This window comes from Pleuronectes platessa, chromosome 4 (genome assembly GCF_947347685.1).
Source record: "Pleuronectes platessa chromosome 4, fPlePla1.1, whole genome shotgun sequence".
NCBI lineage: Eukaryota > Metazoa > Chordata > Actinopteri > Pleuronectiformes > Pleuronectidae > Pleuronectes > Pleuronectes platessa.
This window is the reverse complement of record NC_070629.1, coordinates 11,516,693-11,660,871: the sequence shown is the minus strand read 5'-3', so window position 1 is coordinate 11,660,871 and position 144,179 is coordinate 11,516,693. Positions and strand designations below refer to the sequence as shown.

Here is a 144,179-nt window from a genome sequence, read left to right as displayed (position 1 = left end):
CAAAGTCACAAGGACGCATTTAGAGAAGAAGGAAAAAAATGACTTTACAGTATTATATGCCTCTGACTCACTGATATCTATGCAATTTAGCTAGCACATGAAATTGCCTCGAGTTTTCCAACCTCAGCTGTAATCCGCTCAAGGAGGATTTGCCGACTTTTCCTCCGAACCATTTTAAATCAGACGGAACAGCGAGGGTGAAAAATAACACTTTAAACGGAAATCTTGACAGGATGGCGCAAAGTTAATGTTACACCACAGCTGCTTTTGTTTAAATCCAGCACATTCACACCTCTTGAAAATATTGCGTCACTGCCAGTTTATAATCTCCCTGCGTTTTCACTCTTTGATGGTCTTAAAGAATAAATAAAAAAGTGGTTTCCTGACTTATATTCATAAGTACTACAGCATACCTAATGTGTGCATTTATCAGGCCGCACAGTGGGAATTTAGACTGCTGTATATCCACACCTTCTGAGACTTCCTTTATTCAATTTACACACAAAAAATATTAAAGCCAAAACTTTTAAGTACAAGCGGCAGTATTGCTGTTTCATAGAGCAATCTCCCACAAGCACATTGTTCAACAACAGAACCAGCAGCCATTTAAAGACCAATACCAGAGACCATAACGCCTTTATAGTTGGTGTTGTCAACTCAATTTTCAAATTCCACCCCACACTCTGGCTCTCCTATTGAAGTGTCATCTGATCTGCTGAATTACTGACAAGGCCACAGTCATCACCGTATCGCTCTGCCTTTCTCTCCAACAACATCCATCAGCGGCTGCGTTATGTTCACCTTAAACCAGGGAAATAACAGCTCTGTGGAGAGAGAGAAATCCTCCTTGGAGCCAGTGTGCGAACCCCCAGTGTCTTAGTGTGCGAACCCCCAGTGTCTTTTATCTACAGTAGTCTATTTCTCCCCATTGCTTTACCAATCTACTGCCGTCTTCTTAATCATAGAAATGTGATTTCTTTTATTCATATGTCAAAGTCAGAATAGAGACAGTTGAAGTTCTCATTGATCATGCTGTAGATGACCCGTGGCAGCCGACCAACACAGGGTGCACAATCCTGCAAGCTTCTTCCAGCCAGCAGGTAGCTCTTACAAGCAACTATAATTAATGTTTTTATAATAATGGCTCTAATGACCGTGTAATAATTAATTAAAAAGTATAATAATTAACCCGCAGTGAATTATTACCTCTCATCGCACAATGTACGTAAACCTGGCCTGCACCAAGCAGAAGCAAAGACAAAGTTAGCGACGAGCAGGTGAGCATAGAACATATTGGAGCATTTAGCTTCCAAAAGCCACCTATTTCCCCCAGGAGGTGGTGGATAACCAAAACAAAGCTAAAAGAAGAGTATCACATGGACAGAAATGTAGCTCCACATGAATGCCAATATTGCTTGTATCTGTTGATTGTGTAAATATGCAAATAATAAAGTGATGAGTGAGGTATTTCGATGGCCCAAGAGGCCAAGAAGAGCCTTGACTCAGGTTTGATGTACTTGTTTGATGAATATTTTACATAAGCCAATTATTCATGATTTTGATAATTTTTAAGTAACTTCGACTAATGTTGCTAATGTATAACAAAATAAATAAATGTATTTTCAAATTGTTCTTCTATGTATCTAACACACCCACCTTATTGGTTCTCTGCAGCAATAGTTTTGTTGGTGTTTTGTATTCCCATTTGTGCAATAAATGGGTAAAGCATGACAAAGTGTTCCTAGCGGTGATGCTAGCGGCAGCAGTAGGAGCAGGTAGCAGAATAAACTGTCTGAAACTCAAGATCCTGAGATCTGATGGATGAGATCAGTCGTTTTGCTACAGAGATCCTGTTAATAAGCCAGGATATAACCTGGTCCAGTACAGGAAGGAAGTGTACGTTTGGTAAATGTCGAGTCAAGACGGAGCTTTTACAAATGGTACACACAACGGCAACGTTAATTTGGTGAGTGAGTGTAGTATTTTCAATCTTGCTGCATATCAAACAGAGGGGACATCATTGCATGTTGATACTGTATATAACAGCAAATTATCACTAGCAAATGGTGAATGAGAATTTTTTAAGGTAACAGGAATGAGCTCAGTTTTTGCAGAAGAACAAAGATGTTCCTGGTCTTCTCATTTCTCTCTGGAAGATTCAGCAGCCTCACAGGGTCTCAGGTGCAGCACAATGGCTGAGGCAGGTCCTCTGGGAGGACATCAGGCTCACTACAAAACCAAAGGGAAGGACAGCAAGTTAAACATGGAGAGGTTGTCGATATGACCACTGGGGAATAGGGAGGACAGACAGTCAGACACTTGGCGGAGACGCCGTTTCAAACAGAATCTGGAAAAGGACACTGGGGTACTTGCTCTATGCTTTTCTCCTGCAGCGGTTTACTGTAATTTAGCCTCTAATCATGCAAGAGATTGTAACAGTACTTAAAGCTGCTCTAATGGGTAGGTACCTCTGCTGCTCCTAAAGACAGACCGAACATTTGCAATTGTAAACTGCATCAATCAAACTCATATTTGCCTACTTGTTAGGCTTAGTTGTTGTGTGAGTGCTTTGAATTGTGTCATGCTTCCGCTGGATATACGCTTGTGCTTTCTTGTTACAGTCTAGTTGACAATTTGCATTTTATTCTGAAGATTTCCATTTTCCTACCAAACCCCAAGTTCTTCAGACCAACATCTTAAGTCACCAAGACAACAGTCAATTGGAATTATGTTGAATTCAACTAATTCTGTATCTTTGATCATCTTATAGACATATGTACATAAATTCCTCCTGCAGATTAGGAAGATGCTCTGCACTTGTTTTTTCACCGCATACTTTGCACTTTCTGCCTCAGGTACCATCACATTACAAGTCATGAGAGACCTATGGAGCTGCTCTATATACATACGCTCGTAGAAAGCAGTTAGCACCTATGTTATTCATTACCTCCATTAAGGAGGTTGTGTTTTCACCCATCTGTTTGTTTGAAAGGATTAGACTAAAACAACTGACCTGATTTCCATGAAACTTGGTGGAAGGATGTGGTACCACAGATGAGACACACGTTTAGGGAAATGATATCTATGAGTGTGTGAAATTCGGTGCAGCTTGATTGAACAGGGGACTGCTGGAGGTATGCTCTCGGCTGAGTGACATTCTAGTTATCAAATGGTGAAGCTAAGTTGGACTGCACCGATGCTGAAAGGGGTAAAAAGATATATACACCAGCACTTTTTTATAAAATACATTTGATATCAAAAATACTGAGTAGGTCTATGAGTATCTGAAAGGCTCATAATAATGGGTTATTTAAGTTAAGTATACCAAATTTTTGTTACAATAACAGTTAAAACAATCCGAATTTTTCAATAAATTTAAATGAAATTTACATTTACAAAAACAATTACAAAAAAGACATAATATCAATGCATTTTTAAATATGTGGATTTATAACCACTAATGGTCATTTAGCGCAATGTTGTTACAAGCAGGATCTCATTTTTGTTTATATTACAAATCACAGCACCTACGCATCTTGTCAAGTTGTTCCAACTTAGCAATATGCACAAAGTAAACAACAACGAGCTCGTAAACATAACTGTAAATAAAGCTAAATTACATGTTTATTAAATATCTGCATATATTTTCATTCAGTATGTTATGCATCAAGGATACTTACAATACATTTTAGTGATAATCACTCACGTTTCCACTCATCTTGCCACACAGACTTATCTTTCTTGCTGAAATTGTTCTTGTTTAATTCTGATATTTAGAATGTATAAGAACTTTATACTTGGCATGATGAAAATCGATTTTACTTTTGTATGTGATCAACAGGGACATTTTGGAAGAAGACATTGTTTTGTCAAATGTTTTTTTTTTTGTTTGATTCACCATCACTGCATTAATGTGGTCTCAGTTCGCCTCACTAGCTTCTTTGTTTGCTAAGTCAGAAGCTTAAATGCACCTGCAAATATCTGCATGACCTGACACCAGTAGGGGTGTGTGAAAAAAAAAGGAAAGAAATGATATTTTTATGCTTTGGGTGAACTGACCCTTTAAGTCGTGTGTGTACAGAGCTGGTTTTACAAGCTGGTCCCCCTCCACACATCTGTTCCTGCTAATGCAGTCTCCTACCAGCGTTCCTGATGCTCAGGTGAGTGTTCTCCTGGTGTGAATTGCAGACCTTGTGCTGAACATTGATGCACTGCCTCCATTACCGCCCTGCCTCCTTCCGAGGAGTCGACGCTATTGTTTATGACACTGACACATGCAGTAATGGGTATTTCACTTCTGCACCTATACTGAGTGCGTGTTGGAACTGGAAACACAGATAAATATGGTGCGTATCCACAACATCAGTAAATTTCTATTTCATCAACTGAAGCATTAGACTGATCACCTGAGAGCCGCGGAGTAGTGGCAACATTGCTCACTGGACGATCTACCATTAGAACCTGAAATTACAGCGTTGTTTTAAAGAGAGCAGGAATGAGCCCATGGGTAAGACGATAGCACAAATTCACCATTCAACATCAGTGTGTTTGGTCTCTCTGTTATTTCTGGGACTTAAATGTTCAGGGAATTCAAGGCTCAAAACTTCTGAAAAGATTTAACTGGAACCTCTCCTCAGGAAAATCATCAAACATGTAAAAGATGCGTCTCGGGGGATTTGAGGAACTTCAGAGATACTGTACAAGTCAGATGAGTCCTCCGGTACAGTATGTCCCTGCAGACCGGGGGGAACATGGCAGCTGTCACTAACAAGGAAAGTCACATGCCACTCTCCTCCTTTATGTTCAAATACAAACACCGACTTTGGTGTATTAGTGCCAGATATTTTCAATTATCCTGTGTCAACCTTTATCTCCTCACATTTACTGCCGTGCAGCTGGATTGATGCCGTCCTCTTTTCATATTTCAAGCTCTGGTGTACTTCAGAGGAGAGGGAGGAGGAGAAGATCACAACAGTTTGAGTTAACTTTTATGTAGGTGTTTTAGATTCTGCTAGCCTGGGGGTATGTGGTGCACACTGTTAAATTCTTTAACAATGCTTTTAGCGGCAAAATGATTGTAAATAAGAATGAAGGCTCCCCGGAAATATTTGTCTTGAAGAAATCTTGTTCGCTGAGATGCTCGTTCTTTTCAAACACGGGGATTATCAATTTGGATAAAAGACTGATCAAGTTTTCTCAGGCAGAAATTAAATCCAGTGTAGTCACAGAGTCAGGGGTTCACTGTATATTTGTATTGCAGTGTAGCTGTGGAGCACAGCGTGGTTTCACATCTCCTCAGTACTTTTCTATTACAGCACAACAAAAAGCTGTTTTCTGTTTACATTGCAAGCTTGCATCAAGTGGAGGACTGTGCACATAACATTACCATAATAGGCGGCTACCGAGTCTGCTAATGTGCTTCCTTTCAATGATGGGGCACGCTGAGGCTTGCTGAGGAACAGTCAATGTGGCAATAAGCAGAACAATCCTCAGTATATCCTCATTTTTCCAGGCCCTGTTTAGTACATGCGTGTGCAGCCACCCCGGGAGCAGAGAGGTTACCCCACATCTGGAGAAATGAGTTTGACCCTCTCAAAGGGCACAGGAAGTTGCCCCTGAAAGCTGCAAACAAAAGCAGCAGTGGCGAGCAGGAGCCCAGAGCGCCATTCATCGCGGCTAATGACTTGTTCATTAAGAGTGATGATGGATAAAGACTTCTCACGCTGAGATGAAATCAAGATTTATATGCGTTGTTTCCTCACCCAACTTGTGGGAAGATCATCATCATTTAATTCTATCTCTGCGGCCGGTGATGGGCATCCAGAGAGCGGGCTATCAAACGGTGCAGTCAGCTGGCAAAATCCAAAACGTGCCGTTGGCACATCTGGAGCTTGCCGTCGCAGCTGAGGGTGAGCAATGGCTGCTGGCGGGTGGCCAAATTACAGGCAGAGACGCTTCAGGACTCCACAGTCTCCACCCTGGCTTCTCCTCGTTTAGATCATCATCATTATTTATTTGCTTATTTATTATTTTTTCCATTATGTGTGCTGTGTTGCATTTCAACAGCACTTTTTTTTGCCTTTGCATCAGCGTATTATCACACTGTGCTAGACCCTCGACCCACCTCTCTGTAGGTTCTTATCTCTAGCTGGAAATAGGCCCCAAGACACTTCATCAGTGTCCTTCACCCTGCTATCTGCTGCTCCCAACTTTTATTAAAACTTCAGCCTTTATCAGCTCCTGGGTAATTCAGGCATGACAAATTGGGCACCAGATGCCACCTCCATTTGAGGCCGCTGTACATCTCTTGCTCCCCTATCAAGACAATAGGAGGTGGCGGGCTGCAGCATTGTGGGATATCCACCTTTAGCCCTGCACATCAGGTTACTTCAGCAAACTTCCTATATCCATCTATATGCTGAAGACTGTGTTTGCCATTGTTAAAGTGGCAGAGTCTACTTCAATGTTTCATTTCAATCCAAATAGAAAAACTCGATGTGTCTTTTTGCCGTTATCTAAATGTTGATTTTTCTCCCACAAGAATGAAACAACAAACATGAAGAATCCCTGAAACACATTTTATTCCTTTAAAGATACGAGCTAAGGAAATACTGCAAATAGAAAGTACACAGTAGTATTAAGTTAGTGAGGAAAAGGCGCTGAAGAATCAATAAAAAACAATAAATAAATATTAATATTAAGAGAGGGTTGTGTTTCTGGGCACAATTAGCTTTTCCACTGGTGCTTTTCAATGTACTAAGACAAGAAGAGCCATGAGCAGCTCATACTATCTCCTCCTCCTGCCCATTCTATTCACTGACATGTATAAAGATAGGACATTATTTATGATTAATTTGAAAAAAGGAATGTGGAGCAGAGTCGTACGCTCTGTTAAGTAGAACCACAGCAGCTCCAGGATATAGAAAAAGAATCAGTCATTGCCATTAGTTCATTGAAACCACACAGATTAATAAGCTACAGGGTTTTCAGAACAAAGCACACAATACTCATCCATTCACATGTGAGATAACCTCATCCTGAAGTGCGAAAGGTTTTTAGAGTTGACAGCCCTGCACATGAAGACACTCGCTGGATCAGTTACTGGAACTCTTGAATAGTTGTCATAGTGATAGGGACGGTATTCATGGGATATGGTCCCTGCCTAGACCTGCACATCATCTGCTCCTGGGGGAATTCAGCGAGGGTCCTGCCTGTAAATAAGAATCCATGATAGAGGGGCAGCGGGCGTGAAGCATGAGATTGGAAACCAAAGGCATCACACTGGGCTGTTGGATCTTAGTGGTGTTTAGTAACACATAACTCTGCACATAGACCCTGTATTTGGCACGAGCAAGAACACACTCACGCACAAAGCTGCAGCCCATACATGTGAACTCTCTCTTACACTGCATTATAGTGTGAGCCTCCTCTTTATTATGTATATATACACACACACAATAGCATGTCTTTAAAATGAGCTCAGGATAATCGAAGCCTGCGCTTGTAACAGGGGATATGTTGGGATTAAGTGCACACACACACACACGGGCACTGATCTACCCTCATTATTGTAACGGGCTACATTTTAATTTCCCTCATAACATCCACGTTGGGTGATCCCCTGTCCAACGCTGCACTGCTAGCCAAGATGCCAGCTGCGTTTCAGGGCTAAAATGTGTTTTAAAAGCTACTGCAGGATGGTAATGTGCAACCTGCCAGCCCATGAGCATCCTGAGGCAAATGGGAGAAGCAGTGGTTAAAAAGCAGGCTTTTTTGGGCCACAGCCAGGGAGTAATCTACCACATAAAGGCACGGCACATAACCAGCGGCTATCATGTGGGATATGCTTCCCAAAAGACGCCATTTTTTTTTAAGAGCCCTCCCATTATTTGGTGCCAATGGAATTTGGCAGCGGAAGCCTCTTTAAGTCAATTAACATTTGAAATTAAAAAGCACTTTACACAGCCATGTTAAGTAAATTAACAAACAATAGATTCATTTGTCAGTGATGGTGAAAGGATCCTACAACCGCAGCGGAGCAAAAACTCCCGGAGAACACGGCGAACGGGGGCTGACCTGGAAGACGGGACTGGGATGTTTTTTTCATACATTTACCTACTGGTTTGAAAAATATACCAATTCCCTTTGTGAGGAGTCTTTCATTTTGGCAATTTGTTATGTCAAACTAGTTCGCCGGGTAAACTGGACTTGGGTACAGAAGGCCGTGATGAATAGTATCCATTAAGCTGGAATCTTACAATCCTTAAAGTGAAAACATACCTAAAACAAGAGCATCATTAGGAAAATGAGGAAAGACCTGAACCTGGAGTGTTTCTGAGCAGAGATGAATGATGGCATCACACCTCAGTCCATTATAGACTCTATTTATACACAGGGACACAGAGGAGCAACACTAGTTAGAGGCTTCTCTCCAATTAGGTTATTACTGGTCTGGGAGCCTTTCTACTCAAGGAAATTTCAGGATCGAAATTGTGTCTTTAATCAAGCATGAGGAAATCTGTCATGTAGTTCTCTTCCCCCGCTGGTTTATTTCATTTGGCTTCCAATTATGTTTTCCCCTATAGTTTTTTTCAATGTAAGTTACCTACTGTATAGGTAGAAATATCAATAGTATGTTTCTACTGTCGGACTAACATTCATGTGCATTGAAATGAGTCCTGCAAGCCTTTGTTGGAAGGAATTTGTAACAATGAAAAGGTATTAGAGGGATTCACCAGTGTTCTTTGCAGGAAGTGATGCCCCCCCATCCTGTTCGGGGAGAGTCTCAAGAGGCTGCTGTGACCCACAAGACAGGTCAGTTCAGGTGACAGCCGAAGGCGTCACTAATCTAGTTTTCTCCCTACTTGCACTATAGTGTAAGAAGTTGAACGCATTTCTTCATTAAAATGACTAAAAAGGACTTGACCTGTTATATATTTTGTTGACTTGTGTACTTACAATACACAAAATATTTCCAACAATGTCAAAGCCCTGAGATGTCCCCAAATTTATTCAAGGTAATGGGACGCTTCATTTTGTTTGCCTTTTAGTTGCATCATATCCACTTTACCTTTGTTTATCGATGTCTGCCTCTGCTATAACCTCTGTATGAAAAAGGGAAAACACTCTGCTACCCAGTTAGCCAGACGCCTGAGGCCCACTGTTTGTATCAGCCACTCGTTATTGATCATAATCATTCATTGCCATTTGCTGAAAAATAAATACACTTGCAAACCAAGCTACTCAGGAAGAGAATGGGACAAGGATGTTAGAGTTTTTATTCAGCGACCCCGTAGAGATCAAAGTTACCTATTGTACGTTTAAGATATTCTTAATAGAAGAAGAAAGAAAATTACAAAAACTCTTCAGCAAAGAAAAGATGACAAGAGTTAGTTACTGGTACGACAGTGATAAAAAAGGATCCGAGAGCAACACAACAAATATATAAACTACACCATTCATAAATAATTCATTGGGAAATGGCGCAAAGCTTGTGTAGAAAGACAAAATCCTTAATGCTGAATAACAATTCCTTTTGAAACATCCGTATTAAATGTCAAATGAGAAAAACAATGTAAAACCTGCAGTCGCTGTGCTCTATATAATATAACATTTTAATAAAAGCTTGCAGTCCCCTGTAAACATGCTAACATCTTAGCTTATCAGTGCAAGTTCAGCTACACCACCTACTGCTTGTAAAGATGGACGGCATGACAGCTCCCTTAAAGACATAGCATCATAATCGCCACCTGGTGACTAGCTGCAGTATTGGTCGGAAATCATGTCTCCTCCATGTTAGTGGATGGGACATGGACCAAACTAAAAGGTCAAAGTACACGTTTTCTGATATATTTGGATTTAATTAGTTTAGTGTATAAAAAAATGTGAAATGTCTTGATTGACAGCTCAGACTGACCCATGATGGTTGAGTTCATGTTTTGACGTGAACCTTCTAGGGTGGCTCCATCCCACTCTCACTACTACACAGACTTAATATGCACAAGATGGCAACATTCGTATTAGGGATATTTTTGCTTCATTGCTGGATAGTGGGAATAGGTGGAGAAGTGTTATGCTTTTTTATTAACAGTCTTAACCTTTCACACAAAGCCACAATTTGAAAGAATATTTCCTTAGCCTTATAGCCATACTGTTGCTATGTGGATTGTGGAAAGATTTTTTTTTCAAAAAGATGATTAGTAAATTGGACATCAGTTTGTATGAAAATATCCCCTTAGTCTCTCTTCTGAAGGGTGAGGGTAAGGGTTAAGAGCGCCAATGGGTTGCCCATAAAACCTGGGTTTAATGTGAGGGATAGCGTGGCCCCTTTCACATCCAACGCTGAGTGACAGGTCAGCGTAGCCCTGGAATTCCCCTCGGCTCCTCCTCATCCCGGGACATGGTCGCCTCACTTGAAGCGGAGCGAGGAATAAAGGATCACCTTCTGTATTTTTTCATTAGACTTTTCTTTTGTTACTGAATACATAAATCCATTGTGGCAAGATGCAATATGTATCATGGCGCTCCACCTGCGGACGTCTCATAATGGCTGCCATGTCCCTCCAGTCAGGGATGATAAGTGAACCCCCTGTGAATGTTAATGATAGTGATCATTCTGAACCAGCCCGCCTCTCCGTCTTCGCTCACAGCCCGGGTGTCACACACAGGGTGGCAAGGTTCAAGGGACTAAAATGAAAACAAACACTCAGGGAGATATATAAATAAGTAAAGACGGAAATGAATGAATGAGGGACTGAATGAATGCACACAACAGCGGCACCGGAGAAAAACATACGGTAGCGTGGACAGATTTACTTTTTTTCTTTTCTTTTTTTTTTTTCACATTACCTTAACTTACAAATTTGCAATTCCTGGCAGTATATTTGTTCCACAGTGCTGATTAATTATTGTGTCAGTTAATGCAAAAAGTCCATGCGGCTGCATTATTTTTAATTCACTGAGACTTATTTCATTATTTACAGGGCCGGTAAACACTGGGGAGCAGGTGGGTTCAAACAGATGTGGCTGTTTACATGACCGCAATAGTCTGGGCTTCATATCTGGTCATTGCTCGTAAACAGCTTTGACAACATGCACACTTGCAGGGCCAGACAAAGGCTTGACTCGGCTAATCAAAACTGACAATACTGAAATCACAATGAGCCCTTTTTCTATCAAGTGTTATAAGGCTAATGGGAGATGAGCTTAAGTATCCCAATAATCTTGAACAGCGCCCGTGCAGCGCAGATAACCTGCAAGAACCGGGAAGATTCTGCTGCCGGTTAGCGACACAGACAAAAAACAAAAACAATTTGCGGCTCGCAACCAATTTAATCACATTTCCCTCCGCAGGCGACGCCATGAAACTTTTCTCCGTCGTGCGTCTTTCCACCCTCGGCGTTCAGCGGATTGTTTTGACCAACACAGCAGCCTCTCCAAGCAACACACCCAGCTCAAGTAACAGGCAGGGGGAGGAAAGCAAACACGGGGTCCCTGCCAGCTCATCCCCCTCTCTGCATCTCACCGCTTCCTCCTTGTCTAACTTTGCCAAAGTCCTTGGAACTTGCCAAATCCGGTCATGCCTGCTTAGCTTGCTGGACTGATTGTGCCAGAAAAGAAAATAAGACACAGATGTATACAAACTCTAGGTGGTGCCAGTGGAGAGACAGCTAATGGCTTCATCGCGACCCTCCCATTGTAGCCGGGCACAGGTGGGGATAATTAGAGATCTCTCGCTCTCTGTTCAAAGACGATTTTTTTTTCTTCTTCCAGTTGTTACAACAGTAAGGAGGCTATAGGACGCTGGGCTGCCCCCCCGCCCTATCATCAACCCCCTCGCCCATCCAAGCCTTGGCTACTACTTCAAAAACATCACCAATACAGCTCCTCCTTTATAGTCAGTGACAACACATGGCCCATGCCCACTAATGGTTTGTGTTGGCAACTGCGGAGGAAACTAGGTTTTTCGAAGTAGACACCAAAAAAACGTGCCGCTCAAAGTTTAAAAATCTCCATTGAGGACTTTCTGGTGTCATAGCTGAAGAGGAAACCACAGGCAGAGGGACTCAGGGACTGTTTCATGGCCAAGACCCATCTACTGCTCAAAACATCTTAAGATTAGTAGAGATGTAAAGCAAAAGAAATGTAAAGAAACCAAAAAAAAACTACTTCATGCTTTTTTTCAGCTTTTGGAAATCCAATACCCCTGAGTGCACCGTGAGAAACACTTAGGTGTCTAACTCCAGATTGCTGCCTCATTTAATAATTTAGGTTCCTGAATTCCAGATGTTTGAACAAGCGCCAGAGTGTGACCTCCGTGCTCTCGGCGGGAGACTCGCAATGAAATAATCCCGCGTGAGAAATTCCTGACGCCCAGGAGAAGTACTGTGATGTAGCCTGTGTGCTTCAAAAAGGCTGGAAAAGAAGCCCCCCCCCCCCCCCCCATACCTCTCCTCTGTTAGCCTGAGTGACAGCAGAGAGACATGTGTCTTCAGATGAGAGGAGGCGAGTCTCATTACGCCGTATTTGGTTGACACTGAGTGATTCAAGTGTTCCCGGACAATTCAGACACACTGATATAAAACACATTAAATGTCTTTCACAGCACTTTACCTGACACTGTTCATCTACGCTCATCTGTTATCCCTGACGAGCCGGCTTTAGTCGCTGCTTCAGGTCTGGGATCAGGACGCCGTCGAGGGGGGAGGATGAGGGAGCTGCACGGAAATACACAAAGATGATAAAAGATAAATAGAAAATATCAGAAGATCCGATCTTTGGATGTGAAATATCAACTTTCGGTATCCAGGATTTTTTTTAACAACTTTTATGATTTTCAGACTGATAATGCTTTTTGGCTCATAAATTTAATCAATTGTTGTTGTGTTATAGAAATACACAAAAAAATAAAAATCCGGAAGATCAGAACTGGGATCTTAAGATGTGAAATAGCATTTTCGAGATTTTTCTTTAACTTTTATGTGTTTAAAATTAAAAATATAATTTGGCTCATGTACATAAGGTCAGTGTTGTAATGGCAATTTTAGAATACATAGCTTTTATCTGTATGATTTGGTGAACACTTGACAGACCACATGCAGATAAAATCAAACATCTTGTAAACGAAGCGAACACATCTGAGTGTCTGACATGATAAACCCTCCCAAAAACCATATTTGACTAATCATACATGACACGCCGTAATATTATTTTGACATCCTGCATCGAAGAAAAGGAGAAAAAAAACTGGCACATCATCCCAGACGGGCGTGTGTACCACGTACAGTTCCTGCAGGAGTGACAGGCATAGAGACGAGATGACACAGTGAACTGAGCAACCTGAACGACAATCACTGTGACACGGAGCATCTGTAGCCCAGTCCGGGTGAAGTGGAGGCTCCACCTTCTCTATACATATTCAGCACAATGAACACGTCCCTTAAGCAAACCGAAGAACAAGGGTTGCATTGTTCGTTTGCAATTTGTTATAATATGTGACAGTGCAATATAAATGCAAACAAAATAATCTTAAATATGCGAAAACTAAACTTCCCCCGAAAAAACAACATCTCTGTGAGTGAGAGCAAGTTCAACCATATTCATCACTTACACTTCAACGGAACGTTCTGTCCCTTTTGTCAGACGAGGAAGATTCTCGAAAGCCCGACCAACCGAAGGCAGCACCCGGAACCGACCCTCGTAAGTCCGCAGTCAGGATTTGTTAGCCCGCATCCCCTCTCTTTGACACCGAGGCGTGGATCCTCATTCTCGCTGCAGAGACTTTGAGGTGGGAGCGAGACAGGGATAGAGATACGGTGGAGGCGGTGATAGGGCAGGTGAGCGGAGAGGATGCCAAGCCCAGTGGTCAGCGGGTAACAGAGAGAGGGCGGCTGTCACATCCTGCTGACTTAGCCAAGACAGATGAGACAATCAGCAGCCCAAGGCCCGGACAGCTCTTCAACCCTGCCCCGCATCCAGGGTTTGAGGGCAGCTTTCCCACAACAACTCAAAGCTGAGCTCCCCTCTCTCCCTCCGCTGCCGGGCGGAGGTGAGGCCACAGCTCGGAGACGTTCTCCACATTCTTGACATGTTAAAAGATGTTATGCACTCTGGTGCTAATACTAATTCTCAAACCTGTGTCAAGGTTTTTTGAGAACTAACAACGACTTTGTGTAACTGGAGCCGCCCTCGGACCTGTAGATGTCTGAGTCGGTTGCTGCAGACGCTCCGCAGATTTTATCCTGCCGACCCCTTTGTGAAATTTCTAGATAGAGTCAAAGTGAGACCACATGAGAAAACAGCATATTATCAGGAGAATTCACAACGAGCGAGTGGTTGATGAAGTTTCTAATAATACAAATGTCTCAGGATGAAAAAGAAGAGTCATACATTTGGAAGACGCCAACGAAGATTTCACACCTTTGTGAATTTGCTCTGAACAAAAACCGGTGTTATCTGCAGTGGAATGACTGGAAAATCTCCTGCTGCGCTCTTCATGTGTGAAAGCTCAGAACGCGAACGTGTGGACATCCTCCGGATCTCATGTCTGAAAACGCCTTTAGTGACAAACCCACAGAAAATGATCACCAGCCTCCAGTGTTTCTTTTTCACCCAATAGATAGATTTCTTTCAGCTCATCGTTTTTGGCTCATCGGCCCACGACTTAACCGTTTGATTAACGCTTGTCATTGACTTGATTTTCAGCCACAGCGTGAAGCTTTGTCATTAAACCTCTGGTAACCCCAGTGATTGCTTCCTGTTTATCACCACAGTTGGAGAATTAAGTGCTTTATTGTTTCAGGATTTGGTTGAAATCAAAAGCAACAAAACTGGACGTAACCGAGAAGAATTTGATTCGCAGCCACCAAGTGACCGAATCATCAACTAATGTGACTCTGATGTAGTTTACATTAATCACTAATGTTAGTTTATTTTTGTTTTCGTTTGTTCTCCCCATATTTGTAACCCCTACATCACTTGTGTCTGTGATCTAATTCCAACCATGTGTCCTGCATGACAAATGTTCAATGTCTTGCACAGAAAATGTTGACTTCCTTTCTCATGGCAACAAGTACAACACATGTGCCAGAGTTGAAAATCATATGCAAATGAGGTTTACTGGAAGTGTAGTCTTACGTTTGATAAACACAAAACATCCATAAAGGTGTTTGGACACAGCAGCGATGAGCGATTCTCTAAAACTCTATCACATTCGATTCCAAAGTGCCATATTGACATTAAAAAAAATGCAATAAATCGCACCTTTAAACAACTTCAGTGGTATTACTAAGTACTTAATGGACAATTGGCACCACTGCAGCAAATGATGAGTATGTCCAAAATGGAAAAAAGAGTAAATAAAGTTTTGGTGTGTGTGTGTGTGTGTCAAGCATTTCCTAAAGACCATGCCGGACCCCAGGCCAGTTTCCAGCCTCTCTCCTAATTGCATTGATTTTTAGCACAGTAAATCTCGTTGTGTCACAATCGGCACTCCCCAGGCATGATGAACGGCTCCGACGCCAGCCTGCACGTCTGCTCCCAAATTTGCTGGCGTAAAGTTTGAACTGTAATGCCGTGATTAATGATTAAATTAATTAATTGCTTAATGTATGCTAATTGTTTAATTGGTTGCCTGATCTATATAAGATCATTTATAAATGAAATGAGTAGATTTACAAAGTTTATTGATTAAATGTGACAATGAGTTATACGGCTGACTACCTGATTTGCAATTTTCCCAATTAAATTCACAAAGCTCTATAAAGTGTGGTTTCGCAAAGTGAGCCCTGCTCAAGTGATCTACACCGGAGCTGACACTGCTGTACTTATTTATGAAATCAGACAGCTGATAATGATGCATTAATATTAATGCCAACTGTAAATTTTCATATTGCTCTGCAGAGACCAATCCAGGAACATTTGTCACTGTAAATCTATCTGTTTTTCACATTTTTAATGCAAATGAAAGTGGAAGTCCTCTGTAAGGTCAGGTATCTGCAGAGGAATCTTTTTTTTGGTTCCGTGTGCCACAGGTGAATTATCTCGAAGAGTCGCCTGAAGGACAATTTTCAGGAAAACACTCATGAACAAGCAGAACTGCTCGCTCTAAAACAACATAAAACTGAGCAAATATATGTACATCGATATTCCTGTTAAGTATTTAAGATTTGTAAGGAATGGTTTTGCATTTTTTAGCCCATGAAGAGCATCGTGAAGAGCTTGTTTTCTATTAAACACAAGCCGATAAAACACACGTCAGAGCTTTTTAAGCAAACTCACCATCTATATTCTCATCTTTATCATACAGGCAATGATGTACATTAGGTTATCTCAGCACTGATTCATAAGAGTGGTTTTATGACACCGCACTGATACACTCAAAGTGCTTAGTTCCTCTCAATAAAATAAAGGGATCCACAGAAACAATCACCTGTAGTCCACTATGACGACAATGCGCTACACTCCACTTCCTGTCCGTGAATTACCATTTCTGTTGTCTCTCCCCTGGGGATGTGGTGAAATATGGCGCTATGGCAACCAATACAACTGCCCCTTTGGGTGTGATAGCGGGGGGGTCGTGTACGTGTTGCAACTTTATGTTCCAAGACTGTTAATGAACCACTGACCTCTGGCTCCAAGTGTTGCACATCCCATATTCTTATTGCAATAAAAACAGCTGCTGTTCACTGCAGTGGTTGGTGAATATACAACACAGTATATAAAACAATATAGATGCAAGGATATTTAAAATATTTATTCAGGTAATAATGAGCTGTAATATATCAGTTGTAATCATCACAATTTTAAAATATGAAACATTTATTGATTCTGTTGAATGATAATATATGTTTTTATAATTTGTCATTATTTGAATCATTGATGAATAAACAAATATAATTCAGTTTGTCTTCTTCACAACTTCAGCACATTTATAAACAGTATACAGGTTTTTTAAACTAGCTGTTTATAAATACATTAATAAACATTAATCGTCACAAAGGAAGTGTTGATGTACTGTTTATAAAGTGTCATCTGTGGAAAAAGTGCTGCAGCAGTGGATGTGATCGATAAACAGATCTTTTGGGGTGACATTCAGTGGCATGTACTCTTATATTCAAAGGAACAAAGGATGAAAAAAAAAAAAATAAGCAAAAGCACTCACTGATAGTCATTGCATTCTGTACCATAGGGTCAGACCCATTCATGTACCTGTATCTGCAATGTTCTACCTATGTATATGTGCTTTATGTTTGTATGTCGGTTAAGTGTATAAGCTACTGGATGACCTACATTTCCCACAGGATTAATAAAGTATCAATCTATCTATCTATCTATCTATCTATCTATCTATCTATCTATCTATCTATCTGAACACAGAGGTAACAGTGTGGATCATCTTTCTAAATCCTGCTCTTATACAGCAGCAAATCTACAGCATCAGTAAATGACTCATCTTACTTTTTTACTAATGTGCACACATCTAAGCTTTTGAAATAAATAATGCAGGGGATAAATACAATTGTGGACCAATCGAATTCTTGTTAGCTCAGCGCCAAGTTGATGGTGAGGGTAACTTACAGAGCTGCGCTACAGTAGAACTGTTGACTCTGTGTGTGAGTACAGGGAAACTAGTGTCTGCTGCTGTGGATGTGGATGGACGACAGAGGCCAAGTTTGCCAATCAGATGCAGGGACGGAGACTTAAACTGAAATTAGTGAGATTTATCAAATTTGTAATAATCCACTGCTCAGGCTCTACAGGCACAGTTATGTCATTCAAAGTAGTTATTCAACTTTGAACACTCAGTTATATACAACTATTTATTAACATCCTTGAAAAAATGTCTTTGACCTTCATCATACTCAAAGTGCTCAAAGCTGTGGCACTTCGGTACTGAAGCTGGCAGGAAAGGCAAGTATGATAAAGAAAAACACATGCTCAAAGGGAGAGAGAGTGACAGAGAGACCCAGACAGGATGAAATCACCACTTTGGCCAATTTGCGGAGATCTGAGGCCAAATCGTTTGTGCACCAGGCAAACAAAGAATCCGTTTGTCTGGACCAACACTGTGCAAGAGTTTTTTCGAGCGAGCGGATGAATTCCCAAAAATGAAATCCAGGTTTTTCTCCGAATTCAGAACTGCCAAGAATCCTACCTTTCAGACACATTCATCTTCCTCTTTGTCTTGTCTCTCACCGTCTGTTTGTTCTGGCATTCGTCAGCGCCATTTCTGCCATGCCCGTCACATCTCTTTGAGGGCAATGAAAAGCAGCAGTCGTTGTAAGGTGGAGGCTAAAGGTTGGTTCATGGAGCGGGAGTCTGGCACGTCACTGCCTGTGTGGGTCTCTCCTTTAAACTGGTGTATTCTGTGTTGCATTGTGCGTACCAACACTAACGTGCAGCCGAGAAGTTCAGAGAACGACTCTGAAGTTGGTTTCTGGATTTGGAAAAAGCTGACCACTAGAACAAAAAAAGAAAAGAAAGAAAATGTGCTGAAAACTGCAGCAACAGATCTGACACTAACAGACCAACTGGGATTTGTTTTTATGGGATATAGAAAGCTTAAAGGCTTCAAGCTCATGAAGCCAAACTAACTGAAGAAAAAATAACCAAAAAAATACAAAAAGGAATGACAGACGTCCCTTTTGTACTTTTGCACTTTGAAATAGATTTACCTTTGCAAAGATCTGTCCACGTGAGAAATGTATTTTTTCTGTCTCAAATGCCTCATTAGATTATAGCCATCCCGGCGAGTAAATGAAGAGCAATTAGCTCCGTTAAATTCTCCAAAAGGTCACGATGGCAATAAAAAGGAATGATTGTGCAGGTAGCAAATGCTGCCTTGTCTTCATGAGAGGAATGTACATTTGCTAATGGCACCGTTGGTTCCAGGGGTTACATGGGTAGCGTGTGGTGAATTTTTTATTCTTTTTTATTTTTTTGTAGCTTTTTGTAGTTCCTCGGAGGTGATGAATGGCAATGGGTATAGTGCCAGTAGCGATGTCTCTAGAAGTAGCTTATTCTGTGCTGCCAAGCATGATTTATGACAAGAAAGGGGAGTGGGGAATCTCTGACTTCACCATTTGCCCTGCTGCACTTTTCCATATCGTCCAAGAAGAGTTTGGGGGTATTAGATTGACACAGCAACTGCACACATCTGGTTTGGAGATATAGCCAGACCCCCTTTCAGGCCAACAACCGTTTTAAGGAAATAAGTGGAAATAGGAAAATGGAAATATGATGTGGCAAAAGAGGGAATAGTTTCCATGACAAATATTATTATTCCTCCTTCTCAAAGGTCTCACTTTGTTGGCTTTTGAGAGTTTTGTCAACTTTTCTCCACCTCAGGATAAGAATAATGTGCCTGTGGGCTTTTCCAACGAAATGAAGATTAAGGGGACGATAGATCTTCTCAGCATATGATCTCACTCAAAGAAATACTGGTTGCTGACTGGTGGATATTATCGGCGACTAGGCCTGATTGAAATAACACAGCACTGCTGAGTGCAGGTTTTCTGTTGGGTGTGTCGCCTGAAATATAACTGCGAGCTGACTGACGGAGAGATTTAAGTCACCTTTTCATTTATACAGCTTTTCAGATGGAAATCGTGTCAGAACGTGATGCATTTATGGCGACGGGAGCTAATCTAAATCATTATCGTTTTTTACAGGAAAGCATACATAAAGTGCAATTTCAAGATGAATATATTTACTGTTTCCATGCGGTAACGTCATTTCCACCATATACACACTGAGACAGATAGCAAAGGGCATTTCCCATGGCACTATTATTTTATTTTTTTAAAAGAAATTAATTAATTGAATGTTGGAATCAGATTTAGTTTGTCTTCAGTGCATAATCAGCAGAAACTAAGAAGTGCTGTGTGGTTCTTACCTTTAGAATGAGTCCTTTACGCAAAATCTACCGTCAAATAAGCCCAGTTATGCAGAAGCTTGAGTCAACTAAGACCTACAGAATTACAGTGAAGAAATAAACAGGTAATTGTTTTAATTTATGTAAACTTTGTGTTATTACTGCTACTCATATAAAACTTATAATAGAATATGTTATGCTGTGGTATCGCCTTTTTTGAAATTGCACTCACTCACTCTAAAGAGAAAAAAAAAATACCCCAGGTGAAAAGCTTGATTCAAACTCATAAACATATGGTAAATAGAGGAACCTGCCAAAGAGCTCCGCGTCTGCTCCATAAACTTTGCACTTTAACAGATTTGTAGCATCACAGGGGAAAACGTAACCTCAGGCCATTAGTCCGTTCAAACAAGAGTTCAAGTTTGACTCTGGTTTGTTTTTCCCTCAACCAAGAAGCTCACATCAACTGAAAAAGCTACAAACAGTAATAAGGAGCGGTTATGATGAATTTAATGCTAATGATGCAACTTCAGTCCCAAGAAATTTCCTGTGGAGCAATTTATTGTTGCGACCTGCTTTTAAGGACCTCTGTCTTCCTAAATAATATTCATTTAAAATCAATGTGGCTAAAATGTTCAAGGAGGATTTTACCATCAGAGGAATAAATTAGGCATTCGGAAACTCTATTAATTTCAGTAGTATGCGGCGTCATATTTAGATTTAATAGAAAGTTTTTAATGAAGCAGATTGGAAAAGGGATCCTTGCCTCCATTACCACATGATGGATAACTGAGAAAGGTTAGCAGCCACTAATTAACACTCTCTTAAATTACGAAAGTACTTGCCACTTTTTTTCCCTCCACCTTTCATTTTTTCCCCCTTAAATGAGATAAAATAATATTGAGGGGATGAGCGCTGAATCAATCCCGGCCATAATTAAATATACTGACGGGGTGAAAGTGTTCTCCAGCTCGGGTGCTGTTTGAAAATGTTGCTCCGAGTTAAGCTCATGCGAGGCACTTCTTCTCTCAATCCACAGGGACGTCTGTGTGATGGATACGAGCAGAGGACAGATAAATGTATGAGCAAAGAAATATTTTTTTCTTCCCCCCAGCAGAATTTGCTTGAACTCATTTAATGATTTTTGACAAAACAAAAAAAAGGCCCTTTTCCTCTTCAACTGACCAAACAATTGTCATGATCCTTTATCAAACACAAAATCAATTTTCAGTAAAAGTTCTTATTAGTTCAGGATCTATATCATTAACTTGAAATATGCTTGATTTTTATACTGAGTTCTATTTAATGGAACTAGTCAAATTCATGATTTATGATTGATTATGCACCAGAGGTAGATCTTAGCTTTATAGTTAAACGTATTTCAGCAGAATGTCAAATATAATAACTTAGTATCAGATCTAATCATTGACATATCAGGGGTTTTTTCTTTCTGTAAATGATCAATTTCATCACAAATGAGTCATTATCAATAATTAAGTTGCTAACAGGGTAGAACGTCTCCAGGTCAATTGACTGTTTCTCCACAGAGGTCAAGGGTCAGCTCCTATGATACATAAAAAAACATCACAGCAACTAACTGGAACAAACCACCTATGGGCGGAATGGGACACAACCAAACCCTGATGCTCGGGTTTGGATTTCCATAATTTAACTTAAGATGGTCATGAGTAAGCATGGTAACTCATTTCACCATGTGTTGACTGAAAGTGAGGATTTTATACACATTTCATTTTAACAGTGGGCCAACACTGGTTTAGAGTAAAATTAAAGACAATGGAATGGTAAGAATTAACTTTCAAATTCAGAAATCTACAAACAATATGCCAAACAAAAACATATTACATTTATTGAAGATGAAATTATAAAACATTGTTTCCAATGTACCAGTTACCACCTAATTATCTGATGTGGCTGTGTCTTCATTGACATCACAAAATAAAATAATAAAAATCAGAGGCAATAACTTATAAACATAATAAAATCTCATTAGGTTTATTACAATGCCAACAGACTATAATCAGAAGTCTTTGTATTCCATGGCAACGCTCCCTTTTATACCAAATGGGTAGAAGACCATTAAAGAGATTAACAGCGTGGCATTTTGAGTCAGCAAAGTCATCTGCTCCAAATTAATGTAATATGCAGAAAAAGAGAATGAGGCTTTAATGATTTCTATTTGTAAACTTTCTGAATATGCACTTTGCATAAATTTAAACCCCCGTCATATTGATTCTCCTGCAAAGTTAAGGACCACGACGGAAATGGCAACGGGGGTAACAGAGCATCTGATAAAAATAGAGGTCATCAGGTATTCTTCATTTCGCTGAGTGCCACAGACTTGGAACCACTTGGGATGTTGGTATATAGGACACCCGCTGCTAAAACACCGCCATGCAGCCCCATGATTACGACTTGATCCGTCCTCCGCTGAAAGCTCACGCTGGTGGAAATCAAGTACCCTGAGGCTTACAGCTCGCAGCCCAAGGCCTAAAAGGTGATAGCATGAAATATAGATACGGAGGTGACAGATGTTTACAGTGCGTCGCGAGATGGCATTGAGACACAACACAGTGGCTCCCTCCATCGGAGAGGAACCTGATGAGTGGTATAGAGAAGAGATGGAGTGATATAGGAGGTGCTCTGGCAGTGTTTGCAGGCAGATCATTAGGACCCCTCTTTAACTCAACCCCCAGTGACAATCTATTGCTCTCCTCCCCTGTCAGCGAATCATTTTGGTCTGATCATTAGTGACATCGCCACATGCCCATCACTCAGGCTGGTGCCATATTGGCAGATGAACAGCCTCTGCCCCGGGCCCACTAATCTGGAGTCTTCAGACAGCGAGGATGAAGGAATGTTCACCGAGCGTCAAAAGCACTGGACTCACTCTTTTCCCTCACATCCAGGCTCAGTGTCGGCATCATAACGGGAGCAATAATTAGTGTAATGAATGAAATGCCCAAATATTGTTTTGCATTGCTAAAACACATAAAGTCTCTCGTGTTTCACTCAGTGTGATCATTATGTGATACTGTCAGACCGAATGGGAGCATTTGACCATCTGTAAAGCTACTTGAAGGAGGAGTTATTTGGTCTTTTATTTTAGTATTTACAATAACTGTTTGTCTATTTATCAGTAGTTTCAGAGTTCATCATTTAGCATTTGCACAGGGCAAAAATAATGTGGCATGCTGCATGATTTTAAACTGCACGGTTCTACTGGAGGACTGGGTTTTCAAGAGCTTGGAAAACTGGCATCTTCGCTTTACTTAACTCAAGTTTCATTGTTACATTGATGGTCTTCATTCATTTGACTGGTGAAATACAAACAGACCCAGAAGAGAGAGATCAAGTAAGAGAGATAACTTGAGGACTGGTTTTAAGCCAGGTCATAAACTTACGGTTTATGACACATTACACTCACTGGAATATTAAACCCTCAAACCACTGTAAATGCTTCCTTCTATGGTAACCATGAATTATTATGTCATCGTGTTGTTTTAACTTATTTTGCAGTTAACGTACAAAGAAATTGAAATCTGTGGTTACAGCTACTTCATACCTTTAACAAAAACTTAATTTTACTATCCTGTTCAAAAATAATATTGCAACTACTTCAATGGGACTGTCCGACAGAAATAAAGAAACATGTAAATTATCTCTGACAACTAACAAGTATTATGGTTTTCTATACGCAAAAAGGAAGTAGCACAGATTTCATTGTCCATGCTTTGTTTGGCTGCTTTTCTCTCTTATTGTTTCACATGCAACATTTTAAATAATTAAACAGTTACATGAAGAAACAGCCAAACCGTGCAATCGCTGTTCATCCTGTGTTCTAATGCCAGAACAGAAAAAGTCATTAGTTTTCGACATAATATGCACGTCATGATTGATGTCATGTGGAGAAGCTGCAGAGATGCTCCCAGCTCGGTACTGTATGTTTGAAGATGATGATGCAATGAAAACAGAAATGCACGACCTCTGCTCCGTGACCTGTAAATAATTGATAAATCAATTTTCTTGACTGGAACACCAAATAATGAAGCAATGCAATTCTTATCAATTACGCTTTTGTCTTAATTGTTGACTTCACTTAGCACAAAGCAGCACAGCGAAACACCACACCATTTTTCAATTAAAAGGTCCAGATGTTTTCGGAGGCTCCAGCAGACACAGGCAGTTGTGAGAAATGCTTTATCTGCATTGTAATAATCACTAGAACATCAGCTCCAGGCTGCATTTACATACTCATGTTTTATTCCAGCCCTCTTTCTAATGCACCGCTTAATTATACTGAGCGCAGACAGTGTCAGACCCCCATAGTCCCAAATTTATTATTGTTCTATGTGAAGCAGCAACCATCAAACCAAGCGCCCCTCACCACAGAACACCGCACTCGTCACCGCTCTCGCACGATGAAATACACATCGGGCTCTCAGCGCCGAGCAGATATCAACATCTCTGATTTTATGATCACTGGTCTGTAGTTTCTCATTTTCCTTCTTTTAGATGGAAATGGAATGTCTGTGATATTTATCTCTCGATAGTAGAACAAAAAATATGCACGTGTGGGTGTGTGAGTGTGTGGGGTAACTAATTATTCTTATATTATTTCAAGACCCACAAAATCACATGTTTTATTCACATTTCTTCACTTACATATATTTGGAAAATACTTCCAACATCAGGAAAATGCGTTTAGCAGCACTAACGAGAGATGTTAGTCAGTATTGAGTATCAGTGTCTACTAGTTGTAAAAATGCTGGAAAATGACTTGTTCTAATGTGGTTTGTTTTTCCTTTTTCACTTAATTTTATTGGATTATTATTCCTGGTGCATTACTGTGTATAGTTGCAATAGTTGGTTCAAGAAGCAGCAAAGTTCACTCTTGGGATGTTCAATCTATTCTATAAACTAACTTCACTATAATAAACTTAATCTGCAAAGTAACTAAATCTATTAAATGCGTAGTGGGGTAAAAGTACGACATCTTTATCCGGATAGTGTAGCAGTGTAAAGTAGCATGCAATTAAAACACTCAAATTCCCCATTGGAATGACACACAAATCAAATAGACTGAGCATTTAAATTAATTAAAAGAAAAACTCCTCATCCATTTACAGAATATCCGTACAAGTCTAATTCAGGTACAAGATGGATTCTCCCTTTGGTTTAACATGCGAGATGATTACTCATATTTTCGGATAAAATAGACATATTGTGCACAGTACATAAAAAAACAAACAAACAACAAATAAATCCCGGAAGCAACACAAGCCGACATCTCCAGTCTGCTAAGGTCACATGTTCCGTTACAGCGAGCAGACCCCCCCCACCCCGCACACCAATCCTACTGAGAACAGCCGAGCATGGAAGAAATATTCTTATTTAGATGAGGGCTCTGCGAGGGGCAGCGTATGGCATAACAGAAGAAGAATGCAATGTAGTATGGCATGCACCCAGAGTGACTCCAGTACAGCCCCCTGTACACAAGGCAATCAAATCTGGCAGTCATGTGTAAAGATACTTATCTTCCTGGAGAGGATTTCAAGACCATATTTCGGGGAGAAATGGAAATCGATGCTGACAGCAGCTTGTCAGTCTTATATACTCCCAACATCTGATCTCAATAGAGAAACTTCCTCGAGAGAAGAGGGAGTAATGGAGAGATATTTGGCGGCGAAAGGTCAATCCCGCATTGTGAGTAAAGTTAAAACATAGCTCAGGAAAGATTTGCAGACGCTGTGAGGATTCAGTATCCTGATGAGGATGGAGGATTTAAGAAAACACACACATCTCACAGGCATGTTTTCACAGACTTCACATTCTATATCGCCTCGGGCACGCTATTGCTTTTGTTTGAAATTTGGCACATTACATCGCTGCACAAATGAGACCCAACGCCGGTGAATTCATAAACAAATACTTCTCTTCTGATAGGGATCCTGAGATATGCTGTTGCGCAGTATTCCCTTGACGTTTCTATAAATTTAGTGTCAAATCTAAGCACATTGTTGCCTCCTGGAGACTGATGAAATATGACAATCCTCCAGTAATGAGAGACTTTGGCACGGACAAAGGCACTTCATCAACTGGTATTTCTGCAAATGTGGAATTATCACCCGACCAGCGAAACAACTTCACAATTCCGGCAAGCGGCGTTAATCAGATTTCCCCTCAGCAGAGCTGTAGTTCATTGTCATTGCTAATGGAGCCTCCTCTGCAGGTTGTTGCTCTTCACTAAATTAGCGTGAAGTCTTATCCCAAAAACATTGACTAATACTGCACTTAATCTTAGAAACTCTCAACTCCTGTGAGAAATCTCATCCGGACTGACACTGATGCATCGGAGCGTCGCCCCGCATTGCATTCATCATGTTCCTGACAAAATTAATCTTGATAGACTGAAACCAAATTACACCTGAGCGCGCACCCATTGCTCATCACAAACACTGAATAAATATTTATCGATGGACTGTGGGGTTTCTTCTTCTGCACGTGGTGGAGTTATGTTTGTAAATATAGATGGAATTAAAAAAAACTTTCAGAGCAAAATGCAGATTTTTTTTTGCATCTTGGACTCAATTTTTTAATTAAGCTGGTTCAGTGTAAACATGAGGGAAAGGTCTTAGGGTAGTTGTCCAAGGTGGAAAACTTAAAAGTCTTTACTGAAGTGAAACAATTAAAAACTCAAACATCTTTAAGCAAGTGTTTTGACCTTCCTGGATGTCGAGTTATGATTTTATTTGTTTTTTCTTATTATTGTTTTCTGTGGTTGCAAAAAAAAGTGCTGCTTTTAAAAATGTACCTGTACTGACATATTGTAGATTTACTCACTGTAACAGCAGAGGGAAAGGATAATTGTTTACTATTTATGGCTGTAAGGATCCATTAATTAATATCTAATTAATATCTGACATTTAATTTGAGTTAAAGGACACTGAATGGTGGGAATGGACATGATTGAAGTCTACAGGACAATATATCTTTTAAGCTCTTTAACAACAAACATTACAAATGTGTTATTTCTACTCTTTAAGTTAATCTCATTCTAAATAATGATTAACCTCAGCCTTTCTGTTTATATAGCATGCTATGTAAATGGAGTCTCTCTCCTCCCTGTGCGAGTGGGGTGGAAAACACTCATCTTTAGCCCTGCCAACCAAAAACCGCCCGAGTTATTTGTCTTCCAAATGAACTCATTTTTCAAGACTAATTAAAACATGTTGAGATGAGGAGGAACATGGAAGAAGGGATGCATTTGTTTGAGAACTGCACAGTCATTCATCCCGACACGTATGTTTGGCTGCTGTTTAAAGCAAAGTGATGTACGAACACAGAGCAAGTTGTTGTCACTAATAGCGAGAGGGAGTCGTTTGTATTGTTGCGGTGATGCTGACGCGCCACGCCGATTGGCAGGTCTTAAAAAATATTGGGCGGATGCCAACCTGCCCTGGCGCCACGTTTTAAAATAGATCATCCCGTCGCTTCTTTAATGTACCTTAATCTATTAGGTACACAGCAAACCAACAGGAATATTTTTAGATGATGGGTTTTATGGCTTTGTGTTTGTGATTAATTAAATAAAATGATGGCGTTCCACAAATCATCCCTTTAATTAGTCTGCGAGCGTCAGAGTGACGATGCTGCCTCTGTCTGAAGGCACAGAGACAGGGGGGGGGGGGGGGGGGGGGTACCAGCCAGAGCTCCAGCAGGGGCCGGGGGCCGTCGGAGGGCTATACAGAGGAGGGGGTGCGAGATGAGGGGGGGGAGCCAGTGCAGCCCCAGGCAGCCCGAGCTGCACACCCAGGTGCTGCTGTCAGCTGGAGTCCTGCCCCAGCTGCTCGCCAAAGATTGATTTAATTATTTCCATTCCCTCCGTCCCTGCATTTCTTTAATTCTTTGTCTTACCCACTTTGTCCCCTTGTGGCTCCTGGCTCAGTCTCACCTCCGCGATGATACGAGAAGGTAAAAAGCCATTGTTGTCCAGACAATACATGGTCTATATATATATTCAGCTCCGTGCACGTGGTTCCATGCACACACAAAAGCTCCCAGCAGGAAAAATTGAAAAACCAACTCAATGACTCACGTGTCCTCAGTCGGATTTTTGACACTCGCATAACTTAATCTACTTCTTTTCATCTGCCTCATTTTCATACATAATGACACAGATTCATTTTATAATTACAGATGTACTGTATTGTTACAGCCCGTAAGTGCTGAAGGAGAATTCGGCTCCGCTCGCCGAGTTTGAGGTCGTAGCGGCTTGTGTTATCAATTCTCAATGATTTAAATGAGTAAAGTTCTTTTTCTCTTATCTGATCTTTTAAAGGGCAATGAAAAGTCCCATCTTTTCACTGAACCCCCGTCCTCAATCACTGTTAATGTTAACTCCATGTACACATAAGAGGGCTGATAAAGAATCATTAGTCTCGTTAATGGAATCACAGGTCCAATCCCTCCATCCCTTCCTATTGAAAAGCGCTCTTCATTTCAAAGTTGTTCTGCTTTATTAAAGCTCATTACCATTTCTCTTTTAATAAGCACTCTTTAAAGTCATTACCTGCAGTGGAGTTAAAGGCTCAGCTATTAAAAGGTTACTTTAATGTGAATAATGGCCTCCTGATATACTCAAGTTAATTACTATTGGACACTGGTTCTGGTTTAATCTAATGCTTAAACCTTAATGAAAGATATGTCGCCATTCAATGAAATGGCAAAAAATTGTTCCTGATCAACAGAACTATTTGTGCTATCTCTCCTCACACAGGCAACGTTCCTCCATCTTCAGCATCCAATACATTGGATTGCAACTTGCACCATTTTCTCCGAATATCAATAGACACACAGTTAGCATGGTTAATTGCAATTGAAGTCCATCTTATTAACGCCGTGTTCATCAATCTCTTTTTCTAACATTAGGTTTGAGGCAGTTCTCTACTTGTATTTCTCAGGCAATAATGTTAATAAGTTAAAGGTCCTATATTTTACACTTTACTGTTTTATGGGAAGTTTTGATATCCTCAAGTCAATAAGTTCTACACCCAAAAAAATCGTACCTTTACCCTTCAACCATGGTGTTAGTAAAAATAAATCTGCACATAATAGAAATGTGTGCAGTCTACCTGGTAGCCTTATCACCTTTAATTAGGAATAGGAATACATTTAACTATTTGAACCTAATTATTTGAACAAAGCCTCAAGCGTTCAGGTTTCAGATGATATTCTTTGTTGAGCTGTGATATGCAGTTTTTGAATATAACATTCAATACACTGGTCATCCAAAATCAAACCACACCAACGACTTCTTTGATAATGGCTCCAAAAACCCACCCTATTCCACATGCCCAGCACAAAACCCCACACACCACAATTTCAATGACTATATAAAGGAAATTAAGTGACATTCATATCCATAAAAACTTGGTATAGAGTTAATCAGATGTAAAAGAAGAAGGAATGTTTGACTTGTATTCACGTAACTCTAAATTAATTCAATTTTTGCTCTGTGTTAGCCATTTTGAATGGAAAAGTCCTCTGCTGAACATAATCCGTGCAGTTTTATATTAAATGTTATAGGGAACACATATTAGTGGTATAAGGTATTTGTAATTTCTAGGGGAAAAAATTTATGAAGAAATAAAGATTTGCTCAGCACCCATTTGCAATAAAAAGTCAAAACCCTGAATGTGCCCCTTAAATTATTCACCACTCACAATTCACTCTAATCCTCACCCTGTAATATGACACCTTTGAACCCAGTGATATCTCCCTCTTCGTGGCAGCGGGGTCAGATGATGAAAGCTGACCTCTTTGTTTCAGAGAGTTTTTATTCACATGTGAAAAGCCTAATTGCGGTGATCCGCACAGAAGACCAGAGGTAAAGGCTCCTGAGAGGCATTAACCTTGAGATCTCGCGGTGCAGAACACTTTCCAGAGAAATCAGGGCTGCAACTTGGGGGAAAAAATCAAGCTCTAATGTGTTTTTCTTCTTTTTTTTTACCAAACATATATCAGGTGCTGTTTAATACAAGTAACCCACATACCTCATGATACCATCAAAACAAAACCTGAGCACCTAGCGTCTCTCCCGCTCACCAACCTCCCGCCGCCCCTCTGAGGGGCTGACATATATAGACAGTAATTACTGAGTTTGGCGATGACACACTGGAAACCCCTCAAATCAGCATCTTTCTCTAATTCGCATATCATCACAAGAAAAACAACAATAGCCCGCGATGATATCACCCGTTAACAAATTACAGCTCGTCCTAATTGCAATAGAGCAGATTCCTTTAATGTTTTAGATAGAGAGAAAAGAGCACATTATTCTCGAGCTCCATTTTATTTTTTCCTGCAGTGAAATATGTCTCTTATTCATGCACAGAATTAATGTGCACCAAATGCACCACATTAGCATTTTCCTGTGATACGTTTCCCTCTTTCTTAAGGTCATGTGGCTTTAACGGGAGGCTTAAGTAAGACTCATGCGCATGGGTATGACCCATTTCATAAATCCCATTGCCTCCTCCGTGAGATAGTGGATACTAAATGTCACAAACCAGTGGGTCATCTAATCCCTTTCCCTCAACAAACCACATTAAAACAATTGTAAGGAATGAGCGGCGGTCGTGTTTGGAGGGCTTCACCGTGCTAAGATACTCCGGTGACAACAAACGTTTTCCATCATGTCAACGAGAAACATCCGTGAATAGGTCTGTGGAGCTGCGGCGGACAGATGTTGTTGTAGTCGTTGGCCTACGTGTTTGACAGATTATTTGCAGAACTTCAATGTACCTTTGAAGCCCAGGGGTCGCCCACTGCCAGCCGAGCAGAAATGGCCCTGTCAGACAGCGGATGGACAGGAGACGCGACCGGCAAAGAACGGCATGATGAAAAGACGCAGCATTGTTTCCTGATCAAGAGCACGAGGCTTCTGTTGAGCATCAGCTTTTAAGATCAAATATCTCTCTGGGAAAAACTGGCTGTAGCTCTGCCTGTGTGGTGGTGGACTTCATAAATATTGTACCGTGTGTTTCACATGAATGCCTCGCTAACAAGACGAACGGGACACAGAGAGACATGTTCACCTGGAGACGTTTGAAGAAAGCTGACAAATCTTGGGACTTCAGAGACACTAAAAATAAAGAACTTAGCTTTTAGCATTTATTATAATGCTCCTGATTACAGGGCCCGGGTTGACTGCTGAGATGAGCTCTCTCTTGCTTGCTTTTTGTTTTCATTTGCCTTTTTCTTTGAGCTCACCATACACTTAAGAGAAAGACAGTTACCGGTGAATACAGTCGCCTTCGCACCGCTGCTTGTCACCACTCCAACATTACCCGCCGTTGAGTCGTTAGGTACAATGGTATCATTTTCAATCTGGCATGTTTTTGTGGGAAACAAAGGATGACACGTGTTTGGAGAAGGGAAAAACAACTGTCTTGACTAGTGACATGTGTGTCAGCATGTCACAAAGAGAACATTAAAAAGTAAATCCACTTAGTTCAGCGAAGGGACATCTCAGCTCATTTATTAAAGAAGTTTCTCCTTAAGAGTCTGAAAAGCAGTCTATGCTTTGTTGATTTTTATGCAGCAGAGAAATTTGAATCTAAATACGTTTGGATTCCACTTATTCGCATTCTTTTCCGAAGACTTTGCAATCATTAGTGCTCAATGTTAGTTTGACTCTGCGTTCATTACGTCTGTATTTCTGACATCTGGAAGCTCACACATGTGGAGCAGTACCACTGAAAATCGTCGGGGGCACTGTAGCAAAAAGGTCAAGCAAGACTAACAAGAATTAGCATGTCCACATGTTGCGATGTATTTAATGGCGCCACAGATTCATGTTTGTTGTTCTTGTAAACTCTCAAGTGAATGTATTGATTATATTTTGATTGTGTGTGTATGTGTGTGTGTGTGTGTGCTCTTGTTCAGATATCTTTGTGAGGACCCCTTTGAGCCTGCAACCTATGGAGTGAGGACATTTTGGGAAGTGAGGACAGTCCTCACTTTCTGACCCACCTTGAATAGACTGTTTGGGAGTTAGGACTTGGTTTAAGGGTTACAGTTAGAATTAGGTTTAGGGGTTAGAGTGTGTGTGTGTGTTTGTGTGTTTGTGTGTTTTTGTGTGTGTGTGTGTGTGTGTGTGTGTGTGTGTGTGTGTTTGTGCCTGTTGCTGTACCTATTCACAAAAATGATCACATTTATTTAGTAATCATTGATGATGTTGGATCATGCATCCGGATCATTCTGGCTCTGTCTCCTCTCGTTTTGTGTTCAACTGTGTGTACACAAAATGTTTTACCCTGTTTTCAATGTCTTTGAATATGTGTCTCATAAACTCTAGAGCGAATCAGACAAACACAAAGTAAACTTGATTACTGCTCAGGCCCTAATAACTTATGAATAGCGCTGTTTTTTATTGTTAATGTGAAACGTGAGCGCAGGTCAGCGGGGGCCTAAGGAGGGAGGACATGCGGCACAGTACAAGGATACAGATGTGTGTCCACCCCAATCCTGAAGCAGTGTAATAAACGTAGCATTAACTCTGCCTACACTCATACTGGATGAGCCTTAAAATGGAAAGAATAATACCAGTGTGTTATTGGTACAGTCCAAATGATGCCTGTTAGCTTAGCACAAAGACTCTAAACAGGCAGAAATAGCTATGTGCAAAGGTGCAGTATATAAGCTCAATAATCAACTTGTTATATTTGTTAAACCCTCACACAAAACCAATGTTTAAAAATGGAACATTAAACCTTTCTGTCAGACTTAATACTAATATATTGTAAGCTAGCGTCATGCTTACCTTCATGTGAGTTGTATGAACCTTTACATTTAACTCTCTTTAACAAAGTGAATAATTTACCAAAGTATAAAACTTTAGTTTTGAACTTTGTTACTGGTTTGCCAGGCGTTAAGGTGAAATATGCATTGTGCCTCTTTTTACTGCTGCTTCATTCATTTTTATCCAGATGTGGTGTTTGTTCACATGACACTATTTACTCATGCACCAAAAACCATTTTAGATAAGACGAGCTATTTCTGAACATTATACTGATACTGCTTATACACTCCACTGAGAAAAAAAAAAGACAGTAGCAGCGTGCGTCCGTAAGAGCCTCATAAAAATAATGAAACCGACTCCAGCGGCTCTCCCTGCTTTCCAGCAACACTACATTTGAACTGTGTGTCGACGAGGCAACAAAGTCATCACTATCTACAGCGAGAGCTTGCATTATGCTGATGAATGGAGAGCCCTGCCAGATTACTTGATTTGATAAGCAGTACAACCCATCGGTAACATAATACATCACAAATTGTTTTGTCAACAATTTATGATACCATTTATCAAATGACCATCGCAGTGGGCTGAGTTATGGTGTCATAGCTGGCATAACGTCAATACTCAAGCTGAGTTGAGGGCAGTCTGGCCACATTGATTTAGACAAGCTACACTCTGACCTCTTCGGAGATTTTCTCTTCATTACCGGACAAATTGATGTTGAAACGAGAAAAAAGTTGTAAAATTTAATGTTTAAATCTTTACAATTAAATATATGAAGGAGATAAAGCAAATGAGATAAAGCCCAGAGTCCGTGTTGGGTACGGCTGCTGCAGTTCAATGAAGACACTAGATTCACATAACGGGGCCAAGGATTTAGCTTTGGTTTAAATCTGGATTTTTATTATAAAGCATCTGATGCTCAAAATAAATTAACAATTGAATATTTATTTAAATACTAGTTGATAATTATGGTTGTAATGAAAATCGTGAATTTTGCCCTTCAGCTTCCCAGCTGTTTATCCACATCGGTGTCACACCGGTGACAGAGAGAGACCGCCGCCCTCGACTATTTTCTCGCATGTAAACTTTTACAAATCTGTCAACGGCAGTGAATCCTGCAGTGAAAGCATCGCAATTACAATCTGATTTCATTCAGCTCCCGAGAATCAATTTGGACGCCGGCCCTGGATGACAATTAAAACGTAAGACCTTAAAAATGCCTCCCCCAAGTCAATCCGCGTCTCTGGTATTGACCAGAATATATGGCCCGTGTCCAAGCCGCCACCACTCGCTGGCCAATCTTAAAGGTTACTGCAACCACTACATGTACCCACATTAACAGGACACTCACCTCTCTGGGTTTATGGCCTGTGTAATAATTTTAAGCAAAGAGAGAAGTGCAGTCAGTGGAGACAGTAACAGCGGGAGAGTCGAGGGAGGACAAGTATAGTATGATTGATCGCGGTGAGCAGTATAGCTGTGTACCTCTCACCTTCCCCCCCGATTACTGCCTGCTCCTGATCTCTCACATCTGTCTTGACTTCCTAAAGACACAGATTCCTCATACTCGTGGGATTAAAACTTTATCAAAAGGGTTAGGTCTTTTTTTATTTTTTTTAAGGGACATCCTGCTTTGTGTTAGCGCAGCTATACATGTGAATGAGGCGTCTATTGGTGGCCAGAAGGGGACACACAGTGGGTGTAGTGTGTTGATTTGGATGGTTATGGTTTAGGGAGTTTAAGCTTTAGTTATGTTCATCACCCGGAATTTGCAAAAGTCTCTGCATGTTACATTCACTCCTTGTCCCGTGAACGTGTCGGAGGTGCATCAACTCTCTAATTGTGCGTTTAACATTCTTAACAGTTTATTAGTTTACCTCCCGGACTAACACGAAGGGATTTAATAACCACAGAGGGAGTTAACAACACTTGTTAGCAGATAAAAAATGTCTGCATAATTATCTTATCTAAGCACACAACCTTATGTGCATGGTGTTATATAGTAAAGTCAATTTAAGCAAGTATTACCCCTTTCTTTGCAGATTAACCAAAAAAAGCAAATGATATATAACACATTGCTGCAGATTAAATTGATCTACAGTATATAGTGTTTAAAATGAGGTCATCCACAACCTACAGCAACAGGAAAATGCTTATTATATATTCATGCATCAGTTTTATTAAGTCATGTAAATATATATTAATTATGCCGTTTTAAACCTGCTGCATATGTTTAAAATAGTTGGAGCTTTAAATACCAGCTCTGACACATACATCAGAATCTTTAAAGGCATCACTGCCTGGATATTAGTTTACTACAGGAAACCAAGGAGCAGATTCAACGAATATTCATATTTCCTCTGTGTGCTTTTTTTTTTACCTGTTTGGCCGTAATCAAGACAAAGTGCATGCATGATACCAGCGAAGAAAACCAGGAAATAAATATGAATAAAGTATCCAAACCGAATAAAAGACTGCTCATAATTGGGTTAGTAATGTCTCTGGCACCGTCTGCGTCCTCCGATCCCCCCGAGCATCATGGGGATCTTGGGGCGACATCCAGACCAGGAGCTACTGTGTCCCGCCGCCGTGTGACAGTTTGTCCCCTCACCGGGGCTGCGGCGTCCTGTCACCCTCTTCAAAAACCAACTCCGAGGAAGGACTTCACATCGTCTGCAAATGTTTAACACGCAACCGTTTCGCAAATCTTTTAATGATTTGTGACCCCCTTTGTGGACAGCGAAATTGTGAAATCACGCACCCATAACTTCTCACTTAATCTGTATTACTCTCATCACAACAGAGCAAGCCACTCTATCAGTAAATGCTAATCTCCTAATTAACAAGCTAATTAGGCAATTACAGCTTTGCAGAAGGATGCCTAAATGAAATATGACAACACAGTCACTTTCTACAGCACCTGTGGGTCTTTTCAGATGTCACAATGAGAGGCATGATGACAAAGTGTTGTCTCCGCACTCATAGGTGCTTATTTCTATGCCTGGCTTCGCTCGTTTGTACAAATATTGTCATTTTATTTAACCTAATGCTCGGCACATGTGGAAACAACCTGTCAGAGGGTATGTAAATGATTCCTCGTCAAAGAAACTGAGCATTTTTAAGGACTCCCCCCCCCCCCCCTTTTTTTTTTCCTGCAGCAGTGCAATTTTAGAAATGAAGTGCACAGTGGATGGCACAAGCCCTCGGTTGTGTAAACATGGTTTTTGTGAACTAGCAGCAACCAGGGTGTCTTACTGTAAGGAGCTGTCACATACGGAAATGAATTATGTTGACATATGGCTGAAAACAACGGTGAATAGGGCTGCTATGCAATGCAATGAAGAATCATGCACTGCAACAGAGGAGAGGAGCCCGAGCTGTACCTTTGAGCCCTTCTTGACAGGTATGTAGTGTGACTTGACAGCTCAGTATTTCAATGATAAATGCAGTAGTCCTGGGACTCCCATTCACTGAACTCAAGAGTGTGTTGCTCCAATGCTTCAAGGTCAAATGAATGAGCAGAAACCACACAGACTGCTAAAGACAATCTGTAGGGTTATTAACATTTCTGAATTTAGAACACAACACACAGAGTCATGTAAACTTGACGATTAAATAAACGTCCTCAAGTTTCCATTTTAATGGCGAACTGGACACTTGAGTTCTAATCTACAATTTTAATTAATGCAGCATTATATATTCATTTATTTCCCTGTGCTCCTGTATCATATTAAAATGTCTTGAATTAATGTAACACATCATTTATTCTGGGACTCTGTCCTCACTTCCTGGTCTGCAAATTGAAGAACAGACAGGGGGCAGCAGGGTGATGCTCTCTCAATTGTCTGCTGAGATAATCAGAAGCTGTGAAGGGTTATATGAAGCAATGACTCACTGTATCCTGACTTCAATTAAACTTCTTGGAGTGAAAGTTACTTCCTTTTCTATAGATAAATCCTATCACTCCCTTCTGACATGTTACAATGATTCACTACCTAATGATCTATACATGAATTTGCCTTTAACAATACAAACCTTTTATCATGGGAGCAATATTTTCAATGTGAACAATTTAGATTATTACTTATTAAATACAGAAATTAAATGGGAATTGAAATGAAGTGAGCCACGAGTAACGACACAGTTACAACACAGTATACCTTATAATTACCATGGAGAAATTAAACCAAGAACTTTCATATCAAAGATTAGGTTTGTTTTGAGCAAATTAAAGCCAAATTAAAAAAAAAAAAAAAGTAGTTTCAAAAATAAATTCTCTTCATACCTCCATGTCTTAGTTTGTTTTATTTTCATATTTCAATTTAGTTGATGAAGAATATGGATCAATGACAATACTGCATCGTGAAAATATTAAATCCTCGTTTGTTGTATGCATTAGTTATGATTAGGATATATAAATCTACACCTCTGGATGTGTTTTTTTTTTCAATTATATCTAACATTTCCATAAAAAGTGTGCTTCCCTCAGTGACTACAAAAACTATATGTATATTTCAGTCTGTATTACTTTACCAGCAGATCAGCTTCCTCGGAATAAACGTTTCCCTTTGTCAACTCGTTCTGGACTCAGGTCCCTGTGTGTCTCCTCAGTGAAAGATTTCAAAAAGAGAGTATGAGACTGAAATGTAAAAATAGTGGAAAGTGCAGTTTCCATCCACATTTTCCACTGATAATTCGGGCAGTGTCTTCAAAAGAAATCTTAATCTTTTCAGCCTAATTCAAAAATAATGATCTCTCAATTACACCTAAGTAGCTATTTACGCTTTAACACATGTCTGATTACCTGGGGCCTGGAATTGGGACAAATTACATCCATGGTGGTTATTTTAATTCAAACAGTATAGGACACTTCACACGAAGCAGCACAGTTATCCTTGTTCATGTTGACTTTATTTATCTTTATGATCATCATCAAACTCAAATCCAACAAACCCCCCTCAGTCAAAAGTTCTGCCCCGAGGCCTGGAATCCCACTCCTCCTCCCTCGCTGCCTCTCTGTTACACACCAGCACCGGAACATCTAACTCCACACACTCTTTATCCCTGGGTTGTTATCATAAAATGTCCACGAGATGAAGCAAATCCCCATTTTCTCCCCCCTTGTCTTTAACGAATCCACGATCTAAATGCTCACGGGGGGGGGGGGGCACACACAGTATATTTATTTGCTGCCTCGCATCCAGCTCAACAACTTGTCTGCTGCCATAGCAACTGCGGAGGAGCACCGAGCAGCGCCGCCTGCTTGTGCAATGGATGTCACTCGTGGCAACGGCCAATCAGAAGTTCCCATCCTTTCGTAGCAGCCGTGTGAAGATGGAGGGGACGGAGGTGGGTGGGCCTTCGCCCTCATGCATCTGCCAGTAATAGGACGGCGGGATCGTCAGTCTCCGTCACGCAGGCCCCTGATTGGTCGAGGAGCTTTACTTTCCAATAATATAAACATGTCTGCTGCTGCTGCTCGCCTGGCTTGAACCAGGGCTCCCTCCCCCCCCTTCCTACAGGGGACTGTGCACTTCCACATCAAACTGTATAAAAACTCTCATTATGTATTTGCCCGTGCTGTTGCAAGGGCTAAATCTTCATCACTGCTCGCAGAGAATATGCACATAGCTGCACGTGCACGCGCGAGGAGACGAGGATACCCTGCTGCAAGCTGCCGCTGCGAGAAACCGTGAGGCGGACCGTGCCGCGCGCTTTCATCAATATAATCACCATCCTGAGTACTAGCTCTTAACATTTTGTTTTTCGGTTGTTCAGGCGAGAAGTGACACGAATATAGACCCCTCCTCTGCAGGGCGGAGCGTGCATTTCCATCTCCTATTTTGTATTCTTTTCTATTTTTTTTCCTCCTACCCCTGTTCCCCGCTCTGACACGTCTGCACTGAGTGAGTGGCATTGGCACACTGTCAATCGCTCACTACCGCTGCCATCAAACAACATAAAACACACACAGGCAAGAGGCTGGAGCTCATAAATTTCAGCAGGGCAAGATATTTTTTTGCGCATCGCCTTTTACGCACAGCGCTGTGTCCTAATTAATTTCCTTCGTCTCGCTGTTGCTGTTTTCTGTTTTCTTTTTTCTAAAAACAGAAATCTCCCAACTTTTTTTATTGCACATTTCATATTTTTATAGCCGCCTTGTATGCAGCGAGAATGTGTATTTTTCTAAATGCTGCCGGAGTGATTTCTGCACGTTTATAGTTGGCAACACCTGCAAAGCCTAAGATTTTTTTTCTTATTTGTTTCTCCAACATTGGATATTTTTTTTTGTTGCCGGTGCTACACGAGGAGGATTTGGACATTTTTTTTCCTTTTTTCCTGGAAGAGGAAATGCGACCGGGATCCCTCGAAGAAGAAGAGCGCAAATAAATGAGAGATCAGCCGAAAGGAGCGTTCCTGTGTGCAGCTGCCGTCAAACCCCAGAGAAACACACAGACCGGCGTGAGGATTGCTGCGGGAAGCGATGGACCGTCAGTTCTGACAAAGAAGTTTTAACAAGAAGAAGAAGACGCAAATACGAGATTGATGCGTTTCTCTACTAACACAACCGCGCGTTTTGGCACTTATTTGGACCGCGCGTAAAGAGAAAAAAAAAAAGAGGACAGCGAGAACTTGGACACAAGATTTACGCGAAAAACATCCCTGCTGTAGTCTTCATTTAGAACAAGAAAGCGTGTGCGCTCCTGTTCCGGTGAAGAAGCCCCGCAAGCCGCGCACATCCCTCCAGTCTGCGGCACATGTTGTAGCCCATTTCGTATATGAGTTTTTCAATTTGCGTGGCTCAGTGCACAGACTCTTTAGCGGCTAGTATGGACGATCAAGCCCGGATCATGCAGTCGATCGGCGGCGTGAGTCTGGCCGGCCACTCGGTACAGGGAGGCATGGTGCTGCCTCCCCACGGACACGACGGGTCGGACGGGGACGGAAGAAAACAAGACATTGGTGACATTCTCCATCAAATCATGACCATAACTGATCAGAGTCTGGACGAGGCGCAAGCAAAGTTGGTTGATTTATATGTTTTATTAACTTCGCTGTCTCCCCCCCCCCCCCCCCCCCCCATCCCCCTAACCTCCATCCCCAGCAAAACGCTGAACGCATCATTGTTGAGTTGTGGCCCCTCTTTAGCTTTAACTCCACCATGTGTTACAATAGACTGCAAGTGGCTTTAATGATAATCTTACGCCGAGGTGCATTTAGAGCTGAGACACATGGAGAAAGTTGTCAGTGAGGCGGCAGCAGCTGTTTATTTCAACTGCATGTGTGTGTGTGTGTGTGTGTGTGTGTGTGAGGGGATGTTGTTCAAAAAGTTTACACACGTCCTTTAGTACATCTTCACACTGCTGCAAAAACTATAGAGGCTCAGTGAAAAGAAGGGAAATGAATCCCTGTAAACTCATGATATCTTTTATTTTGTCAGCGGCACTGTATTCATTTTGAAGCATTAATATTCTTATTAACACACATGCTACTTTTATTTCCCTATGAAACTTTGTGCAAATACTCCTGAGAGACCTGTGTGTTGGAACGATGCAACTTATAGTGATACCTACATCTGATATGTTCAATAATCAATGTGGTCCTTAATGTTTAACATGTGATTGATCAGTGAACTTATTTCACTATTTTATCTTGTCTTATACTGAAACAGGAAACATGGACTGAACTGTCACAGAATGAAACCAGCACTCTTCAGCGTTCTCTGTGAAATCAAAGAAAAGACAGGTAAGGTCCTTGTTTTGAAATCAATAAACATATCATTTCACATGAGCTTGAGGAAATGTAGTATTGGAGCCTCGGTGCGATATAGCACACAGGCGTTTTAACCCCCCAGTGATGTGATGGCAGCCTGCATCCAGGTTACAGGGGACCTCTGCCCAAAGGAATCAATCACTTCTTTTTTTTTTTATATGTCATTGTGCCACATTGGAACAGTCCCGGTGTGACAGTAGAGGTATTTCTTTTGTGTGTCCCCCCCCCCCCCCCCCCCCCCCACACACTATGAAAATGCTCATGTTTCAGCTTTGCGAGCGCTGGTTGTTGGGATTTGAAACAGAAAGTCGACTCCGGCTCTCAGCCTCTCTGCCCTGGCACTGAGCAGGATGGGGAAATCCCGCAGCATATGTTCTACATAGCTGAGATCACACACAATACATGCTTTATAGCCGCACGGCAATTTACACGTCTTCAACATGTGAAGGCAGCTATACACCCCCCCCCCGTCAGGGATTGTATCGCTGTTGAATGCAGACCCCTGTCTCACAAATGGACAGTTGATGCTTTGAAAATTCAAATGCTGGAATCAGCTTGTTGAAAATTATAGATTTGTATTTTTTATTTTATAATTTATTTATATTGAATATTGCACAGTTGCTCTTTATAAGCATCTGCAGATTTTTACGAAGAAGGATGAACGCTTAAGGCTAAGTGTGTGTGCACGTATACACACATACACCACAAGACACCTACAATTATAGATAATGCTATGAAGTGTGTGTCTTGTACTTTTTGTCGTATCTCAAACTTAGCTCCAGTATGTTTTTTTCAACATTGTGCATAAAACGTGTGGTTTCTACAATTTCCCACAATATTTATGAGGCATCTGATAAACGCCATCCCTTTAAATTCTTGAATAAAAACATAATTATCATCTGTAAAAATATGTTAACACTATGTCAATTTCACTTCATATTATGTGATTGCTCTGCTCATGAAACCACTGAGCAGATGTTTTGAATATTCCGGTGGCCCCTGTTTATTTTTACGTCACATGTCCCCTACAGTTCTCAGCTAAAGAATAATGCGAATATGAGGGAAGTGATGCTCTGCTTTTTGTGTAATTTTATCAAACGTGACACCTCGTCAGATTTGTGACCTTTGTGCAGTTTATGAGCAAATTGGTTTGGGGCAGATCATAAAAGTTTTATGAACTTCCCCAACACAGGTGGCGTTCACATGGGCAGGCAGAGCGTCCACCGTCGAGCCGAGGCGCTCTGCTCTGTCCGTCCGCCTGTTGACTTGAGACAGAAACACAGAGGAGGCAGCTCACACCTCTCACAAGAGGCCAGATATTACTTTGCATCATGGATTTAAATGCCAAAATAGTTTTCCAGTGCAGAAGCATTAATTCATCTGCTGAACTGTAGGATAAAACAAATATTGAGAGAAAGAATTTATTTTCAAACTTAAGCAAAATGTACGTCCTGCTTTAATCTCTGCATGCTACTTATCACTTGATTTAAAACTTGATTTGAATGTTTCTGCTTTGAGGTAGCTACACACTGAATTAAGCAAAAAAACATTAAAAAAATTAGAAGAAAGTAATTTATGTCAATGCATGTTCATGTGTGTATGTGCCGGGGAATGAGAGTGTGTGAGAAAGAGATGAGACGGGGAGACTAGAGGGTGTGTATATGTGTGTGTGTGTGTGTGTGTGTGTGTGTGTGTGTGTGTGCTTGTGTGTGTTTGTGTGTGTGTGTGTGTGCATGGTTAACCTGTGGTTTAGAGTCACAGCCTCTCCCTCTTAGCCATTGACAGAGCTCAGCTGGTCCGATGGCCTTGTTGACCGCTCTGTTTTTTTCCAGCACACACACACACACACACACACACACACACACACACACACACACACACACACACACACACACACACACACACACACACACACACACACACACTGATCCTTTCACAGGCTCCAGTAGCACCGCTCACTGGACTCCCTTCGGTTCTTTCACGTGTGTTCAGATGGCACAGGGGCCGCTGCCTATCAGCCATGGGACCCAGCGTTGGCAGAAAAATACTTTTAATAATAAATTTGAAAGCGGTCCAAGAATCATCGCTGTGATTACTGTGCACATGTATCATGTTGTGGAGACTTGCTGTCTGGTGTGGACATAAATAGTGCGTCGAAGGTTTGGCTTCAAAGCTTTAGATGTGTTTAGGTTAAAAGTCATATTTTGTGATGACAGGTGAGGCACATTTGAAATGGTGTAAACAATCTTTATGTTTTTTTTGTTTTTTGTTTTTCTGTAGCGGAGAAGTGACAGAGAGCATTTTCTAGCAGAGTCAAGGTGTTTGGGAAGATTTCTCGGTGCGTTTGGAAGTTCCAGCCTCTCTTCTAACTGTTATTACAGAGCCACAGCACATTTCTGCATTGCTAATGTCCTAGAAGTATTAATTCACTTTGATATGCTAATTAGAGAGCATTATGCAAGAAATGAGATTAAGTGGCAGCATGAAGTCATTTGCCTGTCACTAAATTGAGTGTTTTTAGCAGGAGGTTTTTTTCTTCTTCTTGGTTTTGCATTTAGATAAGCTAAATGTGAGATTGGGTTGGCAAGTGGGGTTCTTTGTCCTTCAGTGTGTGATGCTTTTTCTTTTTGGTACATACATACATAAAACTGGCAATTAAAATGTTTTATTCTCGCACGTCTCTAAGTGTTTCGGGACAAAGGAGACGTTCAGACACCCTGTGTTTCTTTTTACCTGCAGAAGACAATGAGCGAGCGTGGTCTGTGTTTGCAGATGAGTTTTGCGGTTCTCTCTGTGCTGGGTTTGTTTTATCCCGCTGACTACTCCCTTGTCTTGCTCTCATGCTTGGGGAGTGAGGCTCGCAGCAGCCGCGGCGGCGGCAGCGGCAAGAATAACAAAGGTGAAAGATTACCTCCATATGGTATTTCTGACCAGAAAAAGAGAGGTTCTGTAGCAGGACTCGTCTTTGATGTGAGGTTTAATCAATAGAAAGAGATTACAGAAAACTATTACAGGCTAAATCACAGAGTGCCACGGAGAGGCTTAGCCCTCTCCACAGCTCTCTCAGCTGCATGGCGCTTCTTTTGGCCGCGTATTGACTTGTTGTTTTCCTGACCTTTGACTCGTCAGGTCCAGGGGGGGGGGGGGGGTCTGAAGAGGTAGGGGAGGGAGAAAGAGAGAGAAAGAGAGAGTGGGTGGATTGCAGACTGATAAATGCTCCGGTGCAGTGTTTAAAGCACTGGATTAGGGAGGGACTATACGCTGCACAGCCGGAGCCGGTGTCCCCGTGTTTGATTTGGCTCTTGGAGACCGCCAGGCCATGCTTCCAAGTATGTGCATTGGTTTGGCCTCTGCTAAACGTAATGATCAGCCAGGAAAGACTGTTTTAACTAAATACAGTTCAGGATGAGGCTGTAATTAACCACATGCAAGGCTGACTAAAAGCATTACCTGGAGTAAATAGAGTTAGGACTGAGGAGGTAAGCATTTCTGAAATCTACAGGGAACATTAATTTCAATGTTCCCTGACAAAGTTAATGAGCCCTCTCATTCCAATAGGGTTATAATTATTAATATGAATGTATTATTATTATTATTATTATGAAAGCAGATGCAACTGAAGTCCTTCTTATAATGCAGAAAACACAAATATATATTATTAGACTGTATCTTTTTAACCTTATAGGTTTTCTTTGTGCTGAAGACGCTCCAGTTAAAAAACACAACAGAGAACAGAAAGCTATTCAGCAGCAGACACAATTGACTTTGGCTGCTTTTTGTTTCACAGAGCCCCAGTGAAGCGGCTGCAGTGACTAGATAGTGTTGTGCCGAATGGCTCGGGCACAGCTGGGTTCCTGGCTGCCTCAAAGGCAGGGCCACTACAGAGCTTCCTCCTCTGAAGCATGAGGGGGACCGGGGGAAGACGTGGTTATTATCTAAGTAGCTCCCAAACACCCTCCGTTTCCTCATCAGCAGAGATGAAACGAAAAAAAGAGAGGCAGACAAAGAGGAGAAGGGGGTAAAAAAAACAAAGGCTTTACATATCAGGTTCATTTGGAAGGGTAACTGCTTTGGTGCTGCGCAGATAGATGCCTGTGCACCAGTGGTGCCTGGTATCTGCACGTACGGCTCCTCAAATCCTTTTTTTTTTTTTTTGCACGATGATTCAGTGCTGTCCCTCCATCTGCAAACACGAGCACCCATCTTGCACACGTCCCCCCCCCCCCCCTTCCACCGCTCCAAGCGCTTTCTGCGGGCTCCTGCGCGATCAACAGCTCATAATTGTTTTTTGCACATACGTTATGCAAATGAGTCTTTATGGCAACTGGCATAACAATTAGCATCCTCCAACAATATTTTAGTAGGTTAATTGCGAAATTTCTGAATTGTACATCTGAGTTGTTAATTAGGCATGACAGAGGTGGTGAAATAGTTATCTTCAGGCGGTGGCAGCCAGCAGTGGCTGCTTTGGATGCAAACAGGAAGGATTGATTGAAATGAGTTTACAGCAGGAGGAGCGGGGCTGTTGGAGACACTTTGCGTTGCCCTTTCTCTTCTTGCGGCATCTGTTTGTTTCATTGGCTGGATGTGAAATTATAAACCTGAAGCAGGGAGAAGAGGCTGTAGTTCAAGTGATGACCTGAGACGCTGAATAGAGATGTGGCTGAGCAAAGATTTTTTTTTTTAAATGAGCTCTTGTCAAAACTCTATAAGACCTTTGACCTCAGACATAGTTAAACCAGCATTTACTTTCTTTTTTTTTATAGTTTTAACTGCTTTGAAAGAGCCTAATGCAAAAAGCATGCATCTTATACATATTACATTTTACACATTTTAGATTCCATCAGACAAATTTACAAAGTCAGTTTTTGGGAGCAGAATTTTTTTCTTTTTTTCTTATATTTAAACAATCCAACAAGCTGTAGTAATATCTTTTTTTTAATAAAGTTCTTATATTAATATAATTTCTCAAAATTAATATTATTTAATTATTATTATGATTTTTTTTTATGGCACTTTTGAACTATTCTCTCAACTCCCAGCTCTTTTCATTTACAACTAAAAACACACTTAACGTGAACTTGTTGGTCCTCCCCGTGTCACCCGGTGGCTGCAGTGCGTCGCGCTCCATGGAGCCAGTTATTAGAGTAAAAAGGGTTACAGTGAATGAGTGGTGCAAAGCAAGTCCTCTCTCAGTAATGACTCTGCTATTTATAGGTCTCTATTTCATTAGCTCTAGTGTTTCAGGGAAGAGTTTTCCTCATGGGACAATAGACACCACGATGTTCATTTACTCTGTACACATTACATGTGGACAAGTAAATGACCCATCATTTGTGAGGGCAACAGCACTGAGAACACTCCTGCTACTGCCACTGCTCTACCATTGGCTCGTGTAACCTTTACTTTATTTAAACTCTTTCAAAGACGAAGTGTGTGTGTGTGTGTGTGTGTGTGTGTGTGTGTGTGCGTGTGTGTGTGTGTGTGGGGTTACTCCGACAGGTGAGGGATTTCTGCAGATAACACGGTGAAGGAATTAGAGGCAGACGTCAGTAAATGTACACACTTTAAAGCTCTCTAATATTTTGACACCTCAGACGTCTGTAGCTTGTTTCGCGACGAAAACTGAACAAAACATCGTTGTCACCTTTTCTTTTCTTTTCTTTACACACGATTGTTTTCCGGAAGGCAGGAAAAAAAACCCGGAGCTCTTTTCATCATTTGCAAGCCAGAAAATAAAGTCCCCTCTTCCCATTGTTCCACGTGCTATTGTTCCACATTTCATACATTAGAATGATGTATCGAAGGCAGAAATGGGAAAAAGACTGCAATGCAATGAAATTTTAATCAGCGTCTTCTGCCGCTTTAATAAGGCAAATAATTCTTATTGGCTGCTGTGTTAAGATTTCTAATATTTAATTCATAACAAGCCCTGCATTATTCTGCTTTAGCCCGAAGACAAGCTCCACTCTGCTGTTGCCAAAAGGCAGAAAAAAGACATAAAGGGAGGTGCAGACAGAGCGTTTTTCTTATCAGCTGTGGCATAATACCATCGCATTGTTTTGATACTGCCTGTGAGTTTAAATCTGTATTTAAAATAATTCCAAATAATTGCGTTAATGGAGCTAATGACAGACTTGAAACTGCTTTTTTGGGGGTAATTTTGTCATGAGTCAGTGTGGCCATTCACTAAGCACACACTCTTTATTTTCTTAAGTCCTTGAAGTTCATTTTTGTGTCTGAAGTAATGGAAAGATGGCGAGGGGCCAGCAGCTAGATGCTGGCTCATGTTACAGTGAAACTGCGGGCCCTGTTTTCGTCTCTCGGTGAAATGGCTTAATTGGTGTCAGAGCCCCAGGGATAAAGGCCTCTTGCTCTGAAACGCAGCCACACAGGCCCTGTCTTCCCTCAAACCGGGAGGAACGGCCGGCGTCTGCTGGTGAATGAGGCCTGAGCCGTGGCATAACAATACCAAATGATGTTTGGGATGACAGAAATTAATATGCGCTTGCTCCCAGAAAGCTGTGATTAATGACGGCGAGCAGGGGAATGCTGTCCCTCCCTTCGCTCCTCTTTTGATCAGGATTGAAAAGCAAACATTTTTTTTTTAGGGTTTCTCCTCTCTTTAGAAAGTGGAGGTCATCCAGAGTACATTACTGCAATTCTTCTCTCGCTCTTTCCTCAAGCAGGAGGCCGGGACGGACTGAGAGCCCGTAATGAATTTGGGAACGATTCCCTAACATTGTGAGTCTGTGTATTGTCCCGTGGCGTGTGGCTCAAAGCGACACATACCTGTTTACCTTTGCAGAGTAACTCGCCAACTGCTCGTAATTCTAACTCTCCTAAATAATAGTCTGAACATCACAATGATACAGTTACAGATATATTTTTAAATAAGTCATGAGGATTATTTGAGGTGATTATTTGTACTAAATCCAACTCTAACTGATGTTATGTTGGTGTCCCCTGTTCACATGATATTGTACACACAACCATTGATTTCGGAGGCGAACGTGTGAACAAAATGGTGGTGCGCTGTAGCCGTGATAATGATCTGTATGTGTTGTGTCCTAGGAGGAGACACATGAATATTTAATTGTGTCTGCTAAGAGAGATCCCCCGACCCTTCTGTTCATACCTTACTTTCTCTAATGTGCCTTCACCCTCCCAGGTACTTCCTCCTTAAGTAATGGAGAATTAAAGCGCACATTAAAATGATATAAATTGCAACGTAAGGGCTTTCTCAGGACATTTGTCTCCGCACAACGCAGTCGAAAATTCAAATGGCAAGTTTTGACAACGGACATTCTGCTGACACGGTGTATTTGCCTCATGTTGGCTCCTCAAATAAGCATTTCCTCTGTCAGGGTGATTGATATGTATTAAGCGTGCACTTTTAACATCACAGTGCTCTGGAAGATGGTGTGGCTGCAAGGATATGAGTTTTAAACAGTGAATGAGCTCCCCTCATATTGATCTATTTGTGTTGCCGGAGTGGCAGGTGCTATACGAAGAGTGTGTCAGCTTTGATTGTTTGTGTCAGTGATCCGAGCCGACACTGAGCTCTCTTACTGTTCGTCACTGCACTTGCTTCCTCTTGATGAATGGCAGCCCACTGCACGGATCCTCAAAAAAAACTCCTGTCGATGCTGTCTTGCAGAGCCTGTGAATCAGCATTGGTTTTCACGGATTCTTTATTTATCATATCATGTACACGTTGATTTAAAAAAAAAAAAGCCAACATTTTGGGGACATCCCCAAAGTGTCCCGAGGGCTCTTTTAGGGACTTCCAATAAAATGATGTAAGAAGCTTTACGTGCAAATTGTGAACATCAGCTGTTGAGGGACCGGAGGTGTGGTTGCTGTGCTTCTCTAAATATTCAAGATTAGTTTCTAACCTGTGTGGGCATGCATGTGTGTGTGTGTCTGTGCGCACGCATGTGTGATGGCAGGCCCGCGAGGTTGTGTGGTGAAGGTGAGGTGCGTGATGCTCGGAGCCTCTGTAAGTATGCAGAGCACGGCGGGCCTCTCGCGGGTGCTGAAGGAGAGCATGGAGTGGCAGAGTTAATTTATTTAATGACTGAGCGTCTTATATCTCCCCAGCCCTGATTAGAATCCATGCTTGATGAGGGAAGCGATACAGGGGTGTGCACTGCCCCTAGGCCCTCGCACGTACATTCATGGTTTTCTTTCTCCAGCGCCTTATTTCCCCTACAACCCCCCCACCCACCCACCCAGCCCGATCCACAGGGTTTTCCCCAAGATAGGAAGAAAGGAAGAAAGAAAGAAATTTCCACTTCTGTCTGTTGCAATATTTTGTGATTGTGTCTCTACGTGTGATCATTTTGTTGCACATGACAGGAAATGCAGCTCTGAGGCTGATTAAATGTGTGCATATGTGTGTGTGTGTGTGTGTGTGTGTGTGTGTTCCTGTGTGTGCGTGCTCCGTGATAAAGACAAAGTGCTGTGGAGCTCTATGAACGTGGGAAAGCCAAACAGAGTGTGTCACTTTGGCAGCACGGGCTGTCAGCATTGGGGAGCTGCACTTGTAAAAACCATGACCTTCCTCTTTGCCAGCATGTCTCTTGCAGAGCCAAAGCGCTGCCCTGTAGATCTGGGCTGGCTGTGGGAGGGAATACAAACACAGGGAGAGAGAGAGGGAGAGAGAGAGGAAGAGGAAGAGGGAGAGGGAGAGAGAGAGAGAGAGAGAGAGAGAGAGAGAGGACAGACAGTGCAAAAAAAACGTGAGGAACCATAATTGTGAAGGGGTGGTGGATGGTGTGGGGGGTGGTGGCGGTGCGGTTGAAGTAATGAAATACTTCTTGGAGCTATCATGACTGAGAAGGTGAGGGGAGGGAAAGCGGGAGGACCGGCGACGGGGGAAAAAAGACTCCTAGGCTTCTAACATTTCCATGAGCCATCATCAGTAATGCCGCGGCCGCCTCACAAACCAGAAATTATTTCTTCAGGCGTCGCTGTCAAGTGTTATTCAAATAACACCAGCCTCACATTTGAATAACAGCCGACATTTTGAATTAATTAATCAGACAAGATAGTCTGGGCCTTTTCTCATTAGTCTACAGGTCAGGCTGGGGAAGATATATGCGCTGGTGATGATATACTTGTCCTTAATAGTGATTTATGGAGATTTGGGATTGTACTCGATTTGTCAAAGGGCCCAGCAGCAGAAAAATAGGACTGTGCATATTTCATTACCTAATCTTTGATATGTTCCCCCGATGCTAAAAGATACAGTTGTTTAGATGCACGGGAAGCTCTTTTTACATGCACTCTCTGAAGAGGTGCATGCACACACACACACACACACACACACACACACACACACACACACACACACACACAGGGACATGCACGCACACACACACGGACACATTTAATCTCGTCTCTTAGACCTCTCCCATTTTACTTTTCCTATGCAATTAAGCGAGGGCTGTAAATTATAACTGTGTCGTACTTTAATTATCATGGTGTAAAAATAGAGTTCCTGTCTTTGAGAGGATTTCATTAACTTACTCAATATTCCATGTCAGCTCGGAGAATCAGGCTGCAGCGAGGCTGGTGTTTAATATGCTCTGAATCCAGTGGGTTATTTACTGAGATGTTATATACATAAGGTTGAAAAGTGGAAGGAAAAATAAAGTAGATTCACATTTAAACACAGAATATGCACAGCTGCATTTGTAGATTCAGTCAGTGTAACCTGTTTACTGGCTGGTGTGACATTGTATTGTGTGTGTTTGTGTGTGTGTGTGTGTGTGTGTCTGGCCACGAAGGTGTTAATGAAAATGTATATTTTTAAAAGAATAGCTAGTGCTAACAGTGTGTCGTCACCTGCCTTATTGGGTGTTAAATTTAATGAACAAATTCAGTTTACCAACACTCTATACCTATTTTTATTATCGGTATAATTTTTTTTTTTTACATACACAGGTTTTAATTATCCAGAGTAGATGTGCAGCACATGCAGCATGCATTTGTGATTTTGTGGTAGACCATGTCTGTGTGTGTGTGTGTGTGTGTCAGGAAGCTGCGAGCTGTTGCCATTCCGGTGAGCAGCCCACACAAAATGCACCAACACCAGTGTGACAAAACATTCAAATAAATTGCTGTCAGGCTGCCGAAACACCAAGTGCAGCGATTTTTATCTGACATGTGGAAGACCCAGACATGCAGTCCTGACAAGTAACGCCAGAGCACCTGTGAGAGACGGGCGATAACATCAGGATGTGCCTGATCCCCGGCATAACAATACCTATCATTACTTGATATTATTACTCTTCTTTAAGAGCGAGCTGGAGATGGAAAGATACGGGCCCCTGTGTGTGTTGGCCTTCTTCTTTTTTTCAAGTCAGGATAATAAATGATGTTAGGCCATTGTTTAGATGCACTTAATATTTACAGTTAAATTGAATTATGCAGTCTGATGGCACAACAACAAGTACTTAACTGGCATTCACATCCATGCACAATTGTTTATGGCTCAGGGAAACTGCCATGTTTTTTTTTTTTTTATTCATCCAAGGTTAGGACATTTATTTATTGTAGTCCAGTTTCATTACTCACTGGTGTAGTGTTAAGAGAACACATTCCAATGCAAAATTATATTTTGAAGACATACATTTGAATTTTTTTAATTCAAGACTTAATTTTTTCACAGTACATTGCACTGTTAAATTAGGTTAAATTAATTGTTTTTTCCGCAGTTAAAATAGAATTTAGTTGAAAATGAATGCACCTGCTGACACTGACTGGATTTGTTTGACTGTTTTGAGCAGCACACGAGCAAAGATAAATACTGAGGAAGCCTGCGCTGCTTCACTTATTATCACTGAGTCTACAGAATTGACTCAGTAATTCTTACTCCAATTGAGAACATTAAAAAATGCTTTTTAGAAACTACGAGACAAAGGACTCACAGTGGAACGCGCCATCCATTCTCTACAGTATTGTTATTTTCTCCCTTATAGGTTACTAATGAGGAATCGGCCCTCATTATGATTTTTAGGATGAGAGAGGAAAGCTTTTAATTAATGATATGTAAATGGTTCTGAATTGATTATGTTAGAATATCAAGAGAGATGGGTAGAAGCTGTGGTGTAATATATTTTAATTAAGAATTAATTAAAAATGATGGCAATTTTATAGAGGCTCACTGAAAATAGAAGAATTTATTCTCTGTCACAAGTAAATCAGCCCTTGATTAAATAAACAGACACATGCTGTATTAATTGAAGAGTTATATTTATACTTTGCCAGGAAGAATTATCTTGATTATTAAAAAAAAAGAAAGAAAAGAAGATCAGTGCGGTATGTCAGTGGTCGACCACAAGCTGGGTTCTCTGGGGTTAATGGTGATTTATCTCATTCCTAATTCATGAGATCCTCCTGGTCTGTGTTAGGCGGATCAATAAAGCTGTGTTTCCTTTTTTGAATTCGGCGTCTGCTATTAGATTTGCGGTGTGGAACACAATTATAAGTAAGACATGAATGCGTGTTTTTATCACCTGTGGCGAGCGAACGTGCGCCGCCCCCCCGGAAAAGATATCAATCTGTTTATGAGGTAAAAAGATTTGTGTGAAAAAGATGAGTTGTGACGAGACGTGGACCCCGGTTAACCTTTTTAATTGCTATCTGCTTTCTTTCATTCATTCTTCAGGGCGGAGGGAAACACAAGGCGTTAGCTGCATTAACGGCGGGCGCCACTATTAAAGGGAAAGAGGTCTTTGTTTTCCGCTAACAGTGGCATGCATGCTCCGTGCTAAACTCCGCGATCAATGGCAGAGAGGCTGCTATCACAGCACTCGGAGCAGGCGTAGCTCGGGGGGGAGGGGAGGGGGGTCCCTGGTGGTTCATTTTGATTGGAGCGCAGAGTTTTGTGTTGAAAGGCGAGGGAGAGACAGGCTGTTGGAAGCAAATCCCCGCGGATCAGTTAGAGCTTTGCAACAAAAACACCTTGATATTCCTGGGAACATTTGCTTAGCGAAAAAGAATGAATTTAAATAAACGGGCAATGAGAGAAAGAAATGATCTAAAGCTCTCCTGAAGGTCTGTGTGTTCAGAGAAAGCTTGTGTATCTCAGGCCGAGAATTAATTTGGGAGCCGCGTTTCAAAAGCTGCAGTGTAAAAAAAAAAGGGGAAATAAGCGTAATTTGATTTTGTCGAAGTGTCGTTGCACATTCCCAAAGAGCCTTTATTTAAAAATGAAAAGAGATATATGTTAGGAGATGTTGTGAAGACGATGGCAGTAAGGGCCGACGATGTGGCAGCAGTGAGCCTTTATGAGCTCACCAATCTGTTATGGGCGGCAGGGAGGATGTGCTGCTTGAGAGAGAGGGAGTGTTGAATGGGTTATTAGTCTGATTCCCCCTCCACACCAGGTCACATGTAAAGGCTTAGACACATCATGAACAGTCACATGCATGCACACGTCTAACATCTGCACACACACACACACACACACACACACACACACACACACACACACACACACACACACACACACACACACACACACTAATATACACATGACGTGCAGCGGGGACACGCATTCATAAAATCGTACATGGGCGCAGACGTGTGCATGCATGCATATACACAGTGCATGCACTCCGATGGCTGGCGGAGCATCTTCTTTTTGACACCTGCAACTAGTTGCAATACATCACTGTCAGGATCGCTTCCTCCACCTCTCCGCGTTTGCACATTAGTTATCCGCGGAGGCCTTCGTCAAAAAAGTTGAGCAGTCTTGACATCAGCTCCCCGGTGGGAACAAGAAAAAGGTGAGGTTGTGCTGGGAGGTGCCGCGGCGGGTGTCATCAGCGAGCTACACCCTCTGCACCCAACAGCATCCCAATGACAAGCGAACAGAGAACTGATGGTTTAACGCACAAATACTACGCCAAAGTTAATTTCGTAATTGACACGTGACGTGAACTTCTGTAAATATCTTGTTTAGTTGCTGCTCTTTATCTCGAGTCACACAGAATACTGCGCGCATTGTATTTATGAATTGGATGCCAGGGAATGACATAATGAAAAGCCAGGCTGAGGTTTATTTAGTTTAGGGCCTCTCGTAGTGAATGTATGTGCTTGTGTAATTGACAGCGAGTGGGGCTGTTGTAGAGGAAGTGAGGGCATGGCGCCTCCTGTGCGAGCTCACTGCCGGAGACGGAGGAGAGTCTGCCAGTGGCACCGCCAGTGGCGAGCACCGACAGCTCCGGCCACGACAGAGAGGAGGTGGGGAGTAGCGGTGGAAGTGGGAGTGGGAGTTGGGGGTGTTTGGGGGGGGGGGGGGGGGTCAGAGTCTGAACTGGCTGATGGGAGCCAGAACATGAAACAATGCCGGGGGAACGTCTGGTGGGTTCGCTGCACAGAATTACAAGCGAGGGAGCAGGCCTGCTGAGGCAATTACAGCTTAATGGGGTCATTTGGAAGGCAATTGCCAGGGGTTAATGTAGTATGGAGAGATGAGGTGAGATTGAAGTGAAATTTTTGGCTAGAAAATGTGTTCAAATGAAAAGCGAGCAGGCAGACAAGTCGCGCGCTGATGGGGTGGGAGGTTGGGGGAACCCGGAATGCGGGCTTGCACTGCCACACAGATAGACGCGAGGCCCGGCTGCTCACTTGCGTGTGCACCGGTGCGGGCAAACGTGCACGTCCGCACAGGTGCTTTCCTTCCTCCACTTCTTCCCCTAACTCTCCTGGTGTCTCCTTACTGCTCCGGCCGCGAACAAGAGCTCCCCTGTTTCACTTTGCTGCGGGTGGCGGACGTGTAGATGTGGTTTTCTCCTGTCCCCTATTACCTGTGATATCATTTCTCTTTATTAGACATCCCCGACCACCGGGACTCAGTATATAAAGTATCACAAGTTGTCTTGCTGAGAGAGATGTGTCAGAGAAACCACAGCCGGCACCTTAGAGAATGAGGATAAAAAGAATCATTATGCGCTGCTACGTTAGCCAGTTCATTACCTTAATTGCCCAACATAATCCGGTGTTGGAAGGGGGGCACTGGAGCTTTGGGAAGGAGGCTTTGCCAGGACCTCCTCGCCCGGGTCTCATCTCCCTGATCCCCCTGATCTGCAGCAAGCGGACCGGTCGTGCTAACGGTAAACTTTGATCAAAGCCAAACTTATCTAAGGTCAGCCATGTGAGATCCCCTGGGAGCGGCCGTGTGCGCTGAAGCACACCGCGATACAGGAAGTAGTACAGCACTGTGCCTTGCTGCTGCTGCCTGTGACCGCGCTGGATCACTGGACAGCAATAGCATTATCATCAGCCCTTTCAAGTCTTCAGCATTTATACGCGATTATGCTCGACAGTGGAACTTAAGCATCACGTGTGGGTGGAGATTCCTTCAGAGTGTGGTTTCTCTCTCTCTCTCTCTCTGTCTCTCTCTGACCCGTCTCTGTCTTTCTCTCTCGCCCTCCCTCTCTCGCTTTCTGTCATCTCTGTGAAGTCTATTCCTCCCCTCTCCTCCCCTTCCCCTCTACACAGGGTTTTGGCCAAGAGCCGGCCACTTCACAGAGGCAGATTTTCCCAGGCTCCCCAAAGGCTATTTTACAGGATTCCCATTAGGTCTTTAGCCATTACCAATGTTCCAAATCATTTACAGAAGAATCTATTTACTTTATGTGGTAATGGATTCATTTGACATGGCTTGCTCTGTAGAAACTCAACATTTAACACACACTTTCCCCCGGTTGAATCCTTTACTGTATTTTCTACGTTCTGTTTATTTTGTATCTGTTGCAGCAGCGGTTGTCTCGTTTTTTTTGCCTCCAAATCGTCCTGACACTGTGCTCTCCGTTACAGTGCATTGCACAATGGAGAGGTGCCGGAGCATTGTGTCAATGCTGCAGGAAAAACAAGTATGATGCAACTCTGTTGTCATTTCAGAGTGACAAATAGACAGTGGCAGACCATCAGAAAGGGGGGGGAGAGAGTGGAATGGTGTCGCTGACAAACTGCTATGACCTTTGGGGTCCTTTGGCCTCCAGAGTGCAAGGCACATACAGTGTTTACCTCAGGTCAGCATCAGCGTGAACATGCTGCCCCCCCCCCCCCGGAGAGGAGCCCATCCTGTTGCACTCATCACATTTGAATTGTCAAAATCAATATTCAGTCAGAAAAAAACGTTAGTAAAACTGGATGCGTTGGTCTGGCATACGATATGAAAGGGAGGTGCAGAGCGTGTGTGTCATTTTACATTTTTAAAATACTATTAGTGGGCCGTGCTAAATCAAGCTTAATGCAGAAACGCTCCGTGAAGCAAAGCCTTTACAAAAGAGAAGCATAGCTCTTGGAACTACTGAGCGCCTCTCCTTCCTCGATTCCATGTCACCAAAGCATCCCATCAAAGCCTGCCTCCTTCCTGTTGTAAGGTAGAAAAAAAAAAAATCAATGCCGCAATCTTTTCTTTTTGCCTCCTCCAATCCGTAATTGAAATGGAAAATCAAATGAACGGCAAGCAGATAATTGTTTTATCAATATTCCCTGCCTGCCCTACAAGGGTCAGTGCAGAATGATCATGAGTCGGGGATATGACGAGGACAAAATGTGAAATTGAACAGCTAGGAGGCAATAAATCAGCCCTGACAACTAAGAGTGACCAGCATGTAGCTGCAGCACGCAGCTCTCCCTTCAGAATTTGTCCTAAAGCTGTCTACACTAAATGGAGGGAATATTCATCTCATTATTGTTGCACTTAATATTGCTATCAAATATTATTCTTAGAGTCCAGACGGGGAGTCAAGGTCACTGGTGCTATTATTGTTGTCATTGTTAGTGTGTGATATTGAGAGTATAATAGAGGGCAAGGCCATATGGTCTGCACAGCTTATGAGGAGGCGAAGAATACATTTAGTCATTTGTTAGAGTTGAGGAAAGAAGTGGTTTGTGGTTTGTTTCCCTTTTGGCATGTCCATGACTATTACTGCTGCTTATAAATAGCTATTTAAGGTTGAACGCAAAGAAGGAGAACAGCCAACAGTAGCTTTACTATCTTCATCATCGTCATCATCATCATTAGAACCCTTTTCTGACCAATGACAGATAGCGTGTAGAGTTGTTAGGTTTCACAGTCAAACTGTCTGCTGTATGGTTTGTCTGTTGTCACAGAATACAAATGAAGAGATTCAGATAGAGGAGAAAAAGAATAGATAACAGGTATTAAAAATGTCCTGCTGAGCTTTGATAATCATAGACTTAAATGTTACAGCTATTTGTCTGGAGGTAGAGGTTCGAGACAGTCATGCAGGGCAACCACTAAACACAAAAATTGGGAATAAATCACGTGATTTATTTCTCAATTATTTATTTATAACACACCACAGTGACATTGAAAGCATATCTTAGGGTTTATAATGAATTTGTTATCAAGTATAACTCGTCCTGTAGGCACATATTAGTGGAGGCTAATGTATTAACCGATAATAAATGATAATATGATAAAGCACTTATATGAAATATATCTCTGTTGTCAGCTGACATTAATAACCATTTATATTGGTCCTGCATTGTTTAAAACCACATTTTATTGTGTTGTAAGACATTTTCTAAATGTTTGTATGCTGCTTATAAATGATAAATGAAGGATGTGTAAGTATTACTATCCAAACTCCAAAAATATTCTATTTACTAAGCTATAAAAGAAAGAGATGCAGAGTTCACAAGCTACAGTGAAGTAATGAGATAAATAATTAATTGAAATTTTTCCTCTTTAACTTTCTGTCAATCAACTGGTACATTAATAACTAATGGTTCCAGCTCTACTATAATGCATGCCAGCCTATTTTTGCCTCTCCTATTATAGTGTATGTCTTTAAATAAACCCATCATGTCAGCTTTCCAAGTGTTGCAAAAACTGCAGATAAAACAGTTGCCAGAAAATCGACATCCTAAATCATGTGACGTCCCTTCCCATCTGGCTCATCCAGTTGCAAGGCATTGACAAAAATATGAAATTGATTTGGTTGAAGGGTGTTAAAGGGCCGACAGGAGAATGTCACAAACAATGAATGGTCACAGCTTGGAGGAAAATCAATGACAGAGGTTGAAGCCAGTCTGGAGTGCTACTTGGCAGTGTTGCACTCTGCTCCTGAAAAAGAGCCGTCTCCTGGCCGTGGTTGTCTGATCAAAAGGAAAAACTTGATGGGTCTAATGAAGGAGGCCACCGATACTGACACCGCGAATACAGACATTGTTCGGCTTCAATGCAGGTGGCAGATGAATGTTTGAGAGTCGCTAGTAATTTCTGCTGCGCGACAAATTTCGATATCCGCACTTCATATATATGAAGGATTGCAATGCGGAATCGCTTGTAGGGCAAAGCTGGGTCACCTTGCGGTTTACGTGTATGCTAATATGTACATACATTTCTAGTGTTTACTGTACAATTTCACAGTTGGCAGATATGTAGCTGGATGAAGTCAACAGGTGAGAAAGAAAATGTCGGTATTTTCAAGTGGAGTGAATTTCACTGCCTAGACTCTGATCATTGGAAGAAGAAGAAGAAGAAGAAAAAAAAGGAGCATTGGCACACTGTCTTTCAAGTGGACAAAGTGATGAAAATCCCCCCTACTTTGTTGGGATTGCAGTTGTAAGCTTTGCACCATATGCTACTTTCCTCTTTAGCTGGGATTATGCCATCATTATTGCTGATAAAAGCTGTTTACTGCCTTGGCTCCAAATCGATGCTCGGGGCGCTCTGAAACTGGCATTCCCTCTCCAGAAGAATTCATTCCATGCCAGCTGCTCAGGATTCAGCCCCCCCTTTGTTTTAGATTTCACAGTTTTTGTGATGTTTATTTTCTATTTGGGTTTATGCACCCCACCCCGCCAACCCACCACCCCTCGCACCCCCACCCTAACGCATGAGCCCCCCCCCCCCCCCCCTGCATTAGCATATGTTTGCAACAATTTGACATTTACATTTGATTTACTTACAGCAGATTGAAGGTGTCTGAAACGTGCTCGCACAACACTCCTGGTGCTTGGGCGCTAGTTAACGCAGCAGAGACCGGTGCAAAGAACAAATAATAAGGCCTTGTTTTCAGGTGATGCTTTCAGTTGCGTGGGGGCTTTGAATTCGGCGCAACATCCGAAAGGCTGCCTCCCTCCCAGTGTTACCAATCAATGGCATAATCAGTCAATGCAGATTCAGCCCGACAGCCGTGTTAAGATAACAACTGGTTCTCATGACTATAGCGGCCCCAATGACCTTGTGTGCCTCAAATTAATAATGTAAAATCAACACCAGACAACCACCCCCCTGGTTCCCATGCAGACAATGATGAACTACCTTTTCGCCTTACCATCACAGGCCACTCAGACGAAGTCATGTTTCAAAGCATGGACCATAACGTCACCTTTTTTTCTTTTTTTTTTTTCCAACTTAGGCTCCATGTCCCTTAAATAATGTCTCTCACTCTTCCTCTACAGCTCCCCAGTACCCAGGGAAATCATACTGATCAATATTTCTCATTTTAGAGCAACTGCAGCAAACATTCAAACAGGATTTACTGCGGCCCTCTGGAAGACTTTAATCAAGCTATAATTTAGATCCAATGAACAAAGAATTCTGCTGATAACATATGGAAAGTGTATTTATTTTTTTGCTTATCTATCTATCTATCTATCTATCTATTTATTTTCCGTTTACTTTCTTTTTTCATCATCACTGTGTGTTTGTGTTCATGCATTTGCCTGCATGCATTCATTATGTCTTCACAGGGCATAAATCAGAACATGCTATCTCAGTACTTCTTTATATTGGTCAAGGGCCATTGAGCAAAACAGCTTAATGTGCCCTTAACCGTCTCAGTCATGGCAGGAAGTGGAAAGACTGCTGACTGGCTGACACCGGGGTCGGCACACGCTGCAGTGTGTTTATTGTTACATCCTAAAAAGTGTCTGAATTCCAAGAAAAACACACAAGATTAACAGTTTAACAATTGTTAAATTGGAATAAGACATTTTATTTGATACTTTGGTTGCTAGCCTCATGGAAATAGTCAACTTTGTGACGAGAGGACGAAATATAATTTTTGCCTTTTATCATATCAAAGGCTAAAGCTAACGTCAGCATTGTAAAAAGTATAAGGATATTTATTTATTTTACTAAATTCAACTACGTAACCTTAAATGACAGTTTACAACAAGACAAATCTTCATTTTCAGCCTTTTGTACCAAAGGCTAGCTAACCTGAGAAACAGTCAACAATACAATGCTAGTCTTTTACTGACCGACCATCTTACAGCGTGAAATGTTGACACATCTTATCGCGAACAAAGCAACTTTAAAAAGAGAGAACACAGCGATGGATGAAGTGTTTATCTGGTCCTCTAATGCCAAGGTTTTGGCAGCTGATATTCCTTTAATACCTCCTGGGTATTGTGCAGCAGCTCCTCATTTATACATGACTGGCACACAACCTCGAGCTTAACCCCATGGAAGATGCGCTCCCAAAGGTCCCAGTGGTTTGTCGAGCTCAGGCAGGATGTTTAGGACTGACTGGAGCTGAGGAAGATCCATAATGAACACACAGAAACAATGTGAAACTGAAGACCGCTGCATTAAGGTGGTGTAGGGCGGGCGGCAACTTTTTCATCAGTCAATAGTTGTGCTAGATGCTGAAATCTGTGCAAACAAACATGGCCGCCGTGCGTAACGGATTTCACGACTAGATTGGAGTACAAGACGTTTGGCTTTGACTTCTGATCTCAGTCTGAACTCCGGTTACTGGGCGCTCGGAGTTCAGTGTGGTTGTTCCCGTGGCAGGTGGTGACGGAGCATGTGTGGTCTCCATCACAGGTGTATGCAATTAGCCTGACAGCTAGTCCTGGATGACCATGAAATAAGACCCACCACCGTTTATGGGACTGTGCGTGTGCACGTCGAGGTGTTTGGCTGTTATGTGCCCATACTTGTCACCAGCCAATATAAACTCCTGTAGGCCCAACGCCATGAGATCCTTAAACAAAGCACCGCGGCGATGGTGTTGCACAGCACACATGCAGACTGCCTGGGTCTTGTCGCGAGGTCGGAGAATCTGTGTGTCATTTATTCAGCCTGCGTAATGGGGAACGGGCTTGGAAGAGAAGAGAGGGTAATGTATTGGAAAATATCCCTTTCAGCACCTCAGCATTACTTGTCATAGGTCAGGCTTAAAACGTAGCTTGATACAGTTATTAACTCTAATCCGGGCATAAACACAAATCCTCAAGCACCAGCCCAATTAATAATTTGCATAATTAACATGCATTTTAAATAGAGGCTGGTCGTGTCGTTGCCAAAGCAGGGATGGGGGTAATTAGGGCTAACGGAGCAGCGCCTAGGGCCCTTACCCGCGGACGTGCCGCGGTTGTTTCCAGGGAAGGGATTGACAACAGCAAGACAAGCTCCCTCGGCTTAGAGTGAAACCCCCTTTGACAGAATTAATAGTTGACAAACTGCTCCTAAAGCCCTGGCATTGTTTCTGTCAGTTGTTTGGTTTGATGTCACTGTTAGACATTATAAATCAATAGTGTCAGGATTTAGTAATGTTTATAGCCAGCCATGGTTTATTATTTCATGTGACTGTCATGGAGAAATAGTATTTATCATAGGCTGTCTATAAATTACTGCAGACAGACTGTTGGTTTACCCAAACCCACTCTGCTCTTGCAGGGCCCATTCCGACGTCCACTTACATATTTAGAGTAATTTATTTTCTCAGCCGTAGGCCCACATTAACCCCTCTCTTTCCCACACTCCTCGGAGACTTATTGTGGCTTGATTGCTGTGCCTCCGCTGACACATTAACACATCAGAAAAGCTGATCAAAGCTCGTTCAGAACCGCTTGTCGGCTCTATTTCAAGACTCGACGCATTTTATCTGCGCATTTGTTTTCAAAGGGTCTCGGGGAAAACATGACAAGATTGACAGCAGCTTCTTTTCATGAGTTTACGATATATGTGGTCATCGGCTTGTCTTTCTCGGGGGTGATTATGTAAAGTCGGCTCATTTAGAATCAACTAATTGTTAAGTGCTGAAATAAAAAAGTCCGCTCCTGCTTAATCAGTGTCACACTCTTACGTGACAAACGCATAACGCATCCATTCAACCTGCCGTCTTTCAATACAACACAAACGGTCCTAACCTTTGCGTCGGTGCCACGCTCATCAGAAACAATTAGAATCATCAGCTTTAATGAGATGATTGATTAGTCGGCTCCCGCAGCATCGTGTCAACACAGAGCAGGAACAGAATCGCTGTATTCAGTGATTGATGCAAAAGTAACATTACTTACATTAACACATGGATTGGTCTCGTTCACCCTCTCCATCATGATGCATCCGTAACAATGAGACACTATTGACCAATGGGCTTTATGTATCAGCCGTCACCATTCAGGTGCAGTGATGAGTCTCTCTCTTATTTCTTGTGTATTCTGTGCTGGTGTTGTTTTGTGTTTGACTGTTTTTAGTGTCTTATCTGAGGTTGTGTAAGGATTCCAGTGAAAACTAAAAAAGAGAGGAGGGAGCGTAACCTGAGCTGAAGCGGTGATATTGATCAGCTGTGCCATCGACTATAAGGTCCACTATCAGCAGGGAGGTCATTAGTTACTCCTGTGTGCTAATTCATCCCCGGGTTGAGGCGTATCCGTTAGAATGCTAATTCACTACTATGATTTGACAGCTGGGGTAAAGAAAGGGGCAAGCAGGCTGCTGCAAAGAGAGGGAGGGGAGGGGGGGCTGCGGCGGTGGCTCTGTGGCCCGGCCCTGTGTTTGGGTAAAGAGGAGGACTTCACTACATGGAATGTGCACAGAGGAAAAGGGGTGCGGAGCTGACCCCTGCTGTCTTTGCCCCCTAGCAGTAATGATGTAAAAGAAAGATGACATTTGGTGTCCACATTTAACTTGCATTTGCAGTCCACTTGAGGGGTCCAGTATGCGTGACCTACCTTGATTAAGCCCGAGGCTGCCTTGGACTGTACCCTTTAGACTGAAACAAAAAGTGGAAGCTCACAGGAGAAAGCTGAGCCTGTATAATTGGGCCAAGTAGAGCTGCAGGAGGCAGCCGCGCTCCGCTTTGCCTTTTGTATATTCATGACCCCCCCGACTTGATTGATGGAAGGATAGCATTTGGTGACACTGTCATTTGCAAGTTGAAAAGGTAGTGCAGTGGCTGGAGCGGCGCCGTGGCTGTGCCTTAGAAGGGGCATCGAGAGGAGGCTCATTTCTATGCTGATGATATCCAGCCCCCTCTCATTTTCTTTGTCTCCGCTAGAAGGACATCTGCTGACAACACAGAGTTTAAAAGGAATCAAGTCGGAAATGAAAAGGAGGGAGAGGAACATACATCTGTGTGTTTGCATGTGAAAAGCACATGGGCGAGCTGCGATTTTAATCAGCGCAAAAGTTTGCTGTTTGATATATGCATAAATGGGCCTCACATTTCAGGGAAATGCTGCATTTTGAGGCAGATGGCTTAAGAACCATTTTATATCGTAATGGGAAGACTCGCAGACTGGTTTTGATGTTGGAGCTTTGAATTCATGCTTTAAAATAATCTGATCACTCAACAATTTAAAAAAGGTATTGATTTTGACGGATTCAATCATATCTCATTGGTATATTTTTTATGTAAACATTTAATACAGTGTACTGCATCACCCATACCTCCATGAAAATTATCTATTTTATGCATCTACACTTTTAAGATTCATGAAAATGAATGAATGTTGATTTAATCCTATTATTACATCTATATGTTATCTTTTTTAAGACCTTAACGACAGAAATACCACAATGGTAAAATACATATCACTAGACATGGACCACTATAAAGACTTTCTTATGCTTTCCAGAGCAGCATCATGTTTCTTGCCTTTAACCACAGGGCTGAGGCTCAACAACCTTTATGCACAAGCAGTAATTCATCTTAGTTTTACAGTGCGAGGACCTGCAAGCCTCTTGCATTTTCCTATCATGAATATAAGGTTTACAATTTTTATACTGCAATTTTTATTGTAGTTGAAGTCGGAAGATACACTGTTGTGTTCCCTGTTCTTAGTCCTGATTGTGTCATAATCTTAAGATATCTGCGTCACCGAAGTATCCCCCAAGTCGTTGATTATTTTATTCTCAGGTTTTCCTGTCAGCGCTGGTACACAATCAATTTACATTTCATTGCATTCAAATGGGAATTCTGGAGGGCCGTGGTCTAATGGAACTGCACAGTACACATAAAAGAGGTGAACCATCACATTCCTTTTTCTATAGATTGTCAAGAATAACTAATACTGCACACTCAAAAACAATATCAAAACCTCAAATGCAGTACAAAAAAAATCCTATAAATGACCTATACTATTCTAATTATTAATGTATTACTGATATGAATTAGGTAGCTGCAGATATCATGCTTTGGCAAATCAGTCGCCGACTTGGTCTTGATCTTGAAAATAGTGACATTTGACATCCAAAGGTAAATGAGACTCTCAAAGCCAAACCAGGCCCAGATGTCGGAAGCTGTCCAGAGCTGTTCCAGAGCACCGTGCTTTGAAAGTGTAAAGAAGAGAGAGGGCAGCTGACAGAAATATCAGTGTCCCGGAGACACTTGTGCTAATCCCTCAGCGCAACCCACACTTATCAGAGCCACAATTTATAGCCCCGGTGTGAAGTGTTCGCGTGCAACTCCCATCTTCGTATTTACACCAATTAGCACATAAAGTCTAATTACCGGGATCAAGGCAGCCAGGAGTCCATAAATGCAAAGCGACACGGAGAACACAAGTCAGCTGACAGAGAGGGAAGGTGACAATAAATAGGGAAGTATCAATTAGACATCAACGACGCGGCGGTGCATGTGCATGCTGGGAGGTGTCGCGCAGAGGGAGGTGGGGGTGTGAAATGCGTGGGGGCAGCGGGGTCCTCAGAAAGTTTTGCAGGCTGTGGGGGTCCCATAACTCACGAACTGACACACAACGCGTTGACACATTTACTGTACAACACGTTTACATATTAACACCACGGCACAATCGGGTACTTCTCCTGTGTCTCAGTGAAGAGCAGCATTTATCACAGCACCGCGCTGCTCCTCAGGTAACAATTAACACGTACTCATTTGAGGGCCACGCCGCAAAAGTTAAAAATAAGAAGAAATGAATATGTTAAAAGATTCAAGACCCGTCACAAGTGGGACAGGTTTGACAATTTAAACTTTGGTTGTAATTAGAGACTAGAACAGATGAGAAACTCAATCACAGCTGGAGAGGCTGCTGGTGAATTGAAATGGATCACAGACCATGTGATGCTTGATCCCCAGGTTAATCCCAAGAAATTGAACTTGATCAAAGACTATAGCAGTAAAAAAAAAGAAAAAAAAGTATGGCTCTGCACATTAATCTAACAAATGCATAAAACAGGACTGGCTCAGCTCTATAAATTAAACCCTGGCTGCAATAATGCTGATCAGGAGAAATCTTGCCAGCACTAGCTCAGGCCACCTCTGCATGTCTGAAGTCTTGTTATCCCCTCCTCCTGATCTGGAATGCTGTTATCTGTTCCCTTCTCCTTGTGCAGCTCGTTTTTTTTTTCTGCAGGATGGCCCAGTGATGGATTTGCAGAGTGGCTGTTTACAAGAGAGTGCAGAGCATTAAAGGGCTGCCAGAAGGTCCATTAACATAAATGTTTAAATCAGACACACAAACTTATGTCCCCAAAATGAAGATGTTTCCTGCATTAATCTGCCACATCTGCCTTTGGTCCAGCAATTAGTCCTCTCTAATCCAGTCCCACGTCTCGCTTAGTGACCCATGTAAAGAGAAAAGAAAGAAAAAAGACACGCAGGAGCCGATTTGGTGCAGAGTGTCACTGCTGAGGCAGCAGCTTTCAATGCTGCTACACGGGGATTCAGAAATAATTGTCCGTCTTGTACGTTCGGTGAAGTTTGTGACGTTACTGTGAGCTCTTACAGACACCGTGTGAAGCACCAGGCAGTTTACTTCTTCTTTTTTTTTTTCGTTCCCTATCAACACATGGCCCCAGTGCTGATTTAAAGCCTTGTAAAGATGTCTGATTTTGAATACTGTTTGCATGCGGGGCCCTGGAAGACATTTCATGCTCACCAGATTTACATTATGGCCATTATTATGATTTTATGACGCTGAAGCCTTAAGGACTATTTCCTCAAAAATGCCTGGGAATCCACAGAATGTAAATATTCCCCTGCACTGAGTCTGAGTCTGCAACGGAATTCCCAGACATCACCCGCCACTTTTTTTATTACTCAAAAGACAAAAGCTTCTCTTGCTTGAGGTTCACGTGTTTTTCCTTGACCAAACAATTAATTTCAGGTTTCAGAGAACTTCCCAGAATTTTAAACACAATAGATTTCAAACCAATTTCCAAGGATCGGCATGAATCATGACGACTTCTCCTGGATTTTCATGTTGCCCACCTGTTTCCTGTGACAGCAGATTGAATGGTCTGATTCCTCTGCTGCTGAAAATCAAGGACAAGATGACAGAGGCAGATTAGAGTGGAATTAGCCTCTGCTTATACGTCTCCCTCACTCAGCCTCATCTCCTTCCATTATCTTGTGTTTGGAGACATCACACCCGTTAATCAAAAAGTTACCGTTCACGGGCGTGCACTTTCCTGTGTCTGCTTCACATCCGGGACGAGATTTGGCATGTAGCTGAGGCTGAGAGTAAAGTACGTGAATTGATTCCCCTCGTCACCTGCATAGGCGTTTGATTTTGGGGAGAGTTATCGTTGTTTTCCTAAGTGTGGCGCGGAGATTTGCTGGAGGGCTGAGTGATCGATTCAGCCGCCTGGAGCATCCTAGTGTGTTTATACATGGCTTGTATGGCAGCTTTCATAAGACATTTACCCCATGATTTGCGATGAGCTTATGTGTGAATAATTAATGGCAATTAATCCTTAATTACAGTAATTAGGCAAGTCACAGGAAATTAGGCTGCAGCTGGAGAAGCCCCGTGCCTAGCAAAGGGAGGACTGGGGCTGGGAGAACGTGCCATTTAGTGATGGTGGAGCCATGGTACGATGATCGTGTGGCAGGCCTGCACCGGTGTGCTCGCTTGCCAGCAGAGATAAGAGTATAGGGAGACACAGATGCGGCTGGCCAGTGATCCGGGCCCCTGCAAAGCAATCACAAGCTAAGAGCTCAAACACACCAATCAGGACCAACGTATAAAAGTTCCTGCCAGGCAACCTTTGACCCTTGAATGCGCTTCAATTTCTTAATTTGTTCAAAATTGCACATTAAGAGGCAACGAATAACCACCAATAAGAGGTCGTGACTGATGAGCTAACAGCGAGTAGTTAATGCTGCACACCGAGCTCCTGTTTTTCCTCACTTTTATAAAACTAGATTTACCACTTTACTGTGGCCCCCGGAGGCGGTGGGACCCTAACACCCGACGTGCTGTTAACACCTAGTTTATGAATGTGCCACGGCTGGAAGGAGACACGGTGTGAGAAATATTTATTTGTACTTTCTAATAAAACAATTAGCCTGCTTAGAATTATTAAAGGAAACTACGGCGGCCAGAGTTGTTTGGTCGCTGATTTCATTGTTTGGTAATGGTGCGAGAGATTAGGTGGATCTGTTGTGGAGCCGAGACGGAGCGGGAGAATGGGGACGGAGCTCTCTCTCTGTGTCTGGCGCTCGGAACTCATTTGTGCTTTTCCATGCTTGCCTTGATGAATTTCCGTTTCTTTCTGCTCCTGTTGCTTTCAATTACACTCTTATTCACAATCCTAATTGATATGCCAGTCTCAGTGGATGAACCACGGACTTTTTACAGTCCATTTTTCTATTCTTAGACCAACGTTTTTTCCGTGACAAAGTGCGACTATGGACGCCACTTGTGCATTTTTAATTCTTTTGTTTGTTCAGATTAAAACACTATATATATATGACAACACATCACTTGATTCGATGTATCAAGTGACTAAATCCCTTATGGGGTATATATGAATTATGAGATTTTAGATTTTCCCTGGGCCCTCTGCCGTCATTGGCCCCACGATCATCACCGCCTTTCATGCATTCCAAACTTTTTCTTCTCTTTTTTTTTTTCCACAGGAGGACTTTTAAGCTAACAGGGAATGTAAGTGAGTTGAGGAGGCATCCAACTGTGATATTACATTAACCCATAGAGCTCGGCCATGTCTGTCAGTGACTGCAGAATAAAGAGAACATGCTCTGCTCTACTCCTTTAGCCTTCAGAAGTGCTATTAGAAATAATGAGGATTTATAGTGAGATAGAAGACGCTCTCCTTGCCCCTGGATTCTCAATAGCCAGTCATGTTCCACCACCTTAGCCAAATAAGGTTCATCGGTGATGCATGTGCAGCCATGGTAATACGATTAGACTATGCATGGCATCAAATATTACAGAGCTTCTCATTTCTGCTGTAGAAACAAGCTGGATGTTCAAAACTCATTGGACCTCTTATGTTGCCTCACCATCGCTCTTAGAGGCTGCAGCCTAATCTATAACACAAGCAAGAGGCCTCTGGGTGGGTGGGTTACATTACCTGAGCCCCAGCAAGGCTCCTCATGGTGAGATGCTGCTCACAGTGACAAGGTCAGCATGTTCTACAGGCCCGGCACATATACACTCCTCACTATAAGTAATATAAATGAGGCTGCGTTAGCCGTAAACTCACAGCGTGTTGCCTGTGAGCTAAAGGGTAACTGCGCAAGAGCAACGCCTCCAAATCTCCTCCTGAGCAGGTCCGGCTACAGAATGAGAGATGGAGCCACTTGCTCGGATCGCGTGTCACAAAGTCGTTCCTAGTAGATTTTGCCAAACATGGTGAAATTGCGCGGCTGAATATTTACACAGAGGAAAGTATGGTGGTTTATTTTCCTCTGCATGATGTTTGTGACAGTGCAACACTAGCATGTACAGTATCCACTCACTCCGTTGAATCTGTTGAGCGTGCAGCATTAAGTGGGAGCAGCCGGGCCCGTGTTGTTAGGGGCATTCTTGTTTCTACAGCGCAGTGTTTACTCACATTGGCAATTAATTATTAATGCAGAGGCACTGAGAGGTTACAGTGATATGGCGCTCAGGCTTTCCAAGCACTGTCTATATCGGAACAGTCAACACAGTGAGAGCTTCAAAGCAGCCCTCTGAAATGTTGCACACTCTCACGGAGAAAAGCTTATTACAGTTGAAATGTTTTTTTCGAGGGAGCCCCAGATATTCTTTGTGAATGCCGTTGCCCGGGAAATATGGGGTATTTTTGTTTGTCTATATCAAGAAACATGTAAACAAAGAGACAGTCAGCACTTGCAGCTCACTTGGCGTGAGTACTGCCTTTCACAAGCGAGAACTTGTCTGTGCAGGGAGAAAAAAAAAAATACTTCTTCCAAGAAACTGTGAAGAATCGACAAAAAAGCAAAGATGTAGGATTCAATTTACCGACCGAAATGTGTTGTTTTTTTTGTAACACAAATCATCACACATTCACAGTGGAAGGCTAATCAGTTTCTCCCATTAATTTCAGAGATCATATGTCCAAGCAGGGCGCAGGCTGTGAGGGTTTTATTAAGGAGCCCAGAGATAAACCCCGGTTGGCAATCTGCTCTTTTTGAGGCGTCTTTGTTGCCCGCCCAGCGCTCCTGATGACACCTCTGTGGATCTGCTAATGGAGGGGGGACCTGTAAGGCTATCCCCTGGCCTTTGTCTGACCCCTTTGTGGAGCCGAATTCTTCAGATGTTTGCAGGATCAAGTCACTTAATCTGTAGCACAGACTCGGGCCAGAGAGAAAAAAAAGAAAGAAAGAGAAGAGTAGAGGAGGAGGGGGGGGGGCAGACAAGCACCTCACTCTGTCTGAAGAGTATTCAGCGCACAGGGGTAGAGAACTGCAAATGTCTGCCTGTTCTGTTATGCACCATTGTTTCATACAGAGCTGGAAATAGACAGAAACAGTGTAGCAGCAGAGCTCTGGCAGCCAGTGCGTTTTATTACCGCCAGAACGTAGACTTAGACATTAGTGAATATGGCTCATTAAATGGCATGGAATGTTAGCATTTTACATAATTCCTCCTGTATCGTTGTTGTAAATGAAATTCTGTTTCTGTCTCCGACTGCACTCCAGTCACTCAACAGCCATTACAGCTTCCCCATCATGGCACTCCTTGAAAGCAGCTATCTATAATTTCAGGTCCGTGTCACACACATAAAAAAAAAGTGTTGCTCTACAGGCCTAATGGTACGACGTGGTTGATGTGGAAAAGGATATCGGGCAAAAAGGAGTAAATCTGGAGAAATGCTGGAGAATTAGGCGATGATGTATTCAGATGGCGAGGGAGACGAGGGTGGGCAACAAATATAAATAATGTATGTGGCAGGGCTCCGAAACATAAGCTGGAATTTGCTGCCGTACTTTTTTGTTCTCAATCACCTTGATGAAACAATCCCGAAGCAACGGCTTCTCGAATAAGACCAGTGACAAGCTGATTTTCCAGCCATGGCATGAGGCTGCTTTCTCCACTTAATGCTCTCCGATAAAGTGTAGCGCAGAAGTAAACTAGAAGAGCCTCCACTCCTGACACATGTGACAGTATTTGCATCAATTATGCAGTCTACGGCTGCGGCAGGAGGGAGCCGGCGAGAGAGAGAGGGGAGGAGATAGGAGAGAAAAGGGTTTGTGACAAGACGCAGAGGCAAGCAATGAGAATTTCTCTTTAAAATGCATTTCTTTAGAAAATAACATTCAAGATCATTTACATGAAAGCGGCCGCGGCGGTGAACTCGGCAAAGCGGCGGCGAAGTCTGCCGGAGCGTTTTGACACAAAAGACTTTAGCAAACAGAGTACAGTGTGGTGGAGGGTTCTTTGTCTCCTCCGGATTCTCTGTGTGCTGAATATCTCCCCTGAAGAGCAGTGGAGGAGACAGACAGATCGAAAAATGAGGAGAGAGACAGGGTTGGAGATGAGAAGGGGGCTGAAGTCTCTCATTGTTCAATCCCACCAAAGTAGAGTATGGTGGAAAAGGCCAAATAACACCACATTTACACCACAATTTGTGCCTTTAAAGAAAAGATAATTGACTCCTTACCCATTGCCAGTAGATAAGTTTACCTTTCTGTTTTTCCCCCATTGCGCCTTGTTCAACGTCAGGAACCTGAAACCGTCACACTGCAGACACAATCCAGATGTTATTGGAAGCTAGTGGGTTTTTTGACCTGTGTAAAAGGAGCTCAAGTAAAAAAAGTCCTCTGCAAGGCGTGGACTTCCCTCGTTCCAGTGTTGATCTTCTGCAAATCAATCATTCAGAAGATGAGACCCTTTGCATTTGATGATTCCACATCGGGCCGGCTAACAACACTTATATGTGACAAATGATACGAGGTAATGATTCCCCTAAAAGCACAGGAGTACGTCTGCTTATTGGCTGAAGGAATGACTTTAAAACCTTGTATCACTTTCAACAGGCTCCAGCACAGCATTTTATTTCACTGTGTCCAAACCTATTTCACATCCTAGTTAAAGAACACTTACAAATCTGCTGTGCCATGGTTCCTAACCTCTCATACACATGTGAATCCACACACACACACACACACACACACACACTCTCACACACACACACACACACACACACACACACTCTCACACACTCACACACACACACAGTGTCACATCACCAGGCCTGTCACTGCCTTTTATCCATCGTCAACCTTCAGCTGTATGGTTTATCCGTAGTGACACTATAGCAAAGTGCTTGACTGCTTTTTGCCAACAGACTGCAACACTTTAACTGTACTTAGTCATGCATCATTATGGCAGACTCAAAGCGGTGTGTCTGGGAACGCCTGCAGATGGTGGAGGCTGAACCATTTGGAGAGGAAATCTCTGTGACAATGATGCTTATTGCATGAGTGAGGGTGTGTGGACACTGGAGTGTATCTGTGCACCGCTGCAGACTAGAGAACAAGTGTGTTGTGAACAAAAAAATGAAAAAAAGAGAGAAGGCCTGCCGCTAATTCAACAGGCTTGAGAAAAGCGTCTCCGTGCTGTATCTGTATGGGAGATATGATTTATGAAATCTACATGCAAGTCTTTGTTAGAGGGAGTCTTTTATGTGTGTATTGATCAGTCATTGTTTACTCCAATCGATGCTGACTTGGTGAAATGCAGCCTCTCCTCCGTTTGAGAGTTAACCCTCTCCGCGCGGCTTTGTTCTCCTCTTCAAACCTTCCTCCCGCTGAAAATGTGATCGCAGTTACTGTCACTTGTCACTTCCTCTCTATTTCAACACATGACAGAGCTTCTACATTGAGTATTCTGCTCCTCACATGGGTATCTTTTTTTTCCTCCAACAGATCTCGTCGGCTATTGAAAGATAAATGTTAACTTCATTCAATAGAAGCCTCATTCATGGTTCATACAAAGCTGCCGTCTTTATTCTTTAAGGAAATGAAGAAACCATTAGCCAAATATTCACTCACGGAGAAAGAGAATCTTATCTTTATTCCACATGACCATGCACAGCCATATTCCTTTTGACATCATTATGTAAAACCAATTTCTCTCTCATATCATTTCCGCTGCGCTGCTTTACCACATCTATACACACTCCATTCTTTATTACAAAGTAGGTGGCCTAGAGGAAAATATATGCGTTCGTTCCCTATGGCATCAAATATGCATATAGGTGCCTCATTTCATCTCCAATCTGTGTTATTCCTTTAAAAATTCACCGCTGCCTGCAGACCCTCTTAAATATTTAATTTGACAACTTTTTAATCTGTCTTTATGAAATGATGAAGTAATAGTCAGCTGTCACAGGAATGATTGAATCATACGAAGGGATTGAAGTGACTCAGGTTGTACGATTCATTATTTGGTTGAGGTGTGTTAGTGTTGAGTTATCGCATGCTAATTCATCTTCTATCGTTATCCATCTTTTCTCCGGCCCCCCCAGCACAGAGCAGAACTATACATAATATTCATGCATCAGTGGTGCTTTGTTGACTGCGAATGCAAAGACGGGGCATTTGATTGTGTAGCCATGCTACTTGCTGCCTGTTCAAAGTCCTTCACTTCCTCTGTGTGCGAACCACAGAGCAATGATAATTACTCCCGATCTTTTCTTAGCTCTTCTGATCTTTAATGATCACAGATTATCCATCACAGCAGCTAAATAATGAGCGGGAGCGTCTCACGAACGAGCTGCCGACAGATGCTCCCGACAGCACATGGGCTGAACGCCCTCCTCGGCGAGGTGACCGAAACCAGAACGGTTTGGAGAACAAAACAAATCGATAACGGAGCAGCTTAAATGGCTGTTGGAGCAGCTCCTGCTAACTCTGTGGCACCACCTCTGCCGGCCTCTCTGGCAATCTGGCCATGTAGGGGCCCCCACTGTGGAGCAGCATGGCACTGGGAGTTGTGGTAGCCAGTCCCCCCTACAGCCCCAGGCTGCCTCTACCTTTGGTACGCTACTCAAGGTTAAAGGGATCCCAGTTGGGTGTTTAACAGTGTTGCGCTCGGATCCAAATGGTTTTTTTCCCACCCCCCCATTTCTTTGACACTATCTGCACTGTGGAGAATGAACCTGGAGAGCTACCCCGGACTGTTCATCTTCGAAGCCTTTTCACATCCACAATGCAGATCCTGGTTCACTCCTCCATCTGTAATATTTCTATAGCAGACCTTTAAATCCCCACACCTCTGTAATACCCTTATAAAGTAGCAGGGGTAAGTGATTTGAACCGTTTTACTGTGAGGATCTGCTGCTCGCTGTACGCGCCGCGCTTTTGCTGACATTCATTTTGAAACCACTCGCAGCAGTTTTCGACTCAGAGTAACAATGCTGGGGGGAAAGTGTCTGCTGAGCTCTGTAGTGAATATACCTCTGACCCGGGCCGAGGAGAGGGAGATTTATGAAATCCACATGTTTAATACATTTCATTTTGTCCAAGGGATTTGTATTGCTTACCGCAGTATTTTAGGGGTTGAAACATTCTGTATAGTCACAGCTTGTATTGTCTGAGGAGAATATACCCTGTCCGGTTGTGGCTGCTGGAGATTTGTTTTATAGCGCCGCGTTTTCTCCTCACCCACGTCAGCCGTGCACTGTCTGAGGTATTGCATTTTGTTGTGCTGAGGTGTTGGGTATACATGCCCTTAATCTTTAATGCATAATCCCCCCTGCAAATCCGCTACATAAATGAAAAAGATAACCCCCATATCAGTGCGGTGACAGAAAATAAGATAGCTGGGTAATTTAATAAAGGATTGACGCCGGCCCCGGTGTGTGACCTCTGTGTATTCATTGCGTGGCGCAGAGCAGGTGAGCCACTGCTTGTAGAGGAGTGGTTCCTCCTATTGTGGAAAGCCAAACTGGGAGGGTAACATCTGTGGTGACAAACAGAATGCGCCATATGGATTAAAGTTCAGGGAGGGTAGTCACTGAAATATTTGCTTTCCCAAAGTGTTGACACAGTACAACAAATAAAAAAAAAGGAGAACCATGCGCTGTGCTTCCCTGCTGTAATCAGGTAGCAGTTATCGCTGTGAAGTGTTTGCCTACTTAATGGTGTTTCCATTTTGTGCGGGTCTGTGTCATCGCCTGCCCATTTGGATCCGCCTGCCCCCGTATAGTAAGTGCTTCCCTACGCCGAGGCTCAGCATGCGACTCTTCCATGTTTGCTCCGTGCGCGAGAATCAACAACAGGGACCGACTGACGAATCGGGTGAGAGAGAGAGAAGTCGTCATAGCGGCTGTTGGACGCTGCCGTGGGAAGCGTTTAGTTCACCCACCCGCTGACCGCAACCGGGTCATAAATACTCTTCCCAGGAAACACTTGTTTTACATCTAAAATGCACTGGAGTGTAATGTTGACAGATATGGCTTGTGACGAGTGATAGTCAGAATGTATGAGCGCCCATAATGCCGCTGTCAACCGCCGGTGCCAGACTGAAAATAAGCAGTTCACCTCTGTTTTCATTCAGGAGAGTGCAGCAGACAGCACCGGCTTCTCTGCGGTATTTATTGACTTGTTTTACTAGCCTGAAACAGGGTGCTTTTATACAGGCCTGCTCAGTCTTAAGACTCTCCAGACATTTACATTATTCCTGACTGAGTTACACACACGTATAAAGGAGCACGTCCGCAGGCGAGGTTAGATATATGCTCTCTTTCCACCTCGCTTTCCCTCGCTCATTCACACACACTCGTGCACCACACTACGACCCCACCATTTTAGACAGTGTAACGCTGTTACTCCATTCTACTATTAACCCTTTGCATTTTAGGAGTTTTTTAATTATGTTTTTCAGCTTACTGTCTTCCAGGCTTCAAATGTTCTATATATTTCAACATACATAATTTTTTTTTTTCCTGTTTATGCTGAGGCAGATTCAGTGGTATGAAAGCAGATTTCACGAGGCTCTAAAAATCATCTTTCGCTGACTAATCTGCACGACTGCAGGGGAAGATAATGCATGCCAGCACCAGAGTCACAGCCGACACTGTGATCCCCCCACCCAGCCTAAACCTCCAGCAGTATTTACATGATATTTCATTTTAGAATAAACCTCTTTCCTCTCCCACTGTGAAGATATTGAACTCTTTCACACAGATGTCATCTTAACCAAAGCTTATTAAAAAGATGGACATCAAAGTTGTGGGTGCCCATTTATCTTATAGCGCTCTAATTGGCCACCACAGGCAAGAGAACAACTAACTCCAAAATAGAAGGCATCGAGTGGTTGTGCTAAAGAAGAGGATGTCTAAAGACCTCTCAGTGGATTCATTGCCAATAAATCCTCCAAGAATGAAAGCAGAGCTTTTCGAGGGGTATGGAGTTTTTGCAAATACATTATGAAATGCGATATGCTGAATTAACTGAGCACTTATGGCCACAGGGTTCGGTTTCTTTGTTCTGGTTTGTGTTTTGTGGCAACATTGTCCTGCGTCTGACCTGAGAATTCGGAGTTTTGAACATTAGGCTTGGCGACCAGGGGCGATACTGTCTTTAAAGGTCACGCTCCCCTGTAGCCACGAGCGAGTCGAGATTACATTTCTCCAACTCCGTACAGCACGCCGCAATGTTGTGAGTTAACTGTTCGCCACGGTGAATGAAGCCGATTCTTTAGCCAGAGTCGCCGCTACTCCATCAAACACCACACGCAGGCCTGAGGTGAATAATGTATTATGTTTTCCACTCAAGTGGGCAATAAAAAACACAAAAACAAAGTCATTAATTGCCCACATACAGTAACCAAATGCCATCAAGAGTCTGCGCTCTCATTAACCTGGCACCTAATTATCTGCCTCCAGTCTGAGTCCTGACAAGCCTCGCCGTCTGATCCCGCAGCCCGGTCGTGGTGTGCGTTGTGTTGTGTCAGCGTTTGCCAACCGGAGCAGCCGAAGCACCATTAGGTACAAGGAAGACAAAAGCTCCTTGCAGCAAAGGTTCCCTCCGCACACGCCGCCGCAATGTTCCTCCTGTTAATGCCTTCCCTTCCAATTAAATCTGCAACTGTTAATTATTGTAATTATGAGAGTGAGCCCCCCCAAGCTCCACCGCCATCAACCCCCCCCACCCCCCCCTAACTTCTCCCTCGCTGGTGCGCGGAGACACTACGGGAGCTGTTGTGTTGCTTCGGTGACGCCTCGTCCATGCTCCAGTGAAGCCCTAGCAGGGAATTGGATGCGGAGGGGGACTTGGGTACACATGACAGGGGTGACGTGAGGGAGATTGCATGGTTCATCTTGGATAACTGGGCAAGCGAGTCACAGCCAATGGCCACGCCTCCACTCTGACTCGTTAAATGGTGTGTAAAGTACCTGCTGGGAATACTTTGCACAAAACAACCTTTTTTGTGCTTACTTGTTTGCAGGGTATTGACGAGCAACAAAAAGAGATGGAACATCATCTGCAAGTGTACAATAAAACTATTTAAATGAAATGAGGGAGAGGATATCCTCCCAGCGATCATTCACTTATTTGCTTTGAAAACTCCCCCTGCTTTCCTCATGGTAATGTGATGCTGTGTTCTTGCTGTGCTCTTCGAGAGGCGCGTACGATGGATACGAAGTGATGTGTTGAGTATAAGGAGAGCTGAAAAAGAGTGGATGGCCGGCCGGCTGCCTGTTAAGTCTCTGCGTGTCTCAACATCCTCTTTGGCCTGCTTCTGTCACAAGCTGTTGTTTGGCCCGGACCTGATCCGCCCGGCTACTCCTCACGCTGCACTCTGCAGACCCAGCAGTAACCTGCAACATCAGGCTACGATTGCTTCCAGAAGCAGTTCTCTTGTTATGACACGGGTGTGGACATGTTGGTATTTTTTTGTTTTTTGTTTGTGAGCTTTATCAATCTTTGCAAAGATGATGCACCGCGAATCAGAAGTCTCATTCCGTCTTCGTGGCCTCAGTTGCCTTGTAGCGGCAGTCCATGCACGTTAGCGCATCTAGCAAAGGATTCTGGGCTTTACAATTTGGAGCCGAATTCTCTTCTATGAAAGACACTGAAGGAAAGAGCAGCTCCTTCTGCTTCAGGCGATGCAGCCTTTTCGTGGATACACTGCAAAATCTAAATGATGGACTGTCAACTCTCTTGCAGAAATGCCACTGCAAAGAATAATCTCTCTGGCAGTGGATCATGGTTGGCTGTATGCTACCAATGCCGTTTCTTTGTTTATGCGAGCGTGTAGCCTTCACATGCACACGTGCAGACACGAGCGTATGCACATGCACAGATTTTACACACTTGCTCGTTGACACGCAAGAGAAATACAGAGCACACACACAAAATGCTTCAAGCCTAAACCCTTTCTTTGGAAGCATACAGTGAAATATATGGGATTAATAACCTGAATAGCATTATTTTTTCACCTCTAGCCTTTAAAATAATGCATGCTTGGCTTGGTGTCTGCGTGGAGTTGTGCCTGTGTATACGCCTGGTTATCGGTGTGTACAAGACCTGCTGTGTGACCTGGTTTCATGCAATCTCCATCTTCTAATTAGGCGGCTGCAGAAAGGCTGGAACGAGAGGAGGAGTGATTAGTTGCCTTTGGGTATTTCATAAGTGGCTTTCAGTGCCACATTTGCATTATTTGCTTGAGGTCTGAATAACAAATCAGCCTACCTTTGCAGCAAATTGAGGCTAGCAGCTAAAGACCATTAATACATGAAATATAAAATGAAACTGAGGAAAAGAAAGAAGCAAAACATGCTAATACAATATAGAGGGGGGGTAAAATGAAATATTGAAACACAACATGCAATAACTGTCTCTCAAGTCGGAGGCTCCCCACAGCACCGACGAACACCATCTCTGACAATTCAAATGAATATATTTCGCTCTGGGTTCATCATAGACGCGTGACGTCTGCCTGAACGACACACGAGGGGTCTGAGCGATGGCGAATCATTCTGTGACCAGCGGACCATGTGAAACATGCGGCCCTATGTTGGAGCCCCACGCTGTACGTGTCCTGTAGGGTCAGTCAGTGTGCTGATCTGTACCGGAGGTCCTGTCCACTCATTTGGCCGGTCTCCCCAACCTCTGCGTGCGGCCGCCTCCACCAGGCCTGGTCAGCCATCACTACAACACTTGGCCGTGTGCCCACGACGCGTCTTAGAGGGCAGGAAAGAAAGCGGGCACTCAACCCGTCCACGTATACACACACACACACACACACACACATACATACACGAATCATGCTCACACGCACGCACACACATGATCACAGCGAGTGACAGTGGCTCTTGTTTACCCGGCCCTCCCACCCTCCCTCGCGCTCCTTTCATCCTCTCCCTCCAGTCTGTCATGTTGTGTGTCACTTCCCACAAATGTCAGTGCCACCGTGGGACAGTGATTAATTTTGGTGTGCTTGGCAAAATGTCTTCAAGATGTTTGTTTGAGTTGTCTCTTCCCACCCCCTTACCCACCCCCGCTCCCCGCGCGTCCTGGAGTCGTGGGTCGAGAGTGGCAAGCCCCCCCACCTCCTCCTCCTCCTCCTCGCCGCCGCTGCTCTCCCCCGCTGTCACAGCCTCCTTCTTTTTGGGGGGGGAGGGGGCGGTAGTGCATCATCATCATCATCGTCGAGGGACAAAGGCTACCTGAACTGACAGAGATCTTCTTTTCTGACCACAGACACTTTTTGTCACTACCTCCCCCACCACCACCACCACCACCTCCACCTCCGTGCGCTGTCTGTTTAGCGTGTGCTGGTGGTGTATGATGGGAGAAGTCTTGACCCAGCACTGGGGGGCTGTAACACTTCACTGTCAGCGTGGCTGATTAGCTTATCACTCACCGCACGGGGAGGAAATACATCATCATTCTAGACAGGGATTCCCCAGTTTAGGGCCCGTTCCCTGCCTCCTTCCACTGCGCATTTAATCACCAGACTCTCTGTCCCCTCCAGTATTACAGCTTCACCTCTAAAGCCAAACCTCAGTGCTCTACAGTCACAACCTCCAGGTAAGCTTTCAGTGAAAGCAGCTACAGTGAGAGTAGAAGTACAGACACATTCACAGACACTGATACTGTCTGTGTGTGTGTGTGTGTGTGTGTGTGGGGGGGGGGGGGGGTGATCAGCTCACTCTACAAAGAAAGTGAAGCACAAAGTGGCAAATGTGCTCCGGCTTCCCCACAGTGCGGTATCAGGTATGGTAATTACTCTGCCATTAACATTGGGAATACTTAATGTGTATTAATGTGTTAATGGCATGTTAATTACTGTACATGCTAGTGAGAGCCCGCAGGCGTTCTCTCAGATTCTTTGTGCCATGTGGATGTAGGCCAAGCTTAAAAAAGCCTTTAAGAGCGTCGATGAAAGAGGATCCTTATGTTTCATTTGTCAGAACAAAAGATTTCCGATGGTAATTTGATCCAGCTCCGCGCTTCTGGAGCTGAAAGTCACTGATCCAGGCGCCACGACAAAGGAGATGATATGAAGTCAAAGGAGACGTGGAGCACGGCTGTAGTGACACTGGCCTCTTTGTGAAATAGATACTTTAAGCCCTCTGTAGTCTCTGGTGTGTTGCTTTGGCAGCGGGTTTTAATAACACGGTGGATTAGAAGCCTTGGATCATGAGTGCCAAGCCCGAGTTAAAGCTCACCTTGGATGAGCCTCACTCACAGGCTGGATGCCACGGTCCTCCTCCTCCTCCTCCACCTCCTCCTCCTCCTCCTCCACCACCTCCTCCTCCTCCTCCTCCTCCCTGCTCACCGCGTCTACTCCACGGCTTTAAGAGAGATGACCTTTGCAAATATTGACAGAAAATAAATTCCGTTTCGATTAGTTAGCTTTGGGAGACCTTTGCGGATCAATGCAATTAGATGAACAGAGTGTCGATACGTGGCCGGAGCCGTTCACTGGGAGGCACTGGTAAGGAGAGAGGCAGCAGGGGGTCAGGGTTACTTGTAATGAACAGGATGTTTTTGGAGTCACGGTGTGTAATGTCAAACCCAAGCAAAAATGAGTGCACTGCATCACGTCCTGCTTGCAGCATGGAACATTTCACTTAGAAAAGCATTGCAAGAAAAATATATATAACAAAGAAATATCTGGCTTCACCTGCACAGACCAATACCTCCAGTGCATTTTGTGGCGTCTGACCGTGAAGCCGGCACAGCAGAATGAGGTGAAGAAACCCATCGCCACCTCTTCCCTCTTCCATAGGCCGCATTATCCCAGCAGGACTCTTGCCTTTATGGCTCTCCTGCTCACACTTCAGAGATGAGAGCAAACAAGAAGCGGGCCAAAGGTCAGCTAAACCCACAGAATAAAGGAGGGCACTAGGGAGAGGTGGGAGGCAAGGAGAGGAGAGCGGGCCCTAGCAGGGCTTAGATCACTGCCAGGGCGTCAAGCAGCGAATGATGTACGAGACAGCAGCCGCCAAACCCGGAAATGATTATAACCAGAGAACAGGGGAGAGTGTATGAGAGGAAAGGGGCTGCATTGTCTTTATCTGTCGAATTTGATACTTCCTCACATCTGATAGAGGCGGTGAAACCTGTAAAAAATGAAAAGGAGAACCACCGCTGACTGATAGGGATGGATTGATCACAGTGTCTCCTTTTGTCCCAGCCACAGAGGAGAAACGAGGAACAATCATATAGGCAAGTGCTCCTTCCCCGGCTACTCCACCTGTATTGTTAAATGACAAATGGGGCTGATTAAGGACATGTTACATTATTACTACAATTTCAGGATTTTTTTCCTCCTTCTTTACATCATTAAGTGCGCTCTGGTAATTAAGTGAGCCGGCATCATCGCAGTTTTTTGTGAAATAACTAGACCACGTATGGATTTCTCATTCTCAAGTTCCCTTCGCTCGCAGGCTTCACCAAGGTGACACGACTCCCGCACTTTCCCTCTGCACCCAGATTAATCCCACTTTGACTGTGGAGGTGGATTAGAGCTAAACTCGGGGCCCCAAACTTGTTTTAATACCCATATCATCAGACAAAAACAGGATAAAGATTTGAGCAGCAATGCAGGGCTCGAATGTGGCTTTGCAAGTTACTATACAGATTTGTCAACCACACAGCAAATTAAAGATATTATCTCGCTGCCGAGCCTATTTTGGTGGAAGTTGTGTGATGATGCAGAGCTCAGACATTGAATCCACAATCCTCCAACAAAGGTGCACGTACAGAGACAGAGATACATTTGCACTGGTTTCGAAGATAGTATTTTTTCTATGGACCATATTTTCTGTATAAATAGTTTTTTCTTTTTTAATTTTTAGCATTTCTGTGCTTGAGACGGAGGCATCCTCCCTCCCAACATGTGCGTTATGAATGACCAGCCAGAGCTGCTCTGGCACAAATGCACCCTGGTGGACTCCTGCAGGGCCGTCTGCTTCTCAGGGCAGCGCTGTAATCATTTTTATCCTGCTGATTTCCCAAATAGAAATGGACACGTATGATAAAAATGTCACGGCCACTCCACATGTCAGGGCACTAACAGGATTACATGTCACTTTCTAATGTCTCGCTCTGTTTTCCTTTGCCATGAATGGCGACATTATGGCGCACAGGAACTTTGAGGTAATATATGGTAAGAGACAAGTAGCTCTTTATGGCCTGTGATTATTTAGTTTGAATGAAACCAGTGATTTATGCCCATTTAGCTGAAAAGCCCTGTAAATTCCCTCAGCTGCATTTCCCCTGGATGTAGAGTGAGTGGAGTGAAAGTGACAACTGGGTTCGGTGTGGAAATGTATGCCGCGTCCCACAGTTATATTTAATATACCTGACATGAAAAACGTGCCTACCTACTTACCACCACCCACAGCACAAAGGAAAGTGCAGCCCGCTGAGCTGGGAGCTGAATCAGAGAGAGGGAGTAAATACTGAATTAGGAAAATATGAAGCGTGGTGGCAGACAAAGCACCAGCTATTAGAGCATGTTGAGATATGTAGCCGGGCATCTGGTGGGTCAACATTTGAATCATGTGGCGTTTCTTTCATGCCACACAAACTGGAATGGAAACGGCCGAGCCTGTCCAGAACGAGTGCTCTGGGTGGAGCTGTGCAGATGCAGTGTGATGTGGACGAGGGTTAGTGGAGCAGCGGCATATTGTCCACATGGATGGCTTGGCTCTGCAAGCCTGATGGAGCCTTGTCCAGCATCTCAATGTCTCCAACACAAATAGCCACATTCATCCACTCCTCTCACACCATTACACCTAAAAGACTCAAAGCCAGCCGATCCATAAATAGAGCCAAATTTGTTTTTCAGCGGGCACCGCAGTCGAACAAAACACCGACAGAGATGAAAACATCAGAGGAGTGGCTACGATATCACGGGCTTCCTAATTTCTTTTTTATTCAGGGATGGTGTTTGTGAGAGAGAGTGTTGTGCCTCCTGCGGATGGAGGGCAGGGTCAGTCGGTCAGCGCTTGGTTAAAGGGCCTCTCTGATTGCACGCCTACTGGCTGGCACAATAGAGCCACTAATCTTCTTATTTACAATCCAGAGGCCGGCCATATCTTAATGAAGCTGTAATGAGCTGTTGAAAAGCCCTGAATTGCAGGAGGGATTATTGAATTGAAACAACTCTGGTAATCATAACGTTCGAGTAGCCACTCAGTATTTACTGCCCATTGAGCTACATTTCTATCCACTTATTAGACTGGATGGCTCAAGCTTTTTTTTTCTTTTTTTCTTCTGATTCCGACCCCGCTGTGTTTTGTGTTTGTTTATTCTCTGCAAAGCCAGGCTTTGTGGTTGCATTGCCAATGCGTCCAGGTGTGCACGTATGCTATCTGCTGGGTGATTACGACTCGCTGACAAACTGGCGAGACCGAAAACCAGAGGAAATAAACAGCGGGGATCTGAGAACAAAAACGAGCACTTAGCATAAAATGGACTCTGCCGTAGTCTGCTGCATTCTGATTCTTTTTTTCACTAGCAACATTTGGAATACTACAAAATCCGGACTAAGAAATAATCACAGCAATCAAACTCTACAGGCAAATTGAAATGAAGGAAACGACAGTTGCTTTGTGGAGTTCGCAGCGTTTCTCTGTGTCAAAGACTGAGACACTTACTAGAGGTATAGTTTTCTGTTTAGCATCCTTTCACAGAGTAGAAGTGCCACTTCACCATTGAGCATTTGTCAGTTTATGGATGTTGCTGTCATGTCAGCCTTCCTGTACACACATTGTGCAGCGCAGTGTGTAAATAAAAGAGAGCAGGCTTAGACATGGGCGACGGGAACACGCCGCACACACACACAGACGGCACGTCTCACTTCCCACCTGCAGAGGAAACACCACGCTGTAGCAGACTGCGCTGGCTTAATCATTTTAATCTCACTTAACTATCCAGTCTGGGCCAATTTGATCGGTTTTATTTCCATTTTTTTAATATCAGTCCTAACGTGCCCCTGGATGCCATTAGCTGACCCCGTGTTCCTGTTTGCTTTGTGTTGCTGCAGGTCTCAGCATCCGCGGTGCCCAGGAGGAGGACCCCCCCGACCCCCAGCTCATGCGCTTAGACAACATGCTGCTGGCGGAGGGCGTGGCGGGACCGGAGAAAGGAGGCGGGTCCGCCGCCGCCGCAGCAGCAGCCGCGGCCTCGGGCGGAGCGGCCGACAACTCCATCGAACATTCCGACTACAGAGCCAAACTCACCCAGATCAGACAGATTTATCACACAGAGCTGGAGAAATACGAACAGGTAAGGACGGGTACACCACGCCCACCCCTCCATGCACCTTTCTGTATCTGAGAATAAGGGAATAGCATGTATGCATTCAAGCGAGCCCATTACTCCACATTACTTCAGAGCAGCTTATTCCCTTCATTACCAAAGTGTAAGTGTGACGGAGGAAAGTGTGTTGTCAGCCTGGGAAAAAAAATGTCACTGTGTTGTAGTTGATCACAGAGATCCAAAGGAGTGCCTTAATCATCTGTGTTAAATGAAAGTATGATCATCTCCTTCACCTAGCACTTTGAGCTCGCCATTAAACACAGAGGCATTATGGGTTGAAAATAGAAGGTGCAACAGTGATGCCTCAGCAAGCCAGCGAGGTAAATTAGACTAATTTACTCGGCGCTCTCCAAGAGAGGAGGTGGGTACGTGGGGGCACGCGGCACTTCGCCTGGAGTAAATGCATCTTTCTTAAGGGTCTTTCCAGGTTTTAATTATCTAAATGTAAATACTTAACGAATTTTACTCAGAGTAATGAGCTAAAGTGTGCACTACGTAAATGAGTTATTCTAATTAATCATGTATGAACCGGTTTAACGAAAAGCTGTTTAAATTCACTCTGCGTTAGGGCCGGGCCAAATTGCAAATCTGCATTCACAGTATATGCAGAGATTGGCTTCACCTATTATGTCGTCAACTGTAATATGTAGATGGTGCACTCACATGAAGCTGTCAGCAGTTTGCATGTAACGGTCTCTTTTTCCGATGGGAGAAGAAACAAGAGTTTTCTAAGTACTAAAAGAATCTCACTGCTGTGACTCAGGATATTAACAGGACTCACTTCTGCTGTTTCCGTCTTTTCTTTCGTCAGGCGTGTAATGAATTCACCACACATGTGATGAACCTGCTGAGGGAACAGTCGCGCACGCGGCCCATCTCTCCCAAAGAGATCGAGCGCATGGTGGGAATCATCCACCGCAAGTTCAGCTCCATCCAGATGCAACTGAAGCAGAGCACCTGTGAGGCTGTCATGATCCTGCGCTCCAGATTCCTTGATGCCAGGTCAGTGGATTGTGTGTGTACAGTGTATATACCATACATGTACGTGTGTGTATGTGTGGTGTGTGTGTGTGTTATTTGTCGCTTCTGTATGACCCATATATGAGCAAATCCATTGGGCGAGGTCATTTTTAGACTTTGTGCAGGTCTGAACTTTGTTTTCTGTTCCTCTCACTTTTTTTCTGGCACAACCCGCAGCATGGGCGCTGCAGAGATGCATGATTTTAATTATGTCCATGTTCCTCACATTATCCATTTTCAAGACAATCATGCCCTCACACCTGAGAGCAGTTACGACCCAAATGAAATGGGGACCGAGTCGAGTGCGTAATGGATGGCGGGGAGGTCATCAGCAGGTGTTGTGGATTACTCTAATCACTAACAGCGCGGCGGCGGCGGTGCCGTGTGGCGCTCGGCTGAGAGCGGCACAAGTTTCGGGGCCAAACAAGCCAAGTGGAAGCACATTTGCTGCCCACTGCCTGTGTGAAGCGCGGTAAACAAGGCAAACTAAGCAAATGCTCAACAACATGATAAGTAGTGCCCTTGGGAGGGAAGGGGACCCAGATCTAGTTAGAGTTGGCTTGTTTCTGCTGGAGATCCCCGGGGCTGTGGCACTTCAGGAACAATGCTCAACTGTGCATGCCGTGATTTCTATAATGTACCGAGATGCCCTCCGACTGGGCCCTGCGCTCCGTCACCAAGCCCACCCATCCACTGCACTAAACTCCACAGATTACACGCTTGGACTGGAGATTGGAGACCAACAGACCAAATTAAACATTGTATGTGTTTTCGTGACTGTGTGTGTGTGTGTGTGTGCGTGTGTGTGTGGTTGTGCGCTTGTCACTTTATTGGTCGAATCCGGTCTTCTGTGTGTTGATGGGCCTCTTGGAGCAGGACACGATATTCTGCTCCTGAGGGCCCCTTAGAGCCCATTCCTCATTATTTTCACCATTTATGTGTAAGATTGATTGTGCAATTTGTGCGATCCAAATGGATGAGTTAATGCTGGTCCCCACTAATAGGCTTGCCCTGCCTTTCTCTCGTTTCTCTTCCCACTCAGGCGGAAAAGGAGAAACTTCAGCAAGCAGGCGACGGAAATTCTGAACGAGTATTTCTACTCGCACCTCAGCAACCCATATCCCAGCGAGGAGGCTAAGGAGGAGCTGGCCAAGAAGTGCAGCATCACAGTTTCCCAGGTGGGTAGTGCACATCCTATACCAGTAGCTGGTGGGTAATCAGTGTGGGGAAAGGCTAGAGCCTAGAGGGATAGTTACACCACTGAGACACAATGTCCTTACCTAACCTTGACATTGTGACTGCCTAATGATGCTTCAGTCAAGGCTGGTCCCAGTCAGTCAGAGCAGGGCCACTGGGAGGGGGAGGCCTATATCATCTTGGCCTCAATCAAAGCACTATGCTGTCCTTCCTTAGCCACCCCAGCGCTGGGTCCCCTGCCATTTCCCCCCCTCCCTCATTCCCATCCACCATGTGTGCTCTCTCTCTGCTGCTCAGGTCATAAGCTAGAAAGACAAAACCCAAAAAATGGCATCATCCATTACTTTAAGAAAAGTCTGCTGCTTCAAAGCACCAGACGATACTGGGAATTTATTTGTACGGTTGCTGTTCAAGCGACCCGGCGGGACTCTGCTAATTCACAGTTATATTTTAGACGTAAAGATGCGACTATCCCACCTTTATATATAAATATATATATATATACAGCACAGCCTCCTTGTTCCTGAAGGCAATATCTCTCACACCTAACCCCCACATCCAAAGTATTATTATCCTGTGCTCTTTCTTTTTTCCTGCTATGATTGTGACTACTATCTACGCTATTGTTCTGTGGTTGTCCTCATGAGACACAATATCAGAGAAACGTGAATCTATACAATAATCTGCAGTGTTTTTTTTGCTGTGTGGGGAGGGGGTGTTGAGGGGTATATTGAGTGTAGTCATGAAGAGTCAGATACTGTAAAAGCCCATTCTTTTTTGCCTTCAGGGGGTGGGAAGCACCATCACAGTATCACAGGTATGTCATAACTTCTCCTGATCCACTGTTTTTCATTTTTTTGTATCTCGTTTTTGTTTATGTATGTAATAGCCTCACAGTTTTGCCACTGCACAGAAACTCCCTCCCTCACACTGTACTGGATAAATGCTAATGTCATCCTGTAGAGTGTAAAGTTTTGAACTGACATTTCTGAAAAGAGACGGATATGAATTTTCAGCATTTACATCCTAGCTCTCAGTCACACCAGAACACAGACTCTATCTGGTCGATCCATACCTTTGCACTACACCCATGTTATCGCCATATTATGTGTGTACAAATGTGTCACATGAAATATTTCACTTTTTGGCTATTGTTTACCACCTTATTAATTTATTGTTTTGTTTGTTGTAGAGCTTTGACTAATTCTGTGGTCTCCTGAAAACCTCAATCTGCACTCTGAGTTTATTTCCCCCCACACCCACCTCGTGTTCACAGTGTGCTTTGTGGCAGGTAAAAGAAAATGTCCACGGACCCTCACAGATGGAGCTCCGGTGTGTTTTCTGAGTGCCTCGCAAATAAATAATAAAAAAATAAAAAACAGGCCACTGTATCAGTTCCCAGGAGAACAGATCAGCCCGTGCAGAAATTAGAGGGCTTTTAAAAATTCACTTGAACCTCATCTCGGGTCCCATTTGTGGCGCGCTCCTCGACAAGCAGAGGCCAACGGCAGACGCTGTTATTGACTTATTCTTAGTGCTTAGGCTCATTTTAAGTGAATAACAAAGCCGGCTGCTCGAGATGTGGCCGAGCACGCCATAAGTTATCCCTCGCCGGGCCCCGCCCCCTTCCAGAGTCGCAGACCTGGCTGGCTGCGGCCTCACTGAGTGCTCAGCTTAGTCATTTCTTTTTTCAAACAAACCCCCCCCCCACCCATCCCCCCAAACTCTTTGCACAAGCAGTTCATTAAGTAAAAACCATCCATTGTGAATGGTATGCCAATATCAGTCTGCAGCTCTGCTCAATACATTGTCACTGACGAAACTCCCTGCATCATTTTTAGCAGGGATCGTTTTTTAAATGCAAGAGGTCGCCGCTGCAGAAAACAAAGTGTCTTCACCTCAGGAGATTCCTGCACAAATCCACAAATCCACTTCTTTCATATTTAAATGCTGCAACCTTGAATGAATAGAAATCATTTAATTTTTGAATCCTGGTTGTTTAAATAGTGCAATGAGCTATCGGAAATCATTTGACGTATTAAGTGTTGCTCTCTTAATGCAGGATGCCGTCTTATCCCCTCTGTCACGTTGCATGTTTCATGCTGGGCTCCTGAATGAAGGCATGGGATTGGATGGCCGTGGTCTGTGTCAGGGTTTACAGACGCTATGAGTGTTTGCTATAATCTGTGTGAATGGCTCAACATTCGAGCCAAGCGCCAGCACAAAGCTTCATTTACATTATTTCGATTTGCAGACATTTTTCTCCTGAGCGACACTTCTCAATATTTCAGCTCGGTGAATTTAGAGAAGACTTGAGCTCTTATCCATTATTGATGCCGCCTTTATAATTGATGGTATCGCAGCCAGCGAGACCACCTTTGTATTTGTTATTGACGGCTTACGGTGGTACGACCCCAGATATATTGAGATCATAGACAGATCATGCATTGCCCTACATCGACCAGCGAGGAGTATTGACCTGAAATGGGGTGAAATAGTTTGAATTATTTACTACAGCCTCCGCAGCCTCTCCAGTGGGCAGCGGTGAAAGCAGCAGTGGCGTGCATGGTCATTATACAACCGCTGCCTCTGAGGCTGCTGATGTCAGGTAATTCAGTCTCACAACCTGGTTCTCAACCACACAACACAGGAGTCAATTGAATGCATGGCCTGCCACGAGATAAAAGGGGAATTAGTTTCTGTAGATTGGGTTGTGCTCCACACCTTACAGTGCCGTGCATTTGTTCAATATTTAGGTAAACCGGAGAATCGCTAGCTCCAGAGTTCAGTGGGCAGGAGAGGAATGTGTGTGTGTGCAGAATGGAGAAGGGTGGTGTAGCGTCTGGAGGATTTGATGCCAACACTGCTGAGGCTGTCCATGCTTCTAACACCATGCAGTGGTAGAATACAGTCATAACACACTCCATCACCGAGGACAAGAGCAGATTAAAGTTAAAAAAAACATGTTTAACAGTTACTTTTTCTTAAGACAACATGTCAAGTTTTACTAAAACACATAGAATTGCTGCAGATCACTGACAAGCAAGTGTGTATCTGCAGTTAAAACGCATGCACAGTGTGTCTACATGTGCAAACACTGCAGCTGTGTAGCTGTTTAACACTGTCTGCGTGGACGTATTGTAGAATTAAACAGACTGATGAGCTTCACCCAGCGTGTCCTATGGTGTTCTCGGGGTTTGTGGGCACTTTGTGAGCTGTCTCAAAGACTGAGGATATTGTATCTTCTCTGCTTCTACAATCCACGATAAGCAGGTTAAGTAAAAAGGATGATGGCCAGGGCTTTCATTGCTTCCAATTAAACCTTGCTTGTTAGTTTAACCTCTAGGTAAACCCATCAAACAATTGATGTCAAGGAAACCCCGCCAACAGTGGGCCTCGCTTGAATGGTCATTAATTTTAATTGCCTAGATATTAAAGATTTAGAGCACAGAGACGTGCAGGATAGAAATGATCTGATGTCCTGCAAATCCAGTCGGTTTTCACGCCACGGCATTGGCGGGCTGCTGGGGATATTAAAATTTAAGCACATGGGTGGAAATTAAATAAAGCGTCATTAGGGGCAGCTGCACTTTGGCTGGTCCAGCCGTGGGGCTGCAGGGCCTGAGAGGGGGGCAGCAGCAGCAGCCCAGCGACAAGACACTCTAATTTATAGGACCATTAAAAACAAGCATCATCTCATTATTATTCCACTGTTATTGCAGAGCCAGCATTCACACATACGGCTCACCCCTCGTACAACTTTTCCGTCTGACTGATGTTGGACGTCATTATTACAGTTCTACAAAAATTAGCATTTCCTACAGCTCTAACGATAAACACACGACCAGATTCAGACATTAATGGCAACTCAATACTTCCCCGTGCCTGAAGAGTTCAATTTGACTTGGGTGAAATATTTAAGTTTACGTTTTTTTAAGACACATTTTCAACCAACACTGCCAAACCAATAATCTGTGTTTACTGCTTCACACGTCTGCAGGTCTTTACTATCCAGCTCCAGTTTCTGATTACAAACTCAAGTTGCATCTCGAATCACTGAGCTCATACACACACACACACACACACACACACACACACACACACACACACACACACACACACACACACACACACACAAACACGTACATGTTTAATAGCTGTTTTACTGTTGTGTTACTAATCCCAGTACAGCTACACAGGCCAACCATTAAGGGTGAATGCTCATGAAGATTTGTATGCATGCTTTAACTTACATAAGGATTAGTAATTTAGTCAAATATTAACATTTAACACAACATGCTTTGTTTTCCATTTTTCTCTATAGGGTATAATGTTATGTTTAGCCTTATACATGACAAACTTATATATAACTTGCAATCCGCTATATTGGCCCTGAGTTAAACAATTGTACATTTATATTTAAAAAACAAAATTCCTCATATATACATTTACATGAGGTGTCAATCATTCCGACTCACTTCAGAGGGTAAAACATGAACATTCATCTATTTCAAGGAGGGAAATGTCAGACTATGTATCCTTAACAACCGAACCTGATATGAGAAATATATATAATACATTGACTTTAGTGTGTGAACAGTAGGAGCCCCTTGTGTTTTAGTTCCGTCAGGAGATCTGAGAGCATGTCGCGCTCCCATCCATGAGAAGACACAAGTGGCTCCTGATTATGGCTTAATTAGCTCGTGTACCCGGCGGACATTATTCTGCAGGGGCTGGGAATTGGGTACTTGATGGACCCAAACATGACATCTTGAAACAATCACACTGCTCAGTGCACGGTGCTGTAGCTGACTGACGTCTGACTCCTCTGCTCCTCCTCCCTCTGCTCTCCCTTCACAGGTGTCCAACTGGTTTGGCAACAAAAGGATCCGGTACAAGAAAAATATCGGCAAGTTTCAGGAAGAGGCCAACCTGTATGCCGCCAAGACTGCTGTAAATGCGGCACACGCCGCAGCCACTGCAGTGCAGAACAGCCAGGCCAACTCCCCTACCACACCTAACTCCGGTAGGCACTCCTCCATATAGACAACAAAACAATAAAATAAAAAGATCTGCCCTCTACCTCAGCCCTTAACCTGCTGCCTACATGCCTCACTCTCTCATGCACCATTCACACAGGCAAGAGTGACAGGCTCTGCTCCCAGCTGTGGGATCACAGTGTCTCCTGTCTATAAGACAGTTGATGCCAAGCAAAGTCATGCATAAAGAGACTGTTCCTGACTTGTGAACCGAGAACACGTGTATTTTTGGCAAAAAAAAGAAAAAAAGAAAAGATAGATTCCAGAATGATACCATGGGATTTGTATTCCCCTGACTTCCTGTCAGCTTCCTGTCATTTGTAATGCAACCGTACGCAGTCCCTCTGAGTGGTAGTCTGTTTTTGCACAATACAGAGAAATATAATTGCTGGTAGCATTTAACCTAAAGTAATATTATTATATTTAAGTGACATCGTATGCAGATCGTTTTGAATAATGGAATAAAAAGCAGAGCCCTTGTTTAGTGATGAGATGATGTAATGCTGCGTTAGGACTAGGTTGACCTGAGTCGGGATGTGGTCAGCTTATGAAGTGGTCCCTTTTTCTTGCACCCAGGATTCCAGATGAAAGATGAAGAGTTTCAGCTGGATTCTGCAGAGAGCAAAAACACTCTTTTAAGCAACATGTTTACTGGTACTGGTCTTTTCATAAGCTTCTTATTGTCCTTGTCATTTTACCCTGTGATACTGTACCTCCCTGCCAAAGTTAGACTGGATGTAGGTGGATGTGGAACAATTGGGGGCTTAAGCTCCCAAACCACATATAGATCCGGTCCCTTTTGTGTCATGTGATTCTCATTTCACTCGTGTCCACCGCATTCATAAGAAAAAGATCATCCTCAGCCCCTCTGCATATCGTCCTCCTCTGTTTGTTTCTCTCCCTTGCCTCACCCCTGTAGTTGCTTGCTTTATGGGAGTCTTTCTTGCATTTCAGTGCATCTGTCTGCTTGAGTTGGGTCTGTGTATGCGGACACATGTGTGTTGCGTGTATGTCTGCGTTATTTCTGTGTGTGTGTGTGTGTGTGTGTGGGTCTGTGCTTTCCCTATAAGGCCTCTCATGTATTCAGCTACTTAAATCTTCCCTTTCCAGGTTCTTCAGGTTCTTTTAACCTCCCAAACTATGGGGACATGTTCTTGAGCATGCAGAGTCTGAATGGGGATTCTTACCAAGGGGCACAAGTCGGAGCCAATGTACAGTCACAGGTAGGATCAACAAATCAGGGACAGTTCCTGTCTACCAGTGCAGAGAGCTGTCCTTGTCTTGCCTGTGTACTGAGCCATCCACAGTGCAGTCTGAAGCACATTCAAACAAAAACAGAAAATATGAATAACACAATGCTCAGGGGACGGCGGTAAAAGGACCACAGTGAGGCGTCCGATAACAATCCATTGACCACAGTGTTTACTGACTATTTAGCTTTGGATGGAATATTTTGGCAGCCAAAATATAATCCCACCCCACTGCTTTAATGCCACAGAGCATCTTCCTGGTTTTTGCTCCAAACATTTAGCGAAACACATTTGGCTTTGACTTGAGCTCTTGGGTTGGTATTGGGTTTTTGGTACTGTGTTTTCCCCTCCCTTCTTCCTGTAATCTATATTGCTGTCTTCCTACCTCATCCTGTTATTGTGTGTTGTTGACGTCTTCCATTTTGTAAGTTTCACGCAGCTACACAGCCCACACACAACCGTGCACTTGTGAAAAATAGAAGAAACAATGCCTCCTCATGATTAGGATACAAATTTAATGTCATATTAAACAGCCATAGTGTATGTCACATTATTATCATGTATGTTCTTTTTTTTTTATTTTTATTATTATTATTATTCCATAGCCACTATAGAGAATGTAAAAGAGCATGCTGGTAGCGTACTGTCATTACTCATATTTTATTTTCATATTGTTTTCATTTGAAATTCTCTAAGCTGTGTGACACACGTGTTTGGTAGATTTGATGTCTCAGAAGTCTCTCTGTGATTTCACGTCTCTGCTGCTTCACCGAGCATGTTTACAGTTAGTGTGGTGCTGCAGCGAGACACCCAGCTGACCAGCCTGTCCACCTTGTCTGTCCCTTCAGGTGGATACCCTGCGCCATGTTATCAGTCAGACGGCAGGATACAATGATGCTCTTCGGGGAAACACCATGTACTTAAATGTAAGTAGAGGTTTTACTGGATAGACTCGATGATTGCTGGGACAAATTAGTTGAAATATGATATTTTTATACATTTTATTTAATGATACAGTCCATCCGATTGCATTGCAACAGGGGCGGATTCAGGGGAAATCTGATTGGCCCATAAGGTGGCCCCGTCCTGTTGATAGATAATGCAAAAAGAATAGTCACTTATTAAAAATACAAAATATGACAATTTCTAAGGAATTTGTATTTTCTAAACCTCTTCAAAGAACACAATGTGCTTGAACAAGGAAACATTTTCAAAATATCTTTGAGTGGCTTTGATCAAAGCTATAGAGCTGAACGTGAACAAGGAATGACTTAAATTACAGCCAGGAGATAAAATAGAAACAACCTTGCATGTGTTAACTTCCCAAATCAAATATTAGATATTGAATCTTGTCCCCTTTTCACCTGATATGAACAAAAGTAGAATTACTCAGCAGGGAAATGAAAGCTGCAACCAATCATTTCTTTGACTCAAATCGAAATTGAAGAAAATAATACAGATACTGCACAGTATCTGTATTATTTGAGCTGTTTTGAAATGCTTCACAGAATTTCTCCCTTGCCTGATCTCCATGATAAAAGATGAACATGTGATCGCCCGCAGCCCCTTCCAGACATGAATTCCATCTTCTTTGATGAGATTTGATATGGCGCCTTTTTGTAAAGCAGAGCATAATCTGGAGCTATCAGAGTAAAGATTAATTTCGTTGATGAGAGAGGATGAAGAGAGAGGGAGGGGAACAGTACCAGACAGCTCTTTCTCTCACTCATGTGTCTGCTCTTTATATTGTTATGCCTGTTGGGTGAAATGCATATATACTCACTCTAATGCTACTGAAAGCTTAAGCGTAAAAATAAGGCATAAAATTGCTGCTGGAAATTTTAAAAATATTTCTGCAAGGGGGAAAAACCCATCTCATGTAAACAAACAGTGGAGGCTGTCGCCAGCGTTCTCTGCTGCTGGTGTCATTTGGGCTTTGCTGACGCCTCATTGCTATAAGCTCTTTAGACATGTCAACTCCTCACAGGATCAAGTGTTTTCCACTTTCTCACAAGGTTTCTCACTCTCATGTGCAGCGCCGACCTGTGCCTACTGGCTCACCACAGCTCAGCGTGATCCCAGTGGAAACCCGAACCCCGACACACACGTGAAAGACGAGGAGCAGAGCGAGCGAGAGGCTCCTATTCTGTAGCGACAGCCCGGAAAGTGCCTTATAGATGTATTAGCATAGACTAACCTTTAGCTTTGTTAGTGGTGACGTACAGGGATCCAGTAAAGGCTAGGTCACGCCTGGAGCAAAGCAAAGTCAGGCTGGCTAAGACTGGCTCTCTTGGAGAGGCCCTGCCCTGTCACTTCCACTCAGCTCTCCCCACCTCACCCCCGCCCGAGCCCTCCCTCTTCCTGACTGACAGGAGAATATGTAGCGACAAGCTGTCGGCCACTACAGGAATCTGCTTAGACACTGATTTTGGGGAGAGCTCCCATTGGTCGGGACACGAGACACATTTGTTTTTCAAGAGTCTCTTTGCTGATGCTGCGGTGAAGCAAAGGATGCTCGGAGTTAGGACTCGGTGTATTTGCAGCATTTTAATATCAGCTGACAACACTTTGTTCTGCTTCCTTTCCATTTCTGGAGGGTTGTGTTACATTTCGGTTGTAACATTGTACCAGGCTCATTTTACAGAAATTGCGATTGTAATCTCAACCTCTCCCATTTGTGTCCCAGGCTAATGGGGGATGGCAAGATGCAGCGACGCCGTCTTCTGTAATCTCCCCGACAGAAGGACCTGGAAGTGTGCACTCCGATACCTCGAATTGATCCGCCATTAATGCATCTCCTCCTCAACCCGGGCATGGACTCTTTTACTGGCTGATCCAACAGCAGAGGATATTTGAAAAAAAAATCACGACAGATTTGTTTTCCTTTACCTTAAAAAATGTTCCAGCACCACGCCACACGAACAGCGTCCTCCGTCACAGACACCAAGTGATTCCTGATTGTTGATCCGTGTTTTTCTTTCTGCCTCCATAAGTCAACCATGCCCTTATTTGATTGTCACAGGAGTAAGCACACACAAATGTATAAATAAAGAACAGCCCTCAGATGTTACTCAGCAAACTTTCTCTGCTCTGAACTCAAATTACTGGAGGACACTTGTGTATTTAAGATGACATTTTAAAACGGCCATTTGTTTGATTCTTGATTCAATTACACCTCTCCATTTTGATGATTGCTTTCTCTTTGCGTTCTTACAGTACGTAGATCTAAGCAGCTGTTTTCTTTGACTGTAATGTGCTCCACATCTTGTCCAGCAACTCAACAATGCTAATGTTGACAGCTCAATGGCAGCTTTGTAGTTGCGTTCAAGATTTATTTTCGCCTTACAGCCCTATACATTAGTACCAGAGAATGACTATTCAAACTCTGGAACATAAAGAAGTGTAATTGATTGCTTGATTATAACATGACACCATTCCATATTTTATGATTTGATGTTTAGTATGTACATATGTAAACATTTTTTTGTACTGCTTATGGAAATCAACAAATCCCCCCCCAACGGTAGATCATTCCTTCATGGCACAGGAGCAGGCCCCCATTACGCAGGAAAAGTTGTACATAACATAGCTAAAGAGTAATTATACATCCCATCCGTCAATCCGCAGCTTTATTACCTCATTCAAATTCACACACACCAATAATTTCCAACTTTTCTGTAGCTTAGAGTGCTCACTTACTACCTCTAAACAAAAAATCACCACATCATCCTTTCTTTTGTCCTTATTTAATGTTTTTATGTAGTTATTTTTGATGACATCTTGTAACACTGTAAACTCTATCATTCTCTATGTAATCTAATGTATATTTTAATCTTTTAATAAAATACTGTTGCGGTACTGCAGCTTAAAAAGACAAAAATATAAAAAATGAAAATGATAACAATATTAATACCGTGAAGAAGAGATGTGGGGAGGGTGTGTGGGGGGAGGGGGGGGAGCGAGGTTACTGGTTTGTGGCTTTGACGACGGGGGTGCGATGAACATTGTTGATAAATTAACGCCAAACAGTGAAACTGTTGTAAATACTAAAGAAAAAAAAACATTTTGAATGTTGCTCATCTTGTTACTAAATCATGCAAAAAAAAAGAAAAAAATCCCTATAAAAACTGTAATGCATAGAGGTTTCAGTATTCAGAACTGTACATTTCAAGCTCTGTTCAACAGGGTGCAAGACTTCTTTTCTCTCTTTTCTATTGTATGTGATTCTGAAACTGAAAAGTCATGACAGATGATTTGTGGCAGTGATTCTAATGTATTAAAGATGTTTAGTGTTACTTTCTAACCAGACTACGCCCTGGACTGAAAAGTCTTCCTTGTGGTAGTTGTGTAATTTCAAACATGAATAAACCTTTTGCTTTCATGACAGCAAGGTGTGTCATCTTTCACGTTTGTCGCACTTTCAGTAGAAACACTCACGTGTCACAAACTGACAATAAAAAGCTGTGGACGTGCTGCACCTCAAATATCAACGCTAGACTAAATGAAGCTGCAGTTTTCCTCTCATTGATGAAAACCAGTTTACTTTGTGTGTTTTTATGAATATCACATATGTATCCTCACTTATTTATTAAAGTAATTTATTCTTCAATTACACAACTCCGTTTTAGGCTTTTGCTCTTATTTTAACTGGTGAAGAGAAGCTAAAGACCTAACCTGGCTTTGCAGCTCCTGTGCAGCTGACATGGTTAGTGCAATTAACTGAAATGTCAGCCACTTCTAATCCAGGCTATTCTGTCTGTCTGTTGTGGAAAGGCTGCCTTAATGGATCATTGGTTACCAATTCCACATGGAAATTGACATCCATTTATTCTCATTTCCTCGGCAGAGTTCTTCATTCCTGTCTCCTCCCGTGTCCAGTGTTTGTGTCTCTCTCCTTCATGGACCCTGCTGGGTTTTACAATGTAAAAACAGCTGCGGGGCCGAGCGTTTGTACAGTGCTGCAGATACAGGAGCTTATTTAATACTGTTGTGTGTGCATGCCGGTGTGCACGTGACAGTGTTTCTTTTGATTTCAACATATGAGTGCAGATGGACAGGAAACAGAGGAAAGAGATGTAACAGCCTAGCACAAGTTTAATCCAAGCGCAATGCACAGGCGGTTTTCCCAGGAGAGCACATTTGTCCACTCAACCAGTGCAGAACTTCATTCAACACCTTTTCTGAGGAAATCATATCTTTATCCTGATATAATACACACCCATGCCACAGACTTTCATCCGACACTGCGATTTCAATTTAAAAAGAAATAAGGTTGCCTTTGAAGAAAATCAAAATAGAAGCTTTATGGTTTTTCAAAACAACCACGCATATCCCTGTTTCTTTGTCAGGATTATTAATATTGATTTGATTCTGCTTATGGGATTTTTATCAACGCATCACTATTGTACTATTTAACAATAACTGCATCCGCATGAGTTTTTTCCATGGCAAACACTGCTCTGATAAAAGTGAATACTCATGCAGACAGTATTTCTTCTAACAGAAGCATTTGAAGCTCAGTCCTGCTGTACTCTGCCATTTGGATTACAATCTATTTGCTCACTCTCCCTTTACAAATATACATTTGCTTCCTCTAGTCTTCAACTATTGGGCTTTAAGTACTGCACTTAGAAAAATTGGCATCGGAACCTTTTAAATAAAGAAGCTGCATTTTCTAAGATTATGCCTATTAGAGATTTTCTGTAAGGTTCATTAAAGACTACATTTTCTAAGTAAAAGTCGCCATGAAGAGCATGCATCATTAAATATGGAAATGCAGAATTATATTAGCAATATGCACCAAGCTAGTGCCAATTAAATTAGAGAAAGATATCATTTATATTATTAAGGTAGAGTTCATATTAGATTAAATGGAAAATGTAATTCTTTCACGGTTTGATTAATTGCTTATAGTCAATTGTTCACAGAGCCATGTTATACTGCATTTCAATTGAGAGATTGTTTATATTAAAATGTAAAAAGCTGTAATTGCATCACACTATTGTTGCATTAAATTGGTTGGAGATTAAAACAGAAGTTCACAAACTGAAGTACAGGAGATCTATTTTCCACTCTTACATCTGACTTGATTCATCATTCAACCCCTTTAAACATTGAGAGTGCCTTCAACTATTATAATGTTCATGTAAGAAATGTTGGACAAATTTGAACATTCTGTAAAGCTAAGGGATTTGATTTCAGAGAGTGATATTTTGGTTGTTCACAAGACAGAGAACAATATGTTATAGCTGCATTTAATGACTGGGACAGAATGTAGAAACTTGATAAACTTATAATAAATGTTTTTTTGTTGGAAAGTCATTGGGAGGCTTTTCTTCAAACAACGCTGATTTCAGTTTTTAGTTCAGCTGAAAGTTGTTACGGGCTTGGGATCATTGTCGCTCTTTGTATATTGTTAATGATCAACAGTTAAAGTTACCGAATGCATCTGATTTAAAAACATAGAGCAAATCACACAAAGACCCAAAGAGGAGAAAGTAAGAATCATTGTTCACAGTCACTATATTGTTGAATACTTTACATTAGCAGTGCGATACAGTATAACAGGACATAACTCAGATAAACTGTGACTCATGCCTTTGGTGCTATTATCTTTAAGTGTTGGGTTTTATAATAACATGGATATTTTTTGTGAAGTGTTAATGGCAAGTGAAAGGACTGATCTATAAGCAACACCTTTTACTTTAAATTCCCCTTTAAGCAATATACGCACTATTCAAACATTTAGTAGTTTGTAATACCCTAATCTTATTGTCCACACAAACACATTTTTGTATTAATTGTCAATTAACACAATTGTAATGGTCAATTACTCAAAAGTCTCTTATGAAAATATATTTCATATAGTTATGAGAATTATGTTAATGTAGTTATATATTGTAATTATTCATAATCATTTTTATCAGATCACAACTACAATTAAGCATTTTATAAAACATTTTTTAAATAGGTATGCCACTTATATATCATATAAGATTTATATCAACTACCAGTAACAGAAGGTGGGAATTGTTTATATATATCTCTCTGCCTAGTTATCTGACCCTTAATATTTATTTTTAGTAAAGTAATGTACTTCTTCAATTTTTAATCAATGTGCATCAGTATCTGAAATAGAATAATATTCTCTCAGTGCGATGCTATGATCTAGAATTATGTTTATTGGCTTTAGTGTATGTCCACGTGGATTAAAACGAGCAAAATATGTTCTTCTTCTATATTAAGAAACAGTCATTTAGTTTGCTAGTGGTTTTCTGCGAGCAGCATTTACAGAACAGAAAATCCACTTTTTATAACAGATCTGGTTACTAATCCTATCTTCTTGAATACCCCATCTTTGGATAATAGTTTTGCTTTGTTGGAGTTTGCGGAGGACAAAATGCTCAGAGCCAGAGACATGTGTTCGTACAGTAGTTTGATTCACTGAGCAGGAGAATCATATAGCCGACTCCTGCACTGATCTCCTCAGCACCACTGACTTCTATTAAAAGGTGAGTTCTGAATGTCCTTTGATCTTAAAACAGGGGAGTTAATTTAACATCTGATCCTAGCTCCCCTTGCACTCTAAAAAGCTCAGATTTCCTTTTAACCCATCCAACCATCTCCAAGATTGCTTTAAGATTGCACGAAGACTGAGCCGATGGTGGCTTATCATAGCTTGTTGGGCAGAGGCAGGCATGTGAAGGCTTGTGACAGGAGACAGATGTTTGGCTTACCTCTTAGCAGACGCATGTCAGCAAGCAGGGGCCTTTGTGCTTCTCAAATACACTGACACCAAGTCACACAAAAAAATAGACAAACAGCAGAAAACATGGCCAGTATCTGTGGTTCTCTCCGTCTGTCTCTCCTGCAAACGCACGGCGCACAATGAAAATCCAATAATTTTATCACGCGAGTTTATTAAATCGACGGCTACTTTAATCCAAGGTTTGGAGCTTTCTAATTTAGCTTCATAAAGACCTCATCACTGAGCCACATATGTCACCATTCACTTAACTGCACAACTTACAGAGCAGGTGCAAATCACGTAGGCAGATGATAGATTTAGCGTATAGTGTGGAGCACTGTTTTATATAAAGACACTAAAGGCTCAAGTGCTGTAAGATTACAATGATTGTGGTGACATCTCTTAAAGTCGTTTGATCTATAGACGAGCAGCTCCTGCTTTTCATTAAGTTTGATCTTCTGTGGCCTCATTTGATTTTTTTTAAGAAATAAAAAATTTGAAAAATGTCTAATTTCTGAAAATAAAATAGATAAATATGATGAATCAGGAAAACATTGTGTTTAAGAGGCATGGAATGTTTATGTTAATGTAATTCAAATTCATGAAATCCCACAGTACAGTACCATTGGTTAATCTGCCTGTATCCAGGGTCAAGGCTGTGACTAGAACAACATGGAGGTTTTCCACATACAGATGTTTTCTTTCCACAAATCACTGACTTTTATTTTATTTCTGTAACGGAACTTAGACGTGCAAATTAATCAGAGGAATCTAACCACACATCTTGTCTTGGAAAGAGCAGATTATTATTGTATAACTTTACTGAAGGGGTGCGACTAAAGGCTTTGTCTTATCACATTTTCAGAAACACACAGCTCTTATTTAACAAACAAAACAACAAGCAATCATTGATACTATATTACAGAGTAACAAAACTTCTAAACAACCCAGAAATCCATTTGCAAAGTGCATGTCAGTTGTTTGTGATGTGTGCTCCCAGACGGACTTACATACACACAAGTGACATTATTCACACTGGATTTAAGGTAATGAATCAACAAACATGAATGTGCTAACAACAGCGAGTAAAGAAAAGAAGGAGACTGGGAGTTTGGAAACATTGATGTAATTGATATAAATATTGTAATATTGAATATCGTAAGTAATGTGCAATTTGAAATATTTTAAACATTGTCACTGAGTGCTGCTCAGGCTGCAATTTTGTTTTCTGTGTATATAGCCCAGCAAATGTGACCGAACCAGACCTCAAGTGCACCATGCTCTATTGATTGTTGTTGTAACATACACATCATAGGCAAGCATCTAATTATCATCGTCTACCTACAATGAATGATTCTGCAGGAAAGGTATTATGCAAAATATCACTGGCACTGTCTTGACTTCAAAACTATAGTTTAAAATTTAAACCGTAACTAACTGTGTGTAACGGTTTAAAAAAAGCTTTATAAAGTCAAGGACAATACTTCAGGAAGTCAGTGGGTTTTAACTGTGAGTTGTTGGTGTTGTTGCACAGTATGTCAGCCAGGAGTTGGGAGAGTGAGCCCTTGGTCGATTGTGTAACTGTTAAGAAGGATGGGAACGCTTGATTAGATCCGAAGGGCAAGGTCAACCGAGTGCTGTGTGGCAAGAAGGAAGGGTGATTCTGTGACTTATAAGAGTGGGGCACAAATGTTGCTGTATAATTGAGGACACTTATTAGAAAAGAAATTTGGCCCTGGAAATGAAGAAGGTGATGTGGAATTTGGATTTTTGTTCCTGGAGAAATTTTTACCCCATTTTTGTCGTATTTGTATATATATATATATATATATATATATATATTTATCAGGAATAATATCAAAATATCCATTCAGAATTTTTTTTTTACTAATACAATAGTGATACAAAAACAATCTTCAGTTTATTCTTGTCTTTTTAAGTTAAATGTCATTTAATTTATTAGTACCCACCAGGATTTTGTCTCATCTTCATCTTTCCCCCAGTATTTTTGTCTCTGTCTCCCTCTTTTCACTTGGATGTATATCCTGACATCCAAAAACAAACGATCCTGCTGTCAACGTCTGGAAAAAAGATAAAGGGGCTGAGGCAATTTGTTATTCAAGATTAGGCGAGTGGGTCATTGACTAAGTATGCCAGACAACAAACCAAATTCATTTACAAGCTCAGAAATGGTATAAAGTGACAAGTCTACCTTAAGTGACAACATGTTCTTTGATGGTTTTTTTCCCCACAAAATAAAATGTTTTGTTAAATATCCAATGCTACATGTTCAAGTGCTGGAGATGTGACGATTCAAAAGAGGACGGCCACATGCTGGGCATCATTATCAAAAGCTTCTTCAAGTATTCAGAGCAGCATTGAAGTACTAAAGGAGCTTTACAGCCAGATTTATATTTAAGGTTTATAACCTGGATGTTGTTTCAGCAGTATTTGTCCATGTGCACGAGTCTACAGGGGACGGAGCAGTCATTTGTTCTTAGTGCAACTGGACCCAGAAATGAGTCCACTACGGAATTGTACCTACACCATTGTCTTATAGCAGCAGAGACACAGATCATCACATACAGTGTTAGGATGCTTCATAATGACCTCAGTGTGTCTCTTTGTCTTCATGAGCCTTGTACTGGTGGTGTCCTGTTCTGTTTCCTGCAGTGTGTCAGCTGTGGAGGCTTTTCCAAAGAAACAAACAGTTCATATATCATGTCAACAAAGTCAGTGGAAAAAGACAAATACATGTTAATCACCCAATGTCACAATGACACCAAGACGCACACAAACTAGTTGCATTATTTTATTTTTGAGAAACAAATCTATCCCAGGGTTTTATTAAACTGCCACATGAGAGGAAACGTTAGATGCTAGCTAAACTACAGCTAACGTCTCTCTCATTGGCTGCATATAAGTCGATCGCCACCTGGTGACTGCCTGCGCTCCAGGTCCTAAATCCCAACTCCTCTTTGTAAGTTAATGGCACATGGACCAAATTAAAAGGTTAAAATACATGTCAAAAAGATTTTTTCTCAAAGACGTATTTTGCTATTTTTGTTAGTTCTTGATTCAAGTGTTTCATGTAAGTTCGGTTTTAATTAGTTATTTAATGCTGTAAAAACAGCGTGAATTATTGTGATTGAAAGCTGAGACTGAGTAACAATTGGTCAAGCATGTGCATCGGTCTGACCTCGAAGCTTCGACACAATCTCCTGATTGCTACTTTGGCACAGTAGATAACAATGCAGGAAAAAAATTACTTGAATACAAAGAAGAGCACATATTTATATAAACTGTATATAAGCTGTATGCTAAGCTAAGCTAGGTGGCTTTTGATTTTAGCTATATATGAGAGATATGTGATCTCCTCATTTATGTCTTAAAACCTTGATCTATTTGTTTAACTGTGATCTTGTGACTGTCATCTTCAAAATGATTATTTAGAACAGACCACATGTTTAATGAAAATGAAATACACCCTACTCCATTTTAATAGTGCCTCGTTAATCAGACTGAAATCGATCCAAACCTTATATCCACCCGGCAGCTTTGATTCTGATAATTACCCGAAAAAAACAGCCTTATTTTTCCGAAACATCTTCCCTCTTGCGTGTGCTAGTGCAGCGTGGCTATAGGCTACACGGTGTAATGGGAAGTCGTTAGCTTTTGGTCTGATGCAGTTTGTTCTCAGTCCCTCGCTGCTACATTTATATTTCATATCTTATGTTTCACACTGTATTAACAGCTGTGGCTTGTTTTCGCCATCTGCAGACAATTACTTTAGTTTACTTGGCTTTGTAATAATAACATGTTTTCTCCTTGCAACTCTCTCAATAGACAACATACTGCAAATTCTTGACAGGTGCTGAGGCATTTGCTCGGGAGACATGGTGAGGAGGATTATTACTGCATTATTTAGTTCTCCTGAAATAAACAAACACATTCCCTTCCTGGCATCATGTGCAACTATCAAGTCAGCATTGTGTTTTGCATCGCTCCGGCTCAGAGCAGCCAATTATGATTTCTTTGACTACCTCGAACCTCGGTGCCCCCTCTCACCTCCAACAAGACCCACTTAGTGTCAAATATTTTCCCTTCCATATCCTCTCATTTGCTCTGTATCTCCTCCTTTTATGACCTTTTTACATTCACCTTGCCTTGTATCACCTCCTTGCTATCACCACAGTGGCTCAGGTTCCGCTCCACAGTCTAGTTTCAGTATAATAACTTGACACTTCACATTGCATTAGTCTTAGTCCCGACAACAAGGTTATGTGACCTATAGTGTCAGAGAGCATACACCATACTTGCCTGGAGTAGCTATTTATCAAGACAGCTTTGGGCCACCTATGATTCAGAGCAGAACAAATACAGATGTGAGGCGGTTATACCGAGGACATATTTGTCCAGCGACCAGAACTTGAGCTCGCAAACACCATCGCACAGGTTTCTCTCTCAGGGACTTGCATGGGATTTTTAATCCTATACAAGTCAGCAGGATGTATGTCATTACATGGTTAATGTAATAAGAGCATTATTATCCAGTCTTTGAAATGACATTAAAAATAATTTGAAGAAATGATGAAAAAACAAATGTAATAATTTACTTCTCATTAATTAAGACATGCATTTATCCTATTTTTCCACTGATATCTATTTATGCTATGGTCAGTTATTAAATAATTCCTTTACAAGACTTTCAGTGCATTTACAAGGTTTTAGAAATATTAAAACATTATTCCATATATGTACCTTCTACCTTTGACAAAGAAAAATAAGCAGAGAGGCTACAGCCGTGTTTTTGGGCCCATGCACTGTGGAGAGGGAGACCTGTGCTGCAGAGAAGGAGGCTGACAATGAAGCCTGAGGAAGTCATTAGGAGACCAGTGACCTCACTGGTGCAGAGCTAAAAAAAAAAAAAAGCTGCCCACCGGCATGAAGTCATATTTTACATGCCATCAGTCATCCAACCACCCCTGGCTATCAAACCTGACGAGCACACACATATTGACCATATGAGAACATTATCACGAAGAGGATTTGTAGTCATCTCCTTTGAATTGCGCAAGATTCCTGATCAATCCTTTTTGGCTTTTGTCACTTTAATCTGGTGGTGTGTGAAAAAAAAGTGTCCTTGGGTAACGTCCTCCACCACCAGTGCACATCTGGTCTTTGTAACCATCTCCAACATTACAATCGAACTTGCAGGCACATAAGCTCATGCTAGACATGACATTTTAATTATTGCCTGTCTACAAGACTGTGACGCTTTTACTCTGCACTTAACACTCAGAGTCACATTGTCTCTTTCTTAAAACTATGTGTTTGATTTGGGTTTAGAGGATGCCTGCTTTAACTTTAACTGAGGTTGTACACAACATATGATAAGACGTCATGTGATGAGTTCTGCATATTCGTTTTTCACTGTAAATTGTAATTACAGGATCACGGCAGATTTTCCGCCATATCTCAAACTTCCTCTGAAACTCTTCTCCCGAAATAAATGTGTGTAATTCTCCCTTTTCATAATCATCCTGGAATCTTGACGTAGAAGTGTGAGGCAGGTTGATATGGAGTCTAGAAGCTTTTACAGTAAACATGTGAATTTCAGTTAACTCACCAGGAGGAATGTGAAAATATATTTTGTATCCTGTGGCTGTGGAAGGAGCTGTCTGAAGTGAGAGAACTGGAAGACTCTTCTTTTCTTTTTTTTGTAACCAAAATCCTGTGTTAAAAACTACGGGGCATTTCCCACTCGAGCAGCTCGAACAAAAAGTTGCTATTAAATTGCATCATGAGGATTTCAGCATTTATGTTTAAGAGATGTGCAGGATTGAATTGGATTCTGGGTGATATTTAGTTACCCAAAGTGAACACATGTCTAAAGTAAATATATATTATATACTTTTAATATTGTTATAGAAATATACATTTAGTTTCACAGTAACTGCCATTTTAGTGTAGCAAAGCTGAAGAGCTCTTTTCATTTTCATTTATTGTGTCATTGTTTACTGGATGTTTGTAAGTGCGTTTCTGTATCTTGAATTTATTTTGAATTGTCCTTAACCAAATTGCCTTTAGGATTAATAAAGTTGTATTGTATTGTATGCACACACATTGTGGTTTTTTTTTTTATGTTTTGTTCTCTTAGCATGTCCCTGTGCATTAGTCCTTACAATCCAACATCATGCAAGGGTCTCCAAAATAAAATGAAACTTCCTCCATAGCCTCGGAGAGCAACTGGATGTTGTGGATACAGTAGCATTTTGCCAAACTGACACTGACTTATCACGATTAAATCAAAGGAAGAATAAATGTAATCTTTGTGGTAAACCAGTCAGAGGCACTGGAACAACACCCTGTTCCTTTGCATTCATGAGCCTTTCACACATTTCTCTGCACTAAGCTCCAGTGTGCTTTGAGAACCAACACAGAAAGCAGAGGAACCAGTGTGGCTACTATGTTGATCTGTGCTACAATCTGCACCACTGTGCTGCATAATTTATTTTATTGCACAAGAAGTAAACCCCTATCACTCTTTCCACACAATCGCAGCCTTAGTAAATGTGTTTATCTTGTTTATTGCTCTCTCTCCCTCCCTCGCTCGCCCCCCCCTCTCTCCCCCTCCCTCTCTCCCTCCCCCTCTCTCAGGGTCTCTGGGGTCCGAGCGGCCCCTGTCTGCTTCCTGGTGGTGTCTGGGAGCCCAGGTCTATGAGGCACCAGGATCATTTTCCCTCTGTAGTTGTTGTCACTAGCATGGACCCGGCTAATTCATCTTGTTAATGGCAGGTGGGTCAGTTGAGCGCTATAATTGTGATTTCCGTTTTTTTCTCCTCCTCCTCCTTCCTTTTTTTTTCCGAGGCTGTAGTTCCTTGATCTAATAAAAACAGCAGAAGCAGGTTTAAAAGAAGACAGCAGCCCTATACCTGCCACCAGCATTTTCACTGTCTTGTTTAACAGTATCATTAAGTAGGAAATACAATAGTACTTTCAGTTAAGAAAAAGAATCACGAATTGTGTTTCTATATTCAGGTATAGGATTATCTATAAATACTAAAATAAGCTTTTTCTAATGTAAAACCACCTAAAATTACTCTCTGTAATAAAGATAACATACTGCCCGGAGAAATAGTAAAATACTCCATTCACAATATATTTAATGAACCCTGTATGCTTTTTAAAGACTTAACAGATTCCTTTCAGAGTTACCAGAATGAAGTCAGCAGTCAGTCGGAGTCACTGGGGCATGAATCTCCAGGGAGCGCTGGACATGGAATGAGCCCGGGCTGATTTCAGTCGGGAGGAAGGTCGTCACCACACAAATGAAAAACATGAGAAGTGGTTCAAGGTCTAATCAAGTCCTCAGACTGCACTCACTGGGAGCAATTAAGTTCCTCCCTCTCCCTCAACATAGGTAACCAGATCCTCCTATTGACATTCTCAATAAAAGGTCATTTACTGTATGGATAAAATGATCAGCCTCCAGTGCCTGAGAACCTTCCAGCATAAAATGAACTGGAAAATTGTGGTCAAGAGGTACAACCCAAAAATCTGTTCTGTACAAAAATTGGGAAGGACTTAAAATCGAAGAAATGATTCACTTAAAATAAAAAAGAGGTTTGCATTGGAGAACTGCTCGAGCAATAAATGACTGCGCTGTGTATTTTCAATCTACAAGCGGGATATTCACTGCATGAATTTCAAGACCTTGGCACCGAGTCCAACCCGACCACAGGAATTCATTACCATCATTGCCGGTCTGACACAAATTAAGTCCTGGTACTTTCTGTCTTGCCGCTCCGACCACAATACTTCATCATAAGTCATCCTTAATTTGTACGGTTGTCGCAGGCACTTGTTGTCAAGTCTGTTAGCTCGCAGCTCTCTTTGTCAAAGCCTGTCAGGACGGCACAGACTGGCAGGGAGGGAGCGACGTGGTTTTCCCACCTAGCAAGCCTATGAAACACTTTTTCCACAAAGTATGACGTCATAGGAGAAAAGATATCTATGTGATATTACCAGAGACACAATTTTTTACAGTCCAAACTGAAACCCTTTTATTCTCCTACTATTCTATCTGTGTAAAAAGAATCGGGTTGATCATGGATGCACCACCTCTTCATTGCAGTTAAACCTGGTAGAATGAACACAAAGTTCTCTAACGTCACTCTGCACCATAGACTGTTCACGAAAAGCTCTGCACACAACTTCCAGCACACCAACAATTTCACATGACATTATATTGTGTAATTGTTTTAGGAGGACTCACTAATGACAAGGAATAATTCTGCAGCTAGCTCCGGAGCCTCAACACAGGTCAAGCACACAGTCCATACTAAACAGACAGGTTTACTGTTATTTTACTGAGAGAAAATGTTTCACATATCCATCTTTCAACAATCAGGAAGAATCTGCATTTCTCTGTTTCTTGTTTGAGCAGATTTAACTACCTGCTCAAATTAAATGCAAATTTGAATAAAGGGTGCAGCTGAATGGGGACAAAATGTGAAACGGGGTTATTATTGACTAAATGTAAGGATTTAGGTGGGTCTCCTTTATCCTATCTCCTAAATACGTCTGGATCATCTTGAGCTCGTACAAGGGAAATGGAGCAACATACTGTATATTACAGCCTTTCTTGTGGGCAGATCTTTAGGCATCAACAGCCTTGTGTCCATACAACAACACCTAATGGGAATGGGATGAGAGGGCTGGGAAACCATCCCCCCTTTGCATTTAGACCAAACAACTGACAAAGACAGTGCTTGATATTTGAATATTCACGGAAGAGTTAATAAAGCTTTTCTCACCATACGGTACAAACACTGCACTCCAGGACAACATTAAGAGGAAACACAAAAATCAGCAATAGGACAAACAAGAAGAATTTAAATGTGTGATTGTGGGGAGACAGCCGTCATTTCATTTGAAATTCTTCTGCTGCCACCCCTCCATCTCTGTTAATTATTTCCACAGCAATACACAAAGTCCCCTGGGCTCTTTACCAAAAAGCAATAAACACTGTATCACACTGATTCACCAATTGGCAAAACAACTGTAAAAACAAAAATAAAAGGAACCAATTAAACAGAAAACCAATTTGCCCCGCTTGGTAACACTTGAACTGGTCTGACTGTATTTTAATTTATTACGAAAACAGTTCAGACTTATGGGCTGTTTATAAGTCTCCCCGCAGCGACTACAAGTCTGAGCTTTAAATCTTAGTGCATCTTCACTAAGTTTACAATAATAATAATAGTACAACTCTATTTCTATGCACTTATCGAAACAAGGTTACAACATGCTTTACCGAATTGTTAATACAACATTTACAAGACAAAGCAAAAAAAAGGAGAAGGATAACACAATAGAAAATATTTAAAAACATGCAATCAGTTATAAATCAGGCATTTGAATGCTTTCCTAGAGAATTTATTTTAAGCAGGACCTAAAATGTACTATATCAACATGTTAAACATCATATCATATGCTGTAGAGATGCATTGGTGCATTTTGTGGACTACATCACACTTTCTGAGAGATTATTTTTGATAATAATAAATTTTACTATAAGACAGTAGTGTTAACTTTACATACAGGAGACCCATGGGTACGTACATAAAGGCTTATGGTTCCCTTACAAGGACTTTTGGCAACATATAAGCAACGATACTCAAGTAGGCATCAGACATGTGACCAAATTCTACTGGGGACAATATCCAGATTCTCTCCCTAGTTTTAGATTATTCAGTTTCTTCACATTTCATTATTGCTGTTTAGTAATTTTGAAGTAATTTAATAAGGAAACAACAGATAGAGCATCAGGTTCATGTTTTCGTGGAGCACTACACAGTTTGGCACCAATGTGCAAGATCTCACAAAGCATTTATTACATCGGGGAAACTGGTTTCTGGAGCAATAAAACAAATTCAGTGTTGCATGTAGTATCTGCCTTCAGTTGGTGAATTAATGTTTTACATTATTGGGAAAAATTTCAACATAGCCTGATTCTTACAGTTACAGTCCACCTTTATGCACACAGTGGAAAAGCAGCCACAGGAAACAAAAGACTCATGGAGAAGCAATTCAAGGGCAGATATTCTTTATTGTTTTCTATGATTTCAAAACACAACCAGCAGCACAGCAGGCAGTGTTGCGGCTAATACAAGGAATATTGTGTACTCTTTTTTTCCTGTGTGTTGGTGAATTTGATCCAACTTCAATGTGCTACACGCCTTGCTCTGGCTGGGCTTTCTGTAGCAGAGAAATCAATGCCAAGTTGCCTGTTTACCAGTTAGCACTCTGGTGTTCCTCACATTTGCAATTGTTCCAGTTTAATCACTGTGCAGGAGGATTTTGTCTGTGTGGGTTGCAGAGAGAGAGAGACAGGCCATAATAGAGTCATAGGGGCCATAATTATCATTAGCATTTATGTTAGGTTAATAGAGTACGAACAGTTAGAGAGAAAAAAGTTGTTCATTTTAGAGGACTAGTTTTGGGAAATATCCCTTTCATGAATGTTAGATGAGAAGATGGCTACCCCTCTTAAAGCTTAACATAAGCTGGTAGCCTGGCTCGGCCCGAGGTCAACATAATCCCTCTATCTACTGCACTAAAGATCTGTAAAGATGAAAGAAATTTAGAAAGATTGCTGTCACTAACTGACTGCTGGTTGTAGCCTCATATTTACTTCCCATGCACATATGAGACTTTTCACACTCAGAAAAACCAGAGCATTGACATACTTTTGAATTGCCAATTTATTCATTCAACATTCAATGTAACTTCAGCCAGTGGGTGTCTCTCTGTGTATCAAGAAGGTAATGTATGCCAATTTTTATTCATGTTACAAAGCAAACGTAAATTAATAATTGTGATCCATTATGAGTGACCAATATAAACAGTATAATATAGAACAACTTGCAGTGTGTTGTTTCTTCATTTAACGTCATGTGACCCAGAAGTTTAAGCAGAGGCACAATTAAAAGGTGCCCAAAATGTAATGTCCTTTTAGATTCATCAAACATCAACACTTTGTGTGGTATTTACAAGAGAACAATGCAGCTGAGTCTGTTGAATAAGTGAGGAGACACTGCGACTAACACGTTCATTTTGGCACTATCAGCAGTGAATCATGGCTGTGATGAAGGGCTGTATTTATCTGAGAGCGGGGACTTAAGAGGTTTATCAACACTTTCATACATCCACCGATTCCCTTTGAAGTGGGACCCATCTTGAAGACGTGAGGAACAAAAATTAGCCAGAAATGCCGGCGAAATCTTCACCCTGTAATTTATGGAGTCGAGCATTTCAAGTAATTATGAGGTGCTCCTATAAAACAAGCCCGGCTGTGAGGTCTTTATATGTTTATAGTCCATGTCAACCGTTTTTCTGAGCGGCTCCAGCGCAAAAGCACATTTCAGCAAAAGGGTGTCACGCCCATACATCTTGTTGTGTGTTCATAGTGCTTACTTGCAAAGTGCCATTCTTATTCATGTCTGAATGGGCATATGCCACACAAAGGACAGCGCACACAGAAATGATTTCAGTGCAGAGCGTTCACGGTAAGTAGCAGAAAAGCAGTTGTACTGATGCATTGACATGACATCAAAGCAAACCTTGGCATCAACACGTAGCTGGCTATCTTTGGAAAGTGATGATGATCTTAGCCGTGCTTCTCCTCCACACTGAGAAAGATTGCAATGTACAGCCGTCTGCGCGCTACATCCCATTTGACATGTTGACACAGTGGGTCCTTAAAAGTGCATGTGTCAGGAACTTGGAACTAATAGTGCAAGGTCTAACTTCAGAAGATTAGCCAAGCAATGACATAAGCTGTGGCTGCTCTGGTGTTTAGAAGCGTCTTTTTGAAAAATGTGTGTGGCGTTCGTACGTGAGGAGAGAGAAATGAAGGTGATGGGAAAAGCTCTGCAAGAGTGGAAAATAAGTGAAATGTAAGTCATAGGTAGCAATATTTTGATAAAGTAATCATGCTTCAGGAGCAAACCTGGGACTCTGGAATCAGCCTTTGGTGATTCCGCGGAGCTCCTCTGAACATGGCAGCATCAGATTTACAAATTGAAAATCATTAATAATTCTAACCAGGACGTGATAAATCTGGAATCACTCCCGATGAACCTGGACACACTTTCATAAATCAAAAAGATTACTTGGAAATTTTTAAAAATCTGACGTCAAAGTGTCAGGCTTACTAATGGTTTTTGTAGATCCCTTACCATGATATATCATTAATCTGAGATACATTTGAAGTGTGTCACCGGGGCAAGATGTGATTCCTCTAATATTAGGAATATGCCGGTCTGTGTCAATACAGGGGCTAGAAAGGATAAAAGCAGGCAGGGGGTGGGGGTGGCTGGGGGGAGTAGGTTGCCGTGGGTTACATTTTGATAAGGCAGTTCAATGAATATTTCAAATGACCACACAGCAGCAGGAACTGAACATCCTCCCATTTGAATGTAACAACTGTTCTGGGGTGATGCATCATGATAAGCGTGATACCGATGATGACCATGCAAGGCAGTCAAAACAGATAACCTGCTGTAGAAATGATAATGTATTTTAATGCAGAACAAGTGTTTCCCTGCTAAATCCACACAGAGATCTCAGCATCCCCCCAAAGTCCACATCACTGCTGAAATACCCTCTTTACTGTGAGAGCAGCGTTACTGAGACTTAGGAGTGGGCTATTGTGAAGATGGTGGTATTGACCGTGATGGTGAACAGGGCACCTCTGTAATCTAAATGTCATTCACTGAAAGCATCTCCCACACAGCCAATGGCTTTCATCTGAATCTGCCTCTAAAAGATTCAATTACTTCTTTCTCTTCTTCTATTTCTTTCGCCCTCTGATTTCCACCCTCCTTCCCATGCACTAGTTGCTTATCTGCCGTGATTATAGTCATTACGGAGCAGCCGTGTCTGTGGTGAGATTTCAGCAGGAGCAGACACGCTCAGCCAGCTGCCTCTGCAAACCACGTCCCGTTTAGTGAAGGGATCTGCACAAAGAGAAAGCTGGAGATATTATACTGGGTATTCCAACGACTCCTTATTGGCTTACCATGGATCCTTATAGTTAGATCATAGCAAGAGAGTCAGCGATGATTATGCATTCTGCACCATATACTCCGTAAACATTATTCACATTAACATGATTGCCTCCATCTGCAGAGCGGTATAAACATTGTTTACTGCGGTAATACACCGCTCAGAGTGTATTTCCTACTTTGCTGAGGCGAAAGAGGAGCGAGGTGGCAGCCTGGGGATAGAGGGGCTGTATCAGCCAACACAGCTGCTCTTTTCATGTTCAAAATCTGTTTCTCGCACGTCTCCGTCTAGGTTTCAGGAGAGGGGGTGGAGTTTAAATGTGATGGAACAAAACTCATCTTCTGACAATGACATCAAAGGAAGATGGCTTCTTTTGTGTTTGAAGTGGAGCATGTTTGAAGTGTTCTGAAGACAGTGGAGTGGTAGGGCAAGTTCATTGTTGCTCCGCTCTGGGGATGATTATCAGCTGCTATCGGCGCGTATCTCTGAAACAACTGTCAGCATGACATGTGAATAATGATCTCCCTTTTTCACCTGCTGACACCTAACCAGCTCCGACACCTAAATACCTACAGTACTACTAGAGTTCAGACAAGCATTTCTTCTCCCTTTCTTTGGCTGCAGCTTCATGGAATCCTCGCGAATTATGGCAAAACTTTATTTTAACCCACTCTCCTGCTTCGCATTTTTAAGGACTAAACACAGTGAATTAGTGGTTTTAATAAATGATATTGAGTTTGAATGCAGATATAGAGATTTATAGAGAAAATACCATTCAAAGTAGGTTAGAAGAGCAATGCACTATCCAGAAATTAAACCAGATTATCCCAATTATACAAATGCCACCATCTTGCACTGATGATGTCAGTCTTTACAGTAGCAATCAAGGGATGGAGCTGCTGTATCGGTATCCTGCCAATACAAGCGCTCGACCAATCAGTCATGGTAAGCTGTAGATCAGGACTTTTCTGTTTTTGCCAATGCGCCATTTGATAACATGGAGGAGACAAATGCTGCTGCCAGCCAGTAGGGGGCAATCGGCATGCGTCGGATTCACTTTTGGGGCACTCTCGCGTTAGTAATTTTGATATTTGCTTTATAGCTGTGATCATACTACACAACCACATGTCTTCATTAGTTATAATCACATCTTTGTGCAGCTTCTAAACACTGCACACACTTTATAAATGTAGAAGCACGTAAAAGTACATGAAAGTTACATACAAGCTGTTACAAACTGAAATATTATTATAACATTGCTACAAGAATATTTGTCGAGTAAAACCAGGAACCTTCACATAAATGTGGACTTGCCTGTTTCAGGTATAATATTGAGACAATACAATAATTGATCAAATAAATACTTCATAATATTGTGTTATCCTTGTCTACCATTCAAGGCCACCTAATTTAAAGTGTGCATTTTCTTTTCTCTAAACATTATCAGATATTCACAGTTATACATTTTAGTTTATAGAGTTTCATGTTGCTGAGCATGAACGTGCATCTATGTACTATGAGAACATGTTCCAATGCAAGTCATCATGTTTGAACATTCACTACTTATATTAAAACTGATTGTTGATGATGATCAATCTCTTACTAAATCTTTATATTTTTATGTTTCCACACATAAATATGAATAACGGTCGCATCACAAACACATTATATTTCAGATATAAATATAAAAACTGTGTCAATAAGAAGTAAATGTTTAGGATTGTGGAGAAAACTGAAAACCTCTATAATTATATAATATATACAAGTATGTAATGGGCTGTCTTACAGTGACTGTTAATAGACTTATGAGTATTTCATTTGATGATTAATGTCACAAAAATGATAATAAATTAACATTAGTGATTAATTATTAAGACATGAATAAAACCTTAAATGTCCTTTATCTCATTAGTGTTATTACACAGCCATTATATGTTATATGCTAGACTATGTTATCAGTTTTTATTGTATCTATAAACACTTACAATTTTGCACCTAAGTACCATTAGTGATAAAACATTTACCCAGTGTACGTATGCTAAACAGGAGATATTATTATTATTCAGAAGCATCTATTATGGATGAACATCATCCACTTTAAACATATTTGCTTCTTATATCAAATCCCATCACATGCACATAAAGTACTGGCTGCAGCAAAGACCATGTGTTCCTTCTCTCTGTGATAACAGCATGAGTCAGAGAGCAATGGCTTACACTGCCCTTAAATATAAACCAGTCTTGGATATTAGCTGCTATCATATAACTGTGTGCCCTTAATGGTTACATTAACCTAGTAAAATAGACAAGTTAACAGTCCTCCCAATATGTGTAGTGAGCTCTAGATTTAGTTGGGCCTCTAAAATCCTCCTCCACTAACTATTATTGTACATGGGTTGGCAGTCTATAGTCCAGCCTGTAAAATCTTTCAGGAAGGGTCATTAAGGATATTTCATTATCTCCATATTGCCAAGGTCAGGTTGTCCATATATCCACTTTACGGCTGCTAGGGGAATATGCTGCGACTGTAGTATAATAGACCAGAAAATGTCCACACCAGGAATGATGGGAAATCAATATTGGGCCCAGCTCATCAATACAAACCCCATTTTCACAAGCAGGAAGAAGGTACTCTGAGAAAAAAATGTTGAGGAAAATAGATCAGATCGGAGTGAGAAAATGAAGTAAAACAATGTTTTATTGTTAATAAAATGTTTGTTTTTTTGGTGTAGTACACGCCGGCAGACTCGTCACAGAAGAGGTTTAAACCGGTTTGGCTTGATTTTGTTTTAATCTGCCAGCACTGGATCAGGCAGTCCATAAACGTCCCGGCAACAGTCATGTAACCACGTTAAAGGAGAAAGAAACATGGGTTGTGACAATGATTTGCCCCATTTATTACGGCTGTGGCAGCCAGGGGCCTCAATCTGCCTTTGGTTTGTTAGAAGAATGTTGATGCCTTCAGTTTATTGCAGGGTAATGGCAAGAAGAAATGTAGGATGCCAACAAACAAAGGAACGTTTATATCATTACCGACTTAGGGGGGATATGTGGTGTAAAGCATTCGGTCATTACTGAAACAATTTCACCGTCATACTCACATGACGTCTGATACATTTTTACAATCTGTTATTTGTGATCAATCAATTAAAGCCTCGACATTAATCATAAACATCACTCTCCGAGCTCTACAGATAAATACTATTTAATATTATAAGGGGGTTATAAGTACGTGCAGGCTATTTGTTCAATAAACAGAGCAGAGCATGTTGTGGTCCAACAAGGAATTTACAATGTGCTATGGTGGAGAAAAGAGAAAACAGCCTGTGGTTGTTTAACCAGCCAGTTGTAGCCTTGGGCGTTGTTTGTTTATGCAGCACAGCTTCCAACAAATGAATATCACAGTGGCAAACTGATGTTGGGGGAAAAAAGCCAGGACTGTGCATACAAAAGCTCCTCCGTTCATTTCCAATCAAGCACTAGCATCACAACAGGTCGAATAGTACAAGTTAGCACTATTTCCCCACAGCATAACACCTGAATATATATATATTTTGCGGTGAAATGTTGTATGACACAAACACTGACTCACTGGTGTTACTGTACAGCAGACACGTTGTCTTTGTGCGGACATTACACATTGTCTGCTGCATGTTAATGGCTTATTGACCATGTATGGTGTAATGAGACCTTGGGTGCAGGGGCAGCCATGATATATGAGGGTGAAAATTGGCCTCTGCTGCACTGATGACCTAATTTCAATATTCAGGGACTTGGGGATGGAAATGACACTTTTCACATTTAAGTGCTTTGTGTTAGCCCCTGGCTCATACTGTACCTCTGCCTCATCCCTGTCCAGAGACAGAACCGCACGCAGAGACGGAATACTGCCTGATGCGGACCCTTTAAATCACAACCATTCATTGCCGAACACAGCCAGGTTCTACACCCCTCAACCGCCGGGCAGTGTGCACAGAGAGAGAGCGTTTGACTTGCTCCAGGAGTCACCTTCATCTTTTCCGTTCGGCTGGCGTGATGCATGCATCCAAGAAAATAAAGCAGAGGCAGATTCCAAAAGGGCTCTGTCTTCAGAGATAACCTTGAGGATGTATGGCATTTAGCATTCCGCTCAACCCCGGTCATGGCTTCCTGAAAGCGGTCATTGCTTCCCTAAAGCACATATTTTGATCCCTCGCCTTGCGTACCTTATGTAGGGAAACATTAATACCTTTTCATGCTAAATGGGGGTTTAAAATATTTTTTTCTCTTAGGGAAGGGGCTTCAACCTGGAATTTAAAGACTGTCACCGCATGTTAGGGCAAAAGGGGGCTGAAGCTCGATGACCTATTTGTATTTCGTTCTAGGAGAGGAGGGGAACATGAGGGTGGGGTATATCGGGGAAGGTGGTGAAAAATGCAGACTTATTTATCATTCATCTTTCATTTTCTCGTGTATTAGTGAGTGGAGGTGTCATGTTTGGCACATGGAAACTCTGTGTTCTGCCAAAGACATGTGACGCCAGGAGAAATAGGTGTTGTTTTAACCTTGAGCCTGATTTAAGCAAACATGAATATATTATTTGCAGTATCCCTCATCCCCGCGCTGACGTGCTCGCACTGTATTCTTGCAATGCTACTGTATATTAAGTGCAGTTTTTACTGCAGACAGGAATATGAGCTGTCAGGTTCTGCACAAAGGACAGGTGAACCACAGCATGGCAGCTTCACTTTCTTCCTTGACAAGGGGGAGAAAAAACCTGGAAGATGCTCTGTAAGCTATAACAAAAACTAAACATAGATAGATAGATAGATGGATAGATAGATAGATAGATAGATAGATAGATAGATAGATAGATAGATAGATTTTCATTCACCTGAAATGCCATACAAGAGCAGATGGGACAGTGTGCTGGGAGCTACTGCCACGTAGTGTGCGTCTGTGTGTGTGTGTGTGTGTGTCTGTGTGCCATGGGGACAGTGCAGTAGCTCATGGTGCTCCGACAGGTCCACTGTGTGTGGTGTTCTGCAGCATCAGCAGCCGGACAGGGGCCAGACGGTGGATTTATGATGCCAGGGAGCGGAAATGACCTGCTTCTGTCATTGGGTGTGTGCCCCATCACGAGAGGCCCTAAACTATATTGGCACAGTGCTGACAGACATGTTTGTCATCCAGTCAGTTTTGAAGATACCAAGCACGGGGTATTACTCCTCTGACAAGCCCCTCCACTCAAGTCGGAGTGGCCGCGTGTGCACCCTGTCCGTCTTTTCTGCTTTGCTGGATGTTTTGTTTTTTCTTTCACATCAGCTGTTTGATTATTAGTCAAATTACACCTAGTAAAGTGATAAATTATATTAGCAATAGAGAGTTGGTATATAAGTATATATGTATAATGGCTATATAATCATAAGTAGCAACTTAAAACAAGTAAGTTTAGAATGTTTTTACATCTTTAATTTGTAATTAGACAGTTGTTATCTTAAAATTTAATTTCTTTGTTATAAACTAGTGTAAAAGTCATACTACTGTTAAGTGTATACATTGTATATTATATTCTAAACCATCCTTATTCAACTATAAATAATGCACATACTTTACAAACTGCATGAGGAGGTGCTGTCAGCTTTCAGTTTTCAGTGGAGTAAGTGTTGCATGAACAGTGACACCTTCTGGTATTCTAAAAACGCCAAGTATGACTGGATTTAAAATATCTCTTTCCACCCATTTGACCTTGATTTAATTCAGCATCACACAGGCGGGAAATAATCATGTCACTAAAGAGCTACTCATGTTTTATAAAAGAGACAATCCACACAGCAGTATTTCAGGAAGAGAATGTTTCATGTATTTATTTTCAAATCAGGGAACACTCACAGAAAACTGTGTCCACATTGAGGGTTAGGGTTAAATTTAGGATTGGAAATCAGAAGCTAGTAAGCTAGATAAAGTGTAAATGGAGAATGGAGAAAGAGTTTGGAGCTCTAGTTGAATGGTCACACACACACATACATTTGTATTAATATCATCATTGAGGTATTAAAGTATTTTGGTGTGTAATGAAAGAAACATGGACATCCTGTTGGAAATAACATTTTTCAGTTTTTTATTTAATTAATGCGCATCTTAAAGACATTTTGGACATTTCTGAATTTTTTTTTTTTAATGTAATAATGTCAATAGAAATCTATTACTTTATGCCTACCTGCTTTTTACCTAACCCATGCATTCAAGAGAGGACAATAGCGGATCACCATAGCATTTTTTTATTTAAACTTAATTTCTTTGCCTTCATTTTGAGCCAATTATCAGGAAGATCTATATTGAGCCCAATTGTATTTGCTCACTTGTGATGCAAGTTTAACAGACACTTACAGAGGGGCACACAGTGGTAAGACCTAAGAGACAGCTGATGCAACTGGGAGTTTGTGATCATTGCAGGACTGTCACCACATGCACATAAAACTGGGAAATATAAAGGAATATCCAACTAACACGGGCAGCGCAGAACAAAGACTGCCAAGTGCATAATAAAGGATCCAGCTGTAATTTAATCATGATCATATCTTAAATCAATCTTTTGTCAGTGTGAAATGGATGAATGATGCTGTAACAAAAGCTATCTCACAACAGTAAATCACTTGATCAGCTCATTTAGTAGATGCACACCATTTATTAAAAAAAGGAGCACTTCATTAAATATTTTGGGCCGTGTCTGTAATGGAGGTACAAACTTCCAGCTGATTTGTAGCCTTTTTTTTGGCATTTAAGTCTCTGACCTACTTATGTGATTTACACAGCAGACACCAAATTCTGCCTCTATCCTCTTGAACTTCCAAAGATTTCCCCCATCACCGAGCAACCATCCACGGAGCCTTGCCTCACCCATCCACTCCAATGAATATTTTATAAAGATGCAAAGATTTTCCTCCTTCTTAGTGTGTAATCAAATGCACACAGTGCTGCAGGGATTTAAAGAAGAGATATAAAGTCACATCTTAAGGAAGAAATCCATTTTTCTCTAGCCTTGCATTCATTTTCAAATCAATCCCTCTCAAGAGACAGGCTACTCGGATCACACACACACATGCACGCATACGCACACACACACACTCAGCTGGAAACATTTTCCCTGTTATTCTGGTCTTCTGATATCTAAATGCTGTAGACAGTAGCAGTAATGGACTGCATAGGTGCTTAGTATTCAGAAGGATATCAGTTGGGCTTTACTGAACACTTACATTATGAATGATTAATTAAGAAAGAAAAAAATGGAGTGCATAGGGCACATAGTACTTAAAGGGGCAATCATAGATTTCTCATAGATTTCGGTTCTGGTTGATTTAGTGACACCTGCAGTTAGCGGTGGAAACAGCTGTTTAATACCACCGGTCACAGAATTAATAAATTATTTACATTTTAATATATTATATTAAACGTATCAATATTTCTTCTGACATCATATGAGTGAAGGTGAGCTGATTTGGTTCTGCTGAGTTGTTGGTCCCCCGGGGAAGTTGGAGGTGTGTAGCGTCATGCATGTGTGCTAAAGTGATCCACCTTTAAAAGGGTCTGAAAACAACAAGTCTTGTGCATTTTTGGATGAGTGACAGCAGTAAGCTCTAAACTCACTGGCAAACACATGGAATTATTTGTGACTCCCTCATGATAAAGGTCAACTTGGGAAGGGCCGGTTAGATACAACAAAAAACTCATTAAAACCAAACAATGAACACTTGAAAAAACATCACTGTGATAAGAACTAACTAAAAATGAAGGAAACTATGAGAACAAAACTTTTTAGGTTTGCCCATGTCCTATCCACTGACATGGAGTAGGCAGGGTTAATGGCCCAACAGCAGCCAACCACCAGGTGGCCATCAAATTGCATTGGCTTCACTTTTGGGGAGCCGCCATGTTGTATGTTTTCATAATATACAGTCTATGGTCGATACAATTGGAAATGTAAACAACTACTAAATATTGCAATACATTCATCAGTGAGCGATTGGCTCAGTCACCTTATGACTTTAAAGAGATTTATTTAAATGGTCAACTTGAATGTGTGGCTTATACACGTGGAAGGACTCCTGGTGTGATATTGTTAAATGTTAATACCAAAGAGAGCCTCGCAGCACTTGGTTAACTTTAGTTTTGAGTGACTAATGTAATAACTTTTCTCATTCTTGCTCAGAGTCGATCTTAGTGATTGCATTTTACAATTTGTTTTAATTTTACTGATTTAATTTTACATTTGAGAAGGGAAACAACAATTAAAGAAAAATTCTGAGAGGTGATTAATTTAATACTCATATTTTTCTATAATTATAATTTTTCTACTGAGCTGTGCTTCCATTAGGGTGAATTTAATGCCCTTTGAATATGTGATACAGTGTTTTTTTTCTTCCTCGGAAGTGTTGGCACAGTGTGCAATCCATTTGGGTCCTCTTGTTATTTTTATTGTCATGTTTGAAATGCTGTAATGCTGAACTGTTTTAATTAGTACTCTGCACTTTATGGAGATCATTGTTCACGCTTGCCTAATTATGTTTAGATGGCCCAAATCTCCATCAAAGGAAACCATTATCCTACATCGATGGTGAGGCGACGGGATTCCATCTTCACCCCCTCGACAAGGCTATTACTGCTCGGCTTTGGCTTGGACACGCTAAATAAACACATCAGTTTCATAGGTCTGGAAAGTTAGAGATTGAGGGGATATTGTAGTTATCAGCTGCTTGTGCGTGATCCAGATACTGTACTGCAACTCAGTGTTTTTGTGTCGGCTGGATCGACCAGACAGGGCTCCGGGATTTCTCTAAAACCTTCTTCTGATGGGGAACCGGCCGAAATAAATCAAGTGCTGTCTTTCCATTACTTACACATTCCTCAGTAATGCCTTCCTAATGGTGGTATTTAAAATTTAAGAGCAGTGGGGGAGGGGTATGATCAGTGATGTAGTTCTTTTCTTTGTTTTTTTCCCCCTTTGCATGCATCCTTGCCTGAGAGCTTAGCGAATGTGATGGTTTCAGATTTGATTAGGCAGCCCAGGGGCCTCAGCAGTCCAGCCCTGCAATGGGCCAGCAGGGGCCTTGTACAGGCGTCTCATTGCTCACCATGCCTCAGTGGTGATGTACACATCGAGTGTGACCGCCCGCTTGATTTAAACAGCAGTCCAGCCTTGATGTGGGAGTGTGCTCACTCAGTGCAATATTGTGGCCCATTCATCCCGTAACCACTGGACATTGGTCTCTGCCAAATACGTCGGGCTTGCCACCACATTTGTGTTTGGAGTGAGTGAATCGATGAAGTACGAGTACCGTGAGACTTCATGCTTGTGCGCCATGGTCCCCTAACACTGAACAAATCAAGTTGCAACACCGATAGGATTGACAAGTAGAGTGTAAGAGGGTTAATCCAACCCAATAAGTTAACGCTTTATTTAAATATGATCTTATTAACTATCTTCCTTGTTTATGCTCTGCCCTCATCTTGTGTAGTATGCAGAAAAGTAGGCTAGCGAATAGCAGCTAGGTAGCACTGGTTATCAAAGCTATGCTATTTTGTACAACCTTTAGTCTGATATGACCATTGAAGTGAAGTTTAGCTCATATGAGATTTATATAGGTGTAACTGACATGAATGAGTTAGTTAAATCCTCTCTGCATTATTAATTAGCATGGTTAGCATTTAGCCAGTCAGTAGATATATGAGTTTGGAAAGAATTGTACTATATCGCATTAATTTACGACATATCGGTGCTAAAAGGGGTGCTGTGATTTCGACTGATGTATTTTCAAAGTAAAAGCTGAGAGTGTGATTAGGTTTCCATTTTTTTTATCAGTTTTCTATTACATTCAACCTATGTCAGGTGCTACAATGGGAAAACACCCTTAGTGGACAATTTGGAAAACAAAATCCTTGATAAGAAGGCTATTTAAAAAAAAAGATCATGGATGTTCTCTTTTATAAAGCGTATCAGACCTACAGTCTGGACAATATGAGCTTCACTATCCAATGATGTCAAATTAATCAGTTTACATCCAGAATTTTGAGATCTGTTCATTCTTACAGTCAAACAATGTCATACTGCAAAGTAAACCCAAAACTTTTACTGCAAAATGTCAGTGGGAAAATGTGATAATGTTTAACTGACTGAAGTAAATTTTTCTCATGAAAACCAGCATCATTGTGTGGCTGCAGTCACCCAGTGTGTGTGCTCATGACTTACATCCAGTGAGCTATAAACAACAGAAACCATTATTGGTAAGATCATGCAAGTTTTCAACTCTGCATTTCTCACACACAGCTTGTGTCCTGCCCACGTACGAGTGTAATGAGGAAATGGACAATGAAGATATTTGTACGCTTTGATTTTAATGTCTCTTTTGTCGCTTTGCACCAAACAATGATTCTATTTGCAATTTAGCGGCCTTGTAAACTATCCCATCACACCATTCCTCTATGTGGGCGAGTAAGCAGCCATGTGAGCATTGAAGTTATATTTAGAAATTCAATTTTTTTTTCTTTTACTCACACTCTCAGCCTACAGGCCTTTGCTTTTGCACAAAATGAGCAAAGTTATTTTCATTTCCTAATGGTCACCACAGCCGAGCAGTAATGAGCAAGGGCCGAGGAGGATGGTTATTTTCTTAAGGATCAAATTAAAAAAACAGAAGGAGAGGAAGAAAGAAAATCCAGAGTAGTTCCATCATTTCAAAGGGGAAGCCTAGAGGAGAGTTTGCAGTTCATTAGTCTACATGCTTGGTCCTCCTGGTCCTACATGGTGAGGGAATATGGGTGATAAATTGTGCATCCATTCACTTCCACAGTGCAAGTTGTCGTTAAAGACCCAATCTGGAATTGGAATATAGTGCCACCTTTGAGATCCACCTGCTGCTGTGGCTGCATTTGTATTTATTTTCTGGGGCTAGAGACTTTTATAACTCCCAGAGAGAATGGCTGAGTTCCTGAAATAAAGACTACCAGATATGTAATAGCCTTTAAATGTATTTTAAAGCTACAAGTGATTTAGCTTCGTGCAGTTATTAAACAGTAGGAAAAATTGACCTGGAATACTGTAATAATAAAAAAAAATCTTTGAAATACTGTTTATAGAGAAGTAACAGGCGGAATTCTTTATATTACTCGGATTTATTTGTCTTGAAATCTTTTGTGTTGTTGTGAGACACAATACTCTGGCGTCATGTGTGTATTCAGACCATCCATAGGGAATTTAATATACTACACCTTCCATTACTGAACCTGGTTCGGTGCAACATGGCTCATTGAGATTGCTTGTAGATAGAGTCTGTGGTGCTTGATTCCCTTGAGGCCACCGCTGTTCATCAAACAGAGGTAAAGCTGCCAGGTACATGATGTCGTTTTCACAGTTTTGGAGTCTTCACTGTGTCGCTGTGATGAAGGATGACATGTGAAGTATGACATCATGCTGGTGGGCAGCTTTTTTGAGCCCAGCACCAGTGAGGTCACTGGTCCCCTAATGACTTCCTCAGGGTTCATAGCCGGCCTCCTTCTCTGCAGCCCATAGGGTGACCCCCCCCCCCCCCCCCCCACTCTCTATGCAGCACAGGGCTCATCCTACATGACCGGCTCAACGCTTGGCTAGCCTCTCCGCTCATTGTTGTTAATCAAGAAATGGGAGGCATAAAGATGCAGCAAGTCAGTACATGCATGCCCAGTGGGGTCCTTTTTGTCAGACAGTCAGATGAAGCCGAGTGGAAAAAGCCTCTTATACTGTACACGCACACACACACACACACTACACGACTGTGTAAAGCAATGGTGGCTACCACTGTGTCTGAGGCAATCTTATATTCAGCTTACATGGATATCAGCATTTGTCCTTGATTTATAATTGGATACAGTTGTTGTACATTGTGATATCGCAACAGCACCTTCTGAGATTAACAAAGCAATACATTTTCTTCACACTTTATATGTATTCTGCGTCCATGTAATAGACCACAGACAGACAGTGATTTTTTTTCTCACTGCTTGTGCATCTACAGACAGGATGAGAGGCATGTAAATCAGGCAGCCCATGTACTTCTTTAATATTTAACATAGGTTATTAGACAGGGCAAAGATTTGACCCCCGAGCGCTTCTGCACATCACATGAATAACTAATGCTGGCTGATTATGTTAATCAGTGATACTAGGCAGTGATGACCAGGAATGTAGCATCGCTGCAGCAGGAAGGAGCTATAATCTCAGACGCATCAGAAAAACACAGCCCGAGCCCATCATTAGCTCCAAAGCACAGTGCACAGTGTGCGCAGCGCTGGGTGATTTACACTTCACATGCTCAGCTTGAATTTCCCTTTAATATGTATACTAGAGATAAACATGCTGCATTTGTGAAGCTTCTAGCTGTGATCTCCCTTAACAGATAATCAAATATTTGCATAATGATTAGAACACTGAAGCTACACCAGGCAACTCTGCACGTCGGCAGCTGCAAGCGGCAGGAAGCGGAAACTGGAAACGTTGAACTTCAATCTCCAGAAATCATGCAATGTGGCTGCAGTCAAGGCAAACCCTCCATTTCGTGGTAGATTATACCAAAGACGCAAACAACCAGATTATCAGCGGGTCAAACACTTATAGTTACGTAATTTAATAATTTTTTAGTTCATGTAGGTAGATACTGAACCTTGCCAAGAATCGTTGGTAGAAAATACTGCAAAATTTACAACGTAAATCCCAATTATATTTTGGATTAGACGTCCTCTGTTGCTACTAACTCTGAAAGCAGCTTCCTGTACAATTCCTCAGTGTGTGTCTGTGTGCATTCAGCAGTCAATGCTGCTCTGACACTTTTATCATATGACTGAGTGAACTTCAGGCGCACTCTACATTCTTTCTCAAAGACAACACTGCTGATTTTAAGAGCTTATTGCTGCGTCATAAAGTAAGTGCCTGTCTGCTCCCCTGTTTGTTTTGAGCCAAAGATAAAAACGTACTTTTGGAAAGCCATTTAGCGCTAGCGGCGGGTTGATCGTGGCTATATTCCATTCCCATCACCAGAGTTCTTTGGCCTCCACCATAAAGAATTCCAACGAGACAATTTTGCGCAGTGTGGGGTGAGCTGACAGGGAGTGTTATTAAAGCGCAGGGTGCTGACCGCTCTCAAAGTTATTAAAGTGCTGTGAGATTGTGTCTGTGATAGCCCTGCCGGTCGGGGTGTCCTTCACACACACACAGGTGCATTACAGTGGGGATGCGGTCATCGCAGAACGAGGGGGGGTTGAGGGAGGGGAGAGGGGGAACAGGACCCACTATGGAGCGCTGTCATTGTCTTCATTCCTCCATTAGTGATAACCATAGTTAACCTCTGGCTGGAGATTCCCTCCACTGTAAGTGTAAATAATTCAGAATTATAGCCTCCCAGCGTTTAGAAGCTCAATGGTTGTACAGAAAAAATAGGTCACAACATGGAACCTCTTTAAAACATGGGATATATGATGTCTTTAAATGTAAGCCGTTTCAACTTGAAGGAGGTGGATTAAAATAATGTGGGGCCCTTGTTGGTAATTCACCAATATCTGTCAATATGCATCAAATCCATTAGATCCAGACACAATACCATTCTAAAAGTGTCTTCTCATGATTTCAGAAAAGACAATTATCCTTGGAGAAGAAATGGCAAGTACTACATATTAAAGTGGAGCTTGAGCCAAATCACTCCAGATTATGTTTCCATCCTAATGTGGTACTGAAACAAAACCTCATCAAAACACTGATCAATAATATTCAAGGCCAATGTCTATGCCCATGTTTGGCCATTTCTGTAATGATATTGGTTTTACTCTGGGTAAGCCTATATAGCTGCATGTTATGTAGAAAATCAAACAACATATCAAAAAGTATGCTAAACATAATACTACAATTACAATATGCCTTTAAAATTGAAATGAATATAGCATTACAGGAGTGAGGGTCCTGAGTAGCGATTGGTTTTGCACATGTATTGTGCTTAAATGTGGAATTCCCATTTCAAGATCATCCCACATTAGTAAATCTCATCTCTCCTACATTTCAAACCACATATTTCAAAGTGGGTTGAGTAGAAATTGACTGAAAGTATGATTACATTACATGAAACTTGTTTTCACCACTCTATAGCATATTTTGATGCATGAATATACCATATCTGCCAGCATTGCTTCATTTATTTTGACACATGGCACCACTTTGATGTGTGTGGCGTAAACATGAAGCTATTGCTAGCAACCAGTTGTAAATAACCTTAGCTGTGAGACTGGGCAAAAGCAAACCAGCACCTACAAGGTTTGGTTTAACTGTTTTCACCCGGTATCTCTCCAGGAGGCTAATCTAACTTTAAGCTAAGGCCACCAGCTGCTGGTTGTAGCTTCATATTTAGATATTAGAGTCATATCTGATTTCCTATTAAACCTTTTGCAAGAGAGGAAACGAGTGCATTTTTCTCAAAATGCCAAACTAACAATTTGGGTTTCTTTATTCTTTTAATAATTCTGATGATCTTAGTGCTAGCAACCACAAAAAGCATTGTTCTTTTGTTTGTTAAAACATCAACTTCAACAAATTAAATAATTATTTTGTTCCTATGTTTCATATTATTTAAAGGGAAAGACCAAGCTAGCACATGTTTAGAATAGGAACTCTAGGGTTTTATAAAGAAGCATAGACAAAACATGATTTTACACAAAAAGCTTAGAAACATTTATTGAGATAATGTTATACTCAAACTAAGAAAGCTTAAGACTTGTTTTGCAGTAGACCTTAGGTTCAGCCCCCAGATGAGTCTACGATTTCCCTGCCTGTGTAAAACGCTAAGCAAATGGGAAGAGGGCTAATAGACTGATTCTGTGGGTTTTAGAGGAGAGGGAAGAAGCCTGGAACATCAATCTGCTGTCTGCTCCTTCTCAATCTGTTTCAGCTCCACTCTGACATGACAGCATGGGGGACTACAGCCCTCGATTCATCACTGGGTCTGGAAATAACAGGACACCTCCAGTTTGTCATACTAGATTAGTCTGTGGCCCGTAACCACTGTCCTTAATAGAGTCTCCAGCGTTTCATCTGAGGTGTCCACTCGACCACCACTGTAGACCTCAGGGGGAACACAGAGGCTGTATCGACATTGCTTGTACTGGCTTATGTGTAAAGTGTGTTTCGCTTCCGCTGTAGAATCGATACAGAACCATTCCCAGCTTCTGCCATTTACAAGAAAAATCTACCCTGAAATTTGGGAACCTGCTATCACAGGAAATTTTAATGTGAGAATTTGCACGGATCATCAAATGTCAAGAGTGCCCGCATTGCAAGATTTTCCACACCCTCAGAGAAACTGAGGCACGATTCTCCAGGGACCATAAGTCTGTCCTGCTCATAAAATCAATTGATTGTGATCCATAATATTTCTTAATTGGTGATTAGCGGTTACTTTGTGGATCACAGGTCCTGGCAGCGGAATTAGCCTCGCTCTTTAATAACTGCTCGACCAGCCGTTGGGGAAAGTGTAATGGACAGCGCAGGTTTAGGCCCGGACTTTGATACAGTGGCTCCTCGGTGCCTCCCCTCCTGACCTTGACTGGCAGTATGGCTCTTTGAAAATCTAAGTGCCCATCTTACAGTATGCCTGAAGCAATTTAGCAGTCCATACACATTCATATAAGTCGCACTTATTGATTCTTTTTGCTGCTGTTCACACGCAGTCTGGCAATGTAGAGTTTCAATTACCACTATGTGACCTGCCATTGTCTGGGGGAAAATGTGATGCATGGCCAAGGAATCTTAAAGTTTGCAGGGAAAAAAAACTGTGTATTCTGTGGAGAGATGTTTTTGACCTTGTAGACATCATTCAAGACTGCCTTGTCACTTCTAAGAAACACAAGTGTCCAGACTTCCGTGCAACTCTCCAAGTGCACTGTCTGAAATGCAATATAAACTTAAACTGCACCAAAAACATATCAGCTCATGCTTCACATGCATGAGACTCATTGATTTCTGGATGTAACTGTGTCAGATTTTTTCCTGCCGACATCCTGAGTCAGGGCCCCTGATGGATATACGCCTGCTTGGGGGGGGGGGTTGCTTATTTGGACTGGGGTGATGTGCATTGTCTCCGGCTCCAGAGGCCGCCCCTCTTCCTGTTTACCTGGAGTCCTTTGGGGTTGAGGTTGAGCTGAAAAGCCCAGTCGGAGCCAGTCAAAGGGAGCGTGGCGCAGTCTTGACCCTGGCGCTCCACTCATTGTGTAGTGCAGCGGTGTAATGAGGCCCTGTGTGGATATTGATATGACAGAACAAAAGGCCAAGGTGCAGTAAGGACAGCAATCCACACGTTTCACACCATTTGTTTTTCACACCGTATCCATCACATTAATGGGTCACCTTTCTGTGACAGCTCATGATTACCTGCTTACCCATGGAGAGAGAAGGGGGTGAGAGAGGGAGAGGGAGGGAGAGAGAGATAGGAAGCCTGCTAGTGAGAGAGAGAGAGAGAAAGATAAAGAGAGAGAGAGATAGGCAGGAAGATAGGGAGTGAGGGTGCTCCACTACTGAGGGTAAAGGGTGAGTCGGGGTTGGAAGGGGGCTCGGGATTGGGGGGGGTTGGGAGCCCGCTGCCATTTTTTTTATTCTTTCATGAAGATTGGCTCCGGCCCTGTCATCATCCCCACAGAGTGAATTTATGACAGGTCAGCTCTCCATGTAGTCACCTGATGGATGGAGAACATCCAAGTTTATTTGGGGCATTGTGGAAATGGCCGAACAATTCCCTAAAGCACAGAGAGATATTTCTTTTCTTCTCTTTTTTTTTTTGAATGCTTACGTTCACCAGCAGAGTTACCGATAAAGATTATTATCCATCGTAAAAAGAATAAATAAAGAAGAAACAAAAACAAACAGTGTATTCTGTTATCTTGTTTGTGAGATTTTTTAATCATCTACTTTATGAGGAATTCTGAGAGCGTAATGCATCTATTATCCCTGCTAAGTGAATAATTATTGGCAATAAAATACTAGAGAACAAAGGTTTTTTTCCCCCATTGATCACATATCTTCAAATGAAGTTGCATGTTTGTTCGGTTTTCTCTCCATCTCTCTGTTGATTATTGCCCATGCATGGCTCATTTGCCACAACGTCCAGCAATTTCTAAAGCTGAAAATCTTGACATGGATTAATTTTATTGCTGCAACAATGAGTCTGCTGCTGATACTTTGAAGGGGAGATTTATACCGAATATCAATTTCAGATAATGAAGGTTGTTTTGACACCGGCTCTGGCCTCACTTGGACGTTACAGACAATGGCAGAGGAATACTTAGGTTTGATTTCCACAAGTTCCACCACAGTTTGGCTTGATATAGTTGGCAGTGCGGAGTGAATTCACAAGAGTGAGTAAAGTATTTTGTTGCATTTTAAAATGTTGTTTTCGCTTGAGTCTTGCAGATATGTTCTGTTCAGCTTGATCTGTTTAATCAGCTTCTGCATGTGATGATGTAGAATCTGTAAGCGACACGATTTTAGGGCCTGGATCCTTCTGGCTTTTGTTTCTATAGTTTGACCAATCGCGTTTAGGTAGGCTTGCGGGGCTAGCAGGTAAATAGTCCATGTGGAGAGCGAAAGAGGCGGAAATGCATCCGTTATCGTCTTTTGATGTATCTGCATTCATATTCAGGAAAGTCTTAGTAGAGACTAGCCCAAAAATATCGCAGGTTGTGTTTTTTGTGGAGAAACGTCTGACTTGTGTGGACTTGTTGGACCGTAAACGGTGTAAGGAAAACAGAAGCCCAAAAAATATTTGCTGTTCCCCCACAGACTAGTTTGTGTTGGTGATAGCCAATGGGCTCCCAAATTGTGTTCTGCTTAGCGTAACAGCTATTCATGCTTTTCATTTCCAAAGCACTGCCACTACGGTGTCATATATGACATCTTAAGTCACTTTAGAGAAGCCTGACTTTCGATTCATAGCCAGGAATTGGCAAGATCCCATTTTATGATAAAATAAGACTAGGGCTATGTATCTTTGGAAAGGCCTTAGCTCAGCATATCAGGTGAGAGGCAGGGGAGGATGAACGAGGAGAAAGAGATCACTTTGTCCCAAATTAAAAGTCAGAGTGTCATCTTCCAGTCTAATTGCCTGGAGCCATTATTGGACGCTGCATAAAAAATTGTGTCTGCATATGCATTTATTTAGTAATCCATTGATGTACTTCACTCCAGTCATAGTCCATGGGGACCAGAGCCCAGACATGCAAACATGCTGTTTTTGTGTATGAATGGGGGAAGGATTGCAGCTTCCACTGCAGAGAGACAGTTTGCCATATGTCATAGCACCCAGCAGATATGAGGTGATGGTGTCAATACATCTTGCATCTGCCCAGTTGAGGCTTACTCTGCATTACGCTAAAACATGAGTTATATGAGTGGAACAATGCTGCGTTGGGCCGGGACGTAAATCAGAAAGGAGAGAAACTGCTGACAAGTTTTGCTATTAAAAGATAATTGTAATCAAGGTGCAAGACGAGCAATGAAGTGGTGATAGCAGATAGATAGACAGCTGCAAAAGATGGATTGTTTTAATTTGCACCAATTAAATTGAAGTTCACTGGATCATCTTCCTCAATCTTCATGAATACTTGATTTTCTGGCCGCTACAAAGCTATTAAAAAGAGTGATTGGACTCTAACACTTGGTATACCATATTTTATGCTAAACTTTCATTAACCCTTTGAAATGATACTTTTTAATAAGTGTCACTAATAGATTTACCACTAGGACATTGCTGCATGCATACTGTGTGCAGATTATTGCTTTGTGAACAATACAGTTTTGAGATTAAATTGGCACATGACCCGTAAACTTATTTTCAAAGACTGAATAAACACTTGAAAATTGAGGTTGGAATATAGTGATTATACAAGATTGCTTATGTTTTCTTACCGTCAACAAACTCTATGAACTGACAAAAACCAACAATGCAGTTGTTTCTACCCTGTCCGTGGTACTCGGTGGGGTCACAAAAGGATAACATACATACAGGTTCCTTCTCTTAAAAGTTACATATGTAACTTCCTTTAACAGCGGGGCACAGTAATTGGTATGAATCATTTGTTGTAAACTGATGTCAATATTGCGTAATTTTGGAACTATTTTCTTCTGTGGACTAATACACATTGGCCAACTTGTGAGTATGCACAGCAGAGTTCATTTAAAATAAACTACACTCCCCTCATTGGCTCATTGATGTGTTATAATACATTTTAGGACATTAACTGAGAAAACTGTATCAGTGCCTGACCACACAGGCAATACTTCAATAGTATTGATCATATTGGTGATCAATTCATCATTGGTTTTAGTCTTTCTTTCCTTTTTTAGTGGCATCTGCAAGAAGCAAACTATAGAATATCAGCAGCCTGGGTCTTCAGCACTGAGCAGGTAAAGGTTTGTCTCTCTAACGTCTCACTTAACAGCATATTGAAGAAATTACAAACCTCATCAGCCGTTAGCAACATCGCTAGAGGGCCAAAGAGAAGAGAACGTAAGTGGTCATTATAATACCTTCCTTATGGTTATCACACGGATGAGAAGAACTTAATGCTGCTCACACACACATACATGCACAGGCACACACAGAGGAAGAAGCAAGAGAGAATAATAACAGTGCAGAATGTATTTCAAATAGGAAGAAGTTGTTGCAGTCTGAACTTTTTTGAACCCTTCAAGGAAATAAAGTTGTTTTCTCCCAAATGTTGATCCTTGTTAGCAAATTTTTAACATGTTTTTATGGTCATTTTTAAAAAGAAACGAATGAAAGTATCAAATATGGACATGTCTGAAATCTTTAAGAAATAGTCATCCTCTCTTAATGGTAATTTGTAAAGGTCACACATCTTCATATTTGCTTCTTATGTACAAACCTGGTGTATGTTTCAAAACAAACCTCAAAGGGACAACTCAGACCCTTCGGCGCGGCCACTTCATGTATTTAAGGAAAAGTTATTTGGTATTGGCAGATGTAAATTGATGTTGTAAATCACAGTTTCATGCACAGGGAGGGCAGCGGGTGTTGTGAGGGTGGCGAGGCGTTGCAGCGGGGGCTGGGAGCAGCGTTGCGCAGTGTTTGCTTCTGAGCCAGACTCGCTCCGAGGCAGGGGTGATTAGTGCTTGTCGGTAATTTGGCAACCTTGACCATGCAACCTTGCTAAAGCTGGATTAACATTTTACCCCGGAAAAGCCAGAGACGCCTTAAAACATGTTCCATTTTTCAGCCGCGTATTATGAGACAACAGCCTACAGAGGCTATTCAAATAAGTGCCCATAGAAGGCTGCATGAGCACTCAAGGAGAAAGTCTTATTAGACTTAAGCATGCTAAGTGTCAGAAGAATGTGGACATATCCATCTGATCGCTCACTGGAAACATCACAGGCAGATCACTTTACATATTGCGAGCATGTGAATAGGTCATCAGCCAGGGTTCATACACAACTTTAACATCTATTCAATAAACAGCCGGAATGATTTGTGCAGGAATGAACTTGTGTCAATAAATACATGAAGATGTAATTAATAGGAAAGAAAATACACTATTTACATTCTATTAAGCAGCAGCTTTTACTTCATTCTTTGTTTTTAGGGACTGAATACAAATCATTGGGTGATATTCAAAAAAAGTATTACACTTGCAGCAAGCAATTTTGATATTTCTTCTTGACTTAGGCTCAGCATAGATTACATGAGTTATAAAAACGTAGCATCATGAACATAAGCAGAATCTTCACAGATGTTCTTCGCCATAATCATAAACACGCCCACGCGACAAGATTAGAAAAATAATGGCACATCACACACCACAGGCCACTATTAAGATTATTGGTCCAGAGGCAGCAACACACTACCTCACGTCTCTCCTGTGACCTCATTGGGAAGCAGATGTAAACAGAAGAGTAGTGTGGAGGGGCCGTTTGAGAATGTCTCTCTCTCACACTACCAGATGATCCAGAGCCGATCACTCAGGGTTGAATCAGCCTGAAATTCATGTAGTCTGATCCCTGGTAGAGATAAACATTTAGCAATGTATATATATATATATATAATGTTGATGTTAATAAATAAAGATGGCACGAAATTTGGGAGGAGCCAGTTCAAGCTATTATATTATTATATTTCAAATAACCACTAAGAGAGAAGAAATTGGCTAAAATTGCTAAAAGCAACAAAAACACATGTTGGCAACTTGTATATGTCACATGTTCCTGATACATCTTACATCACTGTGACTGTTTTTTTTGTTAATATATATAAAACAATTATAGATTAGATAGAAACCGTGACCGATGCTGTGTTCAGTCACTAAAGACCCTCTCCCACTCTCCCAACAAATGAGGACCACCCTCCCTTGATCATTTTTTCTCTCAGTCTCATAAGTGGCCAGTTTCCCATCAGCCTTTCACATTAATTGTTCATCCGAGCAACCTTGCATTTTCATTACGATACAAGGTTGTCGGCTCATTTCCAAGTGCCCCTGTGTTTTCTGACATTGTTGTATCTGAGGTAGGTGGTACATCGCCCTCCCACAAAAGGCTCAGGATTATTATTGAGCCCCTTTATCTTTACTGTAGCTAAGTTGTTAATTAGCTAGACCTTGAATTAGATTATTTGCATGTCTGAACAAGGGCTAAGGTATTAATGCTCCCTCAGGACAAACTGTAATAACCTCTTCGGTGGCTCCAGATCCCAGTGGAGGGGGCTGCGTGGACGCTGGCCCCTGGAAGGAGGGAGAAAGCACAGCCATTTCATCCAATTAGCTGTGGATTATACTGCTCCTCTCCCTTTGAATCCTATTTGCTGTGATAAGGTGTTCTCCTACAGGGACAGAGCTGAGCTTTGCTATCAGGAAAAATGATTAATTCACAACCCACTATTAAAATGCAGTGCCTTCCATTTCACACTGTCTGACATAGGAGGAAGAAACAGCTCAGAAATCAATACAGGCACTAAACAACCACACAGGAAAAGGAGAGGTTGGCCAAGTCAGAAAATACCCTTAAGAATATAAGGAAGCGAGCTGCATTTCATTCTACACATCACACTTATACGGCTCTCCATGGTATGCTATGTCCTTGAATTATTCAAAAGCTTCTAAACTGTGGGAATGGTTTTAAGACTAATGTGGCTCAATATCACGGCTGCTGATGTTATTGCATTGTACTGTGCAATTTCCACAAATATTTATCTCTATCTTCTGATCTTCCCAAGGGCATGTATTTTAATTTTACAAATCCATGCTCCCTGCAGCTCTTTGAATAACCCACATGGTCACATACAGTGTAGGCAATTTTTTTTTTTACAGGTATTCGTGTCTTGTCATGCTCTTTAACTGCGATACGTGTGGACAATCCAGAGTCCAGATTTATATTTTCCGAGCCCTCCGACGCCGCACAAATGATGTTTAAACACCCAGCACCTAGGGTTTAATTAAGTCCCTCTAATCGTGTTCCAATCAGAAGCTTGGACTGATGGGCTGGAATTCCTGATGTGCATTTCTGTCAGTCTTAATTGGATAATTGATTGCCAATTTGAACCTGGCCACACACTGCATACACAATAAAGCGCCTGGCCATGTTCCTTGAGGATTCATTTTCCATCCGAATAAAGATGCTGCTTCGATAGGCACAACCCCAACTATTGGTCTTGCTGAAAAATAAGCCCCGGCTGCTGATGTAGCGTGGAAGTCTACTTATGAATGCCTTTTGAATTTCTAAGTGCGTGAACACAGTTTTTATTTGTGGAGAAGCATTTGTATTGTCTCCTGGGACTCTAACGCATACGGAGCCACAACCAGCTGAATAAAGCAGCTGAGGTTTTGATGTTTGGGTTTTTGATGTTTTGGTAACAATGATCTTAAAATACTACAGTTTGTTTACATGCTAATTTCAGACATGGGTGTAACATTTTAATTACCACACTTTGATTTAATTTCCACACACACTCTTTGCATGCACTACATAATTTAACACAACCTTAATGACTAAAATCTCTTGCTTTACCAAGGATAGTAGATTTGACATTGCAGATATAATTACGTTGTTGTACTGAAATGAATGTGTAGAATGAGTTAAATGTAAAAAGTAAACTGGTGCAAAAACTTGTGTGTAGCAAGCAACCAAAAGGTGGCATTTAACATGCTAAATTACACTGTTGACTTTAACTGATCTCTGACTGTAATAGATTGTTTTACTTCTTCGTATATGTGACTGAGGACAGACTCAGTTAAAATGTGAAGAACAACCTCAGATAACTTTTACATCAGACTGTTCCACAGAGTAGAGTCAGTACCCAAACACTCACTCAAACACTACTGGGTTGCTCTGCGTTGCATCATCCAGGTGTTTCTATTTTTGCCTCAGTGTGTTTTGTCTTTGTATTTGTGTTTTGTGAACGCAGCAAAAGCCTTGAGACGATCAGAAGGTGACGCTGAACGGGTGAAGAGGTGATAGAGAGACGACAAGGAGACTGTTAATGTCGAGTACGTATGTGGACGATGGCTGTGAGGGGATTCACTGGTACAGAAACCATAATTGTTGCTGTCAATATTTTCACTTGAACTTGAGATACCCAGGACTGGCCATTCTAATGATCATGTGACACACACTTAGTTATAGAATAAATTGTGAATTGAGACGAGCCAGCTTTTAGTGTTTATGTGGTTTCTATTGCAGTAGTATGTCAATATTGTTTCATGATATATACATGCATAAACATAAAAAAAATCCAAATGGAAACCAGAATGTCACTCATTAGGGCACATACCTCGGCCAAAGCCCAATAGTTCATTTAAATTGAAAAAAGCTGCACCAAAGTACACATCAAGGTCCATGAATTATTCCCTGGGAAATCAATGGAAATGTCCCTATCTCGCAATGTAAAAGAAAATGGATCTGCCCCCTGATCCAATCCCGGAAGCGAAGCTTAATGACTTCTTCTCTGACCGCATCCTTACGCCAAGTTTCATGGTAATCCGTCCTGCAGTTTTTGCCTAATCCTGGTGACTCACAAACTAACTAAAATACAAACATAACCTCCCTGGTGGAGGAAATAAAAGACACAAATGTTAAATATAAATTAATTTTCTCTTAAGGGCTGAAGGAAGTAAGTTCTTTGAGAAGCGATGAGATCATAGATCTTTCAGCATTAACCATATGAAATAGAAACATATCCAGATCCCGTCACTGAATGACAACATGCTATGGTAATGGTGACCAGATTTTCAAAGATCTTTATGCAGTTAAACACAATTTTCCTGTCAGAGGTCATTTCTGTGGTGCATCTGAACAACAATGGCTGATGGGAAACAGACTTGAGGAGCCGCCGCAGCAGCGAGCTGATCTCCTCTGATGTTACCCATCACTGACCACGCTGCGCTCTTCAAGAACAACGGAGCATTTGGTTCCATTTAACCTTCCCGGCTGAAATGTGTTTTTGATGGCGTTCTGGGCCATGAAAATGTCACCTAACGCACCACAATTCAATAATTTGTAAGAATAACATTTTCTCAGCTTTTTTACCTCAAAGTGAAATTCTTTAAGTTGAAGGTGCCACAGTGTTTTGACAGGCCAGGGAGAAGGACTGTGGAGGCCATATTCTGTCTGGACAGCCACAACTGACAAAGAGACCCTCTCTGGGTGGGCTTGCACTCACCTATTTTTTCGTCTCATCTATTCTACATTTCCTGCACTGTTTTCTCTCAAAAGATGCTTTTCTCCCCTCCTCTAAATAAATATTCTTCCACCAAGCCAAACGGTGAGGAGAGAATTCTTCTATTACAGATGGCCTTTCTCAGCCCTGTAACCTTCGCTACAGATTTTAACACTTAAGTGCAGCACATGGTGGGATTAGATATTTCGGCCACCATTTGTACAAAATGAAGTTTCTTTGGAGAGTCCTTGAGACAAGTGACCAGTGCAGGGCAAAGTGAAGGCCTTATCAGTCACCCCACAATGGTGCCACCCCATGAATTATATTAGGGATGGATGTGGCTCACCAAGCCACTGCATTGTGGACCATCTGGGTGACAATAAACATGTCGCCACATGGGTCCCTCCATCATTCAAGTCCAGATAGCAGATCTGGACCTTAACTATAGCTCACTATCTCCTGGATCTCGGCGTGACCTGTTAGAGAGATGGAGGTGAGGCTCAAGGATATCTCTCAGAGAGTCTGCCCCAACACCAGGAGGTTATTACAGCCAGGCTGGGGGGAGGCAGTCCGTCTGTCTCTGGTGCTGCCCTCTCTCCCTCTGTGTGCGTCTGCCTTCTACACACAGGGAGGAGTTAGTGAGAGAAGATTGTTACACAAACACATGGACATTTCTAAATGAAGGAGCATTTATGGTGGAGGGGTCAATGTCCTGCATTCTGCTGATACAAGCTGATGCCGTTACCAAACTAAATAATTTCTTCTAGTTCTACCTTTGCACAATTAGATGTGTAGCTATTGTTTACAGCAAAACAGTTCACTATAAAAGCATTGAAACATATGAAATCATGTGAATGGTTTTATATATGTATAACCATTATTATTATTCTGTCATATTATTAGGGCCCGAGCACCGAATGGTGAGAGGCCCTATTGAATCTGTAAGGATTTTTATTATTATTATTATTATTATTATTTCCCTTTGGGGGGCTTTTTCAGGGTCTAGACATGCTCAAAAAGTTATGAAACTTTGCAGGAAATTCAAGGTCTGCGGATATTTTAGTATTCTGGAGTAATTGGAATTGGGCGTGGCAAAATGGCTCTACAGCGCCCCCTGGAACCAGCCCCTAGGTTTCCACATAACGGATTTTCATCAAAATCTGGATATAGGTGTATCGTGACCAGTCATGAAAAAAAGTCTCATGGAGCATTATGAAAAACGCAACAGGAAGTCCGCCATTTTGCTTTTAGTGGCCATTTTGGCAATATCCCACATTTTTACTTTTACGTACTTGTCCCAGGGCTTTCATCAGATCAACTTCAAATTCAGATGAGTGTCATCACAACAAGATGGAGATAAAAAATGATTGAGGGATTTTTTTTTTATCACACCGTGTGACCGTGGCATGGCGTTAAAAATTGGTTACACGCCATCAAAACACGGGCATCTGTATCTCGGACATACATGTTCCAATCAAGTCCAAACTAGACATGTAAGACAATAGTCCCCGCCTGATGACATCTATGCATAAATGATGACTTAAAACCGCAGCGCCCCCTGGTGGCAACAGGAAATGTCTTGTTTTTTGCTTGTCTTACACTTGGATGAATTTCTCCTCATCCACTGACCTCAACCATGTCAAACTGTATCAAATGGGTCCCAAGACATTGACAATGAAGACATAAGATTACCGTGACTTTTCGTCAAACGCCATATGAATGGCGTGGCATTAAAGTTCATCAACTCGCCGTGAAACACGAAATTGCTGTAACTTCAGTGTTCATGATTCTATCTCTCTCAAACTACATGTGTGTAACAACAGCCCCCCCCTGAAGATATTCATATGGTTTTAAGAAATGGGCGTGGCAAAAAAACTGACCAGCGCCCCCTATAGGGCAACCCCGGCACTACGATGGCCGACATTTATACAAATCTATCGGGACATGTGTCGTTTCATAACAAACAAAAAAATATCTTGGATAGGTATGCTTGACCAAACAGGGAGGCCGCCATTTTGGATTAAGTGGCCATTTTTTTTCCATATTCCACATTTTTACTTGATGCACTTGTCCCAGGGCTTTCATCAGATTAACTTCAAATTAAGATCAGTGCCATCACAACAAGATGGAGATAAAAAGTGATTAAGAGATTGACCTTTCGTCACACCGTGTGACCGTGGCGTGGCGTCTTGAGTTTGATTAAACGCCATCAAAACACGAGGTTCTGTATCTCGGACATACATTGTCCAATCGAGTCCAAACTAGACATGTAAGACAAGGGTGCCATCCTGATGACATCTACACAGAAATTATGACTTGAAATTACAGCGCCCCCTGGTGGCTACAGGAAGTGACATGTTTTATACTTTGATGAACTGCTCCTGGCTGATTTACAATATACAGCTCAAATCAGATCAGTCAAGTCATTAGATCATGGTCAGAATTGTGACGTTTCCTCAAACCGTGTAAACATTGATGTGCGGCGAAGGATTTTCCTTCGCCAAAGGACACGATGTTATCATAACTCCACTGTGCATTGTCCTATCACTACAAAACTTCTGTCACATGGTCAGAGTCCAAGCCTGAACAGCTCTATGTGTCAATATTTCCTCAGTGTCATAGCGCCACCTACTGATTCGCCAGGAAACAGGAAGTACTTTGTTAATCCACTCTGCATTATCCAACCGGCTCCAAACTACTGACCTATGATCACAATACTAATCTGAACAGCTCCACATATAAATATTAGTTCAGGGTCATAGCGCCACCTACTGATCAGTGTGAATATTAAGTTGTGTTAACATTGTCCGATTGACACAAAATTGCTCACGCTACATCAGAGCGCCTACATGAACAGATAAATAGATGTCTGTGCGTAATAATAGTGATGGCGCCACCTACTGGCAATCCTACTGCCGCAGAGCGCAAAACGCATTTATTGTGGAGAAGTGCATGCTCGATCGATGATGTGCGCTTGGTCATCGATCGCTCTCTCCACCGACCGCAACAGGCTTCAACGTGCGGGTGCTCGGGCCCGCAAGTGCTACAACGTAGCCCTAGTTAGGGCCCGAGCACCGAATGGTGAGAGGCCCTATTGAATCTGTAAGGATTTTTATTATTATTATTATTATTATTATTATTATTATTATTATTATTATTTCCCTTTGGGGGGCTTTTTCAGGGTCTAGACATGCTCAAAAAGTTATGAAACTTTGCAGGAAACTCAAGGTCTGCGGATATTTTAGTATTCTGGAGTAATTGGAATTGGGCGTGGCAAAATGGCTCTACAGCGCCCCCTGGAACCAGCCCCTAGGTTTCCACATAACGGATTTTCATCAAAATCTGGATATAGGTGTATCGTGACCAGTCATGAAAAAAAGTCTCATGGAGCATTATGAAAAACGCAACAGGAAGTCCGCCATTTTGCTTTTAGTGGCCATTTTGGCAATATCCCACATTTTTACTTTTACGTACTTGTCCCAGGGCTTTCATCAGATCAACTTCAAATTCAGATGAGTGTCATCACAACAAGATGGAGATAAAAAATGATTGAGGGATTTTTTTTTTATCACACCGTGTGACCGTGGCATGGCGTTAAAAATTGGTTACACGCCATCAAAACACGGGCATCTGTATCTCGGACATACATGTTCCAATCAAGTCCAAACTAGACATGTAAGACAATAGTCCCCGCCTGATGACATCTATGCATAAATGATGACTTAAAACCGCAGCGCCCCCTGGTGGCAACAGGAAATGTCTTGTTTTTTGCTTGTCTTACACTTGGATGAATTTCTCCTCATCCACTGACCTCAACCATGTCAAACTGTATCAAATGGGTCCCAAGACATTGACAATGAAGACATAAGATTACCGTGACTTTTCGTCAAACGCCATATGAATGGCGTGGCATTAAAGTTCATCAACTCGCCGTGAAACACGAAATTGCTGTAACTTCAGTGTTCATGATTCTATCTCTCTCAAACTACATGTGTGTAACAACAGCCCCCCCCTGAAGATATTCATATGGTTTTAAGAAATGGGCGTGGCAAAAAAACTGACCAGCGCCCCCTATAGGGCAACCCCTGCACTACGATGGCCGACATTTATACAAATCTATCGGGACATGTGTCGTTTCATAACAAACAAAAAAATATCTTGGATAGGTATGCTTGACCAAACAGGGAGGCCGCCATTTTGGATTAAGTGGCCATTTTTTTTCCATATTCCACATTTTTACTTGATGCACTTGTCCCAGGGCTTTCATCAGATTAACTTCAAATTAAGATCAGTGCCATCACAACAAGATGGAGATAAAAAGTGATTAAGAGATTGACCTTTCGTCACACCGTGTGACCGTGGCGTGGCGTCTTGAGTTTGATTAAACGCCATCAAAACACGAGGTTCTGTATCTCGGACATACATTGTCCAATCGAGTCCAAACTAGACATGTAAGACAAGGGTGCCATCCTGATGACATCTACACAGAAATTATGACTTGAAATTACAGCGCCCCCTGGTGGCTACAGGAAGTGACATGTTTTATACTTTGATGAACTGCTCCTGGCTGATTTACAATATACAGCTCAAATCAGATCAGTCAAGTCATTAGATCATGGTCAGAATTGTGACGTTTCCTCAAACCGTGTAAACATTGATGTGCGGCGAAGGATTTTCCTTCGCCAAAGGACACGATGTTATCATAACTCCACTGTGCATTGTCCTATCACTACCAAACTTCTGTCACATGATAAGAGTACAAGCCTGAACAGCTCTATGTGTCAATATTTCCTCAGTGTCATAGCGCCACCTACTGATTCGCCAGGAAACAGGAAGTACTTTGTTAATCCACTCTGCATTATCCAACCGGCTCCAAACTACTGACCTATGATCACAATACTGATCTGAACAGCTCCACATATAAATATTAGTTCAGGGTCATAGCGCCACCTACTGATCAGTGTGAAAATTAAGTTGTGTGAACATTGTCCAATTGACACAAAATTGCTCACGCTACATCAGAGCGCCTACATGAAGAGATCTATATGTCTGTGCGTAATAATAGTGATGGCGCCACCTACTGGCAAACCTACTGCCGCAGAGCGCAAAACGCATGCAACGTGGAGAAGTGCATGCTCGATCGATGATGTGCGCTTGGTCATCGATCGCTCTCTCCACCGACCGCAACAGGCTTCAACGTGCGGGTGCTCGGGCCCGCAAGTGCTACAACGTAGCCCTAGTTATTATTATTATTATTAGGGCCCGAGCACCGAATGGTGAGAGGCCCTATTGAATCTGTAAGGATTTTTATTATTATTATTATTATTATTATTATTATTATTTCCCTTTGGGGGGCTTTTTCAGGGTCTAGACATGCTCAAAAAGTTATGAAACTTTGCAGGAAATTCAAGGTCTGCGGATATTTTAGTATTCTGGAGTAATTGGAATTGGGCGTGGCAAAATGGCTCTACAGCGCCCCCTGGAACCAGCCCCTAGGTTTCCACATAACGGATTTTCATCAAAATCTGGATATAGGTGTATCGTGACCAGTCATGAAAAAAAGTCTCATGGAGCATTATGAAAAACGCAACAGGAAGTCCGCCATTTTGCTTTTAGTGGCCATTTTGGCAATATCCCACATTTTTACTTTTACGTACTTGTCCCAGGGCTTTCATCAGATCAACTTCAAATTCAGATGAGTGTCATCACAACAAGATGGAGATAAAAAATGATTGAGGGATTTTTTTTTTATCACACCGTGTGACCGTGGCATGGCGTTAAAAATTGGTTACACGCCATCAAAACACGGGCATCTGTATCTCGGACATACATGTTCCAATCAAGTCCAAACTAGACATGTAAGACAATAGTCCCCGCCTGATGACATCTATGCATAAATGATGACTTAAAACCGCAGCGCCCCCTGGTGGCAACAGGAAATGTCTTGTTTTTTGCTTGTCTTACACTTGGATGAATTTCTCCTCAACCATGTCAAACTGTATCAAGTGGGTCCCAAGACATTGACAATGAAGACATAAGATTACCGTGACTTTTCGTCAAACGCCATATGAATGGCGCGGCATTAAAGTTCATCAACTCGCCGTGAAACACGAAATTGCTGTAACTTCAGTGTTCATGATTCTATCTCTCTCAAACTACATGTGTGTAACAACAGCCCCCCCCTGAAGATATTCATATGGTTTTAAGAAATGGGCGTGGCAAAAAAACTGACCAGCGCCCCCTATAGGGCAACCCCGGCACTACGATGGCCGACATTTATACAAATCTATCGGGACATGTGTCGTTTCATAACAAACAAAAAAATATCTTGGATAGGTATGCTTGACCAAACAGGGAGGCCGCCATTTTGGATTAAGTGGCCATTTTTTTTCCATATTCCACATTTTTACTTGATGCACTTGTCCCAGGGCTTTCATCAGA

The 144,179-nt window shown here is 42.0% G+C and overlaps 1 protein-coding gene across 2 annotated transcripts; it reads left to right on the top strand.

Moving 5' to 3' along the window:
* The first annotated feature begins 38,612 nt into the window (after nucleotides 1-38,612).
* Nucleotides 38,613-96,603, top strand: pbx3b (pre-B-cell leukemia homeobox 3b). Of its 2 annotated transcripts, XM_053420845.1 has the most exons (10): nucleotides 38,613-39,720; nucleotides 40,369-40,442; nucleotides 83,433-83,674; nucleotides 84,519-84,709; nucleotides 85,770-85,905; nucleotides 86,712-86,741; nucleotides 90,785-90,950; nucleotides 92,074-92,186; nucleotides 93,062-93,139; nucleotides 94,900-96,603. In XM_053420845.1, the coding sequence occupies exons 1-10, from the start codon at nucleotides 39,476-39,478 to the stop codon at nucleotides 94,990-94,992; spliced, it is 1,368 nt and encodes a 455-aa protein (XP_053276820.1). In that variant the 5' UTR covers nucleotides 38,613-39,475; the 3' UTR covers nucleotides 94,993-96,603. The 2 variants fall into 2 exon arrangements, with proteins under 2 accessions (XP_053276820.1, XP_053276821.1); XM_053420846.1 differs by lacking the exon at nucleotides 86,712-86,741.
* Nucleotides 96,604-144,179: the final 47,576 nt, after the last annotated feature.

Excerpts from the sequence above, each read along its gene's own strand:
- pbx3b (XM_053420845.1), top strand. The coding sequence starts at position 39,476 with ATGAGTTTTTCAATTTGCGTGGCTCAGTGCACAGACTCTTTAGCGGCT. Across the intron at positions 85,906-86,711 it reads GCAGCATCACAGTTTCCCAG|GGGGTGGGAAGCACCATCAC; the intron begins GTGGGTAGTGCA and ends TTTTGCCTTCAG. Across the intron at positions 86,742-90,784 it reads GCACCATCACAGTATCACAG|GTGTCCAACTGGTTTGGCAA; the intron begins GTATGTCATAAC and ends CTCCCTTCACAG.